Consider the following 123,842-nt stretch of genomic DNA (forward strand, 5'->3'; position numbering starts at 1 on the left):
TCCGACAATTGCTTGTTAATAGAAAACTTAATACTTTATTTTCTTAGCGTGAGCTTACCTCAGACTAGGGTGACTATAATAGAGCTGACAATGTGGAAAATATATTAATATTTAAACAATATAAAAAGTGACAAACATATTTTTCATTCACAAATCACAATAATCATCTTTTTTAAAATCAACTGAGTGTATTTATGTCATAAATAGATTTAGACCCTAAAACCTATTATAACGGCTGAGCAGCGGCGGAATGTCTTTACTGTAAATATACATATAGTAAATTACTGTAAATAATATATATTAGTGTAGAAGTTTATTTATGCTTATAAATTGGATGTATAACGACAAGTGTATAATAAATATAGTGTCTAGTGTACGCCTCCTAAAAATGTAAAAATGAAAAATGATATATAAAAAAACGTGTATCAACAATAATTTATTACCTCATGTAATGCTTTTAAAAAAAAGAACGTTTATTCACATATATACATACATTATTTAAATGAATTATTAGAGATATTTTGATAATTTTATTATCTCCATTATTGAAAAATAATACATTTTCCTTCGAAAGGCGATAAATCGTTTAATTCTATTGTCAAAGCGATAATTTTATGTAACTGGAAGGACTGAGATGTCATTTTATCCTAATCTCACTCAGTTTTCAAAATAGGTTGAAATATTCGAAATTCCCGCACATAGACAGCTTTTTGCAATGTCTTCTTTTTTTTAATAATATTATATTTCTGGGCAATTCATATAATGCCTAGTCCCCAGTTGTGTTATGGATACAACTGATAGAAATACTCACAAACATTTTTTGTTAATATAGATCTATACCTAATAATTTATAGAGAAAACAGACCGCTACAAACATCATACTCATAAATACAAATGTTTGTGCCGAGCAAGGAATTGAACCCGCGACCATCGGATGTAAAGCGGCGAGTTAAACCTACCGCTTTACCACCGATGCCATCTAATATCTACTTCGATAAAAGATGATCTCAAATCGAAACGGGTTTCGCAATTTCTTTCATCGTAACAAAATCTCTTTCTTTATAATATTAGTAATATCCTACAAGTTCAGAAAATATGGCCATTCTATCATCTTCGTGCTGTGCCCTGATGCACACGGCTTAAGGTCCGTGTGGGGGCGAGATAAGCCGTATATTGGCCACGCTAAGACCACCCCTGATCCTCTTGAATTAAAAAGTTAAAATCTGCTATTTTACGTTGAATCCCACTAATGCCTATTACGAACGAATGTGATACAAGTACTCTAACATGTTTGCACGACTTTATATTAAAACACAGTTTAAAAAGTACGTAGATAAATTACATGTTTTACCTCTGTAATTAACTATTCTCGATGTTAGTTTTCAATATTTTTATATAATTCTAATAATTTAAACTTATATACACATACGGGTCAATATCATAACCATCTTTTTTCGTGGTCAAATTCAAATTCAAATTCAAAATATCTTTATTCATGTAGGTCTATTACAGACTCTTATGATATGTCAAATCTACCGTCAGTTCGGAATGATTTCGAGATGAGAAGAACTGACAAGAAACTCGGCTCGTATTTTTTTTTAATGTTGTACATATTTACAGTAATACTATTTCATTTAAATTCAAATTTGGGAGAATAGTGACCACCAGCATATACTATATAAAAAAAAATCAAAAAAAATCAAAAAATAAACAGTGTTCGCAACCTGAACGTCGGTTAATAAACAATAGACTGCCCTCGTTATTAACAAGTATGATATTTTAACGTAACGTCGCGTCGGACAGTAAAAAAAAATGCGTTATGTGTAACATTTTATGATATTTGAACTTTATCTATTTAATTTTATTACAACTGGAATCTTATAAGTTTTTTATACATGAATACCGTGGAGACCAACTTCTTACCATTCCATGGATACACGCGGATCCATCATGTGGCAGAGAGGAACACTCCTAGCAGTTCCTTGGACTTGTGACCCGGGTGTAGGTTTAAGAGGCCCTTGCCGGTGTACGGTAACACTCACCTTCACCGTTCGTGTTTCTCTCCCTGCCCAGCCAAATCTGGTAGGAGCCTGATAGTGCTGCTTACACGTTCTATCATATATTACACGTTCTATATAATAGAACTTATTGGGTTCTTGGCTTGATCTCGTCTACAATCTTCTAAAAGATATTGATCTTTTAGAAGATTGTAGACAGATACCTCCCGCACCCACTTTGACTGTATATAAGTTAACCACATAGTCATTTTTCGTTAATTTATTTAATAGTTCGTAATATTATCATATAATAAAGTCGTAAACTAACCTGTGTGTTTTTATTTAAAAGAGCAACACGCAAGTTTCTTGCTCGTTCTTCTTGTGATGAGACAGCTTTCCGAATGAGCGGTAGATTAAAAAAATGTAATGACTATTCAAAAGTGTAAGTTTATTTGAATAAATGATTTACTATTCTATTCTATTCTAACATAGACTATAAAAATGTATAGGTGTTATTCTATATACTCATATAAAAAACACTATAAAAATATGATACTTTTTTTAAATATTATATTGCACTTTTGCAAGCAAAGATATGATATACTGATTTGCTCTTTAACATAAATATAGGCATAACAAATCATTGTTTGTTCGTTGTTACGATAAACTATTGTTGTTATGTTATTTATTATAATTCTTTTATCTTTTGGCTTAAATATCATAATAAATTTGTAAATATTAGTATTAAACTTTAGACTTTGTATGAACTTTACACTTTATAACAAATATAAACTTTGATGTAACATTAAGCACAAACACATTTTGTAACAGTGAAATCTAATTGTTCGCGCCATGTAATGAGATCTTGTGATGAAACAAACAAAAGTACCTAAATCGAATAAAGAATATTTTATTTCAGATTTAGATGGTTTTGAAGCCATAATGCGTAATAGAACTGCCTCACTGATGTGTAGAATTCGGGGGAGCGCAAACAGCCTCCTAAACACCATATCCAATATGTCGGATTGTCCGCTCCAGAGACACTGGACATCACTGTATTGCTGTGGATCCAGTGCTTCTGGACGTAGAATTATATCTTTACAAATGTAGTATAGTTAGAAGGATTTTTTTATTAATTCATAATTATACTAGCTACTATATATATAAACTTTCCTCTTGAATCATTCTATCTACCAAAAAAAACGCCTCAAAATCCGTTGCGTAGTTTTAAAGTTTTAAGCATACATAGGGACGGGCAGACAGTGACAGTGACAGCGACTTTGTTTTATACTGTGTAATGATAATGATTAGCAGGACACGCAGGCAGTTTAGTTTGCATGCTGTATCTTGGTTTCTAAGGTGAGATATGGTAGTAAAAGTAAAAGGTATGGCTATAGATGGACTTAGTCCTAAGCAGTGGCAACGAATGAGAATACTGTTATAATGTGCACTGTACATGCAGTTTGAACCAGGTGGCGACGCAAAGGGCAACATCGCTTACATCATGAGACAGAAAGCTTCCAAAACGAATAAATTTTCATCGATTTTACAATTTTTCATTGGTACTATGTAGTCTGGACAAATGGGTTATCCAACACCAAAAATTTTCTAATCTGATCTTGACACTGAAGTTTTCAACCAAACAATCAAACTCTTCAGCTTCATAATTATATAAAAAATCGCCTGCCTCAAAAATAGTGGGTGGGGTTGCAGATACTTTGTATCGTAAGGTTATCACGAACAGTAAGTACTTATTAAAAATACGTAATTTTGTTTACATTACGCTCTGGATGGTGTCATAAGGTGACAGTTACAAGATAACAGTAATTAAGCACAAATTTTATGTTGATTTTCTTTTTTGTCTGCTAAGTTACAATGTTAACGAAGCGGATATATTGATAAGGGGAACTGTGGCAAGATATAATGCATCCGTAATGAGATAAGTGTGACTTCAATATTCTAGAATGTAGATAATAGTGCAGGATCTGCGGAGAATTTGTTTAATTATGTATTTGTTTATTGGATCATTTATATTATATATTGATATGTTTTTTTTTTTAATTTGTTGGATGGTTTTGATGATTCTCCCCTTCTCCTGCCTTCTAATGTAACGTAGTGTATGTTGGTTCGATATCCATTGTAAAAACAAATTTGTCTGTACAATTATATATTTTTATAATGACTGTATCTAAAAAAAGAGAAAATATATACTAGCAAACTCCCAAACAAAGCAGGTACTAGACAACTAGTAGTAATAATACTTGTGAACACCTATATAAAAACATATTGTAAATAAACTGGCTGTTTTAAAAAAATAAAGTCAGTTGAGTTCTTATCAATTATTTCCAATAAAATCTGTATAATAAACTGAACTATACGGTAAAAAATATTAATACCTACAGAAAGCTTGACGTTCATAGACTAAAACGTCCCACATGTATAAATTATTTTTGATTTGATTCGATTCGATTTTCAATGGGATTACGATAAAATGAGCATTAGGTCAGATCAGTTAGCCCATCTGGCAAATTCACCAGGAATTTATCAGGATTGTTTTCAGAGGCAATCGCTTGGAGGTCAACCTTACATGGTACATTGGTAGCAATGGGATCATTTGTCCACATTACTAACAATCATCCTCCCCCCTATAAGCGACGGTTACCAGGTCCATAAAATACTAAAATGACAAGGAGAGGTGGCAACATAGAATAAAAGAAGTTCTGTGAATGGCAACACCGCATATGGGCTAAGACAGTGACATCAACTAGTAAATTATACGTAGATATCACGTTTTTGATAACTAGACAAAACAAAATACGTATACACACACACCCATTACTGAAACCTTCACCTCAGTTCACATTATCAAATTCATATAGATATCAAATTGTTAACGACGTTGTAATATTTAGAAACATCCTGTATGTATATTATGTAACATACCGACAATTAATTCCGCATTAAAAACCAAATCTCTGCTATATACTAACTGGATCGTTACAATTACTTTTCATGAGCCGCTTGATTATATAACGATGATACTAACAATTCTTATTTCAAAACTAGCTGTACCCGCGACTTCGTCCGCGTGGAATTTGACTTTATTTTTCTAAAATAAAAGTAGCCTAAATTACTCCTTATTACATCAGGGACCTGCCAAAAAAAAGTCCCGCCGGAACAAACAGACCGACAGGCCGACAGACAGACAGACAGACAGGTGTATGTATATGAATATAAATATGACATATTTATATTCATATTCATATGCATGTAGTCAAAAACGGTTATTTCAATACTACAAACAGACACTGCAATTTTATTTATATGTATAGATAAGTTGATTGACAAATTATGTGATACTAACAATTCTTATTTTAAACAGATTTAAATCTTCTATTTTATAATATCAAGACCGATAGACAGTTTTACAGGTGCAATTTCGGATCGCTAATGTATAATTTTATATATTAATATAATAATTTAAGCAATATCCGTACTGATATTACAAATAAGACGTCTCAATAAACGTCTAAACGGATCTTAATATAATTTCATATGATGATAGATGGAGTTACGAGAACGGACATAGGCAATAGTTTAGCATAAAAAAATAACTTGAAAGTGGTGAAATGGTACACTAAGATGCATGTAACAGCTAGTCTAGTATACTTTTTTTTTAAGTTACATCCTTTTTTTCCATAGACTGCAAGAACTTCTTTGCGTTTTTTTATTTTCCATATTTTTTTTTGGTCCGCGAAAATATGTATTGTAGCTGCCTGCAGTTTATAGTCTCTCATTCTCTTCAATTGAAGGCTTTGGTAGCCTAATGGTTTAGCACATGCTTTATTTCCAATGCTCGCAGGTTCGATCCTTCTTATAGTAGAAACATTTGTATTCATATGAGATGAAGTATGATTGTTTGTATTGGTACGGGTGTTTTCTATGCATTTACAAAATAAAAATAAAGCATATAAATAAAATGATCTAGTACCCAAAAGATAAACTCCACTTACCACCCATATATATATTTAATAAATAAATATATTAAAAGGTTGATTTTATATTTATATATTAAGATTAGTGCATTACAATTTTTAATATAAATATTTAGGTCATAGTCATAATATATTTAAAATTAATATGCAGGAAAATTTATAGATATGAAGTTTTTATTGTCATTTTTGACAATATAAACGGACCTTACGTTGACTTTTAAATCATACTACTTGATTTGTACTTCGGAATATTCAGCTTCTAATTCATCTTTGTGTCTATTAAGACAAACTAATAGGTATTTGCCGACTGACACACCCCTATTCCCAGTTACAATGATAATTCCACTGATTTATGCGAAGCCGGACTTTGTTGCTCTTATGTTAAAGGTTAAAGTTGATATAACAGATAAATAATGAACTATGATTATCTGGAATATAGTCTGTACCCAATATTTACGATTACAAACTTCGTAGTGAGTACATAGTACTGTGACGTAACGAGCTTCTACGCGGTAACTTTTTAAAAAAAGAATAGGCTGTAGTTTAGTTGCCGCATTTGCCGCGCAAACGCGAGTGTTATTAGTCAAGCACATATTCTAATTATTTTCATAATTTATTTTTCATCGTACCATAGACTTTTAAAATGTGGCTGCCAGTATTCCATTTGTCTGTGATTGCATTAAATTTATATGCGTGTACATATGATCAATTGTATTTAGACATACCTTTTCCGTCTAAAGTATTCGATGACATGCCATTCAAAGCTCGATATATGTTTCTAACAATATGGTGTTTCGTAAGTATATTTTCAACTTATTTTAAATTTTCGGCTTCTATACTCTCCATTTAGAGAGAATTGTTTAAAATCCCTAGTTATTGTTATTTATTTAGTTATAATATGTTATAATAAGTAATAATAAATAATGTATCAAGAGAACACGTGGTTGTTTATTGTCGTATTTATGTTCGGGTTATAATTTTTTAGACAAGTATATATTCCTTTCTATATAGTTTGTGAGGAGTTGACCAACTATGAAGTTAAGTAAAAGGTAAGTAACTTTTAATTTATTATTAATTTATAAAATAAATTAAGTTAAGAACCTGGAAATTATTTTTACAAATAAATAGAATTGAAATGTCTGTTTGTAATTTCAAATTAACAGCATTATTTTTCACTAAATGCATACATAAAAAAATGTTTGTCTGTCTGAAATAGTGGCTTCGTCCGCATGGTATTAAAATAATTAAATTTGGAAAAAATAAAACTAATTATTTCATAAGCAGTATAAATTACTGTTTATGAACTTAGTTAACAGCTAGTATATATATATTAGCCAGAACAAACAGACAGACAGACAGACAAAAATTGTAAAAAATGTTATTTTGGTATATGTACCGTATTTACATTCATATGCATATAGTAAAAAACGATAATTTCAATATTAAAAACAGACACTCCAATTTTATTTTATTTTGTATAGATATATATAATAAATGTATCATGTCACTCCCATTTCTCCTTTTACACCTTTCAAGACCACAATTTACAAAACAAACTGCTTGGGGGCTGAAATAAGTGGGACAAAAGTATTTCTCATCTTTCAAACCAGAACAAAGCAAACCTGAAACTAAACTTTCAGAGAAGGCAATAGATGAGGCACTAATACCTGCGCAGAGGACTTTTTTCTGATGGTAAGTGGTAACCGTCGTTTATACATATATTTAATTATTTATTATTTATACGTTTAAACATGAACAACATCACGTTAATACATGACGCCATTGCTCCCACTCATACTTTACTATTTTAAGGAATAAGATGTCATGCCTTTTATCATTGCCTTTTCTGTCCTACACACAGCCCCGGATTTTCATTTTTTTCGAGGTGGAGCATAAACTAAAAAATGCCGCCCCACTAACATTCCCCCGCTCTCTGCCTTCGGCCAGCACTTTGCAATATACTTATTTATTAGTATTACTATGTAATATTATATTATCTGTGGTATTACTATTAATTATTGTGACTTTATTAACAGTTATATCTTTATTTTCAAATGCATCGAATAAAAACAATTTACTTAACGTGCGTCTGTTAGTTGATATTGTCAAAGGTGCGTCAAAATATGAATTGTGTATTCATCTGCCAAGTTCGAATTTGCCGCCCAAGAACTTACCGCCCGGGTACGGGTACGGGCCCCGTGTTGCTCTCATGCAGATCTAAATTTGCCTACACAGGTTAAATATCAAGCTGCTTAGCGACTGGAATAGGTGAAACTGAGGCACCTGATGCAGACGAATTTTTCCAAAGTCTCGTTTATCTATTTAATTAAACTTACACTGTTACCTAGCACAGATAGCACCCACATTTTATATTATCTACGCTATCACGCGACTATTCAAACTAGCACTTCATATATTATGAAATCGTCCGTTGTTATCACCTGATCTGAGTTCACCTGTAGCTGTAACATGTTTAGACTAAACGATCACCTAAATAACAGATTACTCTACTTTATTGCTTACTTCAATCACTACTATGGGGGTGATGGGGATTGTTAGTAATGATCCCATTGCTAGCTATGTACCATGTTAAGTTGACCTCCACGCGGTTTCCCCTAGAAAACATCGTGATAAATTCCTAGTGAATTTGTCACGTCTAACTGTCCTGTCCTCATGCTCATCTTATCGTTCTCCACTGATGCCCCGCCAGCGTAAACCATTAGCGTAGGCGGGTGCACTATTCCATTATCAACCCCGAAAAATTTTTTTATAATGACCTGTCTTATACTCTGTATATAATTCTCCACTGATGTTCGGCCAGCCTGGTCTGACCAGCCTAGCGGGGTACCTATGCATGTTAGATAGTTAGCTATATAAGATTGCACTTACTTGACATTTGTCATTATATTTCTCCAACATAGTATTTTGGTAAATTACATGTTTTTACTCTGATGTATAAACTATGTTCATTAAAATCCATTCAGTAGTTTTTGCGTGAAAGAGTAACAAACATACATCCATCCATCGAAAATCCAAATCTAAAAAATTGTTTAAATCTAAATTATTTATTTAGGTAACACAATTTTACAGTTACATTCTACAGTTGTTGAAGAGTCCTTTTAAGCATAAAGATTCCTGTGCCAGGAGGCTCCACTCTTCCATAGCTTATATAAAACATTTGTAAAATGTTTCTAGTTTATTATACTATAATCAGTTATATAATTTAATTTTAAAATACATACATTATAGGCATATATATACATATATGTTTGTGGATTAGACTCACACACTTCCGCTTCTATAATATTAGTAAGTTTAGTAAAACTAGCGGCCCGCCTGGCTTTGCTTAACATATACCTAAACATAGTAAATGCACTACAACCTATTCAATATTGAAATCCTCTATACAAATATATCATTTTGGTCTTGGTATTCTGGTATAATTTCTGTAAGCTTACGATAATATAAGATTTTTAATGGATTTTGTACAATAGTTACGTTATTACATATATTTGATACATATATCTCTAATGTTTTCAAATCAGTCCAGTAGTATCAGAGCCTATTTAATGTCAACAAAAAAACAATTCAATATTTCCTCTTTATAATACTAGTATAGATTAATATAGTATAGATAATAATAATAATATATCAGGACAATTCACACAGCGCCATCTAGTCCCAAGCTAAGCAGAGCTTGTGTTATGGGTACTAAACAACTGATATAAATACATGGATACATTTTTTTTGTAAATAAATATATATTATACATAGAAAACACCCGACCGATATAAACAATCATACTCATGAATACAAATGTTTGTACCGTGCGAGGAATCGAACCCACGACCATCGGATAGTAAAGCGGTGTGCCAAACCACTAGACCACCGAGGCGGTTTAAATAAACACTTCTAACCAAAAGAATCGCAAAACGCTCGCTCCCCAACGTGTTAGATTCAAATGTATTTGGAAAATGTGGGAAAATTCACTTCAACGTTTATTTACAATAACATAGTATAGCAACAATACATTAAATTGAAACGTGTTCGGAAATACGCGGGAAAATTAAGTACTACGTTTTTAATTATCTACGAGTATAAGTCGACTAATCCTGGGATTATAGTCTAGGTGTGGAATTAATGCCGTCGGAATATTATTATTTAAGTCTTTTGTTTGCATTTAGAGTACATAGTGTAAAGTTCTTAGTCAATAACATCTGTAACGCAGGGATTCCCTAGCACAGATGTTACGGCCTATAAACTAATGACATTATGTAAAAATTAATAAATATATTATTATTATTATTATTTCTTAAACAGAAAAAAAATTCTCATCTCCCCTCTTAAGGAGAAGAGATGGCAACTTACCCCCGGCAGAAGCACAGTCAGCCGGTGTTCAGGGCCCCAGAGAGATTTTATTATTATTATTAATAATAATAATAATAAAATACGCGTGTTTGAATATATTACCCCCGTAAAAAGGGAGATATAATAAATATATATATATATATATATAATAATAATAACGTACCATATAGTTTCTATATAGTATAAGGTCTGTATCTTTCGCCTGACATTGATAATAGAAATAAAAAAATATAGAACTAAGTAAACTTTAAACAGTATTATACCGTAATCCTTCCATAGTTATAATGTATGTATATATAGTGATATACTGTGGGTTTAGGGTTTCCAGGTCGCAAATTGCTTCACAACATTTCATCGCCTGACTGCCTCGATGGTATAGCTTTTTAGCACACCGCCTTAGTCCCGATTGTCGCGAGTTTTATTCCTCGCACGGCATAAACATTTATATTCATGAGTATGATTGTTTTTATTGGTCTGGGTGTTTTCTATGCATAATATGTATGTATTTACGAAAACAAAAATATCTACGTATTTGTGGCAATTATCTAGTACCTATAACAGAAGCTATAACTAGCAGAACTTGGGTCTAAATGGCGCTGTGTCTGAATTGGCATCTCTAATTATCCTGAGATTATTATTATTATTATCCCAGATGAGGTAGTCAGAGGCAGTATCACTTATAGTCATCGTAGTAAACGCTATACTTGACATGCAGACATTTCACTCGATATTGGATTCTATGTGGCAAGCGGTGCCCGCCATTGTTTCTTTGATTAGTTTTATTAGTTATCAATTTTTCTATGATTGGAGAGTCAGTCAGAAATATAAAATGGCACACTTATTTAGTGTTACCCAGATTAAACTGATGACATTCAGTGACATTCAACTGTTGAAATCACTGGACCACGACGCTCTCTCGTACATCAAAAATACGTAATTATAACATTTTTAAGTTTGGAATATTCTCGAATATTTTACGCAGCTCATAATGGATGCCTAAAGTTATGTTCCATTTTCAAATTTTGAAAAGGTTCACAATACACTTTTTATTGGCATAATAATTGAAAATAGTTTTAAATTAGAAAAACCAGAAGACATACGAGAGAGATAATTCGGTTCCATAACGTTGCTTTCATTAATCACAATTCAATAATTAAGCATTATGTAACAAGGTCCGTTAACTGATAATCGTTTATCGTGACTCGCACGTCGGAAAGTTAAGCTTAATGCACATCTGCGTGTCTATGAACCTCAAATCATCTTTACAACTGTGGTTATTGTCACGAACGAATAAAGTAAACCTACTAACTATTGTATGATCGTGTATACTATCAAATATTGTAAAAAATAGAAAATTAAACTAGAGATGCGAACTAAGAACAAGAGTGAGGATTTAGTAAGAACATGTCCGTATTTCTGTATTTTTTTAAAGACAAGACATTCCAACGGGATTCTAGATATGAATAACCTATGGTCCTAGGCGAGGTTCGAACCCCGAGCAACGACCTAAGATTGAAGTCATATTCGCCATGCAGGATTTGGGCTTTGCGCTGCTCCATAAGTCCTTTCTTGGAATTAGAATACCCTCTGCACTCGCCCCCATATTCGTCTGGTAAAGTAGTAAAGTACAGCTACGGCCAAAAAGCGGCTATCCACGGCAAATATTTTTTGAAAAAAGAAAGTGTAATGTCTGTTTTCTTATAAATATATATTATATACAAGGCGATACAGCCATATTAACAGAATTCCTACTATTTCCAGTTACAAATAATAATATTATTTTACTCGTATGTCTATTCTATACCTAATATTGTAATACTTCAGAATTTAAACAAAAATATAATACACAGTTCAAAAGTTAATTACCTATATACGATTATCTCTCATATGTTAGGTACCTATTCATTAATTATAATTGTAAAATTTATTGTGTATACATAGCATTATAACATTGTAAACATGCACGCCTTTACTTATAAAAAAAAAAAAGAATACGCTGTAATTCAGTTGGCGCGCAAACGCGAGTGTTGACAGTCGAGATTATATTTATTTTAATATTAATTTAATTTAGTTATTATATTAACAATGTTGCTGCCCGTGTTCCATTTATCGGTGGTTGCGCTGAATGTATTTGCAATTGCATATGATCAATTGTATTTGGATATACCGTTTCCATCTAAAGTATTTGAAGAAATGCCGTTCAAGGCTCGATATATATTTTTGACAATATGGTGTTTCGTAAGTATTCCCTTACCTTTAAAAAGTTTTATTTTATTTAATGGGGCCACAAGAAATAAGTCAAAAATGTGAGCTTAGTACTAAAATTGATACAGAAATATCTTCTTATCATAGAGAAATTCGTAATCTAGGCGACAACTACACAACAAACAAATAAACTAAACAAAGGCGTATATTTTTTAAACCTAGAAGTTTTAAAAAATATACTCCATTGTTTTACGCCTTAAAAAAATATACGTCTTTATTCGAATTTCAAATTTCAAACTTTTAGTACTTGAGCCAATATCCACTGAGCAAGTAATCACTGCGTTTCACACGTATCCAGTACATTTCTTTTTTTAATTTAAATTATACTTTTAATTTTATTATTCCTTAATAAATATTAGAAATATTGCATAAATTTTGTTACTCTATTAAAAATTTTGTGGTCCTCATATTTAGGTACGATATTAGTCGAAAGGTGGTTGCCTTCATCCTGTCACTGAAGCGGCTTCTAAGCTAAAGTAAGCGGTTAGTGACTCGATCTCCCTTGCTCCCATACTCCTACTTGGCAATTATATTGCCTTTCTTGATCCCTCCGAAGATCTATAGCTTTTCCATTATTATTGTATATAAGATGGATATAAGTATACCTTGATAATTTTTTTATGAACTTCCATATTTCCAATCTATTACATTCTGGTCACAGGTCGACTGACAAGATGTAGATGTAAACTATTACCTATATTATTCCAAGCCAAGAAATCTGATCTGAAGAGCAGAGCGATTTATTCATTTATATTTTGCCATGTCCTCACTTTGCCACATGTCTCCTCTTTAAGTCATCTTTAAGCCACTCCAACAACTCTCTCCACTATTCAGTTTTCTAATAGAAGTTGTATGACGGGGTGGCTATTTTTACAATCTCACGTTTTTATTTATGAGTATGAATGTTTGTACCGGTCTGGGATTTTTATGTGTGTATTTATATTTATACAAATATATATATATATATTTATGTATTTTGTATTGGATATCTAGTACCCATAGCATAAGCTCTAGCTAACTTGGGACTAGATGGCGCTGTATGAATTGCCCTGAGATATTATTAATTTTACATGCGTTACATTTTCCAAGACTCCTCCCTAAACACCACACATAATTAATACATAGCCTCTAAGAGTTCTTATCTTTTTAGTGGGGAACCCTAAGTCCTATTACTAAGTAACAACATTTTTCTATGATAACAGTATCCGTTACCGTACTATCTTGAGTTTGACCTACGTTCAAATTACTATCACGAATAATAATAAACCATTATTAAAAAAACTATAATGTTGATACATACATAGTTGGTTGATAAGCCCAGTTTGACCCCTGTTTATACACTAATTAATAAGCTATCTACTAATTTGCAAGTCGGTCACTTAATTAGATGAATTAATAGAAATGACATTATCAATTTTTTAATGTCTATAATTTATCTGAAAGTTCTTAATTTTTTTTTAAACTTGTCATATATTGGAAGGCATGCGAAGGGCACCTAGTTTTTTTTTATTAAATACCAGCAACATATTCTATCGCATGCGCTATGGGTTATGCTATGATCAGTGTCAGTGGAGAATAATAAGATAAGCAAACAGTCAGGTTAGTTTGTCCACCGTGGTGAATTCAGAGAATCCCTAGCAATTGGGCCACGAGCCCATTACTAACAAAACCCCTCCCAAAGCTCCCTGACCAAAGCGTTTGCGGGTGGTCGATTTGGATCACTTTTCTTTTATGGCCTGATCAAGCTGAAGATAGAAAGGTTTGGAGACCTGAGGGGGAAGCTGGGTAATAAATACCAGCAGCAGCTACTATTAAGGCGAAAAATTGTACCTTCTAATTTAATTAAGAAGAATTTCCATTCCTCGATATTTATACCTATCCAATTACAATACTCTTTCACAATATTATAACAATATTACTATAGAACCTACGTTTCAACTATTCATATCACGCCACACTGATATGTAGCGAAATGGCGCATTATCAAAACAAATTTATAGTATTAGTTTTAATATATCAAAACAAAACAATAAAATTAATTATTTATGGTACGAGTAGGTATAGAAATTAACAATTCATTTCATCATGCGCCAAGACACTATAGATTCGTGAGATATGACTGTTTGATAGCACATACATTTATATAGATGTACGAGCTATACAAGCCTTTTGTAAAATAAAGGTTTTATACTGTTTTAAATTTGATCGAGAACTCAACAAAAATAAAACGTGGTAAGATCCCGTGATTTACTAATTATACTTATAAAGATTTTATTGCATTTCCTTGTCTGTAAGTATAAACATTCTTGTTGTAATCGATGCAACCGATTGCCCCTAGAATGTCTCTCTCTTCGCAGCTCTGCTACTTTATCCTATCCCAAACATCGTCCTCAGAGATCTCGCACTCTAACATATTTCAAGCAACTACATCTTCCCCTTCTTTGGTCTGTCCCCTTTACCTCTCGTACGTTCACCCCAAATTAGAATAAGGCTGTACATTCGGCATACAGCCCACTTTCCTACAATACGTTATCTTCTTCTCCTACATCTCTTGTATTAATTGATATTTGAGCGTAAATATTAACGAATTCTCCCGTAATATAACCGTATCAAATAACGAGGACGGGCTGCCTAAATAATGTGGCTATAACTTATATATAAAGGTTTATGTAAATAAACACTTCGGTATGTGAATAAAGTTCTGGAGGCTTCAAGGGCCTGTAATGGTACTTGTAACCGATACTGGGTAACCCAGGCCTGGATCGCCTCTCTTCAAACGAGTACCCATTGACATACCATTAAATAAATAATGGATACTTCTTGAAAATTGTCTAGAAATACCTAATTGTAATAACTGAGAAAATTGATTCCAGTCTATATTTTTATAGGCTTCACCCAGTAGTCGAAATTCGACCCAAATTAATTTAACATAGACAAACAATATTAATCTACTCTCAAGTTGACCATAGACAATAAACAAATAATAAGTGTGTAATGTTTTTTTGTTAATGATTTAATATATTTATTATGTATAATTAGATTTCTGCGCTCTATATACACTACAAGTGTGCAAAATTTCATACACCTCCGACCGCGCAATTTTCGTGAAATTCTAGGTTCTATAATAACGACTACATAAATCGTTACAAGAGAAATTAAGCCCTGTAGGGATATACGATTTAAATAACAATAGCCTACTTTGTTATTAATTCTATGTAAGTCCTGTGTTTTACTAAGCATTTCGTATTAGACTATCCATTTGTTATTTGGTCAAAGTGCGAAGCATAATATAAATCACCTCACACCCCTATCCCGGCTTCCACGAGGCGATGACACAATGCGGGGCTCACTACAAACTATAGACATACCTATCCCATGCACTATGGAATAAATTGGTACTACAATCGCCGGTTGTTTAAATATACATAGATAGACTTCGATGTATAAATTCGCCTGCATAAGGGGGAAACGGGACTTATGACCCTATTGTTAACAATATACCATGCCAGGTTGACCTCGACGCGGTTTCCTGCAAACCATCGTGATAAATCCTGATCTGACTGATCTGACCTCAACTTCATCGTGTCATCTTCCACTGGTGCCCCGCCAGAATAAACCGTTAGCGCAAGCGGGTACACCATTCCATTATAAAGCATAACAAAATCGGTTGCATATATAGGTATCTCTGTGTCACCTATGTCAGTCATCAAGTACCTTTAAGCTAAGCTGTGTATCATACGTAGGAAAAGATTTGGCAGTGAAATTATTGGTTACGGTACTACAGGGGAATGTATCACACCTTAGTCTTCCGGAAATATCGGACACTTATCCCTGATAAGTAAGTTATTTAACACATTAAGTATTACCACGGCAAAGGAAATATTTATAACAATAAACATAACTGGAAGTAGAATTCACTACCTACCGAATAACAATTTCCACAACGAAGTCTAGTCAACATGGATATACAAAATGAAGGCTGAATTAACAATTAATTTCTCCACTGCTAATGACCGCGACACGACATAGTTAATTGAAGTTTTATTTCATAAAACGTTATAAATACAGAACTACATGTTATTATATTTATTTATGTACCTATTAACTATATACGGATAAAAGCATTTATTTCCATATATAACTAACCCGCGCATCGTCGTCATTGTCACATTTTCCCCGTTTTGACAAAATTGTTCATTGCAGCTGTGCTCCTATTTATCGTAGCAAATAGCCTACTAGTTAGGGGGGAAAGGCATTGTTAGTAATGTGGACTAATGATCTCATTGCTAGCAATGTACCATGTCAGATCGACCTCCACGCGGTTACCCCTGGAAGCCATCGTGATACATTCCCGGTGAATTTGTCACGTTGGGCTAACTGATCTGACTTCATGTTCATTCTATCATCCTCCACTGGTGCCCCGCCAGCGTATACCCTTAGCGCAGGCGGGTGCAAGATTCCATTATCATTCTTTAAAAAAAAAAATAGCCTACTAGCGGGGGGAAGGGGATTGTTATGGATTGATGTGGATTGATAACCCCATTGCTAGCAATGTATCATGTCAGGTCGACCTCCACGCGGTTCCCCCTGGAAACTATCGTGATAAATTCCTGGTGAATTTGTCACGATGGTAGCCCATCGTGACAAATTCTCCAGGAATTTATGACCGACCTGATCTCATGCTCATCTTATCATCCTCCACTGGTGTCCTGTCAGCGTAAACCGTTAGCGCAGGCGGGTGCACCATTCCATTATCATCCACAAAAAAAAAATAGCCTACTAGCGACTCGTCCCGGCTTCGCACGGATGCATTACAAATCTTTGATTTTCTCGACTTGTTCTATATACAACACGCGTGTATTATACATATAAACCTTCCTTTTGAACTCTATGTATTAAAAAAAACCCGCTTTGAAATCCGTTGCGTAGTTTTAAAGATTTAAGCATACATAGGGACGGACAGACAGTGACAGCGATATTGTTTTATACTATGTAGTGATGATAAACTTCCTCGATAAATAGGCTTCCAACATCTAAAATTTTTTTTAAATCAGATCAATAATACCAGAGACTACCCCCAATAAACAAACATAAAAATTTTACCACTTTCACTTCTTATTATCTTCATATTTAGACCATTTAGATACTCTTCTTGTCCCTAACGGGTCTAGGTAGCGAACTTTGAAAAAGGGCGAGCACAATAGATCTATGTAGGTTGCAGTGCTACAGGTGCTACAAACAACCGACAATAGCCCAAACAACCCAAAAAAAAAATGATACTCTTCATTTATATTATTAATTAGAAATAGTGAATAAGATTATGTAATTTTATTCTGTTCTGGCTTAAACCTATAAATATTAAAAAAAATTTAAGAAATTAAATATAAATAACAAATAAGCACCTATTTCCATATACCTATAATAAATGTCAGATCACATGGAAATGAAATTATTTATTTAAGTGAAAATAAAAATTGTACTCTAACACTATTTATTACCTACGTTTCTAACTACAATGTTTTAAGTAGAGAACCGTATCTTGAAACTTCAACAATATTTTGAATATATTTATGTCAAACATTAAAAATATTATTAAACTATTCATCTGCATCACATTCACTTGACATTTGCCAATGTTTTTCGCCCAATTCAAGTAATATATATTTAAATTATAACCTATGTGTTGGTTTAATATATAAGCTATATTACTGTAAAGTTTCATCAAAATCCGTTCAGTAGTGTTTGCGTGAAAGAGTATCAAACAAACATCCATCCATACAAACAAACAAAATTACGCGTTTATATTTCTAAGTAAAAAGCAAGATTATTATTATATCAAGTATACAATAACATAATATTTGTTGCAGATTCTTCAAACATTATACTTCTCAGTGTCATTCCTAAATGACGTATTCGGGACAAATGAAGCAACACCAAAACGGACACCTCTAATACGTTCCATAAAGGACGTACTATTCAGCATGGCATTTCCCGTAGCTCTCTACGTGTCAGTCTCATTTTGGGGTATCTACGCTATTGATAAAGAGCTTATCTTCCCTGAGATGATTGAGAGAATATTTCCAGTCTGGTTGAACCACACGATGCATACATTCATCACTGTATTCCTAGTTATAGAGTTATTAGCCACGAAGAGGAACTATCCGTCAAGAGCGACTGGCAACACTATAATGTCCCTGTTCATAATCGCCTACGTAATATGGATACATGTGATACACCATAAAACTGGGACGTGGCCATACCCGATTCTGGATGTGTTGAATCCTACATTGAGACTGGTGTTTTGTGGATTTAGTACCATCTTAGGATTAGGTATTTATGTGATCGGTGAGAAGTTAAATTCGGTAGTGAGTCCGACGTCGAAACAACATTACACTAATGGTACAATGAAAAAAAGTAAATTGAAATAAACCTTCTATATGAAAATATTGAATTTTATTTACTAAATATAATATATCACCTATGTATAATATCATATACCTTATCCCAGTTTAGTGTTTTTTATTAAAAATCAGGTCAGGCCAGTTAGCCCTTCGTAACAAATTCACCAGGGCTTTATCATGATGATTTCCAAGTGGAACCGCTTGTAGATCAACCTGACTTGCTACATTGCTGGCAATGGAATCATCAGTCCAAATTACTAACAATCCCTTTCGCCCTTTCCCCGCAAATTAAATTAAATAATCAATGTTTTATGACACCTTAAGAGAATACCCACGATTGGCATTCGTGGGCTTTCAAAGACCTCCACGCGATTTCCCATGGTAACTATATGTATGGACCCCCGCCAGCATAAAACAAAAACTTAGTGGAGGAGGATGCACTATTCCATTGTTATGCAATAAAAAAAAATACTTTCATCTTAAAATATGTTAGTCGTTATCGATGGTACTGGAATTATGATCTATCCATGAATGATGATGAAGGCTGGTCTATTGAATGATACGAATTTTCGTGGTTTCAAGGAGCAAGATAATTTTATACTATAGCTCAATCGGAATTTCAATGATTTTGCCAATATCAAGGTTTTTATGGACGTTGAATGGACATAGCATACATTACTATGGTAGCAATAGCACTCAGTCTCCATTACTAACAATCCCCGGAAAACATTCATTCTGCGATTACTACGTACTATAATTTCGGAATTACAAAAGATAAATAATTATACATTTAAATTTAATTTAAAAAAATCTATTGTTGTAACATTAATGATGTATAGATCTTTTGGTGCGACTTCTTTTCTGCAAAAATCTCATTTAGAGTTATTAATAGTAACAACGCCATCTGTCGATATATGTATCAATTAATTAACAATTTTTAAAGTACCTAGTTTGTTTCAATGGCGCTAGTGTGCATAATATACACATTTTGTACAGGTATCTAGTACGATTTAAATAATTCCTACACCTTATGTGAAGGATAAATTTTTGTACATGTCTTAAAAAACTGCAATAAATCCATTACATGGTTTTAAAGATCTAAGCGAAGAGACTACGAAAGCGACTTCATTGTATACTATGTAAAAATAATATTCCTGGGTCTAGATGGCGTTGTGTGAATAGTCCATATTCACACAACGTCATCTAGACCCAGGCTAAGTAGAGCTCGTTCTAGGTACTAGACAACTAAAAAACCATCACTCCAGACATTTAAAAGAGGTAGACAGAATTGAACGGCAAAGTCCTCTATCACTATTAACCTAAATTACTTGCTAAACATACCTAATTGTAACAACAATTTACTTTGTTACAGATACTTCAAACACTCTACTTCTGCGTGTCTTTACTGAATGACTTCATCGGAACAAACGAATCGACGCCAAAACGGACTCCTCTTATACGCACAATAAAGGACGTGTTATTCAGCGTCGCTTTCCCTATAGCGCTCTACGTCTCAGTCGCCTTCTGGGGTATCTACGCTATCGACAAGCCGCTGGTGTTTCCTGAAATATTAGAGAAAATCTTCCCTGCCTGGCTCAACCACACCATGCATACATTTATCACAATGTTCTTGGTTATTGAATTGTTGGTGACTAAGAGGAACTACCCATCTAGAATGACCGGCAGTACTATAACGACGCTGTTCGTTGTGGCGTATGCAGTGTGGATGCACGTTTTACATGCGAGAACTGGCGCGTGGCCATACCCAATTTTCGACGTCCTCAATCTCCCAATGAGACTAATATTTTGCGCATTTAGCACAATTTTGGGTTTAGGTATTTATGTGCTTGGCGAAAAATTAAATTCTATATTAAGCCCGATTTCAATACAATATTACAGAAATGGTACATCAAAAAAATTAAAATAAACATTACAAAAAATATGTCAGTATTTTTATTTCTATTTGTATGTACTTATTTAAAAACACATTTATTGTAATACCTGTATTAGAAGATTATTCAATTGAGAAGACTAGAGGAAAAAAAGAAATTCAGTCGAGTTTCTTGCCAGTTCTTCTCATTTGAATCCATATACTGAACTGGACAGAGAAAAATATTACTTACAAAAACTTAACCTTCAATATGTCCTACATGAATAATAAATTATTTTATAATTTAGAATTTTGACGATTACACAATGTCACTATTCACGTCTCTCCCCTAAGTCTGATACGGTACTGAAATTATGGGGTACAGGAGTATATTGTGCTAGTTTCTTGTACCAATACATTACTGTACATATCTACCTACAAACTTACTAGTTGGCATGTAGCATAGTTTTTGCTATATTTAGGTATCTCAGGATAAAATATTTAACAAATCTATAAAAAAATATTTAATGACAATAATTGACAATAACTCACTTTTAATAAATTGTTAACATATTTAAAATTTTTATAAAAACCACTATAGTTCAAACAATTCTCAGAATTGTAATTCTCTATATTAAAACTGTTAACAATAATGTAATAACATATACATAGATTTGATTATTCAAAATAACCTTCGTAAATTTATAATTATGTTAGCTTTATTGAGTAACATATTAAATTGACACCTGTGACTCAAATCCTTCCACAAAGAACCTATTAATGATATCATCCACTTCATCTTTTTTCTTCTTTCTCCTTCTTCGTTTCTTACCTGTCCATTCACTATTCATTATACACATCTTCTCCAAAGATTTCTGATATATGCTACACATACTTTTATAATACATTAACACAGTAGTTGCACCTTTGAGATATTGTTCAAAAAATTTTATTGGGTCTATTACATTTTCTAACTTTAAAGCAATATTATATACAAATGTACCATTATAACATTTGTATTTCGTTGTTTGGAATGGACTACCACATAGTATATTTAAACAGTTCAACTGATATAGGCAACATTGGAACTGCGCAAAACTGTGTATTCTCTTTACATCATAACTTTTAGGTTTCTTTCTAATTGTATTGTCTATCTCAAAATGTTTTATAAGCACACTTGCCGCCACCAGACTATCCTCATACTGAACTTTATTTTTATTCAAAAACAACTCATCATCATCAGTATTAATGTGTACAGGATTTCTTTTAATTTCTTCAATCTTTTTTGAATGTTTATCCATAAAATGCTTTTGTCCACGGAGAGATCCAGTTTTTTCATCAATAATGTCCAGCATAATGTAGCATATGAACAGACTGTGAACATTCGCTAATGGTACAGTACAATATCTCACCCACCATAATATTGATAACATAAACAGTTGAAAGTCTGGTGGTAATAAATGCAAATCAGTTAAATCTAAAGATGGCATCTTTTGTGTTAGAAAATGACTGAAGCAGGAATTTAACTGGTCATTAGACAATTCATTAAAGGGAACATCTAATAATCTAGGAATGGCATACTCTTTGTCGATCAACATTCTTTTAAAGTTACAACAATTTTCTCTACTGACATACATACAATGGTCATGAGTAAAATCAGTGAGAATATCAAAACTATATCGCAATATAGGTAATGTACACAGAAATGCATCTTGATCTGTATAGTCCTCAGCTTGTGGAGAACAGAAATGTAAATGATGTGTGTATAAGTTCAAATACTCTGGAGGTATCAAGTTATTCCGAACTTTACTAATGTACCAACTCGGCAGTTGCTCATCATTCTCTGAATCTTGTGAATTTTCGTCATCAGATATGTCACTGTTGGAGGAGCTGTTGGAGCATTGTTCAGAATCAGAATCGGTATCTTCTGTGCTTGCATCAACAATTGCTGGTAGTTCCCAATTTGATTCTTCTGGTACATCATCAACACTAGAGAAATTAAAGTATTTTAAAGACCTACATTTCTTACTGTTATATCCATATATACTCTTTTTAATAATTGCATATACCCTATCCTTCTGCTTTTTCTTACACCTTCCCAATATTTTGGATATGGCAGACTCTAATGTTTCATTTTGTAACCATTTAAAAACACCATGAATAGACCTCTGCTGATTATTCTTACATCTCTTACTTTTAGGTAATTTGAATTCAGAAAAGAACTTTTTGAAAACTCTCTTCTCTACATAATCATTTCCAAGTAATGTTGCCAGTAACGGTAGCATATCTTCCTGTAAACCACCAAAATTTTTTGTTAGAAATTCTACTCTATAAACTTTACATTCTAAAGCATAAAATCTACTTTCACCATCTTCTATACATGTTGGTTTGTGATCTAAAGTATTGAATGGTATATAAGAGACATTGTATATAAAAAAATCTGAGTCGTAGCTCAACACTGGACAATTTAAATGTCTTGCCATGACCGCTATTTCATCATCTGCTTCAAATTCACACACAGTGAAGGGAACTTGCATTTCTGTCAACACTTGTCTGAAGACATTTCTAAATAACAAAGGAAAAATTTGTAGATACCCTTGAGTTACAGGGTCCAATCTGCTAGCCCCGCTAATCTTCGATTTTACCCTACAATAAGCAGTCTTTAATTTCCTTGTTTCGTGACCTCCATCGAATATCACATAAGGGACTATGTTACATTTGCGAAAGGTTTTAAAAAATTTTTTCACGTATGACGCATACTTATCGTAATCACCGCCAAATGCTGAAAAACTGTTAAGGCATCTGTACAATTGTGCACACATACTATTTCCATCGATGACTACACAAGAATCATGTAGCAAAAAGTGTTCTAAAAACAAATCCTGATTTAAATTTACGTAAGTAGTCAAACCTCGAACTCCCATTTTTACTATTTGTCTTTACAGCATTAATAGCAAAGATATATTATTAGGTTATATTCATCGGTTTCCTGTAATATTCCAATTTGCATTTTGTATTCATTGTCTAATCAACAGGACAAAGATACTCTTGAGTACATTACACACACAGCTTAATATTCGGCTTTATTTATGTTAAAAACTTAACTATACCAATAATTCATCGTTAAAGTGGTATGGTGATGTTTATTTATAAGTATGTTTTTTAAAGATAATGTGACGTTTGACAGCTAATCAAAAATGCCACTAAAGTGCTAACCCTTTTGGTAATATTATGTTATCTGTGCTTTTGTACTCTTAGATACTAACATCGTCTGCAAAGCATTTTTTATTCGTTTTAACTGCTCTAGATGGCCTTGCCACTGGCGTAAAGCAATACAGTACCATGATATTTAAAATCTACTCCTTTCATTGCTATATTAATAGAACATAAGGAATAATAAGGATATAGATGCCCATTTAATTTATTTGAAGAGAGATTAAATAATTACATAAAAAATAGCCATTCAATTCCTTGTCAATACTTTTTTATTAAAAGAGAAGTTTACGGACGTTATAGATTTCTTACTGGAGATGCAGAGTCCATTCTATAAGATTAAGTAAATGATTTAAATTTTTACAGTAACTTATAATTTATAGACTAAATATATGTTAATATCGTCCATCTACTAAACTGCTACAAAAAAACTAACTACAAAATCTGCCAGATTTTTATTATTATATATTATTTTTTTATCCATTAGTATTTTCCAAAGTCCTAAAACTATTTATTAAAAAAACTACATTTGTCATTTCGTGAATATCGTCTTCTCTGTGTGTGTTTGTGAATCGAATGAACCAATTTCTTTACTAGCACGTGTTTTTCAGAAATGAAAAACATTAATACAACTATTCGCTGTAGTTTATAAAGATTATAATTCTAATTTACTAACTATTAATCGTTTACAAGGAGTACATACATCATACAGTATTCTATTTTTAAACATCTGCGGTGATTTTTTTTGCTACTCAGTAGGGGTGAAGATATATAAAATTCCTAGATTGGTTCATTGTTGCCCATCAAAATGACTGAAAAGACCGAAAAGGAGGTGGTAACAGAGACCAACGGTGATAAAAATGATAATGGTAAAAATGATAGCGGCGTGCTTGACGGACAATTGGAAAGCGCTATCATACGGCAGGTGGAGTACTACTTCAGTGAGTCGGCATTTATATTTAATACGCCTATTTATTATGCCTTTCCATAAATATTAGTTCATTTCTGTTGTCATATCTCATTTAGTCGGCTTGAACTAAATAATCTTGTTGAATATCAAAACATAACCTAACAACCCTATAATTCCCATGCTTCAAATGCATTAAATAAAAAAAAAGAAAATTTTTAGAAAGTCACTTAAGTGGTAATACCTAATTGTTTTTAAATTGTATAAGCATGCTATTTTTGTACATGTGTTACCAAAATGGCAGTAGTTATGATAATTACATATATTTTTTAAGAAATGTATTATATACTTTTGTTGAATATCAGATTACATCAGGTATAAACAAGAATAATATTTGTATACATGTATTATAAAGAAATAACTCCTATTACAAGTTATGTAAGTATTGTTTTTAAACTATAATCCATTTAAATATAGTGGTGGACCTTCAATAATCGGGCCGCTATTGTAATCCATGGTCTAATATTTATTATTGAATATGGTATTGTTTTGATTATAATTGCTTAGTTTGAATTTGACTACTTACATGTGATGAAGATAGCAGTGCATAGTGTAGTGTATGTGTAGTAGCATGTGTTCATTGTTTATTCATTGTGTATTACATATCAGCTCTGAAGTGAAAGCACAAAACACTGATAATTAAATAAAAATGTTATATTTTAGACCGCCTAAATCATAACAAATCTTTTAGTAGTTGACATACATAATGAAGTATGATTTGTACTTCAGAGTGCATTATTATTATTATTATTTAACAAGGTACTCTTTTGTAAATAATTCTGGACTATAGGGGACCCCATTAGCAGTACTCTATAATCTGACAAATTTGATGATCCGACACTGCCCTGCAAAACGATTGTCGGATAACTGGGGGTCCACTGTATTTATTAATATATATGTATACAGTAGCATAACTAGCTATTGAAGAAAAAATAGTTAATTTTAAAGCATAATGCAGTATATAAATTTTAAAATGTTAACAGTAAATAATTTTTTTTTTTCAGAGATTATTATTATATAAGAATAAAGTACTGCTTACTCTGTGACTTAAATGGAACATTTTGAGGTAGAAATATGAACTAAATTAAACTGTATAATTTTCAGGTGATGTCAATCTGCCTCGTGACAAGTTCCTACGCGAACAAGTCAAGCTAGACGATGGATGGATCCCAATTGAAGTTCTGATCACATTCAATCGACTTTCCAAGTTGTCTAAAGATGCAGATGTCATTTGCAAAGCCCTGAATAATTCCACATCAGGACTACTGGAAGTATGTCAAATCTATTATTGGATATTACTTTAATAAGTCTTATTAATATTATAAATGTGGAAGTTTGTGAATATTGTTACTCATTCACATAAAAACTACTGAACCGATTTTGATGAATCTTTACAGTAATATAGCTTATACATCAGAATAACATATAGAGAAAGAAAGAAGGTAGTAGCAGAATCAGATATTTTTTTATCTGATTGGAATAATAATAATGTTGACAGTCCACTTAGTCCTAAGTGGGGACCCTATATATACAACACTACAGACAACATTATATATGTATGTCATGACCACTCATGGATTGCTATTCTGAAGGACTACAATGTACAGTTAAAATTCTTTATATAGTGTGACATCACTACTATATTTCATTCTCAAAAAAATAGTTGTGGGGCTGGCTGATATGAGTGCATAATGTTTTTTTTTATTGATAAATGTAAATATATATTTTATACACATAATTAAAAAAATATATTAGCATTCTGCACTCCATCTCTGTATAAACTATAAGTGTGGGAAATATTCTTCTGTCTGCACAATTTTTATTAAAAGGAGGTTTTGCTTCATGGATTTCAATTTTATAAATTAATTTGAAAGATTGTTCATTTATAATCTTACTAGATACTACTACACTTATAGATACTCTATTTATAATCTTTATAATTTATTTATCAAATTTAAAACTAAATATTGACAATTACATATTTGCTGTAAAATAATAGGTCATAAAAAGTAACACATGAAATTATTAAAAAAAATAGGTATAGTGTTGTGTTAGGATGGATTTTCATCACTATTTTATATGTACAGTTATCAGAGGATAACAAAAAAGTGAGAAGAAATCCAGAAATGCCAATACCAGAGATGAATGAGGAACGCCGCAAAGAGCTCATGAGTCGCACAATTTATGCCAAGGGTTTCCCAAAAGACTCTATCTTGGATGACATGTTGAAGTTCTTCAAACAGTTTGAGGAGGTGGAGAATGTCCTGATGAGGAGGTACTTGGACTCACACACCAAAACTAGAGCATTCAAAGGATCTGTATTTGCTACGTTCAAAACTAAGGAACAGGTAATTTTGAATATTTTAATATCAACTGTACAGAAAATTGTCTTCACATAATTCTTACTAATATTATCAACATGAAAGTTTGCAAATATGACGATATGTGATGGACGGAGATTTTGATGAAACTTTACAGTAAAATAGCTTATACAGCAGAATAACACATAGGCTATATTATGTAAATCGGGTGAAATATAATACTAAATATCAAGCATGAGTCAGCTAGTATAGAATAAATCTAAACATTTTAAATTATATTAAAAAATTGTAGAACAATAAAAATACGAACATTTGAAATGGCTAACAAAAACAACTGCTATTTCCACACCCTCCTTAGAAAAAGTACATTTAAAATGAATGTGCATCTACATTTTACTCTATATGTTAAAAAATAAAATGTATTTCAGGCTGAAAAGTTTGTGGATTCCAAGCCTGTGAAATATGGAGACACAGAACTGTTAATCTACTGGCAAGAAGAGTATGTTAAGATAAAGCAAGAAGAATTTGCAGCCAAGAAAGCAAAGAAGGAACAGAAAAAAGAGAAAAATGCAGATGTAAGTTTCTTTTTCAGAATTATATACAATTTCTACAGAGATTATGTACATAGATACGTAATATATAGTCTTCTTAGTAAATATACACTTGAATTAACTAACCATTTATGACTATATAAATTTATTATCACATTAGAATATAATATGTTTTGTATTGTTTTTATTATTGAACATTGTCCACCCTACAAGGGATCCAGATCCATTAAAATACATTGAAAGATCTCCTAGAATGTTTAATAAAGTAACACCGATTTACTATAATAGAGTGTATTATAAAACAATATCTACATCTTAGCAAAGTTATTGAAAATCTCTTTCTTTTTTAATTGTATATACAGGCCAAGACTGACAAGGAAGAATTCAAGTTGCCCACTGGTACAGTGCTACATTTCAGTGAGGGTGATGACAAGATGAAGAGGGAAGATGTTAAAGAAGCCCTTGGTGCTTTAGGTACATTAATTATTAATTTATCTTAATTTTAAAAGACAAGCAATGTATATTACCATATAGTTCAAGCTTTATTAGATAATATTTCAAAACATCTGATTAATAAAACATCTACTGACCTATTAACTTATTCATAATAAATTAATTTATAATCAAAATATAATTTAGTGGATCCTTATATTAGAATAATGAAATTAAGATACTCAACATGAATAACTTTAAGTTTTTTTGTAAATTTTCAGGTGCTGATATAGCCTTCATTGATTTCAAAGTAGGCGACAGCGAAGGTTGGGTGCGTCTCAGCAAAGAAAATGCTGCCAAAGAAATATCTGAAAAAATTACCGATGGCAAAATAAAGATTAATGACAAAGAAGTTGTATTCCGACTATTACAAGATGACGAAGAGAAAGCTTATTTAGATAAGACTGTAGAGGAGATGGTGAAAAGGAGAAAGAACCAGCACAGTCATCACAAACAGAATAAAGGCAAACACTTCAAGGGCAGGCAGGGGCAGGGACGGAAACGGAAACAAGATAACAATGACGATGGTCCACCATCTAAAGTAAAAACCGACAGTTAGTTCATAACATAAGTGTTATTCATTTTTTTTATAATTGTGAACACTTCAATATATTATGTTGAATTATACTAAGCTAAGGTTTAAAAAACCTTTTTGATGTTTATCTAGAACCTTCGTTAAGATGTTTTTATTGTCTAGTTAGGTGTCAGTAGATTAATACCTATTACTACCTACTGTATCCTACTTAACTTATAAAACTATGGAGGCCATAAGATAATTGTGTCCATGTTATAATAAATTCTATTCATCTCTCAGTTTTTGTGTTTGGAAGTAACCACTTTTTTACATTTTTTTTAACGTGTGGAATTTGTGTGGAATTTTTACCCACTAAAAACCACACTATGTACCTGAAAGCACCTATGCCGGAGTTGGGAGTTTCGCATGTTCATTCTCCCCAGGACCACTTTTTTTACCTTTCCTGAAAAACCCCTAATCCATTTTAGATCATTATATATTCAACTAGCTGTGCCCGCGGTTACACCCGCGCGGCATTTGAAGCCTATGTGTTATTCTGATGTATAAATTATAGTATAGTTTCATTTAAATTCATACAGTAGTTTTTGCGACAAAGAATAACAAACATCTATCCACACACAAACTTCTGCGTTTATAAAATTAGTTTATAAATGTTTATAAATATCAAGTTCTAGTATTTTAGATTTTGCTTACGAATATATCGATGTTACTATATTCTGAACTACAATCATATTGTCAATAGATTAATGATCAGAGAACTTTAGATGATTTGCGTTTTCAATACAACTAACGATTATTCGGGAACAAGCGGCTATCAAACGCAAATGTCAATTGGCCGGTGCTTAAATGGGAATTGAAAGTTATATATGAACATTTAACATTTTCAATAACAATCTGTATTACTCTGAATACATATGTAATTGTCAAATGGTATATGGAAAACCACAAACGAATTAAAATGATAATAAAAATGTAAACATTAGATTTTTTTTATGAATTTACTAATGGCAATTTCATTGTTGGCTGTCATATCTTTCCAAGGCCGTAAAATACTTAATAAAAAAAAAAAGGCTGTCATACCTAATATCAGCTACAACATCCTAGAAAGCGTACTTTATAGTTTAGTGTTTCTAATCTTTCCAGATGTGGCGATATTACCTTGACAAGAAATTCCTGTTGGCATTTTCAATAAAGTCGTCGATTACATTACTTGAAAATATGAAATATTTTAATATAATAATATTTCAGGACAATTCAGACAGCGCCATCTAGTCCCAAGCTAAGAAGATCTTGTGTTATGGGTACTAGACAATTCATACAAATACATAGATACTTTTTTATAAATACGTACATTATACTCGGTACTATTTTAAGTACCGAGTCTGGCAACTTGAAACCGCGCCTTCTAGTGGCAACCCTGGTCCGAATAACAAATTACGAATTTACGAGACAAAAAAGAAGATACAAAATAGTTTTCTAGGTATAAATAAATTTATTTCGATATTTAGTTAATTCTATATTTTTACAATGTTTTAAACGGGCGTTTTTATAAATCAATGATCAAATTACGTAAAGCATTAATTGTATAATAATGAAGCCAAATCAGGAAACAGCCGAAGGGGAACCAGCGATTACCGGTGACGTGATAGGAGACACCGCGTACAGTGAACGTTTTGTATTGAAAATTTTGTTGAAACTAGCAAATTTGGATACACTAAAAGATGAAATTCAAGAGAAATCCTTCGAAGATGACCTGTGCACTCTGTGGGACATGACCGCCGAAAGAGATGTCGTGATGTTTCTACAAAAACATAAAATGTTGAATCTATTAAATTTCGCATTACCCATTATAGAATCTCCTCGTATTATAGAAATATTTATCGGTATAACGGGCAACATGTGCTGTCAGAAGGAAGTTGTGAGTGCACTTCTCAAGATGGACAGCAAAAAAAGAAGATATAAAGTGTTTTCAGGTATAAATAAATTTATTTCTTGATATTTAGTTAATTCTCTTAAACCTATTACTGGAGAATATCAAGACTGACGACAGTTTAGTTCTGATTCAACTTCTGCGACTGATCAATTCCAGCTTATTTCTCATAGACCATGAAGCTGTATGCATTTGGATGGGGCTGTTCAAGAAGATTGAATATTCAAGTGCCTTGTACTTTATACTGAAGAACTCTTCAAATAAAGATCTGTTAGTAACAGCACTAGAAAATATCAACACAATATGTTCATATTGCAACACAGAGAAGTGTAGAGCAGAGTTTTTTACACATTTTGTCACAGTGGATGCTCTGGAGTCGTTGACTACGGCTTTTACTGAAATTACTGTGAATCAGAAAGACAAATGTGAGAGGGACGAGTTGGAGAGGGTATTAGTTATAAGCCTGCAGACCATTCTTAATTTAGTGGGATTTGATAAATCATCGGGAGTGTTCAAAGATAGCAGGGAGAATGTATCAAATATGATTGGCATTGTACTTAAATATTACGAGACCAAGTTTGTTGAGCAGAAGGAAGTGGACTCAGATTTAATAGATGTTATCGATTCAACTGGCACAATATTGAACATAATGCATTTAAGTGAATTGAGTGACTGCGAAATCTACTTCCAACCAAGCTACAGAATTTGGAAGGCTCTGAAGTTGTTGCTACAGAAGGATAAAAATGGTGATGATGTTGAAGAGGATGATAAGGAGGAGTTGCGTGAATTCTGTAAACAACTTAAATCACCATTGAGCACATTCATATGTGTTTACTTAGCTAAATGTTCAGAGAGTAATCTTCTGAAAGCTTTGGACGAGATAGGTGCAGATTATGATGAATTACTGAAAATGGTTAAAAATAAAGATAAGGAAATAAAAGATCTTGTGTCCAAAAGAGCTATAAACTATAGAACTAGATTAAAAGAAAATGCTGATTCATAAATCTAATATAATATATTGTAATAACTTTATTAATTTTTTATTAACATTTCTGCCCTACAATACCCTAGATAGAGGTTTCATCTGAGTACTTTCTACCTCAAAATTCAATAAGTCCATTCAAGTACACAGCTAAAACAATGTAGAATTTAGTTCTCTCTGGCTATTTATGAATAAAACCTACAGTTAGATTATAATTTGAGTGATTAATTAATTTATTACGCATATGTAAGTTATTCAGAATTATTGTCTATAATTAGATATTTGAATATTGTCCATATGTTTATGAAATAATATGAGTAGGTACACTGACTCACAATTCGCTACTATGAATTTAACAGACAGCTATATTGTCTGAAACTATTCTACGTAAATGAGTAATCATCTAATGAATATATTTCATTTTGAATGTCAGACATACTTCTTGGAAATTTCGATAAAATCACTTGTCAGATTCCTTAATCATTTTTTTTTATACATCAGTGACGGCGATTAAGAATACGATCTACATGATAGTAAGCGGTTAATGTTGCAGATGGAACACCTTGAAACACCAGAAGAATGGATCATTGAAAAACCAGGAGAGTTACATGTGTTTTACTGCCATTTTCTACAAGTCTTAAAAAGTTTAATTTTCTTTAAACCGGAGCCCAACTTAAAAATATTTTCAACACACTTGCTCCTAAAGTGGATATAATTTTACCGGTTTTTTTATATATAATGCTGATAAAACATGCATGCATTATAAACGCAAATAGTGAAGTTATATTCCATAAAAGCATTTTTTTTATTAAATTTCAAACTGACCACCGCCCGGTGTCAGCCAGTAGGTGCTGATTAAAAAAAGTAAAATGGCGGGAAAGCAACAATGCATCATAGTTTTATTGTAGAGCTTATTTAAAATCAACTGTGTTGAATATGTACGTTCTGCGTGTGTAATTAACACACTCGGTTCCATTGCGCCCTCACCTTCGACTCATACAGAAGTTGCGCCTTGTGTTATTACCATCATAACGCACTTATGTCGTCATATACTGCGATATAACTATTGTAATGCTGTTGGGTGCATTGGCCTTTACAGCTTCAAGGGCTAGAATCAATTGCCTAAAAATGGATTATTTTAATCTGAGGACACATCTAAGCGTCCAATCCAATATACATGTAAGTCTTATTACCCCTTACCTCTTTATTCCTGTTTGTATTTATTGAGACTGTGATATGTGAAATATCTCTCATCCATACTAATATTATAATTATTTAGGTGTGTTATAAAAAGGTAACGTTTTATTATAAATACTATATGGCTGGACGGGTCTTAAATTTTGTTTATAGATTATGTTTCTTTTTTCAAAATTGGTACACATAAAGACAAGCGCAACACTTGGTTTCTAAATCAATAAATAATAAACCAGGTTTATTCACACAGCGCCATCTAGTCCCAAGTTAAGCGGAGCTTGAGTTATGGTTACTAGACACTGATATAAATATTTAAATACATTCATATATAGAAACCACCCAAAGGAAGTAGGAAGCGACCATAGGAAGTAAGACGATGGGCTAAACTACTAGACAATCGAGCCTGTCGCTGTTGGTTTCCCATAGATGTATGCTTTTATTTATATAGAAAGTTCAGCACCTCATTACACTTACGTTATGACATGTTGCAAAGTACTGTCAACATTTTAAATATTATTATTTGTATATATATATTTATTATATAGCATTCGTAAATTATCTAGGTCTTAATTATTAGTAGGTATATCTGTCAGCTGGACCCTGCTATAAAGCGCAAAGTATTAATATTAGACAATAAAACAAACGCCATCTGTATACGGGATTATATATTTGATAAAGGTAATAAAGCAACATTAATTTGCATTACCATAAACGTTTCTCAATCATCGCAACCAGAGGAGACTATATTCGATTGTAACAACATTCTAACATACCTAACAAGGGCTCGCGAGCGAGTCTCCACACAACTTGTCATTTACATGTATTTCCACATAAAAAAACGTACATCACGAATACTGAAAGGGAGATAAATAACAGTATACATTATATGTACTTATAAACTAATTCTAATCATGAGCCTACGCGTTCCTTGAAGGGGAACAAAAATCGCGAAAATCTTTTAAATATCAATTCGATAATATTTAGTTACATTTAGTTAGAGAATAAAAACAGAATAAAGACTAGACTTTACACTGAACAATGTTAGCTTCTCTAATAACAACATATCTTGCAACATGTGGCGGCCCCGTGCGGGCGGCGGCGCTAACTAAAACCTAAAAACAAATCGTCATCAACCGACGGTACACTTGATTGGCGACACAATATACACAATTAGCGAGCCAGCCAGCACTGAGTGCTTGCACTGAAGCCATAAACGCAGGCAGATGTGTTGCCCACGCATAATTAGCCAACTTTATTAAACAAACGACTTATAATATACATCACTAAAATTAACGTCAACTAATACAGCCGCCGCCCGCATGGGGGCGCTTGTTAACATACATATAAAACATTTAATTACCTACTCAATAAATTACATAAATAATTTGAATTGAAAACGAGTCTTAGGCTTTTGATTAACATGCACATTGCATGTACTGTTACATTATCCTGTAAAGCTACGTTGAGACCAACGACAGGTGGCCATAGAGAATTGTCGACCTCTATGGCCACATCTCGTATGGGTACCATAAACTAAATATTTACAAAATAAAAAATAAACGTAGCCAGGAAGTGCCGCGGGTGATATGAACGTAGGTAACCCCTTTGTACCGACAGGGATATGTATTGTGACATAAGGCCGATATTAAATCGTGTAACGGCCACTTGTAAACTTGTATATTACATCACTACAATAATTGTAAATATAAAAAAAATACAGAAACTAATTACAATCCACTTGCGTTTCGTCACTTCGACCGTGTAAAACCAGTAAAAATACTATAGATTCAAAAGATACAAATCATAGCGAATACTTTATCGTCCTCAAATTCAGCCATATTGATTTAATGGTCCGATTTTGGCACATCACTATACAAAATAATACTATGTTAAAGTGCAGTATATTCAAACCACTGTCATTTTCTGGTCACTGGCAATTATCACTTGATCTGTGGACTTGTAAATATTGAAATATACTATTTTTAAATGTATGTATATTTTTATACTGATATTTAATAACTATGTACCTAAGGGAAATATTTTTCATATTTTTACTTAATTTTATATCACATACATAGTTATAAAATATTAATATTAAATTAAGTATACATATATGACTCTTTAACACAATTGCTTTATTAATAATAATAAATGTTTTTTGTAATAACAAAAAACATTAGGATCTTTGATTTTTGAAATAATTGAAATGCATTTTGTCAATATAAGTGCGTCAACAACGGGTTACGTACTTCGCCAAGTTCCTTAAAGCTAAAGTATAAAAACTTTTAAAGTAACTAATTTGAGACTGCAGAGGTATCTGCTATACATAATATATAATACAGACAACCTGGCGACGCACGTATCCAGTTTCAAAATTGACAAAAAAAACATTTATAATAAAATTACAATCATTTAGATGTTAGTAATTTTAAAAATACTTCTCAGTGACAATTACCAAGTAACCGTGATTAAAAATGACCGCAAAATCTAGCGGTTGATTTGAATTTGATTACGTGAGAAAATAAAAAAATACATTCGTAATTTATTGAAAATTTGCTATACATCTTGCGCGTTTAACTTCGATTACCCGTTTGCTGTTTGGAAGTAATAAATAATTTATATATATAAATAAATGAACAGATCCATAATAAATAAACAATATGTAATAGATTTGTACCTGTAGTACCTAAGTCATATAACAACAAACATAGTTTTAGTTCATTTACGTTACTTTATAATATTCATATCAATAACATTAATAATACTAACAAACACACAAACAGGTAATCCAGTAAGTCTATGATTATTATTAATTTCTTTGGTACAATTTTGTGAGCAACGACGAGTGATTAAAGAGTATATATAATGATGATAAGTCTAAGTGAATGAAGATACTTCATAGCAAAATACTGTGGTTTGGACCAAAAAGATATTTTACTTGTCAAAAAATTAAATTGAATTTCGGATGGACATGAAACAACTACTAACATGAATGCGTATTTAAACATTGTCTGAACATGTCAAGACTTGTCACAGTGATAAAAAAATAATAGTCCAAGCTTAAAAAAAAACGCATTCTAAATGTGTTTCAGATTTCATCTACTATCCACCTACGAGGCAACCATAAATATTACAAAATGTAGTTTCATGGCGGCCGAGTGCTCAAAGACCCCTTTTAGGCCTTCATTGTCACTGGAATGTTCACATGGACACCATCAAAACTGAACGTTCCACCACACGGCTAGGCCCCATAGACATATTGCTTTATATAAGCGTATTAAATCCATTACGAGTAGATACGATAATCCATTTTGTACTTACGCACAGACATCTAAACACGAATAATATATAAACAACCTAGTTTCCCCGACTTCGTTGTCTGTATACGGACAGCTGTGTTCATTAGGATAGCTAAGGGGACCACACAGAGATAAACGTTCAATAAATATAGGAATACATCTACACAGTCTGTTAAAACGGCAAGGGGCTATCAATACATCGCATAACTATAGAAATTTCACGTTTCTCGAACACCAATCGACAAAAATATCTCTAGCTACGACACGCGCTACACACGAATTACTTAATAGGGGTTATATTTCGCACTTCTGTAGCGAGATCGCTGCGATTTATTCAGATTGAATTCGCGAACATGGCGGTCAAGTTACCGCGTGTGCAGTAACAGTATGGAATCTATTGACAACCTCGGCACGCACGCACGCAAGCGGCGACGATCACGACATATATCACACACTAGGATATGACACTATTGTAACAAATAGTAACAGGTCGATACGAGATTATTACACTCCTGAATGTCCCTTCTGAAAGGCTTTGGAGCCCTGTAGATTGGAGCACGTGATGCAGTCTACGCTCCGGAGAACCCGTACACCTCGAGCACGCGGATCTCAAAGTCGCCACTGGGGCATAGGGGCGGGTTGTTGAACGTCGAGCATCGGTCGGTCTTGCCAAACCTTATATTCTCGTCCATCCATATAGCTTGACCGTCTCTGAAAAAATTAAAAATTTTTTTATTTATTTTTTTTAATTGTGTTTGTTAGTAAAATGTAGTTGGTATAAATCAATGGTCTACCACCAAATGGATGTAATTTCATATGTTGGAATCTATCAGCAAGAAAAAAATAATTTGTATTTGATTCAGTAATTGAACCACAGATAACCTTAAAATAACCCGAGAGAAAGTAGTAAACTCGCCCTTGTTATTGCTGCCACATTAGATCCAAATATAGACAGCAGATTCTACATTTATTATTTGTCTTTTAGTTCGCCCAAATATCCATTTAGTGTTAGGTCGATGTACACGAGGGTTAGTACTGGACATCACATTTCAATCATCAGTTACGTGAACCCAATTCAACACATAATTGCCCTTACACGTACGCTCTTTTAGATGCGAATCGGCTTTCACACGGGAAAGAAAGAGCATGTAAATGTGGATAAAGAAAACAAAAAAGCTCGCGCCTTCCCGTGTTCTTAATCGTGCGTGCTTTAGCGTCTTATTTAAATAATTAATTATTATTGCAAAATGGCGGACATCTATGGACATCCTAATTATAACAGTATAATCATAATTATACTGTTGTTGATAATAAACGTATCTTTGGAAAATAAGATCTAAAAAAAATAGGTTATAAAGTTTTAGAAGAAAGTGAAACTTAAAAATTTAAAAACAGTAAATTGCCTCAAGATTGCGCACGCTGGCTTTCCCGGACAAAATTGCGCGCGGTCCTGATAGCGCGTGAAAGAATAACGTGTAAAGGCAGCTATTGTAACATTACCAAAACCTCACTTGAAAACAAAAGACCGTTACAAGCATTCAAACGGGGCCGTCCAACATACCCTCCACCGATCGTGATCATGGTGTTATCTGCCGCCATGAACAGCGAGTTGGCGTGGGGAGTCTTCCCGTCTCCCTCGCCGCCGTCCTCGAGACATCCCACCCAGGGGTACTTGGCCGGCACGGGATGAAGGCTGAAAGTATATGGAAGTTAGACTGACCCTCCGCCGATGGTAATCATCTTGGAATCCGCAGCCATGAAGAGTTCCGAGCCGTGGGCGACCCGTTCCTCCCCCTTCCCGTCCGCGTTGGCTGAACAACCCACCCATGGGTACTTGGCGCGCTCCGGGTAAAGGCTGCAACGAACCCGCGACGCTCATGTCAAATTATGATGGTGGTGGCGATTATGGGAATGCAACTGTTATATTATTGTTACAATATGATAATCAATATTACGTCAATTCAAATCAGGGTTGCCAACCGTACAAGTATAAATGGATTTTGGATCTACGGAAATCAGTAAAAAATATTCGGAGCCAAATTGATTTCATACATTTTTATTATAATAATTTTCATAATTTTCGTACAAGGCTAAAGGTTTTTAGGTTGGTAACCCTAATTCAAACAAAGTAGTGAATGGGGCTCTTATGTGAAAATTTCTACATTAAAACTCGTGTAAGGTGGATTTAGACCGAATGAAAGATCATTACAAAAAATGTATAAGCTTTTTAGATATTAAGGGCCAGAATATATTTTAGAATTTCAGGACTTTACTGAATAAAAAATTTCGTACCCTACCATAACAAAACAGTTATTTAATTCTTAGCAATATTAAAATTGATTCTACCGCAACGTTTATGAACTCTTTGTCTAAATCCACATTAACAAATAATTTAAGACCATTATTTTAAATATGATTTAAAACACACATTAACACACAACAATAAAAGCATTTCTTACAGCGCAAATTGACAATGCTGAATAAAAACAAAACACCACATTCTACATACATGTAAATATTGGCATTGTAAGATAAAAGTATAAAAAAACGTTATTATATACACGTCAAAGTATTACAACACTACTACAACTATGTAGAAATTATATACATAGTTTTTATCTTCCGATTTTTATGATTCCTCTTGAATCAAAAGCATTTACTCTAATTAGGCCTCTGTAACACTAATTTAGTCAAATACAAAGTCACTTATTTTAGGTCTAGTCAATTAAGATAAAAAAGGTATTGTAAATATTTTATTAAATAGCATATATCATGCAAAGCGAGTTAGATAAAAAACGATGCATGCATGCAATGTAAATGCTAGAAGCAGCCGTGTCCCGTATAAGCTTTTACCCGAACGCACCATACATTATAAATAATAATAATAATAATAAATAAATAATTAACAAAAAGCAATAAAGGAAAATAAATAGTAGCAGTATTTGAACATAGTAAAGACAATAATTCATAATACATTCTTTTTTAAATGGAAGCCTAAGAATATTTATTGATTATATTTCATTCCCGGCTCCAAATTACAATTATTTTATAGTTATACTCCCTTATTATTTAATTTAAACCGTTCAAGTATTTTATTACTCACTTTCAAATTAAAAATATATTTACTAACAGAAAAAACAGTACAATAATAATACTGCGACTGCGGAATGAACTACCTGCTGAGGTTATCTCGAGAGACTATAGCATAGGGTTTTTAAAGTATATTAAGATTTCTTAAGGGTCGGCAACGCGCACGTATAAAGACGTAGTATAAAGAAACTTTTTTTAAATACTTCTATGTCCATTAACACATATAAATATTATTAACATATAAATAATATAATTATAAATCTGCATATAATAATAGCACATATCTTCTACAGCGCATACAATCCTAGAAAAATAAAAGAAATTAAGCATAAAAATATAAAAAGCATAGTAATAAAAAATACACAGTAATAAGTTTCTAATTTATAAGGTAACGTATAAAATATATTCCTTAGTGCGAAATAAAGATGCAATTGGCTGTAGTATTTGAAAATATATAACAAAATGCTGTAAATATTTTACCGAAGCATGTGTTCTTTTGCGGAAGTTCTTTTGTTAATGGATTTATATTTAGTTATTTAATTCCGCAACTATTCAGTTATTGAGTCTATCCATTCTGTGTAGACTCATTGTCGATCGGAATTTGATCAACATTAGAGAAGGTCGTAACGGTAGTCAAGTTTCCGCACTAAATATTTGCGGTTTCACACATGCTAATTGTAGCGGAATTAAACAAAATAATATATATCCATCAAGTAGTCAAGTGACGTACTCATAAAGAGATTATTATAAGACTATTTTATATATATACTTAAAACATAATGAAGTAAAAATAAAAATATTTTATATAAAGAAATATATACGAGCAAAATGAACTGACAACGCGGCACCAATACTGTGTAATAATCTTTCAAATGGCCAGCACACAATAAAAGCTTTAAGCAATCACATTAAATACATTCCTCTACACTTAATATATATTTTCGATAATATAACTGGGATGCCAGCCGATTATTAGGACATATAATAGGATATAGAGGTCTAATACGATAAATCATGTCATCTAACCTTATAGATATCATCTTATTTCTTATTTTTTTTTAATATAAACGCGAAGGTTTCTGAGTATGGATGGATGTTATTCTTTCACGCAATAACTACTGCTCGGATTTTGATGAAACTTTACAGTAACATAGCTGATGCATCAGAATAACACATAGGCTATAATTAAAAAAAAGATATTATGTAATTTGGACGATGTATAATGATTGCACATAGACTATTACTATTGCTACGTTTGGTACAATAAGCGTGTCCTATTTGTATTTCTAAAGTGGCTTAACCATCAATCCCATCCTTCGGCTAAAATACGATATAAATATCATATACGAGGTTAAACAGCTAAATTGAAGCACGAGTTTTTTACTTCTACGTCCGTAACGAAAAGTTTTAAGATTGGCAACACCTGTTATATAACTGACTACTAGAACAGGAACTTAAATAACAGATACTAAAATACCTGTTACTTGTAATGTAGTATTACCTGAAGAGGAATGTCTCGCCGGTGCCGAAGTAGGCCTGCCTGTTGCCGCGCTCATCTTTCTGGTTTCGTTCGAACCACCGCGTGGAACAGTACGCTCCGAACACCTGGAATATTTAAACATATCTCATGAAACGATTGATGGCAAATCAATAGTAATTGATAATTATTACTATATGAGATGTTAATACTAATTCAAATGACAAACTCGTTGGTCTAGTGATTTAGTACACTGCTTTACTTTCGATGGTTGAGGGTTCGATTCCTGGCAGGGTACAAACATTTGAATTTGAATGAATGAATGAAATGAATAATTGTTTGTATTGTCTGGCTGTTTTCTATGTACATTATGTATATGTTTAAAAATAATATATCTAAGCATTTATATAAACAATCTAGTACTCATAACACAAGCTCTGCTTAGGTTGGGATTAGATAGCGTTGTGTTATAAAAAAACCCTGCTTAATCTCAACCGAAACTGCTTACAAAGCAAGCTGCTTGGCGGCTGAAATAGTTGAAACTGAGGTATACGACAACTTTAGTCTACCTCGGAGTAAATTGGCACTTACCTCGTTGTTACACGTCTTTATCATGAGCAGAGTGGGCTCATGATGCTCCACCCTCACGTAGAAGGTTGTCAACGAGCAGCCGTGCTCCTCCGTGGTATAAAGCAGTACCGGCTGGTACATTGTAATGCGCACCGGCAACCACGACCACAACGTGAATAGCTGGAATAACAGGTACGTGTATTAGGTTTGGATAACAGTTATTTTTTTATAAATACCTAATTTGGAATCACTTATTTTGAGCATATTATTTTTAACGTGAAATTTAAACAACAATTTTCTACAAAGTCCAATATGTCTCTCATTATTTAAAAAACAAATTATATTTTTTAAGATCATTACAGTTTACAGCTTCATTTTTATTTAAGTGCAATCATACCAAATAAGGTAATTATCAAAACATTATTCACAAATAAAAATAAATTACAAAGTTTTAGTCCATATTTTAACGATTATTTTTAAAATGCATTTCTCGTTATCCATTTACAAATCAATAAATAAAAAGTTGGTAATTTTTTGTACTATATTAGATTTTTTTGCGTTTGTTAAAAAGTAATAAAGAAACTTAATTTCTACAAAACGCTTTATGAATTCATTCAAAAATATATAAAAATGTGTAGAAATTATATTCAATTGGCTGTGTCAGATCAATTGTGAATAATGTAATGATTACTCTTATGGCATAATCACTCTTAAATAAGTTTGACAAGGGACTTGATAACTAACGCTCTTTTAATAGTTTCTTTAAAAATAAATTTATTTTATTTTTAAATACTGAAAGTTTTGTGTTGATGTAGGAACCATCTGACAGTTACGAACTTATAACTTGATATATGTTTGCAACTGTCAAATAATACATAATCACACTTTCAATTTCAATATTTTTGAAACAAGATTAGATTGCATCTACCTTAGAAAATGCCCACTAGATTAATCATAAAAAAATAATTCTTTATATAAATGTACAGGGTTAGTCTAGTAAATCAAGCAAGAATACACATGAAAGTGAGAGATGATCAGTAGGAATTTAAAAGTGAAAAAGGTGACCGGTTATGCATATGAAATCTGCACCATTTATCCATAATTGGATTTTATTTTTATATCAATATTCCACCAATTTCACGCTTTTGAAATTTTGACACTTAAAATCAAAGTAATTAATAAACAAGATTTTTTTGGAAGGCGTCAATTTAATTTGGTATAAAATCTCACCCCTACAAAATATACTTTTTTGATTTCCAATAATACAAAAAATAATACGATTTTATTAAGGGTTGTCACCCTCATTACTGCCTTACTATTTGCCTTATAGGCGTTCGGGACATGAAAGTAATCATATCTTTGTTAGAGAAAGACCTACAGAAACAAGTTAAAATTTTTATCCAATACACAATAGTGCATTTTTCTTTATTCTAACCGGGGCAAACGTTTGAAAAAATTAACTTTATAAACAATACATTCATTTTTTTATTTTTATTATTTTCACTTTCATGGGTACTAACACTGGCCGCTTGTTACAACTAACCCTGTAGTATAGATAATAAAAAAAAACATAACTATGCCAAGACTACCACATGTGAGATGACGGCACAGTATTAGTGGTGACTGTTTAGTACACGTACAACTGGTGCGTGGTGCGTGGTGCACACCTACCTACACGATACAGTATATACAGACGGACAGACAACAACGCATGCAATAACAACAGTATGAGACACGATACGTGATCTTTAAATAAGTAAGAGTAAAGCGCATTCGCATAGGTAAAATATGTACAAAATTATCATATAAAAAAACTGATATATCAATCAAGCTCACGGACACGATGGTAAGTTGTTAACCGTCGCTTATTTATAGAACTAGTTGTTACCTTCTTCCAGGTGGAAATTAACAGTATCTTTTATGAATATTAATTAAATTTCTAGTACTTAAATTAAAAGTAGCATAAGTTACTGCTTATAACATTAGCCATTTGTCTGTGAAAGTCTCTTCAAAATTCGCCAGTTTCAGCGATTAGCATCAACAAACAGACAGGCAAAATAAACATTAAATATTTTTCTAAAGTAAGTACCATATACACTTTCATATGCATTTAATGAAAAGCTGTTAATTTGAAATTACAAACAGACACTACAATATTATTTATTTGTATAGATTGTTTTACGAGCCAAATGACAACCGACACAGCTTACACGGCAAGCTGCTTGGCGGCTGAAATATTTGAGACAGAAATGCTTACGCAGACCACTCTATACCTTCTACCTTTGTAATAGTAAATCAAAAACATGAATGCAATAAATAATTTGAACATTACTATGTCATTTTTAAGACTTTATGTTCTTATTTTGCACTAATATATTTATTAACATATACGGCATATTAATAAACTTAAACCCAAACGTTATAAAATTATTAATAATACTTTGATACTTTGAACATCACTATTCGATAGTGATGTTCAAAACTTTCATATAATCAATATTGTTCATTGTTATCGATATTCTATGTTTTTCAAAAAGAGAATGTACATTTGATAATATTACACACCTTTTTTTTCTATCCCACACCTAGCACAACACTTGATTAACTCAAATAATTCTATTTTATGAAATTAGACTTTAAATATGTAATTTAGAGTATATTTTCCAAAATTTATAATGTTTGAGTTAATCAAGTACAGTATTAGATGTGCGATATAATATTCAAGGGGAATAACCAATGCAACTTCTTTATGATCATGTAGTTTCGACTGCTAAAAGAGCGGATTATAAGTAGTATTAAATTATTTGTATTCAAAATTAATTAACTATTTACTAACTTCAAAGTAAAATATTCCTCTTACTTGTTTAAAGACAACGTAATCAGGCTTCGATTATTTACTAAGACATAAATCTAATTAATATAGAATTTTAATTAATAAAACTACTTAGTAAATTAAACATAATCGACAAACTAAGCTACACAGCTGTGATAATGTGAATCGATTTAGCAACATCGAACCAAATTCTATTATAAATCGATAACCTGGAATGAATAATCGGTAACTCACTATTATGATCGGGATATTAATACAAATAAGTTTACACGTCTGGGTAAACACTAATAGTACGAATGATTATAATGGTGAAACTTCATTTATTATTATAAAATTATTATTTATTTGCCTCATTTGGGACGGCATCTGGTGACTCATTATTATTATTAATATTTTATGCAGAAGTTAACGACAGACAATGAGACAGATTTTATAAAGTCTCTGTCAGATCTAATGCTGTGCTAAGAAATACAAATAATCTTTATTAGAATAAAGATATTCACTTTTGAATAGTTATACTTTTTTATTTTACCATTCATTCGAAACCCAGTCTTAGCACAAGAAGAATGAGCAAGAAACTTTCGTGTTGCTGGCAACTATCTTTATCAAGTTGTTTCGATTGAACAGTGAGACAATGAAATTTTTAACTTAGTAAGTATTTTTAGGGTATAGGCTACAAGGAAAACCCTTGTACTACCTTGCCTATACCCTAAAAATTCACTATCACAGTTTTCCGACGCCTGTACCATTTAACAGCAGGTGGGCCATTCGCATGTTTGCTATTCCAAGTATATAAAAAAAAATCTATACAATTTAATTTCAGTACTTTACGTTATATGTTAGAATATGTTCATATGTTAGAATTTTTCCTTAGAACTCCAAATCTTTCTAATAGTCCCGGTGTCAAGAGCATTATCATTATCCCATAGAATGAACAAATTTCTTACAGTGGATTTTTTTAACTACACTTATTATTAATTAATGAAATATTATAAAATATCACATTCTATTTAATCAAAAATTGTTGTCATATAACATCTTATGAAATTACATAATTAATTTGTAAATATTTTCACCATTATTTCCATTCGAACTACAACTAGACTTTATTATGTAACACTGTTACTAACAATTTTAAATAACAGATTACCATCAATAGGTTTCCAATTTTGTATGAACCATTTGAGTTACAGTTACAAATTCATAGACTAAGCGATTGCAACTGTGGTATGGTTTATACATAATTGCAATAAATATAGACTGAATCTGTTCCAAATAAGAATAGTTAGCAACGGATTTACATAATTAAGCGGCCATTCACAAATTATATCGTACGTTGAGAGGATGGAGGGGGTTAACAAAGTGTGATCTTGTCAAGTGCTGGGAGTGGGGCGGATAAATTTCGTGACATCACATTTCTAACTATTTATCCCTGAACAATTCACACAGCGCCATCTAGTCCCAAGGAAAACAGAGCTAGTGTTATGGGTACTAGATAACTGATATAAATACTTATATACATTTTTTTTCTAAATACATACATAGTATACATAGCAAACACCCAGACCGTTACAAACAATCATACTCTTGAATACAAAATACAAATACAAATACGGTGCGAGGAATCGAACCCGCGACAGGAAATAAAGCAGTGCGCTAAACTGCTAGACCACCGAGACCGAAGTATTTAAAACTACGAAAGTTATTGCCGAAAAAATTTAAAATAATCCCTACTTCATCGGTATAAAGACCTTGAAATGGTTTTGCTTACACTCTGTTTAGTAATTCTACACATAAAACTAGACCAAGACGGGTGATGAGGGGACGGAGGAGGGGGGAGGGTGTCAAAAATCATGAACTTCGTATTTACTAATTTATGAATGGCGCTTAAGTCTCCGATATTACAACAGGACCGGAACAGTGTCGGTGTATAGATATATGACATGCACAGAGTGCCACCAACTACCCCATTAGTCGAAATTGGCGCTTCCAAACCTTCTGCCTTAGATCTGATGTATGGTGGCGTTGGTCCTTGAACACCGCGTTAGGGAATGGGAACCACAGGGCCAAGTGGGAGGAGCGTGGACTCTGCGAACACCGACTTACTGATGATGAACGTGTTCTCAACTAGCGATACGTCCCCGCTTCTTATTGACATCACAATTTTTTTTTATGAACATATATTTTTTTTATAACAACCTTGTTAAAAACTCATTCACCTATAGAAATATACATTATTAATGTGTAGGTGAATCTTTCACCTCTCCACCTTTCTTTTTTTATTTCGATATATTACATATTTTTCAATTTTACGACTTTACTTTTTATAAACGAGAAAGTTTATGACAATGGATGGATGTGTTACTCTTTCACGCGAAATCTCAAGTCTCAACGGAATTTGATGAAACTTTACAGTAATATAGCTTATTAATCAGAATAACATAGAGGCTATATAGAATACAGGAGTGTAGGCTGACATTCAAGTTTTAAATTTTATGGATTTAGCTACTCTGTGTAACAACGATAACCGTATAGACCAGACAATACATATTTTTAATCTGTTTTCCTTATATTGAGCGGGTTAATTGCGCTTTGTATCCGTTGTCTCGTACAACATCCTTTATGATATTTAGGATGAAAAGGCGTGATGATACATTGTATTCTTTGATTATATTTTTACATATATTGAATTAAGATTAAACATTACTCTATTCCAATTTGTGGAATGGGTTTTAAGGAACGAGATCATTCGTCCCATTTTCAAACTGTCTGTCGCGCGTTTTTGCTAACAAACTTCGGTAACTATGTAAGCAGGGAAAGAACATCTCTCTCTTATCTTTTAGTCAAGAGAGATAGAGAGAGAACAGTAATTATTCAAGTACATAGTTTTAATTATTACGTTCTTGTTTAATATACATATCATTTTGTTTTAGGCGTGTTGTAACAATTTAGCTATAAAGGCTTTAACAGAATAGCAGAGAGGGTGGACACACTGCCCCCTCTAGTTTTCGACCGTTTCGATTAATACCTTCTAATTTTATTATAAACTAGCTACTCGCTCTGGCTTCTCACGGGCATACATGTATTATATATATAAACCTTCCTCTAGAATCACTCTATCTATTAAAAAAAACCGCTTCAAAATCCGTTGCGTAGTTTTAAAGATTTAAACATACATAGGGACAGACAGCGACAGCGGCTTTATTTTATACTATTTAATGATAGCAATTGTAACAGTTTATTGTTTGAGACAAATAAATATTATTATTATTACTGATTTTATAAAAAAAACCCGTAATTAGTGACTCAACAATTATTGCAGGTCACGCAGCAATAATTAACTTAAATCTAATCACAATATTATGATCGGTAACTTCTTATTTATAATCCACGAGCGTTTTATCTCAATTAAGCTGGATTATCTATTGATACATTGTAACATTTATCTATATGTTGCTTGATTACTATATCACTTTTGTAATGTTTAATTGCCGTTTTTTATATCAATACCATATATACGATACTGTATAGTAGTCTTATGTAAAATTATTATTATATGTATATATATACCAATCATAATTTCTTAACGTATTATGAATATTAATGTTTATTACCATTATGATAAAAAAATACGCTTGCATTCGCTTTATGTGACTATATAATCGTTACAAGTAGATACGAAATTATAAAATTTCATGTGCGTATACATAAACTAAATCTAAAAATATCAATATACAGATATACTAAACAGACAACGACAACAAACGGTCATAGCCCAGTCACGAAAGAAAAATAGCTCGACATGCAACTCTAGCTTAACGCAAATAAGTTATAAAAAAAAATCAAGCTACATCCAGCTCGATGATGCTTTAGCCTATTAAAAATAAGGAAATTAAAAAAAAACCTATGTGGCAAGCGGTGCATCTAACATCAAGTCGTCGCAAGCTCGTAACGAGCCGACACTTATTGACTTATATATCTTACGTCGCTCTGGTCAAGTATCTGGGACTTGATTGCTTGTATAGGGTATACGCCCATCGATAGGGCGCGCGGGCCGGGCGAATGTGAGCCCTAACGGAAAATCGGCACACAGTTAGCACTTACACAAAAACAATCGGTTACATGCGGTTCGCCACATCACTAGTTCGGATGTCGCTTCACAATACTGTTAATATCTCAAGCTATGTCCACAATGTTATTCGTTGCAAAATTTACAATCGGTATGTACAGGGCCGGATCAACCATACGGAAACTGTCTAAGGGCACCCGCTAGGGGCTTTTTTCGGATTAGTCTAATGCTGTAGGCCGCAGCTGGCCTTTACAACTTCATCGGACGATAGGAACGAGTGCAGATGGCACTAAACGCGCGGATGGACTTATGGAGCGGCTGAAGGCCAACTCCAGCCTAACTGATACAATTTTAGTCTGAGGGTACCGCAAGGGTTCGAACTGGGCTCAGACCGACGTAATTCCGATCCCCGTTTGAATTGGACGGGGTATCGATCGTCTAAATGAAAATTTTCAGGCAGTAAAAATTTAATTGGATACTTTGAAATTGTATGATAATGATATTTTAAATGACAATAGGTATTATATCATTTTATATATTATTGTTAATATAAGTCAGACAAACAGAACGATTTGGTTTCGAGTAGTAGAACTAATAATATGGATGCGTAGCCCATTCCTAGTGTTCCCATTCCTTTTTTTAAAAGAGCTGATAATATTCAAATTGCTGATATATATACACTGTTCAATACTCATTGTTAAGCGGAGGGGATCCTAAGAATACATTGCCTAGTGGCACCGAAATGGTTAATCCGACCCTGGGTATGTTCGATTCGAGCGAATCCCACACACATGCTTACTTCTGGACGCACCTTGTTTTATATAATTGCTATAAAATTGAAAATAGTATCTTACAAAATAGTAACAACACACTTAAACACGTAGAGGAGGAAACATAGTAAATAGTAAATAATTGAGACAGTCAAAGCCGATGAGATGAGTATCGAATCAACTGCCCGAGAGATATCGTCTGAAGTCGAGTGATCACATCGAGGATAGCACAATACACTCATTCACAGACCTGTCGCTACACAGACGGAAAATAACATAACGTGGAGTCGAAACTAAACGGGTAGATGTATCTTACAAATTAACGTTGACACACAATGAATTATTCGTGTCGAATTTGTAATCAATTCGATTTTCAGTTAGTCATGTTAGGATCGCAATCGTATGATCGAATGATATATAAAAGCCAAAAGCCACGCCTAATGTTTACGATACCATCTGTTTGCACGTTTCCTCAGACATTCTCTGCAAACCAATAAAATCATTTCCGATATAGGTATTACATAAAAATAAATTTCAGTGCGAGTTGTGTTTGTTGTGGAGTTAGGACCCTCGTGGTGGTTAAATACCCTTAAGCATCTTCACATTATAATATTACAGACAATATTTAAAATTTTAAAACTATTGAAATATTTTCTTGGGTAACTTAATTGAGTAGTATAAATAATCTTGTAAATAGATTAAGTAGGACTATTGGTGTTAGTCTTACCTCGCGTATGGTGAGAGTGTGTGACATCATCTGTATGTTGACTTGGGACTGACTGGTGGGCAGGTTGTCTGATGACCGTGACCGTACCAGTCGGGAGCCGGTGATCACTTGCTTCGACTTGAGCGTCATCTCCGTTTTTATGAAAACTCGGGATATATATTGTGAACTGGAAATTAATGCAAAAATAATAAGTAATTTATTATATAGTAAGTATTTTGTTTTTAGTTAATTATTACATCGACAGCCTCCGTAATCAAGCATTTCAACTGCTGCATGCTTTCTCATGATTGATTCCTCGCAAGATATAAATATTTGCATTCATGAGTATGATTATTTCTATTTGTCTATGTGTATTATGTAAAAAAATGTATCACCTGTTTAGTGCTCATAGCACAAGGTCTTCTTAATAGGCCACTAAGATGGCACTATGGGAATTCTCCCTTATTACAACAATTATTACTTTTAGCTTATGACATTTCTGCTGTAACTAGAAGTACTGCAACTAACTCTACCTTCTGTTTGGTTGTCGGAAAGACATCTCTTTTACTGATTAGTAACATTGTTATTGTATTTTTAGTGCAGTAAAGAATAATTATAACATAATATAATATTACTAATGCATTGGTAGGTCAACGAATAGTAAAGATTATTGCATGTGACTCGAATTAAGTAACACGAAGGATTTTTGCATAGCAAATTGACTGACGGTCCTTATTGGAAAGAGGAAATAATACTTATTATTTCCAATCGATTATAAAAGAATAATCTACTTAGATTATTCTTTTATAATCGATTGGAATACAAAATATATAGTCAATAAGATTATACACATTTGACAACTTTTAAGAAAAGCTTTCACAAAATTCACTTACAAAGAAATTGTTCTAGAAGGTGCTAGAAGGTTCATACTAACATAATAAACCTTGAAGAGGAGCTAGAATGATAGTGTCATACCTTAATGCTCTAATGCTGAATGCCGTCCGCAGTAGTTTGGTGGGTGACGCTGGCATGTTCCTGCAGAACTTGTCCACCGCGTGGTCCACACCGTTCTTCGTGGCTTCAGCGTACCACTCTGAGTTCTGATTGGTCGAGTGCTTGTGGAACAGGATTAAAATCGCCAATGCTACCCTGTAGAATACCTGTGAATCCATTTTATTTATTACTAGCTGTTCCCGCGACTTCATCCGCGAGGAATTTAACTCTCATTTTCTAAAATAAAAGTAGTCTAAGTTACTCCTTATCTAAGTTATACCTTGCAGTTTTTCAAAGAGTGATTAACGTGTTAGCCCGTAATAAGCGCCGAATAATTGTGCGTCAACCTAATATTAATATCAGTAAATATTGTATCCATTTCTATTTTATCCAGTAATATCTATACATATATCTATACATAAAATTGGAGTGTCTGTTTGTAATATTGAAAAAAAAAAACGTTTTTTACTACATGCATATGAATATAAATTAGGTACATACATCAAAATAACACTTTTTACAATTTTTGTCTGTCTGTTTGTTCCGGCTAATCTCTGAAATGGCTGGACCGATTTTGACGGAACTTTTATTGGTCGGATGCTCTGATGTAATGAAAAGTAACCTAGGCTTTTATTTTAACTCTTATTTTAGAAAAAATATCTTATTTTATAAAAATAAGTTAAATTCCACGCGGACGAATTCGCGGGAACAGCTAGTATAATAATAAAGTAACTCATCGCTGTCTGTATATGAAGTACACAAACAAACTATTGTAAAGGCTAATGTGAAAGTATTTACAAAAAAAAAAATATTTAAGTACATCCATCAGTTGTCTAGTATTCATAACGCAAGCTCTCCATGGCAGTGTGTAAATTGTCCTGGGTTATTATTATTAAGTTTCTAGTTCATATATGCAATGAATTCAAAGTAAATAAAAGTAAATTTATTTAGGTTCTTTTCTTTTTTTAATGTTATCTTAACCATAGGAATGATTGTTAGATGAAATGCTGATAAAAGTTATAACGATTAACAATAACAATTTTTGTTATTAGAAACTAGACAACGACCATATGGAATCACAATTCGGGAGACCTGTGTATATTCATAACAATTTTTAAAAAGTGTTCTAAACTCGATTCTGCGAGTATCGAATCTGGGACCTTTGTTACGAAAACAGCGGGCACCATTATTTATTTGTTTAATCGTGTACATATAGGTATATAATGAAATTAGGGTTGCATACTTATTTTTTCATCGCCCAGAAAACGCACAGATCAATATTCTTCATAATCATATTTACTGTGCGAGGAATCGAACCCGCAACCATCGCAAGTTAAGCGATGTGCTAAACCGCTAGACCACCGAGGCCGTCAGATATAACTAAAAATAATCCATGATAATCACCATAAGAATCCTCTGGAATGGCAACGCATGAGTGGAATCACATGATAACGTGATATCCAAGTATATTTTATACGTATCTAATATATAGGCGACGGTTACCACTATATGGCAATAAAAAAAAATCTCACCTTGATTCCCTCGTGAAAAAAACAGTCGAGCACCCGTACGAGGTGCGGGAATGGCAACGCGGCCAGTATCCACCACTGCCAGTCCGCGTAGATCCGCTCCGGGCCGATGGCGCCCGAGAGTCGCGACAGGTGCTGAGCCGCTGACTTCTGCAAACAAGTCCATTCCGTGTACAGATGTACAGACAAATGTTAAAATATTACAAATACATATAATAATAATAAGGCTAAGACCCGTGTGGGTGACTATCACCTTCTTTTAAATTAGATAAAAGAAGAGAAAGGAAAATATAAATCGAACCCACGACCATCGGATAGTAAGGCGGCGTGCTAATCCACTAGACCACCGAGGCTGTCTCAGCCGAATGCTTAACCGAACGCTCAACGAAGCTTAATAATAATTATTAATTAATAATAATTATTAATAAGCTTCGTTTTTATTTCAGATTATTATCCATAGTGTTAGTTATTATTTCTTAACTCCAATGTTAGTAGGAGCAACATAAAAATAACAAATGGACACAGCACTTTATACACTACTAGCTACCCGCCTCGACTTCGTACGGTTGTACATGAATAGAATAGAATAGAATAGATAGAATATACGCTTTTTTTTCCTTTACATTACAATTTTTTCAAACATAAATATAATATAATTTTTTTTTTTTCCAAATATTCTCAACAAACCCTCTTAAGGAGAGGAGAAATGGATTAAAATATACGGTAAAAATTATTATTATTATTATTTTTTATTATTATATATAATATATATATATATATATATAAATTGAGAGATACAATTTAATAAGATATAAGTTTTAAACTAAAAGCTTATTATTTGAATTAATACAAATTACATGGACATTTAAATCTCATATATATATATTATATTTTACTCACTGTTATACGCCTAGATTTATGTATATACATATATACTATTAATTAATAATAATAATAATAATAAATTCTTTTTGTTGTATGTTCTATGTGTATCAAATAAACGTAATTTCTTTCTTTCTTTAATATAGAATAAAGTTGCATCGCTCAATACTAGGGGTTCAAGAATACATCATCGATTTTAAAACCCGTGCGTTCACCCCGTACTGTAATTATTTATCGATTACGTATCAGTCACCTTTGTCTTATATCGAATACACTTCTTGTTATTAATCAACCATCACTCTATGTTTTATGAGCTACGTTTACTGTATTTCTAATTTAATATGTGTAATATATAACTTTAGCTAACTAGCGGACCCTTAATACAGTACATATAACTATCTATCTATGTATGTATCCATCTTGACACCTTAAGACGTCGTTCTGCCTTAAAAATTAGCGCTACCAACGAGTTTGCGTTTTAAACCCATCCAAGAACCTATTAAACTATACACTCAAAACAAAATATCATAATCGGTTGAGGTAGTTAGGTGGTGACAGATATACGTTCAAAATAATATACATTAATAGTTATATGAAATATTTGAAATATTGTCAAACTGCATTTTAAATTTTGCTTATAGTTATTCGTACAAAATATTAATAAATTAAAAAAAAAATAACTGTATGGATATTTGCGTATATCAACTTTATATGCAATACCAAATATCAGCATGCTCGTAACAAATTAATGTACACATAGACAAAATTGCATTAAAAAAAAGTAAGTAGGTATCCAATATCTTTAAATAGAATTCAGATTCAATAACATCTACATAGAAACAGCACATCTTACTAATATTAACGGATTTTGTTGAAACTTTACAGTGATATAGCTTATACATCAGAATAACACAGGCTATATTTTATATTGAAATTTAACGCGGGTGAAACCGCGGGCACAGCTAGTATTAAACAAAATCAACTGTACCACTACAATGTTTAGATAGGGCGAGGTCCTTTATTACGTACCAAAGTTGAGAGAGTTACTCATGTTATCGGCAATAAAATAAGTACCATTGTTATAAGATGACTCCGGTCGACACGTGACATCGTACAATAATTTAATTTTATAATTGGTTCTGTGTTTATATCGTTGATTTATGTTGCAATTAACTGACCGTTTTGTTTTGCTCTGGCAACATTATTCACTACAGGGTGAACGGCCTATTACATTGAAATACTGTTAACGTAAGAATTCTTATTGAATTACAGTATAAGCTTACGTGTTGTGATAACGTTTTTTTTTTTTCAATTTTATAAATTTTTGAAAAGTTGCTACTTTATATCATAAAGATATACAAGAAAATCTTGTTTTAAGTTTAGTAACTATAATTGGTTTATTACATTTAATATATAAACTTCCCATATCGCATTATTTGTAATAAAACTCGACGCTTGACCGAATCTTATGAAATTTGTGTATATGTTCAATAGGTCTGAGAATAGGACGAATTCTTTTTCATTCCCCTAAGTGATTTTGGACAATATTTTTTTATGATTAGCCATTAAAAAGTACATACAACCCTACGTACACCCTTCTTCCATCAACCCCTACTTTTTAATAACAGTATTTAGAAATCATTTATATGGCAAAACAACGCTTGCCGGGTCATCCAGTATACTCTACATATTTTTATTAATAACGCGTAAGAGAATATTATCATATCATCTATATTATAATTATAAAAGAAAGTGTCCTAGGCAATATATGTACGTATTACTTATTTATTTTTATGTCATATTTTCATGTAATCTTATAACAAAGAACATTGGTCCTTCGAGCCACTTTGACACGGATTTGTGTCTTTGTTTGATTCAAACACACGTTAATGTGCCTAATTCACCATTCACGCATTAAGTGGTTATTAGTTTAAAGAAATTTACATACGTTAACTCATCGACCGTCGTAAATTGTAACAAATAAAGTCCCCTACTGGCGTTGCGTGTCGCTACATTGTAGAGGAAGGCCGATAAGACGGGCGACACGCAAAGCTAAAAGCTCTTTTACAATTGTTACAATAAAATGCCACAGACTTTTTTATTAATACATACGTAAATTAGATAGACTTTCCATACTGCACAATATATAGACAAATTGCGAGATAACAGATTGATTTTGTATGGGCATGTTAAGCAAAAAAGAGAGGACCATGTTTTAAGAAGAGAGAAAGTATTTAATTTAAACGTGGATGAATAGAAAAGGGAAAGGATGATTGAAAATAAAAAGACGGTTGGATTGTGTGAAAGATGATATGATCAGTGGAAGACGATGACATACTTCTCCGACCCCAAATAATTATTCCATTAATCCTTAAGACAAGACATTAAGGATTATGACGTAAATACGATAGGTAAAAAAAAAATTCTATCCATTATGTTTTCTAAAATTTATTTCACATAGCCCTGAAGTTGAAAATAAGAACTTACACACAAATATATTCTCAATATGATGATAATACTTCTATATTTTGTATTCTTTTTCTATTATAATAATTTGGAACGATTTTTAAACATAATTAACCCCAGAACTAGATTACAGTATACTTACTTCAGGTAATGACAACAAAAAAATGAATTTTATATTTATAATTTTTTAGTCTCATACTAGAGCGTTGCTAATATAAAATTCAAGAGTACCAAAATGCGTGAAACCGTACATTCTCGGAATCGGTTCCAAAAGAACTATTAGACAGCAATATGTTTTAGCAATCTTATTCCAGAATACAGAAAAGTATCATCACATTGTATTTACTATGATAAACAGAAAATTCAACACGAAGCAGCCTAGTAAATGCCAGAACACATTTTATTTTCACTAGGAACGTTAGCGTGGCTAATTTATGTTCCGCACAGTTCAAGCTCATTGCAACTATGTGTTGTATAGATTGAACAAAAATAATTCGTTAAAAAATACCACTTTTAGTCAAACACACACGTATGTAATTGTATTACGTAGCGTATGAAATATAACATGTGTACATTAGAAAACGAATGCTAACTGTTTTCATCAGTTCAATTAACTAGTATTTTGTCTTCATTTGCTAAAGAAACATTAAGTACATATGTATAGACCGACAAGTCACTTTATAATTATACATAGCTAGATGCTAAATAATAAATTTGATCAATAAGCTCGACTCTGTTCAAGTCGTTATTGTGTTTAAGTAATCAACCCTCATTTTCACAGCTTTAAATATTAAAAGTATTAAAAATTATCGAGGGACTTTGAGCGACAAGGTTTTTTGAACAAAGATTTAACAGAATGGGAGTTTAAGAAATGTGGTTCGAATAGAAGTTAAAAGTTTTCGCTAAAATGACTTCAAAAAGCCTGTTAATGATCTTACTTTCGTCTCCTTGGGCAAACAAATTAACCTTATTATCCTGAAAAACGTTTAGGAAAAAGATTTCTTCTATAAAAGCATCGAATGTATTTTTTGAAAAAAAAATACCTGTAACATTATACTAATGAGAAGGATTATGTTTTGTTAGTAATTAAAGGCAAATAAAGTAGCCCCATTTTCCTCAAGAGTATATCGACCTCATGTTGTACACTAAATTGATACTAATAACATTTCTACTTACGGCATGTTTTTTCGCAATCTGCATAACAGTCTTCCAGGTAACTTCGTTCAGTAGTTTGGTTTGTGTGATAAACATCTTCTCTTTTGAGGCGACCAAACTCGCCATGCAGTGGTAGCACTCCTCCTCTGCAACAATTAATAGTCTGTGGTTAATATTACAGATACCGATCCCAAGAGAATAAATAGGGAAAGCCAATTACCATCTGGACTAAACTTTTGCATCATAATTTGAAGCTACGGTAATGTATAACCTACATTATGTCATTGCCAAGGCTGATACAATCGATCGATACTACAACAACCAATTTCATATGACAATTTGTCATTGTATAATAATATACGTTTTCGAAAAGTTTAATATTTAATAGACATTCATTAATATAATTAAAGTAACCATTTTAATGAACTAGCTCAGCAGTAATATTTATATATTATAATAATATTTATATATTACTGCTAAGTTTTTATTGAAGACATATAAATCTCAACAATAAAGAAACATGATCTCAGTAACATGTAATATTGATATAGTCAATGTTACAGAGAAGGTGAGTTAATTAGTTTTCTGAATACCACAAGAAATCTACAGCTCAGTTTCTTGGCCATTCTTCTCAAGTGTCACCTGAGCCATTTATGTTTATTTGAACAATTATTAATTCTATTCTATTCTAATCTGATCGTTTATCGACAGGGATACTAAACAATCTATACAATACAACAAATATTCTCGTTTGAAGACTCAACAAATTAGTGTAAATTGCCGATATACAAAACCAGATCTTGTATGTGTGGAACCATACTATACTTCAAGATCAAAACTTGGTGTAAAAGACGAAATTATATGTTTATGCAACGACGTAACGATGCTAAATTACATGTATTGTGTACATGCACGACTGATCATCTATAGATTGCATTGCACGTAGTTTACAATCAGCATAAGCTTTGTGCTATATCATTCAGTGATGGTAATCATTGTGATAGAGATCATTATAAGGCGCCGCGACAATAATGAAGCCCTTTGCACTTAATTCACTACTTTTGTATTTATTACTATTACTTTTCCAACGAAGCGTGTTGTCTTTCAAACCCATGTTTTCAGTAATAGCACTCTTATCTGGAGTTTTGTATAATTTAATTTCATGACATCATTCTGTTATTTATATAAAGATAAAAATATTAAAAACAGATTGTTTTGTTTACTGTAGTTAAATATCTTCACATTTAATGTGAAATGAAGAGGACGAAACGTAAATTATATGTGTAACTAACACATTTGACTAGATTAATATTACAATACTAGGTAGGTATTAACTCCACCAACACCAAGCTGACGACGAGGGGGACTTTATGACTAAAAGTTTCAAACGATCGCTTTGTCCATTCTAACGAATAGAAGGTTGGTACTCTTTTTAAACCGTTTTGGTTTTTAAAATCAATTACAAAAGATTATGATACTCACATAACATTATGGTTATTTCAAAAATATTGCTTTACCTTAGTTTAAATACCCAGTTAAACAAATCATATTACAAATTAATAACAACTAAATTACGGCATAAAAACCCGACCAGACAGATTTAATGTGGTTGGAAAATATCAAAAGATTACATGTAGTTAATTCATAACAATAACGGATGCTGTTAATAAAGTGCAGACAAGGCGGTCATGAGTGGAATAGGCCATTACTACGCAGTCTCTCTCACTGATAGTCACTCCATTTGTAAGTACAGAATGTTGTTCAGTTTATTTAATTTTTTCTTTCTGTTCTGTTTTTACTAGCCTTAGTCCCAATATTATAAGCTTTTAAAATTCATTTTTAAGCGGTCATTTTCTATATGTAATTCTGTCCCGCTACTGTTCATATTAATGTGACTTGACCGCGTTATTTCTTTTAATCTTACTAGTCCTGGTTTCATTATTGTTAGCAATGTATGGTACATTGCTAGAGGTGGACCTTCAAACCACGCTGGAAACCATCATGTTAAACTCCTGGTGAATTTGCCACGATGGTCTAACTGATCTGACTTAATACTCATCTTACCATCATCCGCTGGCGCCAAGCCAGCGTAAACCGTTAGTGCAGGCGGGTGCACTATTCTATGATCCATTATAAAAAATAGGATAACCAAATATCTATGTATATTAATGTTGTGTATAATTAGCTGTAATATCAAATGTAATAAGTTCAATGAAAATTAGTATATTATGCAACAGCTGATACGATTTTCATTGAGACTATGTACATTAGCGTAGAGCCAATCAATCACTTCACCTTATGTGAGTGAAGCACTCATTTACAAAAACATAGAAACAGATGTACAGATTAGTGACTGTAAAAATATTGTTTAAGACTCTACTGTTTCTTATGTACCTACTCGAATATTTAAAAAGCTGAATTTTTATAAATAATATCAATTAATCACGCTTCACCCAATGCGATTGAACAAAAAGATAAAAATAGAAGTACAGATAATTGATTATAAAAAAATCGTGTTTCAGTGTCTAATGTTTCTTATATACCTAGGGGAAAAGTAAAAAAACAAATGAAATAAATAATATAACATGACTTAAATAATGTAAAACTTACAAGATATTCAATATCTTGTAACAACTGATTAACAATCTGAAGACGTGTAAATTACATTATACTACAGATGTATATATTTTCAACAGACTATAAAACAGAGATTATAAATTCGACTGTTTGTTTTTTTATGTAGGCACTTTGTTAAAAGATATCTTTGCTAAAACTAAACGGAATTGGAATTTCCTTAGATTTTAGGCTGTTGCATACACCAATAATAAGATTGGCAGTCAGGTTATTTCTTTGTGTGTACAAAATATATGTTTCTAATATAGAGTATTAGTATTGTAATAGTTATATTACTATAAAAATCAACGTTAGCTCCGTACTTTAACAATGAAACATTTAATACTACTTTTACTTTGTTTAAATTATTCGACTACGTAACTTCTTTACATTATTTTTATTGTGACTAATGAATGTAACATCATCGGCCAGAATTAAAAAATGTAAACTATTAGTACAATGTTAATACATACAAAGAAGCTTGGACTGTTATCTATATATTAATACGCGAAGAAAAAAACTTTGTACTTTGAAAATTGCGCGGACAAAAGAGTATGAAATATTACACATTTATAGTTTATATAGAGAATGAGTGCAGAATAATGCTAATATTTCTTTAAAATTATGTACACAAATAGATTAAATCAATAAAAAACATTACACACACTACCATATATTTGATACATACACTCATATACTCTCTTTTGTTTATGTTAAAGTCTGTGGTCAAATTGAGAATAAGTAATTTTGTTTGTCTATAGTCTTACTTAATGTTAAATTAATTATGGTCGAATTTCGATCCCTAAGCGACCTCCAATACGATTATGAAAAAAAAAATAGTTTACGCTAACTAACGCTAATTGAGTCAACATACATGGAGATTCCAAAAGCACCTGAGTCAACACATTCTACGTAGTCCATGCAAGAAAACTGGAAAAATGTTTGTTGATGACAACACTGATACTTTTTAACAATATTCTAAAATGTAAGAAAGTCGTAAATAACTCTTACACTACCATTAGTGTAACAGTTATTTAAAAGAGTAGTTTAGTAGCTAGTTTCTTACATAACATTTAGACATGGGATTGTTGAAACCATTTATACAATAAATCAATATTATAAATTAAAATACGTTTTCTTTATCTAATATACAAAATTTTTGTGTCACAGTGCTTGTGAGAAGTGTTTTTATGATTTTTTTTGTGTATATTGTGTAGGTCTACCCCAAAAATTTTCATTAATTTTATTTTTTTATGAAACATTTTTCAGGACACTTTTTTTATGATTCGGCATTAAAAATACATGCAAACCATAAACAATTTCCACCCTTCTATCATCAGCCCTTATTTTAACAGCGATATTAGTACATTAATAATTTTCTACTCCCGGCGGCCGATAACTGATTAATTTATATCGCAAAACGTTTGCTGGGTCAGATAGTGTAACATATAAATATATAAATTTGAGAGAAACATTATAATTTGTTCATTATAATATTAGTAACAAAAAATCAAGAGACCACGTGGTCACAATCGTTGAGTCCTTTTATTCCATTAATAAACAATGAATTTCTACCGAAGCAATTTACAATTAGGTACACACTGATATTAGAAATAATTAGAATGGTAATTACATTGACGAGATCATAACTATGCGCACATGTAAGGCGATCACGACATATTGACAGTGTTGCGATTACGCTTTCACTGTATTAAAACTAACGTCCTGTCGTGGACTTTGTTAAAATTGAATTAAACTATAGAGCAAGAAAAACAAAACATAAACTAGAACACATATGGCAGAAAGGTTTAAACAAAAGGTCGAGTTACATATGAAATACAATGAAAAACTACTAAAAAAATTATTCAGAATGTTCCTATTTCTTTTAGCTGGCTTACATTATATGAAAATTGAAGATGTAGAGAAGAACGAAATAGAAAAGAATGGAGAAGAAAGAAGACAATGATGGCATTTATCAGTGATTATGAGTACGCTAAGTGTGGTAGTGGTAGAGCTTTACCATTCGCAGCCTTTCAGTTGGATATTTACTTTTCTATGCGTGATTTAAAGTTTCTTGCTATTTCTTAATTAGACGTACGAGTTAGTAATGGTGTAAGTATTTCCGACAAGGCTCGTAATATATTGTTGAACATTAATACCGATAACAAGACCTGAATGAAATTGTACATGATTTTTATTTCAACCCGTTTAACTTGTGGGTGAAATTCGGGATTGTTATAGACCGTTATAGCGTGTTATTTGTAAAACCCAATTCTAGTTTAAATTAAAGCTGTATAAATACTATTTAATTATATTATATTATTATTATTTATAGAATATTAACAAAAATATTAACAAAGGTCGTTGTAAACCTCACAGTAAGTCGAGGTAATTGGGTCAACGGTCAAGGAAGGTTGTAGTTGTGGAGCTTCGACCTATGATTTTATTTTGGGCTCTTGTTACTAACGAACAACAAAGGCGGACGTATCCGTTCGTTTCGATTATTTGTAAATGCATGAATTACTGAAAACCATATACTCCTGACACACTAAATGGACATGAATAATTTATATTATGTGTTTGGCTTAATTTTGATGTATAAACTCAAATAGTCGCATAAAAGCAATATGATAGAATATAAACTAATGTTTACCTTTAGGAAAGATATACAGACGTTTCATCAAAAACAATATACAATATTATTCTAGTATTTCATGATTGTTGACTTTCGGTTTTCGATGTATTTTCTATCTCTAATATTACACCAATGTGTATAATATTAATTTTCCACAAATATCCGAAAAGTAATGATCTAACTGTAAAAAACCGAGCCGTTTTTCCGGGCAGTTATAATAAAGCATTGAATTCTTACTAGTAGATGCAGAACCCGAGATTCACTAATGAAATCAAGTAACGGCGTAAAGTACATAAGTCCCTTTGCCGGGCTCTTACATTAAAGCAATATCCTGCCTGGCAAGTAATAGCATTAGGAGATCTCGCGGGACGCCCACCGAGCCAGACGCTAAGTGATTCATTCCCGGCGAAGGGGGAGAGGGCGAGGTTGGTGCGGTAGAGGGAATTAGACGTCCTTGTAGAGCAAAAAATAATCATGAACGCGGCGAAAGCGTAATAGGAGAGGCGGTGGTAGTAAATAGAAATATGTCTGGGAGAGACGGGATTATAGGATGCGAGCGACTCACAAGTGTAAGTATGGTAATTGGTTGGAAAACTTGTATGAAATCGAGGTAATGAAAGAGTTGGTTGGATGTTGATTTGACAAATTATTTTAGACTGGCTTAGAAGCTCAATTTTGTCTGCATCACACTTATTTGACATATTAGATATCTTATACATTCATAGTATCTTATTAATTTAGCAACAGTTTCATCACAATCAGTAGGTACTTATAGCGTGAAAGAGTTAAGGGATATACATATACATAAATGAAGGAAATATAAATATATGTAATATATGTACATATATAACAGATAAATAAATGCTTATCATGTACTTTATCATTATTGTAACTTAGCTAAAAATAAAAATATTCAAGATATCTTTCCAGATCTCAATTTCAGAGATCTGTGCAAGTTTAATCAAGACTACACTATCTTGTAGACGTGTAAGCGAAAATTTACCTCTCGCAACTGTCAAAGGACCTTAAACTTCGACTATTCATACAAAGGCCAGGAAATGACGTCTTTGCTCTTAAGAACGAATGGGTTTTAATATAAAGGGTTTTGACGCATACAATTTGCACGTACCGTAAGATTTAATAACCTTCAATTTAATAACCTTGGTTGCTTGCCTGTATATTGAGCGCATACCCTCTTTCATTATTGATGTCAATGGAATTCCCGATGCGTACTTTTTAAAAACCCTATCTTATTAATGTTATAAACGCGAAAGTTTATGAGTATGGACAGAAGTTTGTTACTCTTTCATGCAAAAAATACTGAAAGGATTTTGATAAAACTTTACAGTAATATAGCTTATATATCAGAATAACATATAGGCTATAAATTACACACTATAAATCACCGCGAGCACAGCTAGTACAGGCATAAATTTCTTAAGTACAGATTATTTTTAATGAGCAATGTCATTAATTGTAGTGCCGTAATTCTTACTTTTTAAATATTCTTTATCTGCCATTGCTGTGTTGACAATACTACTGTGCTTTTTATATTTGCCATGAATATGTTTGTTATTCCAAACTACACATGAGTATTAGTCTTAAAAATCTTAATATCTACTCCGAATACTATTTTAATACCTTTTCATAACAAACACAAATCAACTTCCAGTGTGTAGTTCCAAATCGGAGTCAATCACAGAATTAGCAACAAATTGTTTATACTAGTAACATATTCATGGAAACATCAAGAATGCAAACATTACGAATACTTATAATAAACATGGCATCCTAGACTTGCATAATGCTGAATACTACCATTATGAAAGAGGCTATTCAGTACTAGAATTCCTCAAGTTTCATTAAACTATGTATTACTAATATAGGTCCAAGTTAAAAAAAGGCTAAGTTATTTAGACCACCGGGCGAATACTATATTATAAATGTAAAAGTTTGTGTGTATGGATGGATAGATGGATGTTTGTTACTGTTTCACGTAAAAACTAATTTAATAGATTTTGATGAAACTTTATAGTAATAGAATAACACACGAGCTACAAATTTCTTGCGGGTAAAACCGCAGGCACAGCTAGTATTTAATAATAACCGAAACTACTTACACGGAGATTTGAATGAACATTAAAATGAAGAAAAACTATTGATACTTAATTGACTCAAACAACTTGATGATAAACATATATCCAGTTAATTACAGAATAAGGCATGATACCTTAATCCTTTGGAATAGCTACGCATGAGGGGTACCACGGATCTCACGTGATAACTTCATAACGTGATGTCCGATGTGCAGTTTATGGATATAGGCGTCGATTACCGATATTTTTTTATTCATTTAATTTATTTTTCTACTGTTTTAATTATCACATTTTTTTTTCTTTCTTTTTTTTGATTATAAATATATTATCTAGTACTTCAGCCACGATTTGATACGGCCAAAGTTTTAATTGCTTAATGTGTTCCTCTGGAGGGGATGCTAAATTATCGAAATAAATACATATATATTATAGTTATATACATACGTAAATGAATAAATATATATTTCTTTTTAATTCAAATATAATAATGTTCTGATTTTGCATATTATTATGTTTTGTTGAGCTGTTTGAGGTTATTTACAATATGTTTAGCGAATACGAACCGTTACCTTGTTTGTCAATCCAATTATTTAAAATAACGGATATAAAAACTAACGCACTAGTGGAGTAGGGTGAACCATGTCTGCCTACTCTAAAGGTCAGACATTTAAAACGTAACACAAACTGGAAAACAATAAAAGATCGCTGATACACAATGACGTAATAGGAAAACGAGCCGTTCACGCGCGGCTTATCGACCATCCGACCACGTTGTCGGCTGTCCCCATGAATAAGTGAACATTGGTCGAACCAGGGTTGTCAAACTCTAGTTTGCAAACTCTTTACGTATTTACACACTAGTTGGTCGACGAATAGTCAAAAGACCAAAATTAATTTAAATTATATTCTTGAACATTAAGTTCTATTGCGTGTCTGTCAAATATACGGTAGTTTAGTCATTTTTATATGTATAATTTAAGAAAACATATCCGAATTCTGCCCTCCTATATATATAATATAAGTATGCGAATTTATAAATTGAGCTCCTCCGTCCGTGCAATTTTAATTTTTGCTTTTCATATTAACATATAGATTATTTGTATTCATTTTGAATATCTTTTCTGTCCGGGGAAGCTGTAAAGACCAGCTGCGGCCAACAGCGTTAGACTGGTCTGAAAAAAATAATATTTGTGCGAATATCCTCGTATGGTTGACATCCCTGGGTCTAACGCTTGCCTGTGTTCGATCGTTCGCCGGGTCACTGAAACTTTATGTAACCTCCACGAGTTTCCATTCAATTATACTTATAAACTTAGTTTAGACTACGAAATTAACTTAAAATGTAGAATACCAGAAAAAATATTACCATTGTAACGGAAACATGTTTCTATTTCTATTTTAGTTAAATTTTAATTACTCATTCTTTGTATTGTAACAAAATCACAAAGTATTAATTATATAAACCACTTATTGTAAGTATTTTGTAATACAAATAATAGCAAACAACTCGATTTTTATACAATATAAAAGAATTATGCTGAATATACTGTATCGATTTGAATAAAAAATCACAGAAAATGTAGAACAGACCAAAGATGACGACATCAATAACTAAAGTGACATAGGTACATAATCATCATTTAATATATACCTACTTAATAAAAACAATGTACTGCAGACAATTCCAGTAACTTTTGGCATGTATGATTTGGAATAGAAAATGGAGTACCAAATTCTATCATATAAGATAATTTGTTTCAGCTCAATATACAGGCTTGGTCATACGTAAACTATTATACCCATACACTAAGCTGAAATTCAGTGATTCATGTAATTGAATAACTTTTCCCAAGGAACATAGTTGAAATAATGATGAAAATAATTTACGAGCCTTTCAAATTCACGACTGTGGATAATTTATTATTTATAGTTACAGACAATAGCCATTTAGATACCATTAATGTAAACAAGTAACCTTTAAATATTTAGTTACCACATAATAAAGGTACAAGCAAGTTCTTTGGGTAAAGTTTTCAATTTCCTGAATACATCATTGTACATCAGATTACAGGAATTTGTACTACTTTAGTACACTTTAGTAGAAAAGTTGGCGAATGAAACATTCACGAAACGGTAATTTCTAAGTTTCCAAACAAAATTTCATTCGTACAACCGTATGACGCGTCCACTTTAATACTGAAGTGATGTTAGTAGACGAGTTAGTAGTTCGTTGTGAATCCTGTTACGAGTATATAATTATAATTACTATACATTTATTCACATTCCATTAATGTAACATTTCGGTAAAACTTTCATTTAACGTAGGTTGATTTTCTTCTGAGCTGTACTATTTGTCGTCCCAAGTATCGGCCCTTAGACAGACACCACTGTTCAGTAGTACAGACACACTCATTCTTCGTTCATAGCTTAATGCCCACATGGCATCATGTGGGCATTAAGAAGATATTTAGATTTAGATTTAGAAGATAATGGCAATTGTCGCCAATACCTATATAAACAGCACCACAGACTTAATGTCATCGTAAGATGTTCGAATTACTCTCTTGGGTAGGACTAAGGACTAATACGGACTAATACCTTCATACCCCATAAATGCCTTAATTCAACCTTCAAACACTAATACGGCTTACACAGCAGAAATAGGTGACATAGGTAAAACTTTGGTAAAAGTCTAATTCATAATAGTGAAGATTAATTTGAGTTCAATGTCTGTATGCCTGCACCTACAAAGACTATGTGCCGTAAATGATGCCTATCTACGGCACATAAAACGCTACTTATTCTAACATTGGCGTATATAAAACAGTTGGACGTTTATTACCAGCCTCGCCCATTGATTACTTGTACTAACAAGTCACCCTAGAAACTTCATAAACCCATCGCGACGTATGTTTTATATGTCTGATAGATAGACTAGATTTTTTTAGCAAAATGTATAGTAATTGATCTGCCATAAATTTTCAATTTTCTGCGCGTTTTTTCATAAATTAAATCTACTTTATATTGTATAAAATACTTTTTTATTAATATTCATTCGACAAATAAATATTTTTCAGCCGGTAGGAGAGGGCTTTGTCCCGTAGTCTAATTTGATATGTACACATTCTACATACAAGTATACTATGTGAAACCAGAATCAACCGATACAATTAAAACTATCTTTATTGTGGATCAAAGGTCAGGTAAAGTTTTTAATAAAAATTGTACAGCATCTATATATCCTACTCCAAGATAATGCAATAGATCAGTCAAAATTGGGAAAATATATGTAATAATAATACTAAAAATAATTTACATTAATTTTCTCTTATAATTGTAATAGTATATTATTTATTTACTCGGCACAAATAATTTACAGCTGTAATAATTGTAATAGTACAAACATTTAAAGTTGTAACAGTCAACATAGAATTTGACAGTATTATTTGTGATAATGAGTATTAGACCAACGTAAACGATTTATACTGTACAGTAATATATTAAATACGGATCTGACGCAATAGAATACACTCAATGTAAATATTTTCGAACTGTTCATTGTCTAAACACTAAAAGCCATGCATCAGTCTATAACAATTAATAGAAAGAATTTAAAATACCATGAGATCCACATAACGCAGTTCCGTAATTGCTCCTAGTCACAATTTATGAATACAATTCTTATTTGAAACAATAATATTAGGCAATACGTTTGAATTTTTATATGTATCATCTAAGAGTTTAATTTAGAAGAACATAAAAATTTGTTTCTGAAAATACTACTATGATTGTACATTTCAAATGAATCCTTTTCAAGTAACAATTCCTTACACTAGCGACACATAGTTAAGTCCGTGGTATCTATATGTAGAGAGGAGGAGAAATGAGGAGGAGTATGAAATTCCGCACACATAAGGAGTGCAGAATGCTAATATTTTTTTTAAATACGTATAAAAATACATTAAACCAATAAAAAAATATTCACACACTACCATTATATTACACGAGCTATAATAAAACATCGATCATCAAATAAAAAATCAAATAATGTCAATATTGTCAAATCAGCGAATCGAGGTTTGTTTCTGTGTTGTTATCAAAGTAATCTATAAATTAATATATGAAACAAGTCTTTGATAATAGAACCTTATTAATTATCATAATTATAATTTAATTTAATTAAGGTGCAAGTTAAAAAAAAGTCTAAATTAGTTAATTTAGACCACCAGGCGACTATTAATAAATTGAAGATTTGCATCTTTTCCAAATGAGAATTTTAATCAACTTCTATACATAGTTACGTTCATGGTATTTAATAAACACGTATTATTAATAATATATAATAACAACAGCTATTTCCTGTTATGTGGTACAAACATCCATAAATAACTGCTTAGGCAATCATGATGACTTCGGAAATTCTAATTTCACCAACAAAAAGCTACAATGTATTTTTTTACTACTCTTATTTTTTAACACCCCATTAATAGGGATACCATATTAAATCAAATTAATCGGCATAACTATTTCATGTATTAGTGATAGAATGTATATTCACACAATAAAAAAATAAGGTAGATTTTTAATTTGTTGTGCAAGTGCGTTGCCGGCCTTTTAAGAAGGAATAAGCTCTATTCTTGAAGGTTTCAACAACGTATTGGTTTACAAATATCATTGTTAATTAGGTAGTGTTAAATACTTAAACTACAGTAGTGTTATGTCAAATAATAATAAATCCCCACGTCCTTCAGAATAAGTTCACCCAACTCACAATAAATACAAAACAACACGGGATGAGGTAATAGTTTGTTTTCAAACACGCGACATAACAAACATAAAATACGACTAATCAATAATATTCTTATTACCTACCTCACATAATTAAGCATGTTATCTAAGTGAAATGCATTTGTTTGTTGTTTCATTACTGGTGACCACGATACATTCAAATAAATTGAAGTATCTGTTTGTAATTTAAAATTAATAACTTAATAAAAAAAAATTTGATACATTTTGTCTATGTATCTGTTTGCTTTTTCTAATCTCTGAAATAGTTGCTCCGATTTTAACGAAGCTTTCACTGGTTAGATAGCTATTTTTATAAAGAGTAATTTATGAGTTTTGTTCATTACGAAAGAAAAAAAATATATACCTTTTCATAGATATTTATAAAGTTGCTAAAGTATTTGTTTCGTTTATATCCATATTCCTTCTCTTTATAATATTAGTTTAGAAAAACATCGCATAATTAGCCGTACCGAAAAAAAGAAAAGGTTAACCTTCGCGTATAAATATTGGCCGGTCTATTTCGCTCGTGGCCCGTTTGATAGATCTCGTAAAACATTAACGACTTACATCGTAAAAGGTGGGTAAATGCCCGTACACTGACGCCAGGTTCTCCTTCATTGAAGGATAGGTAGCTGTTATGTTTCAAACATCTCTGTGGCGCTTTACAATATGAAAAATGGGAACTATATAATTATTTTTATATTAATTCTGCATTTCATCATCATTCTGCAATTTATCATTCATTCATTCAATATGAACATATTGAATGAATGAATGAAAAATTCTTTATTGTTCCTCTCACAGAAAAAAACAACATAAATTAATATGTATACAAATATAAAAAACATAATTACAATAGCATACAGAGGTAACAACGGGCGGCAATGTCTTAATTAATTTTAATGATTCTTTTGAGAATCGAAGTTTTTTTCGGACTACTCTAATGCTATTGGCCGTAGCTGGCCGTTACAGCTTCGCCGTATGATAGGGGGCGATTCAAGGTTGCACTTTAAAATATCGGAAGGACTTATGAAGCGGCTGAAGGCCAACTCGCGCCTCACGACACCGATAGGTAGTTTGAACCTCGGCTCAGGCCGTCGTAGTTTCGATTCTCTTTGAATTTGAATGGGGGATGTATCGGAGGGGAAATGAAAGAAAAATGGTTATCGCATACTATCAAATATACTTCTTCGCCGTTCCAATTGCATAAAAAAGTGTTAAGCAACATAGTAAACCATGCAGAGCGCACTAAAACTGTACTTAATCGTTCAAGAACTCATTAACTACACAATTCTATTGCTTATGCTATTGTTACCATTGACATAACTACTTGACTACCACATTAAACTATTACTACTGTTAAATGACATAATATATATTTTAAGAATAATCGTTAAATTGTTTTACTTACTAATTTACGTAATGACTTCTGTAATGATGGTAGTTGTCAGATTTGCATGAGTAAATAATGATCTTTAGTATGGTAGTTTATAAAACTAAATTACAGAAGCCAGAGGCATAGAGATATGATGACTATGCTATTGATTTATCAATTGTATTACCATAGTATAATTTACTAATTGTTCCTTCTTTATGGTAACATAGTGAAGGAAATTTATCAGTGATTCATACATCAATAACATCTTTTGTTTTATATTTTTCTTGATTTGTTTTGTTTTATTTTCTTTAATCGATTATTTTACTGTAATAGATTCGTTCTTTCTAAAACAAACAAGTTTTCTAGTCTTATATATGAGAAAGCAATGTACGAGTAAATATGTACATCTAGATTTAATTTGTAATATAACATATATTCCTGTATTGTTTATTAATTACATAAAAAAATATATATTTAACGAAAACAAAGATAGGCAGTTAATATTCCGAAATTTTCAAGTATTGTATATTATTATAATAATAGCAAGATATGTGAAGGAAGATAAGCTGAAATCTGAGCAACAATAAATATATACTGCATACTACGCAACACTTTTTCTTAAATCATCTCGTTTTAAATCCTATACGAACCGAGTGTGGTAAATAAATTACCACCACGTAAATAAGATAGAGAACCTCTCGCGTGGCAACAGGAAAACACCTGTTTCGTATAAATTTTACAATTCATCATTCTGAATCATCGCACGCACTTTGAACAAGTGCTGTGTAATGACGACACATCAATATTTGTACATTTTATTGACTTATATTTATCTTGGTGAATCTTTTTGTGGCAATTTTTAAATAAAAAATGTAGTATCATTTCCCAGTATTTCATTTTGCGTCAATTTGTACCAAAAACAAATTTTACCGTCCTTACTAGGTCATCTGCATAGGTGTCTCTAAGTCTCACCTAAGCTTGCTCTAAACGATGTGTCAAAGGTGAGATAATGTAATGAAATTTCAGGGTGCGCCTCTGCACCATCTTAATTCATGATATCTAGGGTAGAAGGGGATTGTCAGTATTATATGTGACAAATAACCTCATTGTTAGCAGTGTACCACATCGGGTTGACGTCCACGCGGTTCCCCTAGAAATCATCGTGATATATTCCTGATGAATTTGCCACGATGAGCTAACTGACCTGATCTCATGCATATCATCCTCCACTGCTGCACCGCCAGCGTAAACCATTATCGTATACGATTGCACCATTCCATATTCATCCATTAAAAAAAAGTCTCTGTATGACATCTTAGGATTCTGAAATGGCAACGCATGAATAATATCAGGGTGTCATGTGATAACGTGATGAGTGTAATGCAGTTCGTGTGAACAGGCCAAGGTCCTCCTGTTTGCCATTCTAGCTACATAAAAAACGTTACTATAATATTCTATACTATTTTAACTACGCTTTGTAAATTTCTGTCATATTATAATAAGCTAACCATGAAATTCTATTGTTTTCGTATAACAAAATATTTGTACATCTAATACAAAGTCATGTTAACTACTATTCAGTTATATTTTATTTATATTTATAATAATTATTATACTTTATTATAATATTATAAACATAACACATTACCTACAGAACAATAATTATTTCATATAATCTAATAAACATTAACAATTATACATCAAACATTAATACATTGAACAATTCAGGCAGCGCCATCTATTTCCAAGCTAATTCAGTATTTGTGTTATGAGTTACAAATACACTTTTCTGTAAATACTTGCATGGAAATCACTCAGACCAATGTAAACAATCATACTCATAAATTACAAATGTTCGCATCGTGCGAGGAATCGTAGCCGCGACGTTTGAGAAGTGAAGCTGTATTAACCACAAGACGACCGAGGCCGCAATCTAGTAATGTTTAATTATTATTGGCAGCATGTTAGCCATAATTAGAAAACATAGAAGGAAAATATGGCGGAAATTGCAAGTGATAATAATTATTTCTAGGTTCCGTCACATTTTTCGAGTTGATATATCGTGAGGTAGTGTAATAAGAATAAAATGCGTCATCACAGAGTGTTAAGAAGTGAACAAGAGAACAAAACGTTATATACCTACAGACTTCAAAATATAAGTCTATATTGGCCCTCATGGCTACACTAGCAAACTAGACTAATCACTTCTTAATTCGGAGAAAAAAGTCTATGTACATATACAACATAAAAAATAACATATAGAATTATCCAAATTATAAGGAGATTGTTAGTAATATAGACTAATAATTAATTATTATATTTTTAATGAAATATTGCCGAAACAGAAATTCATTATTCTCTAAAAGACAAGAATGAGATATCAACGTTCTGATAAGTTTAAATCAGGGATGTTATGGATATGAAATTTCGGATACGGATACTGATGCGGATATGAAACTATTTCGGATTATTCGTTAGTTTCGGATAATTTCGGTTACGGATATTATTTTTTAAGGAATTTCAAAAGTAAAATACAAATAGCTATTGAAATGGGTACATAACGTGTCTCAATTAGGCTCCGCCCTTATCCGATATTATCCGAAACTTTTATTTCGGATTCGGTTACGGTTACGGATTTTTTTTTATATCGGATATCCGATAGTTTCGGTTACGGTTACGGAGCTCCCTGGCATCTCTAGTTTAAATGCTATATGATGGAGAAGTTGAGAGTTATAGTATTAGAAATGGTATGTCAAGAGACCAATTATGAAAAGTATAGAATAGCGTCAGTTGTCTCTGCTTACCCCGTAAGGGACAAGGCATAAATATACATAACACGTATGTACAGTATCGTAAGTTGTTATGTTGTTGTTAAAATATTAACATTGTAAGAGCTACTGTTACCAAGGCTCGCCATTTTGATGACGCGGCAGACAATTAGTCATTGTGTAGTCAATATTTATCTGGTGGCTGTAATGTGACATTAAAAACTCTATGATATTTTATAAACCGGTTTGACAATAGTTATTAAGCAATCTTAAAAATATGTAGTTTGAACTGAACGAAGTTATCCCTGCTAATAATGGTTTTAATGAATTGGGTGGTGCGGGCGTAGGTGGTGCATTTATATTATCTTCGAAAGCAAATGATAAGCATCATAGTTTTCTTTAGTTTACATTAAATCTTATCAATTGTGGCCTAGTTATTATTTGAGATCCTTTAAACATAAATTCACATTTCACGTCTCAATACAAGATAATATATAAAAAACCCACCTATTACCAGCTATTTCTTACTACTTCTTTTTTGTCAGCGTAAAATTAATTAAAATCCATTTACCTAATTAGTTGTAAACACATCAGACAGACAGATACATCACATTTATAATATATATAATATGTATTGACTCAATAATAATAAGTTAAAGCTAGAGACTTCCGATGCTATTTATAAATTTACACTTGCATTTCCTGTGACTACAGTTCGCAATTAGACTTCATAAAACCATATAAAATTGTACTAATAAGCACTACCTTATTACGCTTATAAGGTAATGCCTATAATCAATATAATGATAATCTTTGAAGTTTTGTATATATCAACGTTCTATATAGTTTATATCCCTCTGTAACAATGCAATTTAAAAACAGTGAAAATTTTTCTCAAATAGCTGTTGCTGTGGTTTTCTCATAACACAATCCGCTTTTCTCTTATCTATTTAAAATATTACTTTAGGTTTTCCTTCTTCAACATCGCGGTATTTGCTGTTTATTCTCTTAGTCATCTCTTACATCCTTATCCTTGGCACTAAAACAGTGATGACATTACATTCTTACTCAGCAGATAAGTAGAGTATAAGATTATGGCAATTAAAATTAAATAATATATATATATATATAGTCATAAGAAAACAAAGTCCTACAGGTATTTAGATATGTTATCAGTTTTTTTGTACTCTCACATGTGAGTAATAAATGATTTAAAACACACCATACAATACACCTGTACTACCTACTACCCTACTATATATGTGTACATATATAGTATCTATTTTTTATAGCATTGGAGACAAAGAAGTAAGCTTACGGTTCACCTGATAGTAAGTGATTACCACCGCTCCTAAGCACTCTCAACACTAGGTGAATTGCAAGTGCATTCTCGCCCTTTTAAGGATTAAAATCTTTTCTTGAAGATTTCAATACAGTGTCGATTCGGAAATACCACTGCTGAAAGATTATTCCACAATGTAGTGATGCGTGGCAAAAAGTATTTGGAAAAACGCACGGTGGAGGACCGTCATTCATCCAGATGATCAGGATGGTATATTAGAACATATAAGGAAGTATTCTAGTCATAGAAGATTTCATTCTATAATGTAATCACACGGATAATAATTAAGTAAATTCTGACAATAAATTAAGCCGATAACATTTTAGAAATTTTGATTCATCCCAGGTAAAGAATAAACCAAATAATTAGTCTGTCTCATCGTCATTATTTATTTATAATAAAAGTTGATCAAAGCAAAAATACATCAAACAAGAACTGAAAATAAAACAAATATAAAACTGATGTTTTTTCTTAAAAAGTCGGTTTATTCAAAAACCTTTAATTAGTGAACACGGAGGACGTAAAGAGGATAAATAATAGCAATGACGTGTTGTTAATAGGTTGCCAAAATCAAATCACTTTTATCCAAATATTCAACATTGGATACGACATACATTTATTACTTCAGTAAGGTGTTATTTTGCAAAAGCAATTTCACTAGCTCCACTATATGTGTAGTTCTACATCGCATTTTCAAGCTTGTATCCGTCCAATTTGCTTCCGTTCCGTCGATCCCTCCAATTTGCATGCATTCGAGGCGAAACATGTGTCGCAGTTTGCATATATTACATATAGAAATTCTAATAGTCAACCGTATTTTACAATGAAGAGAGCGTGAAACGTTGGCTGTAGATTCCCTGAATCTGATGTGTTTCATTGAATGTGAAATGCTTTTAAAACCTCACTATTATAATTTAATTTAGTTGTATGTTGTTGACACAAAATAAATGAGGACTACGGAATCCTATCACTCGGAAAAATAGTCTATCATTTTGAGCGTTAAGGAGAAGTCAAGTAATGACAATTTACTATAAATAAACGCCAGAGTAATTTCATTTGTTGGGCTGACCATTTAGAAAGTAAAAGCTCTTTTCTTAAAGATTTAATCGAATCAGATTTACTTCTGCAATGCAGAAATTATCAGAGTGTAATTGTTCGTAACAAACATTTTTAGAAAATCGCTCTGTGCTATATCTCTAGTTGTCCAGATTATCACGGTAGAATAGAAATTTGAGGCAGATTGTACATATCTATATATTTATTATAACATATACGTATAATGACGTGTGAGAAGAAACAGATCTAGTATTCAACGTATAACTGTTTATTATAGCGACATATATAATTTATAGTTCAAAGCTGATAATATTTACATTGCAATGATTTATTTTATGTATCTAGGTAAATATGACTATGAAATTTGAGAAAATACGAATTTCTAGAAAACTATATTTAGATTTAGATAACATAATGTTACTTGGATATAGATAACTGGCGTTATTTGGGTATTGAATCGGTACATCATTTGTAATGATGACAAGAAGCATTCATGAAAGCAAATCTGCCCTATGTTTATAGTGTTATTAAACTTCATTTATTTGTGATACTATTTCCTAGTCCAGCAAACACGCTTACTTTCTTGAATTGAATATTGAGAAAATTATATTGACAGCCCTGAAATATTACATCTTGTATTAAAGATTGCACTATTTGTTTTGAATAATTTACAAACACTACAATTTGACACTATATCGTTTGGCCGATTAGTTGGATCCTTAATAAAGTGACACGTAAGGATGCCAATAGAGCTTGATTTAATCAGGATTGAAAAAGAACAAGCCAATATTTATTTCCAAGGTACTATACAAATTAAAAAGAGAAGAAAGTGATAAAGAAATTCTTTACTGACCTTCGACGTAAAACAATTAGTTTGAAGGTTCAGACGACGTTTGTTTAAGATACGGTACATCTATAAACATACGGCATATCTATAGATGTACCGACAGAATATACTATAATACAAACATTGAAAATAAAGTTACTGATATGTAATAGTGCAATAAGGTGACCTTATTGCTTACAGCAATCTTTTGAAGGCTACCATAGAACAAGTAGATTTACAAAATAACGAAATGTAGAAGATATAAAACGGCAATCGCTGAGTAACTAGTAGATGATAATTGAACGGGCAGACACATATATACATAGTAACGGTATGCACGAGATACAAAACACATTTATGTTTGTCATAGCTACAGGCAGGTATTCCTTTAAAAATATAATAATATACTAACATAGTACAATTTACATAGTGCCATCTTTCTCATGTTATGGGTACTAGACAACTGATATTAATACATAGATTTTTGTAAATACATACATAATATATACATACAAAATACCCAGACCGATATAAATAATCATACTCATGAACACAAGTGTTTGTACCGTGCGAGGAATTGAACCCGCGACCATCGGAAGAAAAACGGTGTGCTAAACCGCTAGACCGCCGCGGCCGACAAACGATATTTTGTAGTGGGTGTTAAAATGAGCTACGAATGAAGTACTATGCTTACTTACAGCACTGTTAATTACTTAAGTCACGACAGACGTGTACGTGATGTCTTGCACGGTGATATTTTTTGTGAGAACCACAAACATCAGAAAAACAACCTTGAGTGTGCCCAAAAAGAAATATCTTACTATGGAACTGAATTTCTATATTTCTAAAGAACGTTACGTCATCCCCAAATAAATGGGACAAGGAAGAAGCAGTTGATGATGATGATGATGTTATTACCAAATATAACTACCTAAAATTAAAATATCTCATTGGAATTGAGTACGTGTCTATATACAATGTTTCAATTGTTAATCCAAATAATCCAAAATATAGACTATTAATCTAAATATGTATTAATACGTGCAGCAAAAACTTTGTATCCCTTTTTACGAAATTTGTGCGGACGAAGGAGTATGAAATTTCGCCCACGTATAGTTTATATTGAGAGGAAGTGCAGAATGCTAATGTATTATTAAATAAATGTATAAAAAAATCATTACACACGCTACCACGTATTTGACGTATACACGCATATATACAATTTTGTATATTGTCAAAGTCTGTGGTCAAATTAAGAATACAATAATATTGTTTGTTAATATGTTTCTAGTCTTACTGAAAGTTAATTAATTCTGATCTAATTTTGGGCCTGGACGACCACTAAAAACGTAAAATAGCGTCAACTAACAAGAAAAATTAGTATAAATACCACCACTTAGTTGACCACAATCTAAAATAATATTACAAAGCTGAAGAGTTTGTTTGTTTGTTTGTTTGAACGCACTAATCTCAGGAACTAGTACTTCGAATTGAAAAATTATTTTTGTGTTGGATAGTCCATTTGCCGAGGAAGGCTTTAAGCTATATAACATTACGCTGTGACTAATAGGAACGAGCTGCAATGAAAAATATTACAAAAGATGGGGAAATTAAATAGACAATATAATAGACATAGTAGCGTGGTTCAGCTAGTGATAATATAAAACTAAATTGTATTACTATACATAACATATATAACATACAGAAGTAGCATCAGCGGTAACACAAAATCACTACATATTATAAAACAAAGTTGCTGTCACTGTCTGTCCGTCCCTATGTATGCTCAAATCTTTAAAACTTCGCAACGGATTTTGAAGCGGTTTATTTTTAATAGATAGAGTGATTAAAGGGAAAGGTTTATACGTATAATACATGTACACTAATACGTGCGAAGCCGGGGTGTGCAGCTAGTAATCTATAAATTACCACAAAAGAGAATAACTGAGACACCTCTAATTGAGTTGTAAATATAAATTTATGAGTAGTCTTAGAATAATCGTGTAAGACAGAAGTATTTTATGACATATATTTACAACCTATATCCTATTTAGTACCAATGTAATTACTATTGCACTGAATATCCCCATAAAATCGATAAGAAGTAACACTTTGTAAAGTAATTGATAAAAAAAATATCAATGGAGAATTACTACAATAAGTTCATTTAGGGGATATAGCGAAATATACAAATAGATGGCTCAGTTTATGAATACGTTAATTACGAAATTGATAATTAAATAAGACGGCTCTTTGAAGAGTTCAGTGACATCACATAAAACTGTAACATTATATTTTTGTGAATATATTAAAACAGAAATGTAGGAGATAATGTAGTAGCGGGTTTACTTGGTGGTTGGTTTAATTTATGTTTCTTTAATAAAGTTTATTTGAATAACAACAAATTATGACCTTTTCTTCCATAAGCCAATTAGCGAAAGCTTAAGTAAAAATACCAAAAAAAAAAATTAATAAATATAAAGTACTAACTTATCTTAATATTGAATGTTTATCATTTGTACACGAATATAAACTAAAAGTAGATATCATTAAACAGAAAATCCGTTGTTTTACGTCAACCTTACAACTTGATAACGGGTGACGTTGAACAGTGACGTGTGATGAATGGTTACTAATCCCAGTTGATGCTCAATTTGTGACGTACGTAACATAACTAAGCTTTTTATGGACACTTACAAACAGTGCGTAAATTCGGTGAAATATAGTAAGAACAATCATATTTTGTACTCTGTGATCATCTTGAATCATAGATAGATATACTCTAAACCAGAGGTTCCCAAACTTTTTTGTGTCGTAGACTCCTTGCCATATTTTTCGGTTTTGGGTAGACCCCCCATTCTTACCTGGTATTGATTTTTTGTAAATTTCTAACTGTAGTAAAGTTTAGTGTTATAGAACTCTGGGTTTGTGACCTTGCAGTTTGTTATAGACCTCTGGGGGTCGATATAGACCACTTTAGGAATCCCTGCTCTAAACTAAGAAAATAAATCTCATGGAAAATATAAGTCTTTTATAAACGCGCAAAATCCTATTTTAAACTGTTTAATCAAATAACACTATAATGAATATGAAGTTATTTGAATAGCTCATATTTGCCATGATGGTTAAGTTTCTTTACTTTATTCATTTATTATAGCTTTGCATTCCATAATTTTACAGTAAGCAGTTGGTAGGTTGTCACAGTTGTTGGCACAGCAAGCGGAAGAGAGGAGGACGAGTTTATTGTAATATAATTATAAAATTGTATATTTAAAAAATAATAATAATAACATCTACCTCACGTAATTATTAAGTAGATACAGAATATAAAAAAACATCTAAAATGTTAAAAACCTATGATAAGGTTGGCAACCCTGAGGTCAATAAACCTATGCAAGTGCGCGTATATCGAAAGAAATGGGGAATTTGTTTTTGGTCGGTGTATTTTTTTAGTTGAGTAATATAATTAGGTAGACCCCTAAGAAGATTTAGCCCAGGGTCCCACAAATTCACGATCCGCCCCTGGATATTAATGTAATATTACAAACAGCCAGAACACAATATTACAGGAACCCCTCTCACGGCTATATCCGTTCAATTAACACGACGTTTATCAACAAAAGCCGGTGTAACCCCGAGTTGAGCCCGGTTGACATAAACGACGATCTAAAGGTTTAATGGGCGAAGCAAACCACCCACTTAACAAAGTAACCACCCCAATTGGGTCAACCGGCCAAATTTAATAGTCAACCGTTTGATCCAGTCAACGAAGATTTCGAGGTTCGTTTGAACTATACTTTATTGCCCTTTAGAATGCTTCTACAAAAGCCTTTAGTCCATGTCAACTAAGCTCGGCTCTTACAACGCGTGTGACATATCAAACATATTAATCCACCGTTAGCATCCATAGCTACTTGCGTATTCTTTCTATGACATGTTTAAACATGTTACCAAAATGACATTGAAAAAGCTACTTAATTAACTTAATCATAAATAATTTTTAAACAAAATACAGATATGCCCTTTCATCACGGATGTAGTACGGTGTATGTGACGAGTTAATATTTAATTATATACATGTATTACCTGCATATTATATATAAACCGTCTGCTAGAAATTCTTTCAAAGTATTTATTATTAACCGGGTCTTAGCACGAATAATTTCATGCTAAATAAATGTATTTACCTCTCTCGACGTTTCGACTAGGTTGCACTAGCCGTTAGTTTAGCTGACTTTCAGCTTGTCGAAATGTCGGCTAGTGCAACTTAGTCGAAACGTCGCAGTCCGCAGTCAGCTCGTGAATAAAATATTATTCGTATTAGAACCCAGTTAATAATATAAATAATGTATATTAAATGCGAAAGTTTAAAAATAACAAGGAAAAATAAACGATAAAAGAAAAGTTTGTACAATTAAATATTAAAAAGCAGTAAATAAGTTAATAATAATTATAGAAACATTATTTAAATTATTGACGACTTTCAATATAAATATAATCAATTCAATCGATTCACGTCTATCAAGTTGTCTATCATTACGTAAACTATCCGCAGTTAAAATTAATAATATTCAAAGGAAGACTGATCAAGTTATTATCATAGTAACTGAATTAACATCTACGTAAGGAGGGACGAGTGGAGGCGGCATCTCGTTAGCAATACCAAAGGAAACTCGAAACTTGCAAACTTCGCCTTTGCGTTGCAAGGTGCTGAATTAAACAAGTTGATTGGATTTGGTAATAACAAATCTCATTAAGAGGAAGGTGAGTGAAGCGGAAACCGATAGATAAGGAGCGTAATACAGCTATATGTCCGGTAATATAAAATGTTTTAAATAAAGATTAAAACAGACTATCCAATCAGAGATCAAATGGAATGATTGTGATACAGAAACTAACTAAGAAAATAAATCACACACACACAGAACAAACGCATTTCCCTCTTTCGTATTCCCGGAGAAATACAACACTAGATTCTTCAAGACTATGATGAATAGATTGCTTATGGGTAACCGCGCTACATCCTAGGTCTCGCCATCATTTCTTACCAGTTGAGGTAAGACCAAGCGCAAAACCCATTCATAATTGAATAAAATAACTCAACAAGGGCAAATATTGTTTATTGTTATTATAATAACGAAATCAATATATTATTGAATGTATTATGGAATAACGTCATATCAAAACTAAACAGCAGATTAACATCAAAATGTATATAAAAAATATATAACTTCTTTGAGCAGTTAGTACGCAGAAGCAATAGTATATCATCACTCATCTCATCTATTTAGATCTTAAGGAATTTCCAATCCAAACAGGTGTAGATTATAAAGCAACATTCTCTAAACCTAGCCTCTTTTTTATGACTGAAATATATCAAAAACTTCATTCAAATTAATTCTGAGAAGAAAGACTGGGCATCACTTTGAAATATATCAGAATTAGTGATACGTTAAAAAAAGACTTAAAAAATTGACGCCTTATGTTGTAATTACTAGATATAGTACATATATTAAAGAAAACCTTACCGCATATTAAAAAAGTTTTTTTAGATAATATAACAGGTGGAATATAGCAAATAACAGTAAAATGTATATAATATAAATAAAAATATATCACGTTTTATGAAGGAGGGCGTTATAAAAACGCGAACTTTATTAATCAGTTACTTTCATTTCCGAATCCTGACTTGAAGACAAAAATGAGAACACTTCCGAGGGAAAGCTTAGATAGCGACCCGACTGAAGTTATTACTATTTCGGTCCAACCAACATAGTTTTCATTATTTTAATAACACACTTGTATATAATAAAATGACATATAATATAGGTACTACAAAAACTACTACGACGAAGGCAACGACCTTATGTTCACATATGGGAAGCGCAAAAACAAGTATGAAATCACATAGTTAACATACCTTTAAACGTACAGTGTAAACATTTAACAAAAATATAACTGTTGTAATACCTATTTAAGATGTCCTTTACGAATTGACTGGCCACTTCCTTGTATGAGGCTATTAATATTTTGTTTTGTTCTTTATTGCACTTTTAAATACATTGAAATAATATATATAAAATGATTATTAGCAAAGTAACACTTATCTTTATAATAATAGCTATTTTCAAAGAGCTCTTTTCAAGTCAGCAGGAAGACTTCGACCCATACGGAATTTGACCCAAACGACTTCGATGGTCTAGCAGTTTAGCACACCGCTTTACTTTCAATGGTCGCGGGTTCGATACCTCTCAATGTGCAAACATTTGTATCGCTTTGGGTGATTTTGGGTCTTTTTCTTTTTTTATGTATCCATAAAAAAATATTTATGTCAACTGTCTAGTACCTATAACACAAGCTCTGGGACTAGATGGCGCTGTGTTACTTGTCCAGGGTTATTTATTTATTTAGTCCATTAAATTGCTTTCAGTAATATGGCCGCATATAAATGTGCAAATAATACATGTGTTCTTTATATTGTTTATGCTTTTCTTTGCTATATGTTACAATTAAAGTATATTCTATCTATCTATCAATAATACTGATCATACAAGTCTTAAAAGTGATAGGCTTATATATCATATATATCGATAGGATATAAATAGACATAAAATGAATATGTGTCATACATCAATGAATTTATTATTCATGCAGTTATTTCGAGACAACTGCAACAATGTTGCGTTATTTTTAACTTATCACATGTCCACACAGTTTATCTTATCACTTTTCATACTTCTTCGTCATTTATTGACACCATATTGAATCTGAACTCCTGATAATAAAAGTCAATATTTATGAGTAGGAGTCTTTTTCAACTGTACTAGTTATTCTCATGACAAAAATCGTTGTATTCTTTAGTTCTCTGTAGTTTCACGCTCAAGTAATTAATCATTCTTACCACCATTTAATACCAAGTATCCACAAAACACAGTATATAGTATATTTGGCAATTGAATCTATGAACTGGACGGTTGGGAAAAAATATTAATACTGAAAACTTCACCTTCATAAGCTAAAATGTCCTACACGAATGACGTAAAGCAAAGTAATGGTTTTCATCCTTGTCTCTACTTATTGCTTCTAATCCACAGCGATTTTAATACGGTTATAATTATTATTTAGACAAATTCTTCTGGTCGCTTTATATACATATATAATTCATGTTGTCCTACCATCACATACACTGTACATCCGTGCGAAACCGAGGTAACTAGTTATACATAAGATAAGTTTTAAACATTTAGAGTGTTTATGGAATTTATATATATATACTGTAAAATGTGTTGTTAATATCATATAAAAAGATTAAATCTACATGCATAACTTATGTGCAAAATTTCAAATACACACATAAATATCGCCTGTGTGATGTGAGTCACTTAGTCAGTCTGCCTATACGCAATATTATATAAATTGTGCAACAAAAATAGAATCAATTTTTTTTTTATTTTCGTCATTCACATATTTATAAAAGGACGTAAAAATGGAACACATTTGATCATTGATAAAGTTGCTAATACAGAAAATATGAACTAAATAAACATTTATTTTGGCCGTAGGCAGAACTGAAATGAACGCGATTTCCATAAAGTAAGCCGGAATTGAATTCAGGAAACTTTTAGAAAATATGCTTCAATATTATGTAAACGTGAACATCACAACTCTCTACGACATTCAAAATGTATTTTTATAAGGGACTGAATACATAAAGCAGAACTTTTACAAAGACAATTTTTAGGACAACATTTATAGAATATAATAATGCGTAGAAATGAAGATAATACTTTAAGGAAGATGTTACATATGAATGTGGATGGTTATAAGGGCAGAGGAAGGGCGAAAAAGAGTTGGATGGACTGTGTGAAAGATGATATGATAAGAAAGGAAGTAAATAACGAGATGACTGCGAACAAGGATGAATGGAAGAGAAAAACATATTACGCTGACCACAAATATATGGGATATGGAAGAAGCAGATGATGACGATTTATAGAATATATGTGAATCCCAACTAAACATATATTGAAATCTTATTTTATTAGTTCGGCTTATATCAACGTAAAGTTTAACGATTATTTAAAAGAGTTACAAGCAAGTTTCTTGCTTGTTCTTCTTGTGATAAGACACCTTTCCGAATGAGCGGTACATTAAAAGAAGAACAATAACTGTTTAATAGTGCTTAAATTAAGTGTATTTGAATAAAGGATTTTTTATTCTATTCTAAAGGATTTTTTATTCTATTCTATTCTATTGTAAAGAGTAACAAAATAAATAAGTCATATTTCAGAACAGGCAGCACCCGTTCAAGTTGCACGTTCGCACAAGTATAACGGAAAATAGAGGGATGGATAAAAAATATTCTTATACGTATTAAGACCTATTAAATTAACATATGTATATTGTTATAGTCGTGGCATAATGATACCTTCAATGCATTGTAACATAACATGTTTATTAATTCACAGCCAGTATGTGAAAATTATTTTATTTACCTTCGTGAATAATCCATTAGTACGTTGGACATTTTGACACTGCATAGCTAATGACTTTGTAATCTATTATCCTATATTAACGTACAGCTATTTTGAGTTTTATATTTTGTTTTATTATTAACTACTACACATTTTGTGGTATTATTTGTAAACACTATAGAAATATTTATTAAACCCAGTTTACACAATTCTATATTTATATCTTAAATAAATATATATCTTATATTTATATGTATATACAATATTCAGTACTATAAATGCTACAGATTCTGTTTTGAATCTTTAGTGTCTGATATACCTATTTAAAAAAAAAACTGTGGCCGCTTCGGTTCTAGTATAATTTAGTAGGTACATTAAAGAGACTATGAAGTACCTTAGTGTTTAAATATAGTAGTAGTAGTAAGTAGTAATGTTGGTATGATATATTCTTTTAAATAATTTATCACTACAAAGACATTGTAATTTGTAATTGTAATATATATATCTAGCAGGGAATGTATGCCCTACAGCAGATAATTTGTCAGCACCTTAAACATGATTCATTATTTAGATAATAGGTTTTCCTGTAAAGAATGCAATAAAAGCATTTATTGCATAAGAGTTTACGTAGCACAGTACAATAAATAACAAAGGATTACCAACCACATGTGAGTTATAACAAAAACAGTCATTTTGAACAATGTGCCTAATTAAAAACCACAGTAGTATCATCATCTCACAATGGCAGATAAAGAATATTTAAAAATTAAGAATAGCTTATAAAAATAATATGTACTTAAGAAATTTATGCCTGTACTAGCTGTGCTCGCGGTGAAATTTATAGTGTGTAATTTATAACCTATATGTTATTCTAATGTATAAGCTATATTACTGTAAAGTTTTATCAAAATACGTTCAATAGTTTTGGCGTGAAAGAATAATCCATCCATCCAAGCTCACAAACTTATGTGTTTATAATATAATTTCTTTTCAAGAACGCTGAAAATTTGCACTTAGGTATATAATTACGTAAAGTACCGCAAATGATTTTTGAAGATTTCATCTTTTCGACACCACGCGTGCATAATTGCGGGCTCTCATTGTTATACCAATACTAATTATCTTATACCTAGCAAATTCATGTCAAGATGACGCTATCATTGTAGAAATCAGTCTGATTTGTAGAGACACTTGACCAAATGTATCTCAGTTTGTTCGAATTTTGTTTCATTCTAGATTAATGGTATTATGTCTATAAAAAAAAACATTTGTTACTCATACTACGCTACCTATAAAACAAACTCCAGGTGGCAAACAAATGCTGTAGCGATCATTAAATGATCAGCAACGGCAGTAAAAATGGCCGCAATAGGTGGTTCCATTGATGCTCGTAAAACTGAAGCTTTGATGTATAGAGCTGCTGGCATCTCTGTTTATACGCCTGTGAGTGGAGTTCTTGTCTCGATATTGTTATGCAAGGTCGCTCGTTCGACTTGGCTTTTGGCTATTGAAATTTTCCTATTGAGTGTTACAAATATCAAGAAATGAATATAAAAATTTGATTATATTTATGGTCCTCTTTAAGCACATATAGTTTAAATACTTTAGATGTTTACAGGATAGAGTGTATAGTTTCCAAAGGAGCTTCTAAGAATATCCTTAAATTTTTGTCGCTGACAGGTCTACCCACATAGATCATTTTTTTTAAGTTCTATAAACTTAAAAAAAATTGATCTATGTGGATCGCAGTTCTACAGGTCTAAAGCACCGGACAATAGCCCAAATCCCTTAATAAAAAATAATAATATACCAGCAAATATTTTTCAGGAATAAAATACAAGTGATTACCATAATGTAGACAATACAGTAAGTAAAAAGATACTCAAAACTCCAGCAGACGCTAGGAATGAAACGCAAAAAGTAAAAAGCGATGGAGAAGTAAGAATAGGGTCGCACTCGCGACGTGACCTACATTCGTATAACGATGCCCAGGGATCGGGGTTAAAGTACTCGTAAGCTCAAACGCAAAGGAAAATCCACAGGGACCTACATGTAGCCAACCCTTGGCTATAAAACCTGAAGCATAAAAGTTCTGCAATACTGTATTCAAACTCTTTTTGTCAAAATTAAAGCGAAGGTACACAAGAATAAAATATTAATACAAAAAACATGACCTTAAAAGCGGCTAAAATGTCCTACATGGATAAATGATTTTTGATTTGAATGAACTATTAAATTAACATCTGAAAACAAAAATATAAAATCTTTAACGTTTTTGGATGATAAGTTGATAACTGAGGTAGTCTTGTAAATAAATGTAGATTATTTACAATCTCGTAATAGTTTATCATTAAAAGTGATAAGATAAAAACTTGACATAATAAATTTGAAACACATTACTTTTCAAGTTGAAAACATTGAAAACCTTTTTGAGCATAATGAAAAAACGATGCCTTTGAAAATAGCTGACCCGCGCGCGTCAAGAGCCATCAAGAGATGATTATAACTTGACCTATATCAACAGGCCAAGTTAGAAGAGATAGCAAAAATTGTAGAATGTTATAAATAGATATATCTAAGGTCATCTCTAATGTAAAGAGAAAATTAAAATATGCAAACGAGTTTACAATTAATACATAACTCACGTACATTGTATAGCTCAATAAATAGATAGATGTGATATTGATCGTAATTTCTTGTTTTATAGCTGGTTGCTACACTTACATACAAAAAAGGAGAGAGAACAAAGATGCATTATGTAAACAACACAATTTTTAACCTTACAGAGATAACTTTAATATCAGTCCCAGAAATAGATTGCAATAAAGTCAGAATTGTGTTTATTAAAAATTACGGCCATCATAAATATAAGTGTCTTGTTGTGTATACGACTGTGTATCTCAGCAACATACTATCCACAGATAACATGAAAACTGAGTAATTCATTTGATGATTATTATGTATTTACATCAAGAATACACGTCAAATGTTTAACAAGACCAAAACCTAAACAATTAAGGCTTCATTATAATTTTTGCTTTCAGTTTGTATTTGCACATTCAAATTCACTAAATAAATGTGATATAATCTTAAAACTGGATTATTCAAATCCTATCTACATTAAACAATATCAAAAGAAAAAGTTACTTCTGAGCATTCAACAGTTGTGTGGGTGTGTCATCTAGCCTAGGTAAAATCGTATCATGTGATGCTTTGTAGGCGAGTAATAAGGGTTTATTACAACAAGAACAGATAGAATGAATGTGTAATTGCGCCGAGACCTAGAATTTATTAAGAGATGACAGCAATATATAGATCTGCCGTAACAATAGACTTATCCGGCCAGAAAGAATTCTAAAACTTACTTTTTATTATGTTTACTTCGGTTACTTGGCACTGCCGTTTTATTATGCGATTCATTTTGGCTTGCACTGTTGGCGTTTCATTTTTGTTCTAATTATAAGTCTTTACAGCATCTAGCCTTGCTGTGTATGATATCATTCGTGGGGTTAACTCGTGACAGTTAAGTAGACCTTTACTCATATGGAAATAGTTCTAGCCTTGTGTAACATTATAATTCAATTCCATTTAGTATATATTTCCATAAATATAATGAATAAAATTAGAAATAATTCCATCAAATCCACAAAATAATTAAAATACTAAACTCTAGCTAACTACAGAATTTAGAATTCCAGTGATGTCAATTCGGGAATTCAATTTAATGGATTGACATCAAAATTGTTATTGTAAACGAAAAACACTTGCTAGATACAATTCAGGTACGAATGATCATGAACTTGTGCATTAGGAAAACACAAAATTATTTTCACTCGACCAGAGACCGGAATAAAAACAATGAAATCAGAGATATTAATACTTTCTGATTCACGACTGTTACATATATAATGTGAGATAGAAACTACGATAAACAGTCAAACGAAATATACTACATATACCGAAGCAGTAGATTCAAATCAATAGGTCGAGTAAGAACGACCGGCAATTTATTGCCAGGCATCTTTTACAGTTCAATTTAATAGAATTAGAGCTATAAAAAGGTTTCGCTCCGTAGCAAATAGAAATAAACGGGTTTTCTTTCGTGACTGGTCCCTGTGTTACATGCTATTTCGATTTAGTCAGTGCTAACTTATATCTACAGATTTATACATGTAAGGGTATATATATAATTATAACAATATTAAGATTACCCGTATCTTCATTGATGACATATTTGGTAGGTACAAGAAAAACAATCTTTATCTATACAGTAAAGTGACAATGTTATCTCTTTAGATTATGTCCTTTTAGTAAATTATTCAGACAACTAAATTGAAGTTAGTAATGTAGGTAAAGTACAGATGTTACTGATATACCTTAAGAAGATGATAAATACGGTGTTGACTAATATCCAGCGTCATCAAAACGTCGATCATCGTCGTGCTTTCAATTAGATATTAGATATACATAGTTTAAATTGTTAGAATATTCTAACTTCAATTCTATAATCATTGTATTAACACGTGACGCAAAAACTGTGTACTAACTTTTACGAAAATTGCGCAAACGGAGGAGAATGAAATTTTCTCACTCACTTATAGTTTTATATAGAGTGCAAAATGATTGTATTTTTTTTTTAATTATACAGAAAAAATAAATTATATCAATAAAAAAAATATTAAATACATGTTTTTCGTCAAATACACGGTGGTAGTGTATTTGACGTATTACATACGGTAGGAACTTTAATAATGTTCAAACTTATAATAAAAATTAATTATGGTTAATTAATTTCGAACATTGGGCGACCACTAGTATTTTTAAATATCATTTGACATCGATCGTCATTGTATTCCAAAAAGACAAATCCAGGTGAGCCTACAAATTTTTCCTGTTTTTTCTAATATTATTTTTCTCCAACACAATGAAGCTTAAATTGTTAAATTAACGTTTAATAAAGTAGAAACTTCGTAATCACTTTACATATCCATGCTCGGAGCACGGTCGCTATCCGTAAACCAATTACTCATCGAGACCAATCAATAATCCCTAATGCGATAGCTTTGCTATTAAATATTTGCTGAGAAGTTAGGTAATCTGTAGAGAAAACCGGTAGCAAGGTCATAACGTAAATAAAGTTTTAATAAAAATGTCTCCGGAGGAAAAATAAATAAGTATTATTTATTTTTCAATCGAATTTCTAACACAAATAACGAAATTCGATCTATTTTTTATTTGTAAGTTCTAATTACTATACAAAATTATAAGTTATTTGATATTAATATTCTGGTTACATTAAATTTTAATATTTGAACTTGATTTTCATTACGTTTGAGAGATCTTAAATCTCCTTTATGTCGTTGAACGTAGTGAATCTGGTCCATTAAACGGAATTTAGTACCGTCATGTTAAAAATGCACCAGATTTCAGCTCAAATGGATCCCAGCAAGAGCTTGTGAAAAATAAATCACAAAATTTAAAGCTTTTACATCAAGTCATTTTTAGAATATTAAATTTGTTGGACGTATAGTGTTTTGTTTGTTTACATTCTTAATGTAATAAGAAAATCTGAATGGCACAAATCAACCCCTTAAAGATAATTCGAAGATGATTTAAGACTCAAATGGAACTTGATGTTGTCATACTCAAAAGCGTTTATGTGTTTGTAAGAGAAATAAGGTGTCGGTGCGGAACAGGAAGGCGTTTCACTCGAGTGAACTCAAACGCGAACAAACATGTAATGATTCGATTGAAGCTTTTTGCCAGACCCTTACGTCCTTTGTGACGAATTAATTGAATTTGAAGTAGTTGAACGGATCGCTTAACATGAAATCTTAGATACAGTTTAAAGTAACTGTACTGAATCGAACCGTACTTTAAAACAAGGTATAAGAGATACCAAACATGGACACAATTAACTCATAAAATTTAAGCTACGTTGAACGTCACGTAGGCGCAACTTCACTTATCATATGTATAATCATTGATAAGCATTAGTTTGTATTGTTAGATAAGGACACATGGTCGATGGAATGTAAGTATTCCATAAGGGTCTTATAAGGATTGAAATCAATGTAGACATATTCCCAAGTTTTGATAATAAATTAACTAAAGGTAATAAAATGTAACTAGTATCTACAGTCGGCAAGTTTGGAGAGACCATTATGATTTTACATTATATTGTTAAGTTTATTGCTGAGTGAACAATCTGCGCCTGGTCCTGATCGATAGAGGCATTGGCGAGGTGCCATACACTAAAACCACGGCCTAAATCAAGTTAAATCATATTTTAGTAAGTTATTTTAATAAAAGAATTAGCCTATTTAGTATCATTCTCTGAAGCACTTTTTATATGACATTCAACCTGGGGTTGTATGTGACAAGCAACATAAGTACATATTCGTCCCCTATTATCGAATAAAATCCATCCATCATTCTCATTTCGCTGTGTATTAATTTCTGCTTTGTTGTTAGAACAATAATTGTATACATTATTGTATTCGCCGGTCCACGTACTATATGATAATCACGAAGGTCATGTCACGGACGTTTAACGAGTTTAAAAATGTTATCAACAGCAGAATAATTAGATTAATGCTCAACACAGTTAATACATTTATACGTTAATTTGCAAGCAGATTTAAATCCTGGATCTAATTCGAAATAAATTTCATTATTAATTCCATTTCGTACCTTTGTCCCAGTTTTTGGGATCTGCACATTAAGTCTACTTTTCCATTGTCCACTGTCATCCATTTTGGTGTACTTTTCATTAAACTAAATAATAAAATTTACAAAGTTTACACAGTTCTACTTGATTAATGCAGCAGATATGAAAGTTCAATACAATCTTGAATTTCTGTGACATTTAAATTTCTATTGCAATAATGTAAGGGTAACCATGAACGAAAAAACTTGCAGATATAATTAACCTTAATTGTGTCTGCAATTTTTTTAAACTACAATTTATACAGTTTGTTTACTACAGTTTATACAGCGCCATAAGTATTGTCGGTGAAGTTACTAGCAGGACTTCGCCTCGTTTTGTATGTTCTACCGTATTTAAGAATATTGGACTATGTTCTGAATTGTTTAACTATGCTACAACAACCTGCTACCATCGGACCGTTCGCCAGCGCCACAGACAGTGCTTAGACACTGTCTACATTATTTTATACACTGTATGCAGTGTATTACTCATAAATAATAAGTATGTACAAAATCCCACAGTAACTATATTGTTCATCATCCCTTGGGATATAGAATTGTTCTATATAAGTAAATAGTTACGGAACGATATAAACATATACTTAGAAAATAATATTGTGACATATGATGTAGATCTACGTAATGAACAGCAATGATGCTCAGAGACAGATGTAATCAGTGGGGATATCTATAGAAAAGTATAAACAACGTATGCTAGACTGCGTCGCACTGTAACACGCCCCACAACAACGTCATCTATACATATAAATAAAATTGGAGTGTCTGTAATATTGAAATAACCATTTTTTACTACATGCATATGAATATAAATACGGTACATATACACCAAAATAACATTATTTTTAATTTTTGTCTGTCTATCTGTTTTATTCCGGCTAATCTCTGAAATGGCTGGACCGATTTTGACGGGACTTTTATTAGCAGGTAGCTGATGTAATGAGGAGTAAGTTAGCCTACCTTTATTTTAGAAAAATAAATTTAATCCACGCGGACGAAGTTGCGTGTGCAGCTAGATTATAATATAATTTTGACTAGTATAACGCTCTGTTGAACAATGTCACAAAGCGACACCGTAAAATGACGCAAACAGTGAGATGAGACTAAGATAACAGCGTTATATTTGTTATGTCGAAGTTTTAAATCCTCGTTCATACGTTCGTCTTGTAATATAATATCGCATTTAACGTTTCAGTAAAATATAAAAATAGGCAAATGCGCATATTTTTAAAATTGATGATGATAAATCGGGTCTATATTTCTAAAGACTATATGTAACCTCAACAACATCATTTTCTAATTGAATAACAGAATAATGACAAATTTCTACATTAAACCTGTAAAATACATGAAAACTTTGAAATATTTATTCTTTCCGCATTTCCAAGACCAACACGAAACTTTTCTGCGAATGCTACGCGTTTAATTGTTCAATGACAATAATAATTATTTTTAAAGGTTTATAATAAATTTAATTAAAACACTATTTTTCCAAAGCGTTCAAAATTAGTCAAACTTGTAACACAGAAATGCAGGAGTGGAAGAGCAGGAAATTGTCACTTCTAGAATCATCCGGTCACCAATTTGACACTGTCGCCCTCAGTCGCCTCTTCACAGATCAAGTGACGCGGCTAGTGATAAATGGTCAGTCTGTATAATAGCGTACTCGTAGCGGTTTAGAGGTTGGTCGTGCGACATAAATAGAACTTGTCAAACGTAGGCAGCATCCACGAAAATACATTCCATATTGATTCCGAACAACATGTGGTCGCATTCCAATCAATTATGCGCTAACGTGCGACGAAGGAAGTGAGACGTATGAAATTTGCGGCACGACGGACGCAATGCAAATCTGTGTCGTACCATCGTTGTCTATATGTCGTGTGATCATGACAGCTCAATGGAATCGTAATGGTATTCCAAACTGTATCACAACGCATGAGAGTCCAATTCAGATTCTGGTAGCAATCATCTGGGACGTGCTTCAAATGTGAAGAAGTATAGCTCTTATTGCGAGACATTACAGACTACAATGCGTTTAGCTGTCTAGATTGATAACTGAGATATGGTCGGGACAAAATGCTCCGGCAATTTGCCTATTGCCGAGTTCAATTATCGCCCCCCGCACTCATTACTGAATTAAGGCGAGAGAGCTACTGTAAATTCTGTGACGCCTCTACACTAGAATTGAAAGGATGTTTTATGAAACGTGTTATTACCTGACTGCGTAGATAGATTGTATTAAACGACTGAGACTTGCTAAGTAGCAGATTTTGAATCGTCTAATGATATTATTACGTACGTAATATTACGTAATTTCAGACATACACGGATTACTTACACCTATATAAACGACATAGATTGAAATCAATAATATTTGATGAATATAACGAACAATTGATCGACCAAGTGAAAAAGATCTCAATTATAGGCGACCAAAGTCACGTATTGTTAAAAAAATAGCATAAAAACACTCACCAGGCATAAAATGCAGCAAGGCCGCAGTAATGGGGTACAAACTGGGGCTGTATGTGATGTCCGGGCAGGCATACCCGAGTACGGAGACCACTCGGTCGGCAACCGCTCGCCCTTTGCGGGTTAAGTGGTAGCCAAGGCAATGCGTGGCCTCCACGAATGGAGGCAGCATGATCGGCTTGTCCGGCAGTTCCACAGTACCGAAGACCTGGTGAAGAAATAAAAATTATGTTAAGACCAACTGTTTACTCAGTGTCCTTAAGAATCTACCTTCTGATCTGATTCCGAGGGAAATTCAGATAATTCCACTTTTCTGGAGGAAGGTATAATTAAATTTTAATTATCTCAACGATTTAAGTTGTGCACTGATAGATCAATCAGAACTATTGTTTTTGAAATAACTACGTTCTATAAAAAAGTAGCGACAAAATTTGTAGAAAGCAAGTAACTTCCAGTCTAAAGATTACAAAAATAGTAGAGAATATATGAAATAACATACACAAAACAAAATTACTTCTATCTACAACTCAACGTTTAAAAATATGAATGAGACGGTTAGCTATTACAAAAAGAGTAATGTATATATGGAATAACATACACAAAACAAAATTTCTCTATCTGCAATTCTGAACGCTTAAAAAAATTATGAGACAGAATTACAGTAGATCAAGCCGTACGACACTGATAAAACTAAAATAATCTCATTCATCGCCGTATATAACGGTATCATTAAATTAGATCAATTATCACGGATAAAGAAAGATGTACCAACGCAAATCGTAATTCTCAATAAAACTTAATGGTTTTTCGTAAAAATTAAACTAGATACTTCAAAGAAATTAATTCATATGACAAACGCACGATCACGAAAGAATCAGATTTAAGCGAAACTAAGTACACACACCATGCCGGTATCACATAAATTAATGAATTTCCTTCATTAATTTATGTGTTACCGGCATTCATATTTTTATTTTTTAATTTCAAAAGTCTTTGATTTATTAACATACACTGGTACAAATGTGAATACTCGTAAATAACACTAGACTTCGCTAAAATGATCGTTCATTTAAAAGATTTCCGCAATAGAATGACTGGTATTCATATCAAGCCAGTGAATAATAAAGAGCTATTACAACTCGCACAGTGCAGTGAATATTTTGAATGTAGGTCAAATTTTTGATGAAATACTTAAGATAAACCTCTCTCTATTTCTGGTTTATGTTGTATGTTGTGTAATCGTAATTTTCTGCCTACCTATACCATAATAACAAATGATAATAGTCAAAGTAGAATATTAAAATTACAGATATGTCTATATGAACAGGATAAACACTGGAATAGCTCAAGTAAAATGCCGCTTTCCAAAAAAATACTTTCATTAAAAAAGAATCGCCAAAATCGGTTTAGAAAGTCGCGACAGTCAAAAGATAAGAAACAAATAAGAGGTTTACCTCTAAAAAGTTTAGTAAAATTTATCAGAATTGAAAGTAAAATTTAAAATACTTACAGCAGGAAAGAATAAGTACAGAATTAATGATCCAAGAGATGCAATGACATTAGGTATAGGCTTCAACGAAGTGTTTATTTTGTACGACTCTATTCAGACTGCGGCCTTGCTCACAAATTGGATAATCACGGCACAACCAACAGACAGCAGATTGGATAACAATTCTATGTGTTTACCAAACACGAACGCAATAACTTGGGACTTGACACTTTAAAAATATCAGTTAGTCCTTTAAAGATCACCCGGATGATCGCCAACCTCCAGTAAGAGACAGCACATAAAGAAGAAATTAGTCCGTTATGCTAAAAATTACTACAGTGTAAAATACACCTCGCATTCATAAACTGCCTAAAACTTGGAAAAATTATATAAGTTTAGACATTCACAGTCAAGTACTTTTTAATGTTGTCATATTTAATTTTGACGAATCTAGTTATATTGGCTTTACAAAGACATTACTAATTTAGGTTATATAAATCTAAAATTTGAGATTCTCTTCGAAAAGTTCTTTTATCTATGTTCTGGAAAAACAAGCTTATTATACAATTATGCAACAAGAGACTTAAATATGGCCATTTAATTTGTAATATTGAGGGCAGACATTATATGATTCTATAACAGATTTCAATGAGATCGGATTCCCAAAAATACTAGACGTGTACTGATGGAAATCTAGGCTAGGTTTTGTTAAATAGTCGCTTACAATATACAATATGTAGAATTCCAAAGTACACAAAATGTACTTTAAAAAAAGTATGCATAATAACTATATACAATTTAAGAAGCAAATATATATGCCTATTATAAATTAAAATGAAGTTGTAAATATGATCTATTTTACAGTATTAGGTTATATATCTTTATGAATTTTTCAAATATCACTGCTCGTGTGATTCTAACGTTTATCACCTTGTAGAAAGATAACAAATCAGCTGTAAAGAGCCGGCAAGCCTTTAAGCTGATTGCGTAAAACTATAGAGCAACGACCGTAGCCAATGTTAGTTGTATAGGAGATCGGACTAATGACAAACAACGTAAATAAGGCAAATAACTATAAATCAGTGGTAAATGCCGGGATGAAACAGCAGTCGACGATGCCAGGTCGATTCTATATTTAGACGACAACACAGCTTCGTAGATTCGCAAAGAAAATATTTGGATTGTAATAATAAAGTTGTTTCTAATACAGAGCGAGATAATTTTAGTGTTTATCGCAATGTAGATCCAAATGCCAAACTACATGTCACATAAACTATGACAAACAGAATTCTAGTCCGGTATGTAAACTCTAGTAAAAGACAACACTAAATTGACAATTTCCATGTTTAACTAAGTAAGTAGATATTAAATAAGTATACGTGTTTACAGCCGTCTTCGTACAAGTATGTTGGCACTGCCGTGTTGAAAACAATCAGTTTAAATTACGTGCATAATTTACTATTTACCTTGATATCCCGCGTATTTCTTGTTAAAAGGGGTACAAATGTGAAGGATGTCATTCGTAAGTATGCATATTTCGTGTTTTTTAAATATTTAGAGAATGGCAATTTTGTTGTCAACGTGTGGAATAGCAAGAAAATATCGATGACGGTTTTGATAGAAATAAGTATCAGATGTAATATCAGAGATAGAATACTAATGAAATAGCAATATGAAAGTAGAAAAATGTACAGGGAGAAGACGACCGAAGAAAAGATGGACTGTGTAAAATATAATATCCATAAAAGAAGTAGTAAGCTCAGAAATGACGGCTGATCGTGACCGATGGAAGATAACACACGGGGCCGACCCTTAATAATGGGATAAAGGTTTGCTTTGCTTAACAATTATGTTACTAATAAAATGGAATAAAAATCTATACATTTAACTTTACACTGATTTCCATGGTTCATAACCCTATTTCTGAACTCTGTTTGAATTTTGATGTAAAATCGTATCTAATGATTTCGCTTAGGAAAGTGTAACAGATTAAAATCGTAAATTCATATAAAATAAAGAATAATTTTGACAGTGATTTTAGCGGCAATATATTAATATTATTCTATTATTTAATAAAATAAAAAAATGAGTTCACGAAATTTAAAAATCATAGCAGTAAGCTAGTAGCAGATTTAAATGGCGTAATAGAAAGTTTAATGAAAATAATTAATCAGCCACTATCAGCGTTAACTGATAGCGGCCAATTACAAATATTAAATAACTGTTACATAACAAACTAGCGACCCACCTCGGGTTCACACACATCGGATGTACAACGTACATATGTGACATAGTTCGTTTACATATAGGTTAAATACACATAAACCTTCTTGAAGAAATTTTAAAATTGATAGCCAATCACGTATCAAAATATTGCGTGATTTAGAAGCGTATAAACAGACAGACAAAAATAGTGACTTTCAACGACTAATATTGGGACAATATATTATTGATAAAAAAAGTGAATGAAACACTGAAAAGCTGAAGGCAACTGGTTGTACTAACGCAACGCTTATTATTATTTTTACCACGTACTCGTCAAGCGAACGTTCCGCCAGTCTGGGCCCCTTGAATAATGAACCACCGGTAGATGTTTTTGCTAGTAGATGCTTTGCCCGCAACTAGCTAACGTTTCTGTAATGTGGATATTGGCATTGATGGACTGAAAGTTTAATAACTTATTCTTTTTACTTTGTTTATGATTAGAAAATGTTTTTTTAACAACGCCGTCATAAATTCCACGTAATAATTAAAGATTAACCGGATCTTAGATACGCTTTATTCGACTTTTGAAGTATCTAGAATTTCGACAGTATAGACACCGACGTGCTCACGAGTAAATGAGTTTATCATAAACCATACTGAGTTTTTAAACTGGGTAAACTCACGATGTAACAATCAGACCAAACTCGAAACGAGTGGGTACTTTAGCAAATATATGAACTTAGATTGTGTGATCTTACAATGTAATACAACAAAACAACATAATGTATAAATCTTAGCCACTCGGTGGAAAAATTTAAAGGACACTATCAGAACATAAGTAGTATATATGACCAAATCTAAAGCAAAGAACAAACAATAATAAGTAACAACGAGGTGCCAGTGTGAGTGACCTGCGTTACAATAGACCTCTAAGCTTACACAGAAGAAATAGATAACCAACCAACCAACCAACCGCTTTATTCGCCTTAGAGATAAAATAAAAAGGGACACACTAGTAAGAATGTTAGGTATAACGATGCTAAATTGCGAAAATAAATTAGATTAGAGAGCAAACTCTGAGTATCGAGCAGGACTATAATCAAAGATAAGCAACAACAATGTATAACACGTCCAAACTAATTTCATTATGTCTCCATAAAAATCTCTAACAAGTCGACGTGATGTTGAAATAGCAAAAAAATAATCCGCAATCATCCATACTGGTTCTCGCGTGTGTGCCACGCCCCCTGCGCTCGCGCACCGGCCGTCCTTCGCTCAGTCAAGGCCGCCCACGCTTTACAACAACAACGTGCCCGAACAGAACCTGATCTAAACAGCCTGTTTTGTTTATAAACGAAACCTCCAAACCTGTTTGTCATTTACATTTTTTGAAAGGACCACTTTTTACAATTTAAGGTAATCATATTTGCGCGTCAACTCTCATCATTGTATTAGTCATTTACTGCATAAAGAATCGAACATTGACGTTTGATTTAAAATTTCATAGATAAAGTAAGTAGATAGTAATATTAATTCTACTATATATTGTATAATCACAATAACACCCAATCCTATGTTACGTATCAATACTTATCGACTGGTATCTACATATTATATATTCAAATAATTATAATTTCATACAGAACATAACAACAACGCGTCTTGATCACGAAACGCTCAGGAGTTGAAAATTAAACTGAAATAAATCTTTTCTACTCAGACGCGAGATTTAGAAAATGATGCTAAGTGGCAAAATAAACTGTAGCTCCTGATAGCAAAATTAAATACGGACACCGCATCGGTGATTCTTGGCAATTGTTCGGCAGCGTCTAATAACAAACAGACGAAAATATAAACAACGTATTTATGTTTATAGCGTCTGTGTGTTGTTAGGATTGCGGCCGCCGAGCGTCGAGCGTCAAGCCTTAAGAAATATTGAAACCGCTGCTGTATTCCATCTAATCCATTTTCAATACTGCAAATTTGAATCTAACCTTGACGTCCAATATATATAACGTGATCCAATGTTATTGAGGTTCATGTTGTAGAGCAGTTTTTAAGTCACAAGTCGACGATTATTATACGTATAGTTAGAATGGTATACGTCGGCCCATCACGTGAACTGCCACGGATTATACCTACATTATACACAGAACGATGACAATAGGCACGTGCGTGGGCGAAGCGCTAAGACCCTAATTAGTACGTACACAACCCCGACGCGACCTCTTGCCACCAACAATCAACGTTTAATTGAATAAAGTGGGCCGACAAAACCCGAAATGCGAATTTGATGTTTGTCATAAGACTATAAAACTAGATAAATCTATTCTAAATTAAATTATCAATCAAGTTTATTATCAGAAAATATGATTTAGCAAAGAAAATCTGAAATCGGGGCAGCGAATAGCTTGAATGAATACGCAAATGAACTATTGAATATACAGGCAAAAGTTTTCCTATATGCCGTTGAATAAATAAATACGTGGCCGCGGTTATTCTGTTGCGAATAAGATCGATGATACTATTTTCGGCAGAGCAAATCCACAAGGCGGATTCCGTCGGAAATAACTTTGTATTTTACCATCACACTACACGCTACGTAAATCTTTTGCAGTAGCGAGTCAATTGTGAACAACACTCTTGTTTGGTTATCTATGGTACTATATGAGCGAAACGACATTGAGCACTTAAGAATATAGTACAAGATAACACTACATTTATATAAATAATGATAAATGAAACTGATATAAAAGATAATGTTTTTTAAACTCAAAATACAACGTTAACCGCAATTTTAAAAACATTTACACAGTGAAATATACTTGGAATGTAAATGCAACACACGCTAGTGACTGACAATCCAGTGAAGTAAATACTGCGTGAGGTTAATTTACATAAACACAAAAGAAACATGACAGAGAAAGAAACACGTGAAACAAAATAAACTGGTGCATATAATTAGTGTCGTCCTTGCCTTGATAGCGCAAATCAGATCCAGCATATTCATTAATACCCGGACTTTTAGATAGAGTATAATACAATCTGTTTTATACTTTAAATAATAGCAACTCGATAACTCGATAGCAACTAGATTTACCTTCAACTAAATAATAACAACTCTAATAACATTGTCATATAGAAGGTTCATAATATGCAGATACTTTCAACATGTTTCAACACTTAATGGATAAATTCGTAGTATAATAGTTTTCATTTTAATTCAATATTTTTTCTGTGAAATGGGGTCACGGCTATTAAGGAGTACGAAGAGAAAAACAAAAACAAACATCCTCTATCCTTACATCTTGCCTCTGACGTTGTCTTTCCACCCCTCACACTTGTTGTCTTTCCTAAGGACTAAAGCGTCAAAAGATCACATGGTGTTTTCTTTGTTTCATCAGTCAAGCAATGTTGATTTCTGCATGAACACATAGATAATAATAACCAATAATAACCCTGAACATGATGAAATTCACACAGCGTCATCTAGTTTTAAGCTAAGTAGAGCGTGTGTCATAGGTACTAAAGCTGATATAAAGACAGAAATATTTTTTTTTGGAAATACAATATATATCCGTAGAAAACACCTAGCCAATACAAACAATCAGAACCATGATTACAAATGTTTGTACCGTTCGAGGAACGGAATCCGCGATCATTGGAAACTAAGACAATTTGCCAAACTACCGAGGCAACCGAATAATGTGTATAAAATCTTTCAATTAATTATTACACTGGTTACTTTTAGACAATATTTTAAGGACGAATAAGCATAATATTTCTAACATAACATTAATTACTAGCGTATTAAATATAAATCGAATGGTCTAGGCAAATTCCACTGTTCTATTTCGATAGTCATAATGGTATATTAATAATTAGATAATAAGTATGAGTGAAGGAGACGATTTCCGTATCATGCTGGTCGTAAACAGTAGATCCGATAACCTCACAGTCAGAGCTGTTTACAGTGCACAGTTTGATTGATAATGTGATACTAGTAAGGGCCAGAGGTTATCACACACCAGGAGCGTTTAAATCATTCTTTCATACCGATAATTGTGGTTTTATTAATTTGTATGGGTCATCTTTGTTTATTTTTATGAAAAATCATCTATGTATACAATCGTTATCAAATAAAATGAGGTCATTGTCAAATTGCAAATTAGTATGTAGTATAATAAGTGATATAACTTCGTGGGATACAAACTAATTTCATTAATTAATTACAAATTTTAAGATATATAACATATGTAAGTGTTAATAGATTATCATTACATTAATACGTGAAGCAAACACTTTGTACACCTTTTTAACATACCTTGATGTTTTTTTAAATTATGCATTAAAATTAAATTAATTTAATAAAAAAAACATTACACTCACTATCATGTTTTTGACACACAGACATTCTTTTGTTTATTGCCAGTGTTTATAGAAATGGTATTATGGTCTTTAACAAAAGAACTTCAATAATGTTCAAATTTAAAATTTAAATTAATTATAGTCATATTTCGACCACTAATAAGTATAAATATAACTGTAGATGAAGATGTGAATATGTAAGAATAAGAAGGAACAAGTAGTATTCAATGAAGGGCATTTATTAAGAATTATAAATAAACTGCACTGATAGAGGCAATATAGGCAATATTCTTTAAATCTAAAGGTCTATGTTCTAAATATTGTTTTCCTGGAACGTTAGCAATCTCAGCAAATATTGTTAATAAATATTGGCAATGCTCACGGCGATAACGAACAGAAATAGATCGACCCAATAAAGAAACGCGGCATAGATCCATTGCGCAATGTTCTTTTGCTCCGATGCGGATGTGAATGTGCCCATGGTACTGCCACCATTACACAACACTATGAGATCGGCGTAACTCCTCCCAAAGTGGGACGTAGACGATGAAAGAGAAAGAGGATATAGTTTCTAAGAGGAAATTTTAAATATTAAAGAATTCGACGGCCATCGTTTTCTAGCGGGTACACCAATGGTCGCGGGTTCGATTCCTCGCGCGGTATAAACATTTGTATTTATGAGTATGATTGTTTGTATCGGTCTGGATGTTTTCTATGTGTATTAATGTATGTAATTATAAAAAAAATATCTAAATATTTTTATCAGTTATCTAGTACCCATAACACAAGTTCTTCTTATCTTGGGATTAGATGGCGTTGTGTGAATTGTCCAAGGATATTATATACTCGTATATTATTCTCTCCTTTTTTGAAATAAAAGTTAGTTTGTATTGATTAAATACAGAACAATTTAAAAAGTAATCGCCATGTCATTAATATCTATTGAAAAGTCGAAAACATATATTCAAAGTAGAAAAAATTAAAATGTATTAGTGTTTAAAATTATATAAATGTAAAGAAAATATTACTTTTAGGATATCAATCCAGAATTAATATGTAAAACATGCCGTAATAAATAACATTACAATGTGGAAGCTATAGTAAATCTCTAGTAAGGGTATATTAGAGATTTACTATAGCTTCCATAAAGTTGAAAGTGGGGAATAGAATATCACTAACGACCACGACTATTTATTTTTATATAATTGGAATGGTAAACATGCTCTTACTAACCACCCATTGGTAAACATTATCTATATACATGTTATACCATTACCTACACCTATATACATAAACGCTCGTGATATCGCTCATGTGTTGCCATTCAAGAAGACAAAATTGTCATGCCTCTTATCCTTATAATTTCACTGCTTGTCCTACAACGGGAAAACATCTTACAAAAGCAGGCTGGCGGCTGAGATAGGTGAGACTAAGGACGTAGACATTTTACAGTCTACGTCCGATAATATAGAACTCCAGCATCTTCCATAGAAACTACCCCATATAAAATAAAAAAATACCATGAATGACATATGCTATAGAAAACTCATTCATCTTGTATGTCGATCTTTGAACAACATATCTGATCTAGACAACCTATCACAAATAATATTTAAAATCTAGATATAACGATCTATGTAGATAATGTAATCAATACAAAGGTGATAGATAGAGAAAGAGGCAAAAATAATGACTAACCTACACTAATATGATAATGATTAGTAAATATGAATGAGCTGAGGTCATCAATCATCATACACTCTAGATAACGTTTAAAATATCACAACCTCAGGTCAGAGACCTCAAAGAATTGTATTTATTAATTTAGAATAGAATAAAATAGAAAATCATTTATTAAACATTGAAGCACTTTTGAATATTGATCATATTTTTTTTAATCTAGCACTCATTCGGAAAGCTGTCTCATCACAAGAAGAACGAGCTAGAAACTTGCGTGTTTCTTTGTTACATAATTTTATTGTTACTTTAAATTTGTAAGTTGAAGTCTGTGAATACAAACTACCAATTAGCACTAATTCAATTAAATACTCAAATAGAGAAAATATTAAATATACAATCTGGTTGAGCAACTAAATAAGAGTAAATCCGACGTAGTGATTAGAGCAGACCAATCCCCACAAGCAACAGTCGTTCACGAATATGACGGATGAGCCAGCCACCATAGTGCTCGACCATATTTTAGGGCGCCCAATGACCCATACTTCTGAATAACCAAAATATTAATAAAGCAAGTTATAACGTTAGTCGCAGTTAATGTAGCTACGTAGCTAACGTACATAGTTATAAGGTTTTAAATGTAAACTTAACAATTTTATAAGGTCGTCCATTAAAACAAATGTTTCCTCTGTACACTGTTACATTAATCTGTATGTAAAGCGAGAACCTAATATTAACGATAAGTAGGATACAGAATAATAAATACAAACCACATTCCCACTTGAATACATAATTTTCCATCAAACCTGTAGCATTTGAATTACGACCATCCATAAAATCCATGCCGTCATTGATTATAAGAGGGAATATACTATCAAATATATAAAAACATTCTTCAAATTAAAAAACAAAAATGAAAATCAATTTAGAATTGACGAAAACATCACGGAACCTACACGCACACAAAATGGAATAGAATCGAGCTCACCATTTTTGAAGTCAGTTGACAAATTAACTTAAACCTAATTGTGAACCCATTAATATTATTCTCAGAGATACACGCACACTATTCATATATAATCATTATGATGTTAGTTGATGGGATGATCATCATTGTGTGACATTAATTGTTGGACAACTCATTAGTAGTTTTATAAAGTGTAGTTGTTTCACGCATCTTCCTGTAATCACTAAATAGTGAAGGGTTTGATGCTCGTAGAATACAAACATTTGTAGCTACATATTACGACTGTTTGTATAAATCTATATGTATTTTTAATTCATATTATGTACGCATTTACAAAAAAATTATACAAGAATTTGTAACATCTTTTAGTGTAATAGAAACTCTGCTTAATTTGTAATAGGTGTCCTGTCCCTAAGGTTGACTATTTAAAAGAAATCTAGTGTTCTTTTTAAGAAATTGTTATAAATAATTAACTGTGCCCGCGGTTTGAAATATAGCCTATATTATTATAGTTATTCTGATGTATAAGCTATATTACTGTAAAGTTTCATCAAAATCCGTTCAGTAAATATCAAACATCCATACTCACAAACTTTCGCGTTTATAATATTAATAAGATACTATTATATATTTAATAAATAGATAGGAGTAGGATAGGTATAATAAAGAAAAAAGGTCCCTACTCGCCTCTGAAGTTACAGCCAAAATTAAGTAACATATAAAAGACAGTTTCTTCAGATAAATTCACTTACAAGGTAGAGATAGCTGAATGCTAAAGCCCTCTAAAAGTATATTCACACAATACTCTTCTATCATCCACTTTCGTAAATCATTTATACACACGTCGAGTCCTTGACTTGAGTCCTTTCTCAAATCACGATGTTCAAATACGAGTATTATTATATCGAAAAGTAAGTTTGTTTCTTTCTACATATTCATGCCTTAATGATCTTAGTGTTTTCTATATTGTGTTGCATTTAAAAAAATCGAAGTATACCTACCATTTGTTTAGTATCCAAAACACAAGCTTTGCTTAGCTTGGGACTAGATGGCACTGTATGAATTATCCTAGGATATTATTATTGTAATATACTGCTTATAACGGATATAGTTTCATATTTTATCGTCCCTTCCAAATCGTTATAGTCGATTTCTACTGTATGTTTACAAAATTACATATATAATCTATACATATAAATAAAATTGGTGTGTCTGTTTGTAATATTGAAATAACCGTTTTTTACTACATGCATATGAATATAAATACGGTACATACACCACAATAACATTTTTTACAATTTTTGTCTGTCTGTTTGTTCCGGCTAATCTCTGAAATGGCTGGACCGATTTTGACGGGTCTTTTTTGGCAGTTATCTGTTGTAATAAGGAATAACTTATGCGACTTATATTTTAGAAAAATGAAGTTTAATTCCACGCGGAATAAGTCGCGGGAACAGCTATTAATACAATAAAAACTATACTTTAGTAAGACAGTTAAGTAGACAAGTTAAATCCAATTAAAATACAAATGTGTAATACAAGTACACGAGCGTATCCAACTTTTCCATAACAACATAGCGAGTTGCCCAATAATTTCTGCACTGGCTACTACAAATTCAATCAGAGTCAGTGCGTACATTTAAAATGCAAATAAACCGGTTTCCATGAATCAATATCTCCAGTTCTCGACAATACTTATTGCGTAAAATTAACCACATTATATATTTATTATTATACTTTAACACATTCACAATTGACTTATGCAGATGTATATATATTTATTCGTAAATCTGAATATATTTTAAACTAGATGTGGCACCGACATCTCGTTAACTGTAGAAATCAATTGAAATCATCTTAAAAAATATTTCATGTCGGACATTTTAGCCGATTATGAACGTCAAGTTTTTTGTATTAAATATTTTTCCTCGACCACTATAATATACAAATACCGTGTACTTACACAAATTTATTAAAAACTATAATTCATGTACAGATAACAGAAATAGATCAATTTGCCAAAGAACATCCTTATCTAATACAAGGGATGAATAATAGAAACTGATTAAGTAGTAATCATTTCGTAAAACATATTAAATAATTCATGCAAAATCAAAATCACAACTTTGTGGAACACGTTTAAATCTTTTATACCGATATCTTTCACACCTGAGAACCTTACACAAAGGAAAGTATTTGTGAAAATAACAAACTTAACAGCCAGGCTACATACAATCAAGGGGGAGTTTGTAGAAAGGTACAGTTGACCCTCCTCCCAAGATCTACGACAACGAGGCCCAAGGGGAAGTTAAAAAAAATAACCCGAATTCTGAATCCATTCCCCGTATCACTGGCCCCACTGTATCCTGTATTTTATGGTTTCAAACTTGACTAAAGTTTGAAACAATAAAATACAGGATACAATTTTTTTTTCATGTAATGTATGTACACCCATAAAAAATAATGAACATGCAAACAATTAAACGAGAAGTGTCGTCCGAGATAACTTTTACAAACTTGTAAAAAAACAAATAATCCAAGGTTGAAAGTGAAAGAGTGCGCTGATCACCAGAATAATAGGAAATAGGCTGATCTTTCATCCGCTTCCTATCTCAGGTTCGATGGCTTAGTCATAACTAGTTATAAAGACCAAGGTCCGAGACCGATCAGATCAGCTGATTCACGGCAAGGACATGCCCCTTCGAGTAGAGTAGATGTAGAGTTTGCATTGTTACAGGATTATGGACTTTAATAATTATGTACACGATATATTCTTATTTCATTTATCACGTTACTTACTGTTTTTCTTTTGAAAGAAGAAATGTGTCAATTAAACGATTGTTTACAGTAATAGACTTCATAGAAATTATTACTTATTGTAATGAATGTTTCATTTTGCAAGCGAACATTGCCTATGTTCGCTGTGTATCTAAAGTATATATAAGAGAGGTCATATAGCTAGCTATACGATTCATGTATAACACATGGGTAAATTTTCTAGATTTTTTTATATGACAGTGAAAACTATATCAAAAATAATAGCGTTGTTTTGTAGACGCTTACTTCTTGAATTGAGAAACGAACTTTACTAATCAGGAACAAATCTGGGTTAACGATAGATATAGATATTAGAAAGAAATTTTATATCTAGGATCCTTTGATGATCATAATACACATGTATTAAAAAAGATTTTCCGAAAGTCCGATGGGTACTAAAGAAACGGAATGCGCGCAAGCAAAGCCACAGTAAACAGCTGTTAAGCAGCAAATAGTTAAAGTGGTATAGAATCACACAATGTTCATAATATTATTATTGGCCTTAGTGTGACTTTAATCTATCTACTAGATCGTTAACAAGCTAATACGATACATGGACATGTATTTTTTAATTGCGTCTTTGTGTCTATTATTAGATCTAGTTTATCTATTGCAGTTTTTGCCACCCCACATGTTACAAGGCTGTCAACTGTTTCTATTATATGATTAGCTTGCTTATTACTTACTATTTTAACAAAAACTCGATTGAAGTAATTGTTTAGTCAAAAGCACGAACGAATATGACTTCTAAATTTCATGACTTAGTCAGAAATTTTTAAGAAATTATAATTTCATTCTTTTATTATTTCAATAGTCATCCGGCCGTTTGAGACAGACATGACATAGGCTATGTTTGACCTGGTCAAGCCTTTTGTCTCGTTAACGCAGAAAAAATCACTGGTACAAATTAGCTACCAAAGACATATATTGTGAAAGTTGATCATCATTCCATATTGTTATTCATGGACCCTATTATATTATGTTCCTTAGATATATACAGTAGAGCGCAGTGACAGAAGTGATTCGATCAAATGTATAAAAAGAATGCTCCTGTTTTAAATATGAATAAACGAATATACAAAACTGCCAGTGATTCTCATTGTAGGTCTAACAGTATTGTATCTAGGGAACATCCTAAATATACTATATAGACTGAGATGACTGAATCAACATCAGAATTGAAGTTGAATATGCTGGAGATATAAAATGATCATGGTAATCCATATCACAAACAATCCCCTTCACCCTCATTGTTAGAAATTGTCTAAGCTTTTCTATGTATATTATATACTAGGATGTTACAACAAACGTAGTTTTTATTACATAGTTTTATACAAAGCCGCTGTCGCTGTCTGTCCGTCCCTATGTATGCTAACATACTTCAAAACTAGGTTAACGAAAACAATTCATACACATTTACAGAAGATTACAGTATTCATAATACTATGTTTGCTCACCCCATAGATTATGAGTCGTGAAGATAAATGTCGAAGGCGCGTGACCACAATACAAGTACACAGGTACTAGAAGGTGAGAAAAGCAAAGTGCTGTCTATTTTTGAATTGGCTCGCGGCCACCGCGCGCTGTTTACATACATACATATGTAAGTCGAATCAATTATCTATGTATTTTACTTTAAAAAATAATGTACATTCGAAAAACAAATACGTATAAAAAAAACGTAATCAAGACACATTTGTAGACATTAGGGGTTTCATATATACTAATAATTTTACCCGCTTTTATCTATGTACTTTAATAACAAACTAAACCGATTCATAAACAAACACGAAGATCAAATTTTCGATGTTTTCTAAAATATAGATTTTGATTAATAAAAAACTATTTGAAACAACATTACATTTTTTTACAAATAACAACATTTCATTACCAGCTGTTTCCGCGACTTTTAAATAACTTTTTTGTCTGTGTACCGATTGGAATAAATTTTAAGTGAAGTTAAGCTTCACTTAAAATTTAACCTTACTAATGTATTGTACATTACTGAAAATCGCATCCAAATCGGTTAATATGATTACCGATTAAAAAATTCTAACAAACCTTGTTTTAGTTTCCCTTACGTTGATAAAGTCCCCTATTAATACTTTTTCTCATATATCTTTCGTCAATCCATTACATGTTTGTGAAATTTATCCTATATGTTATTCTGAAGTATAAGCTATTACTATTAAGTTTCATGAAAATCCGTCCAGTAGTTTTTGCGTGAAAGAGTAAGTAACATCCATTCATACTCAAACTAAATTTTCGCATTTATGGTATAATATTAACTAGCTATCCATACCGGCTTCGCACGGTGTATTATACATATAAATCTTCCTCAAAAAGCGTACATAGGGACGGACAGACAGCGACAGCGACTTTGTTTTATACTATGTAATGATAAGATAATAATAGAGAGACGTAATTAACGTAATAATGAATAAATTAATTTAATTTCGGGAACAAAGTAATATAAATTAAGAGAACAAATCTTTTTGGTTTTTTAATTAGTTTGTTCAGAGCATTTGTTACGGCTTTCGCTCATAACGACAATATATAAATAAAGGGCTAACGAAGTGAATGACTTATCAACGCCCACGGTAAATCACTAAATATAGAATAGTAAAATATACTGTATTTTTATTTTTTTATTCCAAATGGTTACTGTCATATACTAATTATATATAGTACAGTATGCGTAAACTTAGATTAATAGTTTCTATATTTAAAAAAATAAATATAATGAATAAAATTACGATACAATTAAAGTTTTAGTTTCATTATCTGTGATTAAAATAAAACCATGTAATTAATTTAAATACACCGCGAAATGTTTAATTGAGGGATTAGTTAAAAAGGAAAAAAGCTTATAATAAGAAACTAATAACGAGACTATACAGCTTAAGTATACAGTTATAAATCGTTTAAAGATGTATAAATATAATAATATACCTAAGAATAGAGTAAAATCTACCAACCCCAAAGATTACACGACAAAGAAAAGAAGCCGTACAAAATTTTCTTATAATACTAGTATAGGCCGCTGTATATAATAATAAAAAGATTATGTCCCCTAATACGCACTGATAAAGTTTTATGTTTTCCCAATATTTCCAACATTTTCATCAACAGAAATTAGAATAATCCGAGCAGAAACCCTCAAGGATTCAATTAGCAACGTATATATTAAAGAAACGTCGGCTTTTCTTTGCGACAGAATCGGCTTTTCTCGTATAATAAGGTTGCGGAAGGACATGGAAGAAATCTCTTTAAGAATAAAACGTAAGCCCCGTTCTGTAAAAAGTAGCAATTATTGTTTTACCAATAAGGAATATGTATTAAGTGAAAGTGGCAAGTGTTCTAACAACAAGAGGGCCGGGCTTAAATTATGAATGAATGAATATTATCTGTCTTCCACGATTTCGTCCAGTTTTTTTTCAGATGAAAGCCTATGTCCGTCCTCCACAATCTATCTTCACATCTTTCATTCACTTTTTTAGTCGTGAAACGGTAACAAAAGCTATACAAACGTCTATAACGTTGAATAGAAACGATTTTGATAACTTAGGCAAACAGACAGATATATAGATATGTAGTACTGAACTACATATCTGAATAGTAACAGAATAAGAATAAAATGTATTAGGCCTTTTTCGATCCCAAGTATTACAAATAAGTGAAGAAAGCAATAACAGAAATGAAACCCTATACAAATCTGCTTGGATAGCAAGATAATAATAGTCTAAATCCCTCTATTATTAAGAAAGCAATAATGGATTGCGACGACAAATTCCAATTATTGATATCGAATAAATAACTATTTTTTTATCTAATTGGAATGGTAAACAATTTGACGAGGCACGTCTTAAATGGATAGTCAGCAACAGTAGCTTATGTATCACAGATATCATATAATCACATCTCTGTCGGCTGTGGTACTCCTCATACGTTGCCATTGGGAGCACTATGGGGTCATGCCTATGTACTCTGTAATTTCACTGCTAAACCAACATATAGGTTACAAAGAACCTGCCTGGCGGCTGAAATTAATTCCCAAAGGAGTATCTACGCCCCATAGTCCATATCCATATAGTCTACCTCAGTAAAAAAAGCAGATTGTGTGTTGTATGTTACATGGTATCCCTTTCAGAAGTAGTGTTCATTCTGTTACACTATATACATATACTATTTCATAACATTTTCGTATTTCTGTCGCCACAAGTAGTTGTTATCAGCAAATGAATGATGCGAGGTCAAGGCGCGAGAGTCGTTGGCACCGGATCACAGTTGAGATGACAAGTCACTCGCCCAGCCTCTCGGCTCTCCCTCACAACCAGTGTTGCCAGAAGACCGTCACGGTTTCCCCTTAAAGTTTACTTAATCTCGTTTGAAACCATTGCAGGTTTAAAAAAAATCACCTTTGCTCCCCTTAAATATAAACCTGGATTATTACACACATATACTCGTATTAATATTGTTCTAGTTTCTCCAGTTTCATTTCTTATGTTCTTTATTTTAATCCGTAAATATTCCACAATTATTTTAAATCTAAATTTTAATTTGCAGTGTCACAATACTTGTGTTCTTATTCTTTTTAGTCTGCGACGTTATTACTACTACTATATACCAAAACTCCCTTACTCTCAACTGAACTTCAATTTTTATCTTCTCAAACGAATTTCTCTTCAGCATAAAATACCCCCAAATTGGAAGGATTCTCGCCTATCTGGCATCACTGATCGGAACGCACTGTGCATTGCTCAGACGCTAGATGTATCAACGTGTCACATGGGGAATCTATGTTAATTATTCAGGTCGTGTGTCAGCCATCAAATCACCTATTGACTATCGAACGCACTGCGAATCGTGTGGTTGGTTTTTCTATTTATTCAGCATGCAATATTTGTGAGACATAAATTTTATTCCAACCATTTGGGGTCCGATTGATTTCAGTCCGAACGAACAAAACTGAACGTCCCTACCGCACCTATAGTTCTAAATAACATTGACAAACAAAATGCCCTACATGATTAAATTATTTGACTTTCGACTTTAAATTAAGAAATTAGCCATAAGAAAAACACAACAATTATTCGTAAATCATCTTATGAATAAGGGGTTTAACATCCAATGACACACTGATGAAAAACATAAGACGTGAGTATGAGCACACTTTAGAAGTATTTTTGGAGCGACTTTCCTCCACTTTCTTGGAATACAGGAATACTTGGCTCAATTGCCGTACTGACATTGAATGACATGTGGTGTCCCGGTGTATTGAATCATACAGCGTTCATGCACATCGTAATGTAGGGAATGCAATTTGTCACCAAAAATTCGGTTGATTCATTGAGGAAAATAATTAAACTATTTTCAATTTTCTTTTATAAGATACTCGATTCCGGGACTATGTTCTTGTAATTTATGGTGATACAAAATAGGCCCAGTACTCCTACATTCTAAATGCTATGTGTATGCGTCATAATCATTCAATCCTATCATTTACAGCATGAAAATGTGACAGATACATATATAAATAGTACTATATGTCTAATATCTCTGCGACTTCGTCTGATATTTTTGAGTTAAAAGTTGTCCTCTGGATTCGATCTATTTTAATGCCAAATTTCATTAAGATCCGACCAGCCATTTAGTTCTGAAAAGGTAACACATACAGACACATTTTGTTATTTATAATATTATTACTACTGAATTATAGCCTAGTTTCTGATAAAAAGTTAATAATGACTGTTTAAAACATTAAAAGGTGAAAATGTGACAAACAAAAAACTGCTAATTTATAATGTTACTCATAAGATTCACCTTTCAGCAATGACATTTCCGAACTGATACGATATCGAAATCTTCAAGAAAAGAGCTTATCCGTTCTTGAGACCGGCAACGCACTTACAATTTCCCTGCGCGGCGGTAATCACTTATCATCAGGTATTTCGTAAGCGTTTGAAAGGTACATAGTATGTTCTATTTCACGTATTTAAGAACGAATAAATTTCCACTGTTTATGTATAACGATAATTACTGATAATTACGTAAAAAAACCTAAGGAATTCACATATAATATAGCCGAAGCAAATCGAAACTGGATTAACTATGTTTCTAATGCGACAGCAACAACATATCCTAAGATTTACACGGTATTAAAGTATGCGCGCATGAGCGAACGAAGGTGAACAGGCAGTTGACGACGTGCCAATCGTACGCAGAAATAATTATTTTCTATTCGATTTGTCGTGACCTACTGGCTTAGTACCCCGAGTAATACCCCAAAGGTCGTAAGTTCAAATCTGGTGGGATCAATAAATTCGTAACATTTTATTTTTATGACCGACTCTCTAGTGAAATAAGCACAGAGAACAAATCAAAAATTGACACGTCGGATTCAAATATAAGTATTGAAATGGCTAATGTTGCTCGTTCAGTAAATCTTGACGTTGACCGACGATCAATCGAATTGGATGCGAGCAACGCAGGACCGACATCTATGTCCAGCAGTCTGCGATGATGATGATGATGATGATGACACAGAGAACAAATCAAAAATTGACACGTCGGATTCAAATATAAGTATTGAAATGGCTAATGTTGCTCTCATCTTGACGTTGGCAATCGAAGATACATCTATCCCTCTGGGATATGGCAAACCTAGACCTGTACAGAACAATAATCTGCAGATTTTGCCAAACTAAAGAGGAAACGCCACTACACATCCTATGTGGTTGTATGCATAAACGAAAAGTCTCCTTTGAAAAGTTTACACTCTATCCTAATCAGATAAAAACCATCGCTCCTAAGGACATCCTTCAATATTTGTCCCTGATGGTTCTAGTAGCAAACTCTGAAATAGGGCGAGCACATAGATCTTTGTAGGTCGCAGTACTATAGGTTCAAGCACCTGACAATAGCCCAAACAACTAATAAAACAAAGAAATCCCTTTGGGATAGTAATACAACGATATACCGTATTGCTTTAATACGGGCGAAAAAAAATACAATATCAGTATTTATACCTTAATAAAAAAAATACTACCAACAGCGACAATGTTTTTATGGTATCAACAAGGAAGTAAACCCTATAGATCACAAAAAGTAACGTCACAAACAACACTTATTGTTTTTTATTGCCATATTTGTTTTGCAGATGTTTATTTCATTAAATTTTCTTCCAAGAATCAAAATTAGTACCAATCGTGATATAACTTGTAAAAATGGATAACTCAAAAACCATAAAGTTTTTGCAATATAAAAATAATAATAACAATGCCTCCATTTCCTAAGGTCACAGTGTGCTTACCGAACAAAATAAACAATAATGTGTGATGTAATATGTTATGAGTTTATAAAACAAATATATAAAAACATATTTATTTGTTCGTATTACCTTTGTTTTTAGTACCACTACATACACTAAAACAGCTAAAGATACTTATAATTCACAATATTTATCTACACTATGGATTAAACCCTAACAAACTCACCCACAAAAAAATGTGTAATCAATGAGTTAGTCTTTATAATTAATCATGTTTTAATACAATTAAACACATGTTCCAACTTGTTGAGATTGAAAACGTATAAAACAACGATTTCATGGTACTACCATTCATTATCTACGGGCAGCACCTGTGGTATAATTAGTCGGCTATTGTTAACTGGCCGGCTAATTAAGATGCGCGAGACGATCCCATTGTGTCGCGGAGGATGCGCGGGCGCACGTTGATGTCGTACACAAGGACCTAGCGATACACAGTCACACTCAAACACTGTTTCGGTTTTGTTACAACCGAATATTCTTTTATTATAAACTACCAGTGTACTTTTGAAATAAATTCGATTACATTGGTCTACGCCGTTTATCACTTTTATGCTCTCCCGTCCCATTAATGATGGTAAATTTGACATATCATAAGAGTCTGTAAAAGACCTATATGAATTAAGATATTATGATTTGAATCGATATTGAAATTACACTCCAGAGTAAACCTATGGATCACAAATAATGAGTCAAGGATTTTGTGAATGCACCATACTTTGTTTTTTTTTATAAATTTCAAGATTATTGCAAGATTTTTACAAGACAATATTTTGAGGTACATGACGTACTAATTTTATCAATTCTACACATATAAACGATCCCGTTTATATGTCCATAAATATCTATTTACCTCGATAATATTATTTATGAGCTCCAGATAGTCGACCCGGTACGTAGTCGGGAGCTCATAAATAATATTATCACAGTCAATATCCCGTTTATGTAATGTGTGGAATTGTAAACAATCGTGAAAACAGTTTAAAACATTTTTACCCAAAACTGGTGTCTAGTTATTAGTCAAAAGTAACAATGACCGGTTACCAAATTCAAATACTAATATAAGGAGATAAAGAGCAAGGTTGTTCTACAAAGACTGAACCAGTGATTTAGAAATCGGTTTTGTAGTCTACGAGACTTGAATTTCGATGCTGCAGTCGAAGACAGATCCGTCAACTAACAATTTGAACACATAAGGACTCGGACAAATCGATATCGATAACATATCGATCACTATCGCACGCATGATAGAACGAGACAGCAAATACCGGCATCTTAGTCTATCTCGTGCGTGCGGTAGCGTTCAATTCGATATCGATACATTTATTGGCCACTTGTGTAATTCCATAGTTAATAATACTTCTATTTACCGCACCATTAAATAAATACATGTAGATAAATACCAATGCAATTAAGAATATATCAATTCATAAGTACTTATGAGTGTAAGTTGCCATGTCGATCGTTAAACAAATGCACGTGACTCAGTAAAAAATACAACTGTGTTATTTTGCCGATTATTGACTGTTTATTGCCGCCATATTTGTTTCATAGTCTTACCATATAGCCTACAGCACTCCCACAATTAAGAAGAATCTAACGACATCTCATTCATTAAAATCTATCAAGCCATTTAGGTTTAGTAACAGATTGCACCCAAGAATCGTTCAAACATACACATAAATAGACTTATATTTGAAAGTACACACGATAACACTAGCTCATTTCGTTGTCAATTGGGTAAAAACCATGGACTTTCATGTTGGACGCCACCTCCTTATCTTAGGGCGATATCTCACAAACATTTGGGCAGCGTTGCGCAAAGTAAATACAAATAACCTTGAGAGAGCAGAGCCTACTTCACGAGATAACACCTCTTATTGGCGTCACTTTAGGTTTCAGTCAGAAGAAAAATCTGTACGAATCCGAACGAGAGTGTTGTGCACCTTGAACATACAAGTGTCATTGCGTAACATAAAGATCACTGACCTGCGTAACCATGTCCCAGTAGAATCCGTCGAGCATTGACTTCCCATGCTGGTGTTGCTTGCAGAGGGCCGGCCAGAGCGAGGCGCGGACGGCGCTGTTGATTGGCCACGAGTTCTCTCTTATGAGGATCTTGAGATCCCTCTTCCGGCCTTGCTGCAGCAGGGGCTGCACCTCTTCGTATGTTTTGAGGGGCGCTTTCTTGCCTGCGAATAACGGGGACGGTAAGCACTGTATCCAAACAGCGGGCGGGGTTTCGGAGACGGCGAGGGACTCCGCGCTGGAGGCGCGGAACGCGGCTGGTTCTATATACATCGCGATGGCGCGCAGCACATGCTTTCGGTGCGCGTGCGCCGGCGGCACTGCCGTCCGCCGCCGCAAGCTTGCCAGCCTCCGGAAAATGCGATAGTATGCCCCAACACTGTCACACTTCGATTGTTTGTTTGACCGTGTGACGCGATTACGGTCCATTAGACCGTGTCAATATTATATTAATAATCGGTGATAAAACATAAAAATTTAACTTGGAATGTTTTAAATTTCTATAATCATTTTGTTTGATTAAAATATTTTGAAGGTCAGGTAAAAATAATCAAGTATTTTATTTTGTTAATGGAAGCAATGACGTAAATAATATGTTTACATTGTGTTCACATTTAACGATTTTATCAGTAGCTTTTTAGGAAGGAAATAACCTTACGTCAAAGAACAACAGAGATTACCAGATAGCACACAGCACCAACGTGCTAAAAACCTAAAATAGTTATAAAAGCAAAGAGAAAACGCAATGACCTGGATGCGTGCCAACGGATCGAAATTTTCGTAGTGCATACGTAATTGAAGGTTGCGAGCCATTTTGTGCACATTATTCCAAATATAGCCGCCTACATATCCATAAATTCCAAACAAACGCAACGAGTTCAGGAATAACTTAAATCAATAAAATTCATGGAAGTTCCCGTATTAGTAGAATAAGGTAAAATTATCCTTTGAATCACGCAACACAATAGCTTGCGTTTTACCGTATTACCCCTGGGTCGTGGCCACAATCTCAACGTGGTCTGAAACTTTCTTCATCATAGGGACTTAGTATAATGTTCAATGATCACATATCATGTGATGAGTTCACTTTTAGAATTCATTCGAATGCAATATCCGTTCCGGGCTATAATGTTTGAAACTCTACAAAAATTAACTGTCAGTTTGTTTATCATTGTTAGTAGTGACAAAAAATTAAATAACATGAGAAAGAAAAATATTTATACCGCAACTTTTGTAAAAAAAACATTATACTCTATTCATCCATATTAAATAAAATATAATGTTTGTCTGTGTCAACATATAGAAATACAAAATGTAGAATTATATCAAAATTCACAAAATTTAAATTTCTTGTTAATAGTAGACAAGAAAGTAGATACTAAACTTTCAGCATTTCTTGATGTGATCTTGAAATAAATAAAAATCTGTACAAAAGTTTGAGAAGCTTTGTCACGACCTGGCATGATATACTAGTTCGACAATAAGCTATGTGTTTACTTCTATATTTCATAATGAACAATTTAATTGTGAACGCAATTGGAAGAATGCCTGTCATGCAATCATCATGAAGTGACGTCACGATAAACAAGTCCCGAAGCCAAACTATATTTCAAGTCAGAAATATCGTTTTACGAATTTATTGCTTGCTTTTGCCCGCAATTTCGCCCGCGCTTTACCTCTCGTTTCCGTGGAAATTGCAGCAAAACTCCACTACTTACATAGATTGTAAATAATTAATTCTTTGCCAAAATAATAATTGCGGAAAAATTGGTACGGAAAAAAAAATCTATTGTAACGAAAAAAATAAATATAAAAAAAATGCAATGAAATTATTATACCGTAATCCCTACTGATAGAAATATCAATAAAAGTTTTAGAATAACTATTATTCACCAATACAATGAAATCGCAAACATTATACATAGATATATTGTAAACTTCTACATTTAAATTTGGTTGAAAATTACCTAACTTCATCACTGGGTCCAACAGACCAGCCACTAGCATTACCGGGTTAGGTAAACAAGCGACTATGATAACGCGAGGTTATCTACTGTGCTTGCAGTCGCGTCTAGAAATCCATTAGCGCACGACATACAAAATGTACAGAAATAAATTTCATTATAAAAGTATACGAAAAACAAGTTATTTTAATTACTAATGTTATACTAAGTACTAATTATTTATTAGTAGTATTCATTCATTATAACAATATTTTAGTGGATGATAATAGTATGGCCGCACCTGATCGCACTAAAGGTAATAATGTTTTATTTCGAGTTAATCTTCTATGAAACTGGAAATATTAATACAAAATATAAATAAATAAATAAATAAATAAAACATAAAATGGACGGTTCACCTGATAACAAACAGTGGAAACTGTCGCTAATATACGAGTACATGAAAACAAACAAAATTTTAAGTGACGCTTACTGAGTTAGTGTAATCCTAACCAAAATTCGGATAAGCCATTTCCTAGAATAACGCAGAGAAACAGATCAATTTTTTTAGAACATTTTTAAGCGCCGCTACTATTAGTCGTAGCGTGATGTTATATAGTCAATAGCCTATTTCAATAAATCTTCTATCTAATACTAAAAGAATGTTCAAAATTGATCAGTAGTACTTGAAAAATTACCAAAACATCCGATCTCACTTACCTACATCTTTAAAAAATTCGTTTAATGGGGTGTTTTAGTAATGCTCATACTCATCTTATATTATCTGGTGCCCCGCCAGCGTATACCGTTAGAGCAGGCCGGAGTACCATTTCATTATCATCAATTAAAAAAAATCGTACTATACTATATTACAAAAGCTATTACTGAGGAATGATTAGGTTATAAATAAACATGTTAGTATTCTACCAATTTGCATATTAGATTATATAGTTCATTTGCATATTTATATTTAGTATAATAATTTATTAGGTATAATGTGTATGTACAAAGGTTATTACATTATTAAATACCAGTTTCCCGCAGCTTTGCTCAAGTGCAGTTAAGTTAAAACTGCAAAAATTTTAAGACAGGATTTTTATAGACAAATGTCCATGTGAATAATAGTTCATGCACGGTTCTTCAGTTAATGTTAGACATATACACCTACATAAGTATACAACGTAAAAAAACTTGAAAAAAAAATACGCTGAGTTTCTTGCCAGTTTGTTTTGTTGAATATGTATCCTGAACTGGACGGTAGGGAAAATGTATTAATACAAAAAAAATACGTTCATAAGCGACTATCATGTCCTACATGAATAAATTATTTTTAATTTGATTTATCTTAACCAAAAACAAAAAGATTTTTAATAACTTAGGGTACAAGGAGCTTGCGGCTCACCTGATGGTAAATGAATACCGCCGCCTATAAGCACCCTCAACATTGGTGTTGCGGGTGCTCATGGGCATTGCAGGTGAGTTGCCAGTTTTTGAGGAGGAATACGACCGTTTGATTTTGTTGAAGATTTCAATATCATATAGACAATATTACACAAGATTTTGTAATAAATTCTTCAATAATAAGTCACAGCATCACGGTTAATTTCTCAGAAAACTGGTGCAAAATACATATAGGGCACTGTATTCTTATCTTTCCATAGTTATACATTTTTGTTAGTAATAAATTTGCTGTAAGAGATTGCTCTAAGTTATAAGGCCGCCTTTCGTTTATTACATTTAAATAGTTCTTTTTTCTTGTATTATAAATATTATTCTATATACAATAAAAACTTATTATCTATAATATTAACACTTGAAACAAAATCTTTGTACCCCTTTTTGCGAAAATTGCACAAAGGAAATATCGCACACTTATAGTTTATATAGAGTAGGAATGCAGATTGCTAATATCTATTTTATATTATTTATTAAAAATATGTCAATAAAAACAACATTACACTACCATGTATTTAACAAACCCGCATACATATTATTTTGTTTAATGTTAAAGTCTGTGATCAAATTGAGAATAGATTAATATTATTTATCTATAAAAATAAAGACAAAGTCTAGAGAAAGTCTTACTGTATCTTAAATTAATTATGGTGGAATTTCGACTCAGTTCTTCTCAATTGGATCTGTATACTGAACTGGACGGTAGGGAAAAAATTAAAAACAAACAAAACACAAGTGGCTAATATGTCCTACATGAATAAATGATTTTTGAATTTGAATTTGAGCACAGGGCGACCTCTAGTTATTTTATTAGTTAGAGCTAATAGTATAGACGATAATATACAGTTACCATGATTATATATAGAGTCAACATACAATATTTCGATATCGAGTGGTACGCAAACAGTTTATTAGATATCGGTTACATCGCTTACGAGGTATCAATCTTGAGCCTAGATCTGCCGACTACACCACATTGTTAATTTTCTTTAACATAACTAGTGATCGCCTAGTTGTCGAAATTTTACCATAATTAATTAAAAAACATATATGTATGTGTATATATTAAATACATGATATATGTTTTTATTGTCTTTAACCAAATTTGTTTTAATTACACGTAACTGAACAATTCGATTTACAAAACGAAACACCACACTAAAAGGATCTTTACCTCATTCGTATGAACAATTCAAGGCAGTATAAAAAAATGAAACAAATGTTCTAGACATTGGAACTATAAAGAATTTTCAGAATAACAAAGACCTTTATATTTACTATAATAATAGAGTAAATCGGAAAGTAATGCAGGCAAAATTTCGATTGAAAGCATTGCTATCGCGCTTGGGTAAGGGAGACGCATTCTACGAATAATTGGACGAATAGTTAAGGATACCTTCCTCATAAATTTACTGCGCGGATACACTCCCCTTAAGACAGGCATTTTTCAATTTATGTGGCTACTTCACCACTGTTACGTGTTCATGGTTTTCCCCAAACTATTTATGAATAGACGAGCAAAATCTTGTAGTAACCAGTCATTAATTTGCTCAAGATATAACGTACACAATGATTCACACACATTGCGGAATTATTTAGAAGTTACGATTAAAATATTAGTCAAGTTCTTCGAGAAATTATAAAAATAAGAAATCTTGGGGTCGTGTTTATGAGAAGTATTATATGGTATCATGTGCCCTACACTAGTTGAGTTCTATGGTTTGATGCGCAATCCACAAGTACTACCTACCTATCTGCTACCTCGAGTACTAGATTCTTGTTGCTGAAGGGAAAATGATATGTCTAGGCGTTATATGGATACGGAGCGGTGTAACGCAGACGGATGTACGGTAAATATTTTAAGAGATATTAATCGCCTCAAGATATAACGCAAATAATGTAACAATAACATTAGTTTATAATTATTATAAAACTTAATTAAACCCGAATAAAAACCAAACACGAAAAATCTAATAAATACTAGCTAATAATTAGAATCATAGTGTAGGAGCTACGATTCCACATACAGACACGCAAACACAATTAAACCCCTTTGGCATCGGGGTGTAAAATGAATAACAGACTCTATCTTCGAATCTGAAATTAGAAAGGGCGGTGGAATAAATTAAATTACTTCAAAAGTGCTTCAAATTAAGTTTGAGTAAGCATATTCTTTTTGCAACTTATCGTTAATAACTTATATTATATACAGTATTACTGTATTTTTTTATATTTTTAAAGTAGGTTTTGTAAATCCTTGTAAATATAGTTAAATACTTGTGATATGAGTAATGCTATTATCAATTATAGTTTTTAACGCTTTCTATTTACTACCTACTACCTAAACATTAGCTGATAGTAAATGCCATATAGTTTTAAGCTAGCCTTTTGTACACGTGCTTTTGAATATAAAAGAATAAAACAATAAGTCAGAAATAAAACATATTTACGATGAAACAATGATTCAAATAAATACTTTAGCATTTACTTAACACGCTGTAAGTAATATAGTAAATGCGGTGCCTCGGGAACTTTTGAAATTATTACAAAACGTTGCGCTCCTCTTAATATGCGTCGTAACATAGAGCATACTAGCTTTGCTCTATGATTTCAGAGCTAATATAATGTTTTAGTGTAATTGCTAAGAAACTGACGGCCCACCGGATTTTAAGTGGTAACCGCACTGAAAAACGCCTATTTAAGTGTAAAGTATTCCGGAGGACTATGATGTATCCTCCTTATCCTGTAATTTCACCGCCTGATCTCCGCATCAAACAAAAACAGCAGCACAGATTAAAAAATGCTCGGCAGCTAAAATATTACGTGAGACAGGTACCCCGCGCAGACGAATTCTTAAAAATTCTTCTTGGTACAAAAACGAGTTATTTGTTTCCTCAAACCATTTACGAATAGACATGCGAAATGGTTTTTTATGACGGAAAGCATCATCTGGTAGTAAATAGTTATTAATTATCTCTAGATATAATGTACGTACATAATGATTCATATGAAGCCTTGGGGTTTTACTTAGAAGCTTTAGGTAATTGCCGATGGACTCGGTGGTCTAATAGCTTGGCACACGGCTTTACTTCTGTTAGTCGCGAGTTCTATTTCTCGCATAGTACAAGCATTTGTATTAAAGAGTATGATTGTTTGTATCCCGTCTGGGTATTAATTTCTTTTATTATGTATTATGTATTTACAAAAATATATATATTTATATCAGTTGTCTAGTACCCATAACACAAGACCTGCTAAGCTAGGAACTCGATGGTGCTGAGTTGTCTAAATTGTCTGGAAATACCTAAATCTTGGTAAATGATCTAATTGTTGTAAAACCTCGGCTTTAGTTCTTTGCCGTATTGAATATGTATTATATATAAAATAGTTACTCTAAAAATCCCAAAGGCCACTAATATTACCTCTTGGGTTCTCTCTTAGTTCTATTGCCGTATTGAATATGTAT

The 123,842-nt window shown here is 32.3% G+C and overlaps 6 protein-coding genes across 8 annotated transcripts; 4 read left to right on the plus strand and 2 right to left on the minus strand.

The window, feature by feature from the left end:
• The first annotated feature begins 12,444 nt into the window (after positions 1-12,444).
• Positions 12,445-19,053, plus strand: LOC131852697 (androgen-induced gene 1 protein-like). The gene is made up of 2 exons (XM_059203412.1): positions 12,445-12,598; positions 18,493-19,053. Exons 1-2 carry the CDS (start codon positions 12,446-12,448, stop codon positions 19,051-19,053), a joined length of 714 nt encoding a protein of 237 aa, XP_059059395.1. The 5' UTR covers position 12,445.
• A 459-nt stretch (positions 19,054-19,512) lies between these two features.
• Positions 19,513-20,953, plus strand: LOC131852743 (androgen-induced gene 1 protein-like). The gene is made up of 3 exons (XM_059203469.1): positions 19,513-19,531; positions 20,261-20,304; positions 20,399-20,953. Exons 1-3 carry the CDS (start codon positions 19,513-19,515, stop codon positions 20,951-20,953), a joined length of 618 nt encoding a protein of 205 aa, XP_059059452.1.
• A 54-nt stretch (positions 20,954-21,007) lies between these two features.
• On the minus strand, positions 21,008-24,054 carry LOC131852631 (protein asteroid-like). The gene has a single exon (XM_059203326.1). It carries the CDS (start codon positions 23,818-23,820, stop codon positions 21,631-21,633), a length of 2,190 nt encoding a protein of 729 aa, XP_059059309.1. The 5' UTR covers positions 23,821-24,054; the 3' UTR covers positions 21,008-21,630.
• A 591-nt stretch (positions 24,055-24,645) lies between these two features.
• Positions 24,646-29,254, plus strand: LOC131852638 (la protein homolog). The gene is made up of 6 exons (XM_059203333.1): positions 24,646-25,050; positions 26,181-26,347; positions 27,164-27,424; positions 27,826-27,972; positions 28,311-28,422; positions 28,662-29,254. Exons 1-6 carry the CDS (start codon positions 24,918-24,920, stop codon positions 28,997-28,999), a joined length of 1,158 nt encoding a protein of 385 aa, XP_059059316.1. The 5' UTR covers positions 24,646-24,917; the 3' UTR covers positions 29,000-29,254.
• An 865-nt stretch (positions 29,255-30,119) lies between these two features.
• Positions 30,120-31,947, plus strand: LOC131852684 (uncharacterized). Its single transcript, XM_059203397.1, has 2 exons — positions 30,120-30,938; positions 30,979-31,947. Exons 1-2 carry the CDS (start codon positions 30,567-30,569, stop codon positions 31,906-31,908), a joined length of 1,302 nt encoding a protein of 433 aa, XP_059059380.1. The 5' UTR covers positions 30,120-30,566; the 3' UTR covers positions 31,909-31,947.
• Positions 31,948-33,728: 1,781 nt separating this feature from the next.
• LOC131852585 (GTPase-activating protein skywalker) lies at positions 33,729-117,407 on the minus strand. 3 transcript variants are annotated; one of them, XM_059203258.1, is made up of 11 exons: positions 116,940-117,407; positions 94,101-94,305; positions 56,942-57,066; positions 52,421-52,567; positions 50,871-51,055; positions 49,917-50,082; positions 49,643-49,672; positions 41,539-41,697; positions 40,972-41,075; positions 37,942-38,073; positions 33,729-37,091 (listed from the first exon to the last, which is right to left on the minus strand). In XM_059203258.1, the coding sequence occupies exons 1-11, from the start codon at positions 117,405-117,407 to the stop codon at positions 36,950-36,952; spliced, it is 1,863 nt and encodes a 620-aa protein (XP_059059241.1). In that variant the 3' UTR covers positions 33,729-36,949. The 3 variants fall into 3 exon arrangements, with proteins under 3 accessions (XP_059059241.1, XP_059059240.1, XP_059059243.1); XM_059203257.1 differs by lacking the exon at positions 37,942-38,073 and adding an exon at positions 38,101-38,235; XM_059203260.1 differs by lacking the exons at positions 37,942-38,073; positions 49,643-49,672 and adding an exon at positions 38,101-38,235.
• Between the last annotated feature and the right edge of the window lie 6,435 nt (positions 117,408-123,842).

This window comes from Achroia grisella, unplaced genomic scaffold, assembly GCF_030625045.1.
Source record: "Achroia grisella isolate CSIRO2021 unplaced genomic scaffold, CSIRO_AGI_Agris_v1 utg856, whole genome shotgun sequence".
In the NCBI taxonomy this organism is placed as follows: domain Eukaryota; kingdom Metazoa; phylum Arthropoda; class Insecta; order Lepidoptera; family Pyralidae; genus Achroia; species Achroia grisella.

Excerpts from the sequence above, each read along its gene's own strand:
- LOC131852631 (XM_059203326.1), bottom strand. The coding sequence starts at position 23,820 with ATGGGAGTTCGAGGTTTGACTACTTACGTAAATTTAAATCAGGATTTG.
- LOC131852638 (XM_059203333.1), top strand. The coding sequence starts at position 24,918 with ATGACTGAAAAGACCGAAAAGGAGGTGGTAACAGAGACCAACGGTGAT. Across the intron at positions 27,425-27,825 it reads CGTTCAAAACTAAGGAACAG|GCTGAAAAGTTTGTGGATTC; the intron begins GTAATTTTGAAT and ends AATGTATTTCAG. Across the intron at positions 27,973-28,310 it reads AAAAAGAGAAAAATGCAGAT|GCCAAGACTGACAAGGAAGA; the intron begins GTAAGTTTCTTT and ends TTGTATATACAG.
- LOC131852684 (XM_059203397.1), top strand. The coding sequence starts at position 30,567 with ATGAAGCCAAATCAGGAAACAGCCGAAGGGGAACCAGCGATTACCGGT. Across the intron at positions 30,939-30,978 it reads GCAAAAAAAGAAGATATAAA|TTAATTCTCTTAAACCTATT; the intron begins GTGTTTTCAGGT and ends CTTGATATTTAG.
- LOC131852585 (XM_059203257.1), bottom strand. The coding sequence starts at position 117,407 with ATGGACCGTAATCGCGTCACACGGTCAAACAAACAATCGAAGTGTGAC. Across the intron at positions 94,306-116,939 it reads ACTGGGACATGGTTACGCAG|GTCTTCGGTACTGTGGAACT; the intron begins GTCAGTGATCTT and ends TTTCTTCACCAG. Across the intron at positions 57,067-94,100 it reads CTTGCTGCATTTTATGCCTG|AGGAGGAGTGCTACCACTGC; the intron begins GTGAGTGTTTTT and ends TAATTGTTGCAG.
- LOC131852697 (XM_059203412.1), top strand. The coding sequence starts at position 12,446 with ATGTTGCTGCCCGTGTTCCATTTATCGGTGGTTGCGCTGAATGTATTT. Across the intron at positions 12,599-18,492 it reads TTTTGACAATATGGTGTTTC|ATTCTTCAAACATTATACTT; the intron begins GTAAGTATTCCC and ends TATTTGTTGCAG.
- LOC131852743 (XM_059203469.1), top strand. Across the intron at positions 20,305-20,398 it reads ACTCCAGACATTTAAAAGAG|ATACTTCAAACACTCTACTT; the intron begins GTAGACAGAATT and ends ACTTTGTTACAG.